This window comes from Prionailurus viverrinus, chromosome A1 (assembly GCF_022837055.1).
Source record: "Prionailurus viverrinus isolate Anna chromosome A1, UM_Priviv_1.0, whole genome shotgun sequence".
In the NCBI taxonomy this organism is placed as follows: Eukaryota; Metazoa; Chordata; class Mammalia; order Carnivora; family Felidae; genus Prionailurus; species Prionailurus viverrinus.
Genome location: NC_062561.1, coordinates 1,798,431 through 1,942,609, shown reverse-complemented (window position 1 = coordinate 1,942,609; position 144,179 = coordinate 1,798,431). Strand labels below are relative to the sequence as shown.

At 40.0% G+C, this 144,179-nt stretch overlaps 1 protein-coding gene across 5 annotated transcripts; it reads left to right on the top strand.

Moving 5' to 3' along the window:
* The first annotated feature begins 29,882 nt into the window (after positions 1 to 29,882).
* XPO4 (exportin 4) lies at positions 29,883 to 142,771 on the top strand. 5 transcript variants are annotated; one of them, XM_047833638.1, is made up of 24 exons: positions 29,908 to 30,009; positions 32,635 to 32,678; positions 60,777 to 60,882; positions 66,238 to 66,379; positions 70,807 to 70,945; positions 80,823 to 80,939; positions 81,679 to 81,832; positions 102,526 to 102,638; positions 107,696 to 107,853; positions 108,104 to 108,278; positions 120,159 to 120,335; positions 120,954 to 121,096; positions 121,612 to 121,757; positions 122,563 to 122,740; positions 128,457 to 128,616; positions 129,096 to 129,265; positions 130,894 to 131,068; positions 133,616 to 133,909; positions 134,970 to 135,150; positions 136,560 to 136,678; positions 138,183 to 138,313; positions 138,860 to 138,977; positions 139,403 to 139,495; positions 142,549 to 142,771. In XM_047833638.1, exons 3-24 carry the CDS (start codon positions 60,789 to 60,791, stop codon positions 142,744 to 142,746), a joined length of 3,375 nt encoding a protein of 1,124 aa, XP_047689594.1. In that variant the 5' UTR covers positions 29,908 to 30,009; positions 32,635 to 32,678; positions 60,777 to 60,788; the 3' UTR covers positions 142,747 to 142,771. The 5 variants fall into 5 exon arrangements, with proteins under 5 accessions (XP_047689338.1, XP_047689594.1, XP_047689420.1 ...); XM_047833464.1 differs by lacking the exon at positions 32,635 to 32,678 and adding an exon at positions 65,973 to 66,127 and having other exon boundaries at positions 29,992 to 30,009; XM_047833382.1 differs by lacking the exon at positions 32,635 to 32,678 and having other exon boundaries at positions 29,883 to 30,009.
* Positions 142,772 to 144,179: the final 1,408 nt, after the last annotated feature.

The window sequence follows — 144,179 nt, the reverse complement described above, 5'->3', positions numbered from 1 at the left end:
CCCATAAAATACCTAGGAATAAACCTAACCAAAGAGGTGAAAAATTTATACACTAAAAACTATAGAAAGCTTATGAAAGAAATCAAAGAAGACACAAAACAATGGAAAAATATTCCATGCTCATGGATTGGAAGAACAAATATTGTTAAAATGTTGATACTACCCACAGCAATCTACATGGGTTTTAAAAAAATTTTTTAACATTTATTTATTATTGAGAAACAGAGAGAAATAGAGCATGAGCATGGGAGGGACAGAGAGAAGGGGAGACAGAATCTGAAGCAGATTCCAGGTTCTGAACTGTCAGCACAGAGCCCAACGTGGGGCTCTAACTCACAAATCATGAGATCATGACCTGAGCTGAAGTCAGATGCTTAACTGACTAAGCCACCCAGGCGCCCTCAGCAATCTACATATTTAATGCAATCCCAATCAAAATGACACCAGCATTCTTCACAGAGCTAGAACAAAAAATTTTAAAATGTGTATGGAATCATAAAAGACCCTGAATACCCAAAGCAATGCTGAAAAAAAAAACAAAGCTGGAGGCTTCACAATCCCAGATTTTAAGATGTATTATAAAGCTGTAATCATCAAGACAGTATGGTAATGGCGCAAAAACAGACACATAGATCAATGGAACAGAATAGAGAACCCAGAAATGGACCCATAAACATATGGCCAACTAACCTTTGGCAAAGCAGGAAAGAATGTCCAATGGAATAAAGACAGTGTCTTCAGCAAATGGTGCTGGGAAAACTGGACAGTGACATGCAGAAGAATGAACCTGGACCACTTTCTTACACCATACACAAAAATAAACTCAAAATGGATAAAAGACCTAAATGTAAGAGAGGAAGCCATCAAAATCCTACAGGAAAAAGCAAGCAAAAACCTGTTTGACCTCAGTCACAACAACATCTTAATACATCTCCAGAGGGGAAAAAGCAAAAATGAACTATCGGGACCTCACCAAGATAAAAAACTTCTGCACACCAAAGGAAACAATCAACAAAACTAAAAGGCAACCAAAGGAATGAGAGAAGATATTTGCACAGGACATATCAGATAAAGAGTTAGTATTCAAAATCTATAAAGAACTTACTAAACTCAACACCCAAAAAACAAATAATCCAGTGAAAAAATGGGCAAAAGACATGAATAGACACTTTTCCAAAGAAGACATCCAGATGGCTAACAGACACATGAAAAGAGGAGTTAATACCTATTCTTCTCAAGCTATTCCAAAAAATAGAAGAGGAAGGAATGATTTTATTCTTCATGGCCAGCATTACCCTCATACCAAACCGGACAAAGCTAATACAAAAAATAAAATACAGGCCAATAGCCCTGATGAACATAGAAGTAAAAATTCTCAACAAAATATTAGCAAGCTGAATTCAACAATAAATCAAAAGGAACAGTCATCATGACCAAGTGCATTTTTTAGTCCAAGGATTCAAGGATGGTTCAACATCTAGAAATCAATCACCATTATACATCGCATTAACAAAATAAAGGACGAAAATCATATGATAACAGTGGGTGCAGAAAAATCATTTGACAAGATTCAACATATATTCATGATAAAAAAAAAACTCTCAACAAAGTGTATATAGAGGGAACATACTTCAGCATAATAAGGGCCATATATGAAAAACTCACAGCTAACATCATATTCAACAGAAAAGCCAAAAGCTTTTCCTCTAAGATGAGGATCAAGGCAAAGATGTCCATTCTCACCACTTTATTACACATGGGACTGGAAGTCCTGGCCACAGCAATCAGACAAGAAAAAGAAATAAAAGGCATCCGAATTGGTAAGCAAGAAGTAAAACTTTCACTTGACATGAAACTATATATAGAAAACCCTAATGACTCTAGCAAATAACTACTAATACTGATAAATGAATTCAGTAAGGTCGCAGGATACAAAATCAATATACAGAAATCTGTTGCATTTCTATACACTAATAATGAAGCAGCAGAAAGAGAAAGTAATAAAGTAATCCCATTTACAATTGTACCCAAAATAATAAAATACCTCGGAATAAACTTAACCAAGGAGGTGAAAAACCTGTACTCTGGAAACTATAAGATTGTTGAAAGAAATTGAAGATGTCACAAGTAAATGGAAAGATATACCATGCTGTTGGATTGGAAGAATTAATATTGTTAAAATGCCCATACTACCCCAAGCAACCTATGGATTCACTGCAATCCCTATCAAATTATCAGTAGTATTTTTACAGATCTAGAATAAAGAATCCTAAAATTTGTATGGAATCACAATAGACTTTTAATAATCAAAATAATCTTGAGAAAGAAGGACAAATTTGGAGGTATCACACTCCCAGATTTCAAACTACTACAAAGCTACAGTAAAGAAAACAGTATGTTACCGACACAAAAATAGACACATAGGTTAGTAGAACAGAATAGAAAGCCCAGAAATAAACCCACACTTATACCACCAATTTATGGCAAAGGAGGCACAAATGTGGAAAAGACAGTCTCTTCAATAAATGGTTCTGGGAAAACTGGACAGCCACATGCGAAGGAATAAAACTTGACCACTTTATCACACTATATACAAAAATAAACTCAAAATGGATTCAAGACCTAAATGTATGACCCCACACCATAAAACTCCTGAAAGAAAACATAGGCAATAACTGTTTGACATAGGTCTTAACAACATTGGGGCGCCGGGGTGGTATAGTCAGTTGAGCCCGTGACTTTGGCTCAGGTCATGATCTCATGGTTCGTGAGTTCGAGCCCTGTGTTGGGCTCTGTGTTGACAGGTTGGAGCCTGGAGCCTGCTTCAGCCCCTTCCCCACTCGTGCTCTGTCTCTCTCTCTCTCTCTCAAAAATAAATAAACATTAAAAAAATTTTTTAAACAATATTTTTTTGGATCTGTCTTCTCAGGCAAAGACAACTAAAGCAAAAATAAACAATCAGGACTACATTAAACTAAAAAACGTTAACACAGCAAAGGAAACCCTCAACAAAAAGGCAACCTACTGAATGGGAGAAAATATTTGCAAATGATATATCTGATAATGGGTTGATATCCAAAATATATAAAGAACCCGTATGACTCAACAACAAAAACAAACAATCCAACTTTTTAAAAAATGGGCAGAGGGCCTGTATAGACACTTCTCCAAAGAAGACATACAGATGGCCAATAGATATATGAAAAGATTGAAAAGATGCTCAACATCACTAATCATCAGAGAAATGCAAATCAAAACCACAACAAGATGGCACCTCACAGCTGTCAGAACAGCTTGTATCAAAGAGACGAGAAATAACAAGGTGGACAAGAATGTGGAGAAAAGGGAAGGCTCGTGCACTGTTGGTGGGAATGTGACTTGGTGTAGACACGGTAGAAAACAGTATGGAGTTTCTTCAAATAACTAAAAGTAGAAATGCTGTATGACCCAGCAATTTCACTTTTGGGTATTTACCCGAAGAAAACAAAAACACTCATTCAAAAAGATATATGCACCCCAACTTCATTGCGGCATTATTTACAGTAGCCAAAATACGGAGGCAGTAGGTAGGAGGATGAACAAACAAGATATACAGATCTGTATATGGTATACAGATACAAAGGAATATTATTCAGGCCTTAAAAAGAACCCATTCTGACACATGCTATGAAAATAGATGGAATGGGAACACATTATGCCAAAAGACAAACACTGTGTGATTCCACCGATGTAGGTTACCTATGGTAGCCAAAATCATGGAGACATAAAGTAGAGTGGTGGTTGCCAGGGACTAGAGGGAGGGGACATGGGGAGCTGTCCCTTCCTGGGTACAGAGTTTCAGTTTGGAAAGATGAAAAATTCTGAAGATGGATGGTGATGATGGTTGCATAACCACATGGGTACACGTAAGAGGGCTGAACCGTATGCTTACAAATGACTAAGGTGGTGAACTTTATATTATGTGTGTCTTACGACAAGTAGAAATAAAATAAATAAATAACCCTCCAGGGGACACGGGTCTGGAGGAGGACTTGAGGCCACCTGCTTATGGGCCACGCTCGTCAGGAGCCTTCAGTGGGGTCCGGTCATCCCGGGTCAATGTGTCAGCGTTGCTGGTCTCTGGCGTCTGACACTGAAGGGCCACGTCTTTCTGAGCTGCTCAGTCCCACGCCCAGGCCCCTTCAGAAGCTCAGACCACATTTGTGCAAGAGCCACGCAAGGGAAGTGTCTCACACCACTGCTCATGAATGGGGACCCATCTGCTGTGACTTCATCAGGATTAGTGGGCAGCAAGGGCAAGAAAAGCGAGCAGAGAAGATGTGCACGGGCGAGAGTGTGCTTTACGCTCAGGCAAAGGCTATCTCAGTCTGTTTATCTTCTTGTTTTTCCCAGTCAGGCAGTGCCTATTCTGACTGCAATACCGGAAAAGTCTCCCTACCTCCTCGCTTCGATCTTAGCATCCAACTGTCCAGCCATCCTTCCTCAGTCTCTCCTTGTGTCCTTTCCTCCTTCCTTGGGGTTGATCTCAAGAGAGCAGTCTGTGCTTAACTGTGTGTCCTGAGAGGCAATTATTAAGGCTGTGTCTGTGTACAATAAAGAAGGCAGCATTTTCCTTTTCTAAACAAAATTATTGTGAAAGACGTTGGAACCAGGATATTTTGACTCAGGTCTCAGATCTGCCACTTAGGCTGATGCTAAGGGAATCACTCTATTATCAGAATTTTCTGTTAGCATTTTTGTTCATTTTATTGCTTCTTTAAAATATCATTTTAAGGATATTCGTGTTTTCAGTTCAGTTTAACAAGCGCTTCATGATCACCTACTATGTGACTGGCATCACCCAAGGGAAGATGTCCTCCCTTCCTTTCTTCATTCATACAATAAGTATTTTCTTATGTGCCTTCTATGTGCCAGAAAGAATGCTATATATTGAGGACACCCATGAAGAAGGCAGATGTGCTTCTTGTCCCCCAGGATGCACAGTGGAGTAAAACATTTAGAAAATTACAATGGGACAGTCTAAAAGGTGTGACGGGGCGGTACAGGCTGCTGTGGGAGCACCAACAAGAGGTACCTGGCACCTGAGCCAGACTGGGGAGGTGAGAGAAGGCAGCTCAGCAGAAGTGATGCCCGCGCTGAGACCTACTAGCAGCTAGATGATCAGGTAAGGGGGGCACGACGGGTGGGAGGCATTACGGCGGATTATAGCTGGAGCTCTATGGTGCCAACGGAGATTTAAGGCCAGAGACATAGGCAGGCCCGGACCTGCAGGGCGATATGAGTTTTGTTAAGGGAACTGGGCAGGGTTCGCCAACACTGGTTTGTGTTGCAACTCAAGAACTCTACCAGATTCAGACTGAGTCCTGGATTCGTACACCCCAAAGCCAGAGAGGGATTCCGGACATCATTGGTTTGGAACGCAGCCTTTGGGCAGGTAGAAACGGAGGGGATGGCTCCAGCAGAGGAAACGTATGTAACCCGTCCCACGTCACAGTGAGTGAAGACAAAAACTCGGGCCCCAGTGGCTCAGGATGGAGTGCCTCCCCCCACCGCCACCATTGATTTATCACATGTGTTTTCCAGGACAATGCCTTGCTCTGACAGAGAATCATTTTAGTAGAGATAGTAATACAGAATTTAAGCATTATTTTCAACTGAAAATAATAGGAGAAAAGAACCACATTCGCTGGTAAGAGAGAGAAAGTGCCAAATAGTACTTATTTGGAACAACATTTAAAACAATATTTAGAACAACACTTTGGAATTTTTTTTACGTACTACCCACCCTCCGCACCATGTTAAAATATCATTCTAATCTTTCTTAAGTTTCCTTTTTTTTTTTTTTGAAATTAATGCCTCCTCATAACCAAAAGATTCTTTTCTTGCGTTGAACCACCCAAAGAAAGTTACCCTCAAAGGACTTCAGCAGCTTATGCACCGCGAAGGAACCAAAGGCCCGGGGTGGGTCCATCTAGAAAAGCCCGGGCTGGGAGCCACCTTGTGGTCAGAGTAGTGCAGAACATGGCTGTTTAACGAGGCAAACGTTTTTGGTTTAAAAAAGGAACAGGCTGTAAAGCTAAAGCATTTTTCAAAGTAATAAAAATGTTCAAAGGAGTTGTGTGGTTTACAGCAACTCCCAGGACACCCTTTTTCAGACAGAATTAATCTCCAGTCTCTGTTGAGTGCAGGCAGTATGGATTTCTGCTAAGAGCATTGTATGACTGAACAACTCGTGACTTAGGCCAGAGCAGTAGTTCTCAGAGTGGGGTCTGTGGGACTCAGGAGGTCCACGAAGTCACCTTCTCCGACTACATTTCAACTATGTCATCAAAAAAAAAAAAAAAAAAAACCAACATACCACAACAGGTTGAAAGTGGAGGAAGAGGGGCGCCTGGATGGCGCAGTTGGTTAAACGTCCAACATCAGCTCAGGTCATGATCTTGCGATTCGCGAGTTCGAGCCCTGTGTCAGGCCCCATGCTGACAGCTCAGAGCTCAGAACCTGGAGCCCGCTTCGGATTCTGTGTCTCCCTCTCTCTCTGCCCCTCCCCTGCTCACACTCTGTCTCTCTCTCTCAAAAATGAATAAACTTAAAAAAAAATTTTTTTTTAAGAAAGTAGAAGAAGAAATAAGAATCCTGCTGTCTTCTATTAAAGCAGATATTTCAAGAGATTTGCAAAATGTAAAATAATGATACCCCATCACCACAACTTTTGAGGGGTTTTTTTCTTGGAAAAGATAGTTATTTTGCAAAAAGCATGTTGTTTACGGTAACACGTAATTACTTTTCAATGAACAAATACTTTTTAAATTTCTAAGTTTTAATTTCTACATGATAAACATTGATAGACATAACCCTGCTGCACTCCCTCACTCCACACCCACAAAGTTCCATGGGGTCTTCGCCAATGGTTAAGAGCGTCAAGGGGTCGTGAGCACAAAAAGTTGGAGACCAGCTGGAATAGAGCAACAGGTCGTCCTGAGCGTTCAAAACACCACCGAACGTGGACGGGTGAGTGACTCAGAACCGCATAAGGGTGGAGAATCAGGTTAACTTGCACCGGTCTTTCCATCAACCTCTGCTTGAAGGCCCAACATCTCCTGCTTGTGAGGTTGTAGGAGACACCTTCTGTGTCCCTCTAGGTGTTTGCCCTTCACTGTCTCTGGTGCCTTCGGGCAGGCGCTTCCCCTGCACCGCCACCAGGAGACCGGCTGTGTGTGGACTCCACGGCCCCATGTGGCGCCACCAATGGCCCTCACCTCACACCAGCACCCTGGGACTTCTGGCCCCCGCACTGGGAAGCCAGGAGGGCAAGGAAGTTGAAGCCTGTGGGGTCAGCCTTGGACCAATGAGATTTGGGAGCAAGCAGACGTGTCTCTCTCCTCCCTGCCTGCCACGGGCCGTGCTGAGGCCCAGCCTTCTCTGCGGCCCCCCCAGGAGCCGGAGCAGTGAGGTAGGTGCGCTGGGGGCCAGTGGCGACTAGCTCCTTGGCCCTTGCGGTCAAGGCCTCTCTCAAAACTGTAATTCTGTGAAGCGAGGCCCGGGCAGAGTTGGCCGTTTCCCCATATTCTCAGCATCCGCCAAATGATCTTCAAAAGAGAGCGGCACTTCTCGTGAGTTATTTTGGCATTTCATTGGACTCAGAGCCACAAGATGAGGTCAAAGCAGCCGCTGCCAGCACCGCAGTCTCCCGAGAACGAAAGCCTCAGGGTTTCCCAAAGTGACGTTCTTTTCTACTTTGCAAAATGTTATTATTTACCATGCAGGGTGTTCAGGCTCTCTCAAAGCTCTCAAGATACAGGGGCGCCTGGGTGGCCCCGTCAGTCAAGCCTCCGACTCTTGGTTTCAGCTCGGGTCATGATCTTGTGGCTTTGTGGGTTTGAGCCCCTCATTGGGCTCTGTGCTGGCAGCATGGAGCCTGCTTGGGATTCTCCCTCTCTTCTCTCTCTGCCCCTCCCCCACTCGCGTTGTCCCTTTCTCCCTCAAAATAAATACATAAACTTAAAAAAAAAAAAACTCTCAAAATATATAGTCTGTATGTCTGTATCCTTAAAGGAATTTGTGTAAAATTGTTGTATTGACTCAAGTTCATCTACTACACATGTTACATAATAAAGGAGAAATCAGGAATTCCCTCTTTTTGAGTTTTTACTTATCCCATTCAAATTTTTTGAAACCTTGAGATGTAACTTACATAATTGTCATGTCATAAAATTCACACTTAAAAAATATAGCACTGAGTGCTTTTAAGTAAGTGTTTCTACTGTGCAACCATTACCCCAATCCGGTGTTAGGATATTTCCGTTACCCTAATGAGATCCTTCACACCCATTCACCATTATCCAACCCCAACCCCACCCCCAGGAAACCACTGATCTACTTTCTGTCCCTATGGTTCACCCTTTCCAGACATTGAAATAAAATCATACAACATGTGGCCCTTTGTGACTGGCTTCTTCCGCTCAGCCTAACGTTGTCAAGGTCCATCCGTGTTGTCTATGTCACGGTATCGCCTTCCTTTTTGCTGCCCAACAGTATTCCATTGTGTGAGGATATCACATTTTGTCCCCTCACCAGCTGACGGATATTTGCGGGGTTTTTTCCTGCTCTTTTTGGCTATTGGGCATAATGCTGGCTGAATATTCGCATGTGAGTCTGTGTGCGGATGCACGATTTCATCTCTCCTGGGAGTGAAACCGCTGGGTCGTTTGGCGGGTTTATGTTTAGCCTTCTAAGAAAGTGCCCAACCGTTCTCCAAAGTGGCTGCGTGTGTCATTATTTGTAGCTCATCGCCTTCGTGGTCTTACTGCCGTCCTCACAGCCTCCTCAACTTTACGAATCAGGATGCTGTGTTCAATAGCAAGCAACCTGGCCAATCTTCAGTGCAAATCGCAGTCTTGCCAGGAAAACAGAGGTGAGCTGAAGAAGCTGCGGCCGGCTTGCATGACAAAGGGGACGTGGTATTTACTGTCGCAGGAGGGGTTCGAGAAGGGAGAAGGGAAGTGTCATGCAGAAGCACGCCACCACCGGCCGCTGTTTCTTGCTTTCCCTTCCCCAGCCCTTTCACCTCCAGGCCGGCCGCAGTCCAGGGAAGGGTCGGTTCCCATGAGCACCGAGGACAGCTGCGGGGGCTGTGGCCGCCAGAAGAGCTGTCTCTTAAGACTCTTCAAGGTCACTTCCAGGTCTGCGTCTTGGACGCTTGCCTCAGCACCAATGGGCCTACTCCCCACTGCGGCTGAAGAGACTGCGTCCCTTACCGATGCCCCAAGGAGTAGAGTGCCCTTCTGTCTGACTCGGGTCGGCCTCTCCCGGTCCAACTGCTCTGTGCCAACGCACCCCCTTCAGTAAACGGTGAGTCCCTGGTGGGCTCAGCCATCCAAGACCGCTTGCTGGACAGCCTTGCTCAGTCCTCAACAGGCCCACTTTTTCTTGGAAAATAATTCATTCCTCTCCCCCTTCCCCATCTTCCTGCTCCTCCTCCCTCCTCTGTTTCCCCTCTCTGCACTCCCCCCCCTTCCCTACTTCCTTCTCGCTTTCAACAGACCTGCACAGAGCACCCACCAGTGACAGGCCTTGTGCAGGAGACAAGAAAACAAAATAACTAAGGCACAGTCCTGCCATCAGGGAGCTCACACTGTAGGGAAGACAAACACATAGACAGCTACTCTTTTTTAATGTAATAAATTCTGGGATTAAGATAATCAGGCCAGGGGCGCCTGGATGGCCCAGTTGGTTAAGCGTCAGACTCTTGGTTTTGGCTCAGGTCATGATCTCACGGTTCGTGAGTTCCAGCCCCACATCGGGCTCTGCACGGATAGTGTGGAGGCTGCTTGGGATTCTCTCTCTCTTTGTCTCTCTCAAAATAAATAAATAAACTTTAAAAAATAAATAGATAAAAGAACCAGGCTTTTATGGAGAGAATGAAAAACATTTTTAACATTTTGTGATTTGCCTTTTAATTTTTATTGGAAGAATAAGTGAATAATTTTTTAGTGTACAAAAATTTTAGATTTTTTATAAAGTCAAATGTGACATTATTTCCTCTGAGATGTTTAAATGTGTGTTCTCATCTATCCAGAAATTGGCTATTAATCTTTTTTCATTCTAGTGTTGCTTTATTTTCATGTTTACATTTCACTCATTAATCATCTGAAACATATTCTCATGTATGATGTGAGAAGACACTCCGACTTAAATTTATTCTAAGAGCTTATGTGTTTAGTATGCAATGAACACACAAAGTGACAAGAATAATTGGGACACCTGGGTGGCTCAGTCAGTTGAGTGTCCGACTTCAGCTCAGGTCATGATCTCATAGTTCGTGGGTTCGAGCCCCGCATCAGGTTCTGTGCTGACAGCTCAGAGTCTGGAGCCTGCTTTGGATTCTGTGTCTCCTTCTCTCTCTGCCCCTCCCCCACTCATGCTTTGTCTCACTCTGTTTCTCAAAAATAAATAAATGTAAGAAAATGTAAGAAAAAATGTAAATAAATGTAAATAAATGTAAAATGTAATGTAAAAAAATGTAAAGGGGCGCCTGTGTGGCGCAGTGGGTTAAGCGTCCGACTTCAGCCAGGTCACGATCTCGCGGTCCGTGAGTTCGAGCCCCGCGTCGGGCTCTGGGCTGACGGCTCGGAGCCTGGAGCCTGTTTCCGATTCTGTGTCTCCCTCTCTCTCTGCCCCTCCCCCGTTCATGCTCTGTCTCTCTCTGTCCCAAAAATAAATAAACGTTGAAAAAAAAAATTTTTTTTTAATAAAAAAAAAAATAAAAAAAATGTAAATAAATGTAAGAAAATGTAAGAAAAAATGTAAGAAATGTAAGAAAAAAATTTAAAAAAAAAGAATAATAACAGCATCCTGATGTGAAAAATGGGTGAGGATTATGAACAGGAAGTTCACAGAAGGGAAACAAGGCACCAATAATGTATGACAGATACTTCACCTAATCTCCACCATTAGGTGAACAAATGCAAATTAAAATACTGAGATACCATTTTCTCCTAACACTATGGCAAAGACTAAAAACGATGACGTTCTGATATGGTTACATTGAAATGGACACTCCTGTGCTGTTGATGAAAATAAACATGGTTACAACTCTTCTAGAGAATGATTTGGCGATCATTTCTAAGGAATCAATGAAAACTGAGGACAAACATTTATGCACACAAGTATTTATTTTAACACTTTTTAAAAAAAAATTTTTTTTTTTAACGTTTATTTATTTTTGGGACAGAGAGAGACAGAGCATGAACGGGGGAGGGGCAGAGAGAGAGGGAGACACAGAATCGGAAACAGGCTCCAGGCTCTGAGCCATCAGCCCAGAACCCGACGCGGGGCTCGAACTCACAGAGTGCGAGATCGTGACCTGGCTGAAGTCAGACGCTTAACCGACTGCTCCACCCAGGCGCCCCAACACTTTTATAACAGTATTTTTAAAAAGCAATTTTATGTCCAATAATATGATGACAATGAACAATATTATGATCTAATTCTACTGCCATATTGACATTTTATGAATCTTTAGATATCTTGTTTCCAAAGAGGTTTTTTTAAAATTTTTGCTTAAAGTCTCTTTTTTTTAATGTTTATTTTTGAGAGAGAGAGAGAGAGACAGCACAAGCAGGGGAGGGGCAGAGAGAGAGGGAGACAGGCTCCAGGCTCTGAGCTGTCAGCACAGAGCCCGATGTGGGACTCGAACTCACGAACTGTGAGATCATGACCTGAGCCAAAGTCGGGTGTCTAACCGACGGAGCCATCCAGGCACCCCTATTTTCCAAAGAGTTTTTAATGGCAAGCTAAATAATCAATATATAATGTTAAGTTTAAAAATGCTATATGTATTTATTTATATGTAAAATAAAGTTACATGTATACTGTGATCTCAGTTATGGAAAGTAGAGAGAAAAAAAAAGTGAAATATATCAAAATTTTAAATGTCTGAAAAGAAATATGACAAAGTTAAAAAATGGTTGCCTTTTTGGGGTGGTGTAATCGTGGGTGCTTTTTTCTTCCTTCTTTATATTTTCTATATATTTCTAAATTTTCTGCAATGAAAGTATGATGCTTTATATAATTATAAGAAGGTAAAAATGTGGGGCGCCTGGGTGGCTTGGTCATTGAAGTGGCCGACTCTTGATTTCAGCTCAGATCATCTCTCCGTGAGATCTAGCCCCGAGTCTGTGCTGTGCTGCCAGTATGGAGCCTGCTTGGGATTCTCTCTTTCCATCTCTCTCTCTGCCCAGCTCACACTTGCTCACCCTCTCTCAAAATAAATAAAAGGGGCTGGGCTCTAAGGCCATTAGGTTACTTTGAGCTATAATTCACAGTGTATTCTTTTTTTTTTTTTTAAGTAAGCTTTACACCCAATGTGGGGCTCAAACTCACGACCCTGAGATCAAGAGTCACATGCTCCACCGACTAAGACATCCAGGCGTCCCCATTCTTATCACTAGGTTTTTTTGACCTCCCCACCCCCCCACTGATGATAACCGAGTATATTACAAGTTTGCAGTGTTGTTGTGGCATGTCATTGCCTCAGATTTCTAGATCTTGGACAAGACTTCAATGCTGTCTGTAGAACTTAAGTGCAAGATTGCGATCTTTTAAGAAGTTTGTCAATGCTGCCAGAAGACGAATCCTTAAGATAGTAATATGAGTAGAAGATGATAAAGTTTTACTTATAAATGTGACATTCCCGGTAATATAACAGTTAATGCAGCCACGAATCATCCAAGAGACATCTTGATTTTACTACATTATAATAACACGTGTAATAATTTCTTTAAGACAAGGAGATCAACCCAGTCTGCTCAGAATGATAAACAACTAGGTAACACTAGTGCATTTGGATGTGTGGCCACGTGCCTGTCACGCCCAAAGTCTCGTCCTTTGTTCCCTCCTGGGGAGAAGGTGTCCAGAAGCAGGGAATGGGGTGTCTTACCTCTGGGCCTGCCGTCTGCTCCAGGGAAGGGTAGGAGGTCCCCCAGCTGGTGAGGGAACTGTCTGGGGCATAGTCTCTGGCACTTAGCTGCGGGGCAGACATTCCCTTCTCTGGGCCACTGTGGGAAGAAGTGGTTGAGGCCCTGGGCTGACTCCCCAGAGTGGCTCTTGCGTAAGTCAAAGTAGGGCATTCGGTCAGGTCCTGGTGGGTTTCAGGTGCAAAGCCTCTCAAGTTCTTGCCTATTGTCCCTCACAGCGATGCCGCTCTTCGCCACCACATTCAAGAGAGTGGGGGCCCCTTCTGGAACAAGTGTCCAGGTTTATGTCCCAGGCCTTTGGTGACCCAGCCCAGCAATTCCTGATTTGTTCCTTCTCTCTCTCCAGCTGTCCCATCCTTTTGTATCTTCCTACACAAAAGGCCTTTTCTTTGTCTTCTTTCACAGCAGTCTTGTAGATGATCCCTTAAAACCAGAACCCAAATCTCCTACAATCCCCTGCCATGTCCCCGCCATGGGTTCCTTTCTCCTCCCGAGCAAAGATGGCTCAATCTTGTGGGCACATCCTTTGTGATAGGTTGGTACTTACTGCTACTCAACCCAAGGTTATAGCCTAGCGTGAAGGCACAAGCGCCCTCTGTGCCTGTCCGGTGGTTCCCTACTGAAGCCCGGAGGGCCCAGCCCACTGCCGAAGACTGGTCTGTAGCTCCCACTGCTCAGGCCACTGGAAGGGTTGGCTGTTCTCCCACAGGCTCTTAAGTAGAAAACAGAAGTAAGGGTAACAGAAAACAAATACTTTCTAAAAAACAGAAAAAGGCATATCTTTGTACACAAATCTTTTTCTGCATCTCTAATTATATCCTTAAGAACATTTTTAAGGCCCTTGGCACATATTTTCAACTTGACTTTCCAGAAGGATTGTGCCGATTTATACTCCCATGAGAGTGTTGACTTGATAATATCTCTTGTGAATGTTGTCTTTATCTTACTCTTTAAATATTTCATTTCTGGATTTTGAATATCCACAACATGTATATACATGAATATATACAACATGATGTTTCATGTAGGCTTTTGTTTTTCATTCTGGAATTGCGGCTGACGCCCAAAGCCATGCACAAAGGATGCTAAGAACTCCACATTCTATGTTCAGGGAGACTTCGAGACCCCTCTGGACTTCCTGAGAAATGCCAGGGGACAGCCCACCCCATCACCAGTCAGCTCTCCAAACCCTCTCACTTCCCCAGTCAGGATAAAGCTTTTTACTCACCCGTTGGACTTTGGCTCAGCCAGAGTCGTTGCTCATCAGGAAACTGTCATCTAAGCAGGGAAGGACACCAGGGAGGGGATGAAGGGTGAAAGAGGGAAGGCAAGAAGCAGTTCACAGTAATCACGTGGCTAGATTTCTGCCCTTCCGTGAAGTAAGATTGTGTGAGTTGAGTGGATGCCATGGGTGAGAGCCGTACCTGACAAGCCCAGCCAAGAAGGCCACCCATCGAGCCAGGTGTAGCAGGTGTGGAGGGCCAAGGGGAGCAGAAGCCTGTACAACAGGCCAGATAGGAGCTGGACCTCCCAAGTCAGGGTCTTGTCCAGATTCACTGCTCCTGGCGTGTGAATCTCCCTCCACAGGTCCCCTCCCATGCTCCCACGGAAGTGCCAGCCTTGGGGGACAACCTCTCAGAGCTCATGTCAATAAGGACTGGCTAGAGAGACAGGGATGACCAACCGAAGGAGGAACTTAGCATGAGATAATGAAATGAAACCCCAGGGCCCCTCACCTGCATAAGCCCATTTCAGCTTTAGTACTCAAGTGTCTCCAACGTTTCATACATTTTTATAAGCTTTAGCCGTAAATCCTGGGTCTGCACCTGACAGGCAGTCACATAAGGAGACCTCTGTCTCTTACACTCTTCTTTCTTTCTCTAGCATCAAAGATGCCAGGAAAGAGGAAAAGGTGGGGAGGTTGATTTACCCACCGCCCATTTCAGGTTCCAAGGCATTTGTGCAGCCTGCATTTGAAAGTAAAGAATCCGCCCAAAATGTCTTCAAGGGAATAGCTACCTGGTGGGAAAGGTAACTTGATTTTGGAAAAAACTGCTGGGGGAGAGGGATATATACTATATTTTATGTTACATTCTAATGGATTTAAATGAACTAGATTCAAAAGTTATGAAAAGTTATAGGGGCGCCTGGGTGGCTCAGTCGGTTAAGCGGCCGACTTCGGCTCAGGTCATGATCTCGAGGTTCGTGGGTTCGAGCCCCTCATCAGGCTCTGTGCTGACAGCTCAGAGCCTGGAGCCTGCTTCGGATTCTGTGTCTCCCTCTCTCTCTGCCCCCCACCTGCCACTCACACTCCATCTCTCTCTCCTTCAAAAATAAACAAACATTTAAAAAATTAAAAAAATGTTAAGTTATGAAAAGGTGTTTAACTGTGGTTCTCAAACTATATGTTGAGGTACCCTGTGCACAGTCAATTCACAAGGGCAGTAAGAGATGTTCTAATTTTTTTCCCTTTAATTCACAAATTGATAGGAAAACAGAAGTAACCATTCTACTAACTCCGGGGAGCTCATAGTTTCAACATCAGATCACACTACTTTCCTTGCAATGACATATTTCTTTGCAAAGCTGGGATTTTGTGGGTGCCATGACAAAAAGCAAGTACCTTGTGAAGATCACTGCGGAATGGGAAAGGAGTGGCAATGGCATCTAGTCTCGTTCCGGGATTTGAGGAGTTGTGCAGTGCCCAAGAAGCACACACATCCAATTAGCAATTGCGGTTACTTAAGGATAAAATAAAAATTGCATTTTTTCTTTCAGTTTAAATGAAATTTTTTTTTTCAAACGACTACTAGGTTTTTGGGACACAGATACTAAGTTGCTTAGAACTAACTATATAATAAATGGAAGTATCAGGTGGTTGTTTTGGCATCGGAGCCCTGAGAAAATATTCCTGAAACACTAGAATACACAGACTAGAATGTTCAATAGTAAGTAGGTCTCCCTCTCTGCCAGTAAGTTCCCACCCAGGGAGGCAACTACAGATACTTATTTCTTGTATGTCCTAGAGATATTTAATGCACATAATAGTAGCTAACATTTATTTAAATTTCACTTTGTGTCAAGCACTCTTCTAAGCTTTGCATGTTTTAATGAATTGAATCCCCTAGGATACAGATGCTGTGATTACTCCTGTTTTATAGATGAGGACACTGACACTCGGAGGCTAATTAACTGCCCAAATCCACACCCTCAATCATGCCTTCAGGGTCATAGCTCTTAGATTTACTCTATATTACCTTTGTGCCAGCTTTAGATATTTAGGATTTTATTTTTAAGTAATCTCTATACCCAACATGGGTGAGACCCAACCCTGAGATCAAGGGACACATGCTCTACTGACTAAGCTAGCCAGGCACCCCATGTATATTATCTTTTTATGTGTATATGTATATGTATATGTATATGTACATATACATATACATATATATACATATGTATGTATATATATGTGTACATATATATATATAATTGTTAAAAAATGTCAATTTGATAGGAAAAAAATACCAGTTGTTTGAATATTAGTGAAGGCAAGCATTTTTTGTACATATGTTTACGGGTCATTTATATTTATTCTTTCCATGAATTTCCTTTTATATGAACCTCTTTAAGCTTTCAAAATGTCACTTCTTCCTAGGATGTCTCTAAAAAAATTAATGTGTTAATTATTTTTGAAGTAACCATTCAGACAGAAAGGCCAATTATTGTGCTAACTGGAATCTTCTGCTCTTCTAAATTTCAGCAGGTCAAATTCATTTTTTAAAATTACAAGCTTACTTTCAGCACCTGGGTAGCTCAGTGGGTTGAGCATCCGACCCTTTGGCTCAGGTCATGATTTCATGGTTTGTGAGTTTGGGTCCCGCTGTCAGGCTCCATGCTGACAGTGCGGAGCCTGCTTGGGATTCTCTCTCTTCCCTCTCTCCTCTCTTTCTCTCTCTCTCTCAAAAGAAATAAACTTTAAAAAAATAAAATTAGAAGTTTACTTTGTAGGGACGCCTGGTTGGCTCAGTAGGTTGAGTTTGTGGCTCTTGATCTTGGGGTCATGAGTTCGAGCCCCACGTTGGGTATAGAGATTACTGTAAAAAAATAAAATCCCCAAAAAATGGTTTTAAAAAAAGTTTACTTTCTAGAGACCTAATCTTGCGTCTTCCTTCATCACTTCTAGGTTAAAATGGTTATTTGAGAAAAATAAAGAGAACAATCTCTCTAACTCATAAAAGAAACCTCAAAATGTGTCTGACAATCGATGATTGCGAATGCTACAGAAATCATTTAATGCTACCTGTTTCTCTTTTTTTTTAAGTATGTGTGTATGTATTTAGAGAGAGTTTATACCAAATAAATACAAATAGATAACTGCTGCAAGTCTTTTTTCTTCACGATAATAGGTCACGTTATGTGATCACAGCTGAAACAAAAACAGATATTAAGATAATAAGAATACGTGTGGAAATACTCTCAGGCAAATATATTTAGTGGTTTGATTTCCTTTACTCTAGAATAGAGTACAGAATATACTGATAATGATATACTTGTCTGTGCCTAATCCAGTAGACAGTTTATCCTGAATTCTATTCATTATTTTAGCCGATACTTAGGGGTACTCAGTCCATACTAAGTACCATAGCTTCTCGGAGTTCCAAATCAAACCAACAAACAGCAGAGGGAGCTGGTGAAGTACTTTTGCAAGTGAGATCTGTTGTTCACTCCAAGGGTCCATAAAATTTCTTGGCAAGCTATTTTCATGGAGAGGAAAATAAGAATTCTTTGTCAAATCACCTGTGAATTGCAATGTTTTCTTTTAGGTTTTTCCTTCTATATTTATACATTCTAGGAAGGTGCTGTTGAAGCTACATAGTCAGAAACAGGTTTCTATAACGTTAAGGCAAATCTGCAGTATATGCAACCCCCTCCCCCCAAAAAACCCTGGAGAATTGTTGAGGGACCCTTGAATGGCATGACTTACTCTGTTCTTGAGCCATTAGACACCTAATATTTGTTCATTCCATACTGAGTCAACAAAAATATACTGAGCAGCATTATGTCCAATGTAGGTATTGAGCATCACTTTGTACAGATTGATTGAATGCTTAAAATCAAAGCTTGAATGTAAAATCCCTGGGCATTTCTACATAAACTTATCACGAGTCTTTGCAGAACAACACAATAAGGCAGGTAGGATTATCTGATTCCATTCATAAGCTCTAAGGTCTTTACTTTCATCAAAGTTGAAATTAGTAGGGGCACCTGGCTGGCTCAGTTGGTACAGCGTGTAACTCTTGATATCAGGGTTGTAAGTCCAAGCCCCGTGCTGGGTGTAGAGATTATTTAAAATAATTTTTTTTGGGGCGCCTGGGTGGCGCAGTCGGTTAAGCGTCCGACTTCAGCCAGGTCACGATCTCGCACTCCGTGAGTTCGAGCCCCGCGTCAGGCTCTGGGCTGATGGCTCGGAGCCTGGAGCCTGTTTCCGATTCTGTGTCTCCCTCTCTCTCTGCCCCTCCCCCATTCATGCTCTGTCTCTCTCTGTCCCAAAAAATAAATAAAAAACTTTGAAAAAAAAAATTAAAAAAAAAATAAAATAAAATAAAATAATTTTTTTTGGGGGGGTGCCTGGGTGGCTCAGTGGGTTGAGTGACCGACTTCGGCTCAGGTCATGATCTCACAGTTTGTGAGTTTGAGCCCCGTGTCAGGCTCTGTGCTGACAGCTCGGAGCCTGGAGCCTGCTTCGGATTCTGGGTCTCCCTCTCTCTCTGCCCCTCCCCCTCTCATGCTCTGTCTCTCTCTGTCTCAGAAATAAATAAACATTAAAAAAATTTTAAAAAAATAATTTTTTTTAAACGTTGACATTTGTAGTAAGTAATACCTTCCAGATTTAGATGAATTTAGAACTCTGGAGAGAGAATTACTTTAAGATTACAGAAAGAACACAGTTTTACTTCAGATATGACTCTTTCTTTCTTTTAAGTAAATGTGTAAGGAGGACTGGTTGGGGCAGTCTTTGACAAGAAGTGGGCTTGAGCTTTGTTGGAAGATAAATAGAAGGAAAATCATTGCAGGAGACAGGGATCCTATTCCAGGTGAGGCGACAGTCAGAGGGCAGAGGCCCAAATGCAGCTGCTGTGGCTGGTCTCTACGACAGGGGAACCAGCCTGGCTGAGGTAGATTATGACTTCTGTAGTTCAAAAACAAGCAAACCCAGCTCTTGCCAAATACCATGCCCTAGCGTCAGAGGATGCTATTCAAAGAGATGCATCCTCTAAAGCAGCGGTTCTCAAAGTTTTTGTTTTGGAACGCCTCCACATTCTTTATTATTATTATTATTATTTACATTTATTTATTTTTGAAAGACAGAGTGAGACAGCACGAGCAGGAGAGGGGCAGAGAGAGAGGGAGACACAGAATCCGAAGCGGGCTCCAGGCTCCGAGGCATCAGCACAGAGCCCGACGCAGGGCTCGGGCTCACGGACAGTGAGATCATGACCTGAGCCAAAGTCGGACGCTTAACCGACTGAGCCACCCAGGCGCCTCTTGAACACCTCCACAGTCTTAAAAAAAGTATTCACAAGGGACCCACTGAAAGCTAAGAGGCCCCCTCTCCACTGAAGAGATTGCTTACAGAAGCTGAGGGGTTTTCCCCACTCTCCTTCAGGGTGTCTATCAGAAAACTGATAACTGCTCTGTGTTCCTGTTGTTCAAAGAACCCTGTCTTTGTTCCAGGTCCTTCTCAGTGCCTAGGTGACCCGGAGGCTTTATGGACCAGGATATTTTAGGATGCTTGGCAAAAAAGGTGCCATCAATAACAATACGTTCTACTCAGGCCCACGGGGTCCAGGTACCAGTGTTCATATTACGCACTTGGGGCAGAAGTGCTTTCTGGGCCACGCCGCGTGACAACAGCATGCTGGAGGCCACAGAACCACCTCAGGCGTCTCTAGGGGCAGCCACCTACTGCGGCGGCTGCTCAAAGAAGACGCACTGCTCGTGTGTACACGAATCTGAGGACGAGGCCAGAGCACCAAGAGCATGAACAGAAGCTGCGGGAAGAACTTCAGAAATTAATCCCACTTTTCGGTGACCATCCACGGGTTTAAATGTTAAGAATTAGGGCAAAGCAACATCACTGCAGATTCTCCCTTACAGGGAAGTGACAGTCCCCACAGACATCTGACAGCGATATAGGCCTTCACTCGCCCACTGGTTTATCAAAATCCAGCCCGGTCATTCCTCTCAGCTCTTGCGGCCACGGAGCACGGTCCCCTTTGTGGGAAGGGCAGAGACAGAGTCACAAGAGAGTTGTTGCTCTCAGACAACCCAACCTTATCACAGGCGAGCTTCCTCCTTTCTCCAGCCTTCCACAACATCCAGGGAGTGGCCTGTGTCACCTCCTCACAGAAGAAATTGTGTCCCTATCAGGGGCGCCTGGGTGGCTCCGTTGGTTAAGCGTCTGACTCTTGGTTTCAGCTCAGGTCATGATCTCGTGGCTTCGTGGGTTTGAGCCCCGCATCAGGCTCTGTGCTGGCCATGCGGAGCCCGCTTGGGATTCTCTCTCTCCCTCTCTCCCACTTGTGCCGTCTGTCTCTCTCAAAATAAACAAATAAGCTTTAAAAAAAAAAGAAAAGAAAGCATGTCACTGTCATCCTCTGCCCGCTGGCGAGCAGCTCTGGCTTGGATTCTTCTCGACAACCAGAGGAAATTGCAGGATTTCGTCCCCTTGATGTGACTCGAAAAGGCTTAGCAGGCTTGCTTGAGAGGAACTTCCAGGCCAAGAACAAGCCGTCCTTTTGCCCACCCCTCTTCCAGACCCTCTCACGCTCCACAACCGCCAATGGCCCAGGATCTGGATTCTGACACGCTGCAGCATCCGCTAACACCCCCTCTCTCAACGGCACCTTTCCAGTCTTGCCACGGACGCTCCGTTTCAGCAGCTCAAGGCTGTTTAGAAGTCATTCCGTTTTCCAGGTCGGGACGCTCCTGTTGGGGAACGTCATCAAAGAGACACGACTGCCAATTGACCTATGAGCTGGGCCCAGGCACCCTTGGAATGTGGGTTCCACTTGCTTTTCCCACCCCCAGAGGCTGCTCCAGGGACATAGCCTTGAAATGATTTGGTGCCGAGAACAACTGCACCATATACCTGACAGAGCACTTAGAAATTTTTTTAAATGTCTATTTATTTTGAGAAAGAGAGAGAGGGTATGTGTGAGAGAGAGCAGAGGAGGGCAGAGAGAGTGGGAGACAGAGAATCCCAAGCAGGCTCCAAGCAGTCAGCATAGAGCCCGACGTGGGGCTCGATCTCACAAAGCGAGAGATCCTGACCTGAGCTGATACCAAAAGTCCTTCTAGGGGCGCCTGGGTGGCTCTGTCGGTTGAGAGACCGACTTCGGCTCAGGTCATGATCTCACGGTTTGTGAGTTCGAGCCCCGCATCAGGATCTGTACTGACAGCTCGGAGCCTGGAGCTTGCTTCTGATTCTGTCTCCCGTTCTCTCTGCCCCTCACCTGGTCTCTCTCTCTCTCTCTCCCAAAAATAAACATTAAAAAAAAAAACCTGCTACCTACCAACCCTGAAGTGGCCCCCTTTTTCTTCAGTCTCTCCCTGCCCTCTGCTTATGGGGACCAGTTTCCATCTATATCAGGAAAGCTCCTGAGGGTGCTGCGAACCCAACAGCCCCCTGCCCTTGCATGGCCTGGCTGTAGCATCATGCACTTGAACTGCGCAGCAAACCCCACGTCAGCTAGTAACCTCTTAGACTTGAGTCCTCCATCATGTCACAAAGCAGTTCTGGGAGGGGTCTCCTGCAGCAGGTGGGTTCATTTGGAGCCCGTGAGAATCTGTGAATAACTCATGTCTTCAGGTTGTTGGTGATAGGGTTAGTCCCAGAAAGTTCTCTGGAAAAATATAAAAGGTCTTTATCACAATCTCAGAAAGTTTTGATTTGATGGATGCTTTCTTCTTCCCCTTCCCCTTCCCCTTCCCCTCTCCTCCCTATTCTTCCTCTTCTTCCTCTTCTCCTTCCTCTTCTTCTTTTTTAAACTAAGTAAACTCTACCCCCAGCCTGGGGCTCGAAGTCACACACCCAAGATCAAGAGTTCCATGGCCTAGGGACTGCCCTAGCCAGACACCCCTAATTGACGGCTTCTAATATTGAGCTCTACATACAAGCAATGTGGAGTGTTCTCTCCGGTTATTGGTTAGAAGCATTTTTCTTAACAGGGGAGTCACTAAGTTTTTATATAAGTGAAGAAAAAAAGAAAAAGAAAAATAAACTACAAAATTATTGTACTACAGAGGTCAACAGCAGGAGAAAAGTCCTGATTTTGCATTCTAAAAGTTAAGTTGGCTCAAAAATAAATTTTGGGATGGTAGGTAGTGACAGGAGGAGGGATACAGCCACTCTCCAGCTACTTCTTGCTGATAACTCACATGCACACACACCAAAAATGCGCTGTATCTTAGTAAAGTATTTAATATTTGAGAACTCCAAATAAATATTTTAAAACAAAAATTCAGTGAGATAAGTGGCATTGTTTTTACATTTTTGCAGTTTTCTTTAATGTTTGTCTTAATGGAAGACAACTACATTCACATATGTGTCTTCATACTCAATACATGGGGACATCATGTATCATGCAGCCTTTGGAAAACCCCACTGTTCACACTGAAAGAAAGAGAATAAAAAGGCAAATAATATCTTAGTTTTATTATGAAAATAATTTTCCAATTATTTTATTTAAGCAAAGGCATCAAACTTCACATGAAAAATGGGATGTTTATATTGATTTTTTATTTTTTAATTGATTTTTTTAATGTTTATTTTTGAGTGACAGAGAGAGAGAGACAGAGCATGAGCAGGAGAAGGTCAGAGAGGGAGACACAAAATCGGAAACAGGCTCCAGGCTCTGAGCTGTCAGCAGAGTCTGACATGAGGCTTGAACTCACAGACTGTGAGATCATGACCTGAGCTGAGGTAGGACACTCAACTGACTGAGTCACCCAGGCACCCTATATTGGTCTTTTAAAAAAGAAATTGGGGTGCCTGGGTGGTTCAGCCGGTTAAGCGTCTCACGTCAGCTCAGGTCATGATCTTGTGGCTCCTGGGTTCAAGTCCCACATTGAGCTCTGTGCTGACAGCTCAGAGCCTGAAGCCTCCTTCAGATTCTGTGTCTCCCTCTTTCTCTGCCCCTCCCCTCTCATGCTCTATCTCTCTCAAAAATAAACAGTAAACATTAAAAAAAAAAAAAACCTTTAAAAAGAAAAAGAAAAAAATTTAATTGTGGAAAAAAAACACTACAGTAACATAAAATTTATCCTTTTAGCCATTCTTAAGTATTCAGTTCAGTAGTGTTATTAACAGCGTTGTGCAACAGGTCTCTAGAACTTTTCAATCTTAAAAAACAGAAACTCTATGCCCTAACCATCAGGCAATCATCATTCTACTTTCTATTTCTATGAGTTTTTCTGTTTTAAGTACCTCTTATAAGTGGAATCAAACAGAATTTGTCTTTTTTTTTAACTGGCTTATCTCACTTGGCATAGTCTTCAAAGTTCATCCATGTTATTACCATGTATCAGAATTTGCTTCCTTTTAAAGGCTGATTGATACTCTATTTTATGTCTGTGCTACATTTTGTTTAGCCATGCATCCACTTTCTTCTAAGAGTTTTATACATTTGGTCTTCAATCCATTTTAATTTTTGTTTATAGTGTAAGAAAGGGTCCCCCAGCTTTATTGAGATATAATTTACATATAACGCTGTGCAAGTGTACAACATGGTGATTTACGTATATATTGCAAAAGGATTACCACAATAAAGTTACATAACACATCTATCCCTCACATACTTATAATCTGTGTGTGCATGTGTGTGCCTATCCAACTTCCTTTTTTTTTTTTTTTTTTTTTTGCATGTTTCTCCAGTTTATCCAACTCCGTTTGTTGAAAACACTATCCTTTCCCCATTGAATGGTCTTGGTACTCTTGTCAAAAATCATTTGACTGTGCATATGAAAGCTCATTTCTAGACTTTCTATTCTATTTGTTGGTCTATGTGTCTTTATGCCAGTACCACACTGTTTTGATTACTGTAGCTTTGTGATAAGTTTTTAAATCAGGAGTGTGAGTCCTTCAACTTTGCTCTTCTTTTTCCAGATTGTTTTGGCCATTTGGGGTCCCTTGAGATTCCATATTAATTTTAGGATGGATTTTTCTATTTCTGCAAAAAAAAAATCCCATTGAGATTTTCATAGGGATTGCATTAAATCTGTACATCACTTTGGGTAGTACTGACATCTTAACAATAATCTTCCAATCCATGAACATGGGCAGTCTTTCCATTTATCTGTGTCTTCTTTGCTTTCTTTCAGCAATGTTTTGTAGTTTTCAGAGTATAAATCTTTAATTTCCTTAAGTTTATTCCTAATTATTTTATTCTTTTTGATGTTACTGTAAATGAAGTTGTTTTCTTAATTTCCTTTTCAGGTAGTTCTTTATTAGTACATAGAAATGCAACTGATTTAACTTCTAGTACTATGTTGAGCAGCAATAGTGAGAGTTGGCGTATAGTTTTGGATCCTGGCTTTTTGTTGTTGTTGCTCATTTGTTTTTAATTCATTCAGCCAATCTGTGTCTTTTGATTGGGGAGTTTTATTCACTTATATTTAAAGCAATTACTGGAGCGCCTGGGTGGCTCAGTCGGTTAAGCGTCTGACTTTGACTCAGGTCATGATCTCAGTTTGTGAGTTCAAGCCCTGTGTCGGGCTTTGTGCTGACAGCTCAGAGCCTGGATTCTGTGTCTCCTTCTCTCTCTGCCCCTCCCCCACTTGTGCTCTCTATCAAAAATTAATAAATAAAAATAAAGTAATTACTGATGGGGAAGAACTTACTATTGCCATCTGAAAATAGTTTTGACCTATAGAGCCTCTGAAAGGATCTTAGGGACCAACTGATATTCTGGGACCTACTAGGTGTCCCCAGGCCACACTTTTAAGAACAGCTGGTATTTCATCTTTGTGCTTATGTAGACAAGATGGTTATGACTTGACAAATGGTTTTGCAAAAACACACGATGGGCCCTTGGCAAACACAAAAACAAAACAATATGCATGTTTCATTTATCATGAAAAGGTTAAAAAATGCAAACACTATATTACGGATTGTATAGACATAAGGAATCTTATAGTGGTCCTACATTACTTTGCCATATTCCGTGATTTTATCTGAAAGACTCAGATAATGTACTAAGCTGCAACAAGTCAACTTTTTCACAGAGGGTATAAATTTGAAGTTACTGAATATCTGAGCACTCAGTACTGCACTATCAATGGATACAGCAAATTTCAAGACATTTCTAAAATAAGCTTTTAAAAAGGAAAATCTTCAGACTTTCTATAGGCAGTTTTACTCTACTTCTTATATATTTCAAGTATGACATAGACTTTTAGTACAGTCTTTACAGTATACATAACTGGAAAAGTTGGCATGATAGCTTGAAATTTATCTCCTTAAGCTATAATAATTCCAAGTGACTTAGTCTTTACCTGGAAGTAATAGCCTAGAGTTAAAAGCATGGAGGGCTAGGAAGGCTGGGCCCAAATCCCAGTTCTACCATTTCTGAGACAAGTACTTAAGTTGCTATATGCCTCAATTTCCTCAACTTGGGATAATAGCATAATTATATTGGGAGGATGGAATTAGTTAATAGATAAAAACAACTTAGTGTCCTTCATGTGGTAATTGTGTGTAAACATTAACTATCATTTGGTAGTATTCTCAAATTGATTGGAATGTTCACTATTTTGCAATATGCAAATTCTTATATTTAAATAATCCATGTGCTGATCTGATTCTCAGACACCAACTGTGTCCTATCATTCAATTCTGACACTAACTACTCTACAAATGAAGGGCTCGGTCCCACAAGACTGCCTCCACTTTAGATGTCTGTTTTGGAATGCCTGGATGGCTCAGTCAGTTAAGCATCTGACTCTTGATTTTGGCTCAGGTTTGATCTCACAGTTTATGGGTTCAAGCCCCATGTTAGGCTCTGCGCTGACCGTGCAGAGCCTGCTTGGGATTGTCTCCCTCTCTCTCTGCTCCTTCCCTGCTCTCTCTTCAAAATAAATAAACTTTTAAAAAATCGTAGATGGCTGTTTCAAGTGTTAGGAACAACCCATACTTCTGACCCACTGGCTATAAATCAGGGATTGCCACGACCCCCTGCTCACATTTGATAATTTGCTAGAATGGCTCATAGACCTCGGGAAAACACTTTCCTTACATTTTCCAGCTTATTATAAAGGATACAAAAAAACAGCCAGATGAAGAGGTCCATGGGACAAGGTCCGGAAGGGTACCAAGCACAGGAACCTCAGTCTCAGTCTCTCTGCAGGTGGACACATTCACCAACTTGGAAGCTTAGCAAATCTCATTATTGAAGTTGTTAACATCTCCAGCACCCCTTCTCCTCCCTGGAGGTTGGAGAGTGGGTCCCAAAACAAAGGAACCAAAGGTTTCTACCCTTTGCCCTTTCAGGAGACCAGCCCCGTCACGGGCCATCTGGGGGCCCCACCCTGCTACCTCATTAGCATAAACTTAGGTGTGATTGGAACAATCATCATTGTTATGATTAACGAAAAACACTCCTATTACTCAGGAAATCCAAGGGTTTTAGGAGCTTTCAGATTGCCGGGAACGAGGAAAAAAGACCAAGTGTATTTTTTATTGTACCAGAGTTGGAAAGGAGAGAAAATTGTTATTTTAAATACATAGTCATATCTTTTCAAGTAGCCCTCAAATTCTTCAGAAGCAAATACCAGGACTTCAATTTCAATTGTCCTACAATATCAAGCATGGTGCGAGATAAGTACTCAATGGTCACTGTACTACCTTGCATTCATAGAATGCTTCATAGCTCTACAAAGTCGTCTCATATGAATTATCTTCTTTGAATCTTACACACTTGTGATGGTCAACATTTTACAGATGATCAAACTGAGGTCCTGAGATGTTACGTTACTCACCCCATAACATCTTTTAGAAGAAGCAGAGATACAATACAAACTCAGTTCTTCTGATTTTTTTTTTTTTAATTTTTTTTTCAACGTTTATTTTTGGGACAGAGAGAGACAGAGCATGAACGGGGGAGGGGCAGAGAGAGAGGGAGACACAGAATCGGAAACAGGCTCCAGGCTCTGAGCCATCAGCCCAGAGCCTGACGTGGGGCTCGAACTCATGGACTGCGAGATCGTGACCTGGCTGAAGTCCGACGCTTAACCGACTGCGCCACCCAGGCGCCCCCAGTTCTTCTGATTTAAATTCTAGCCTTGTCCACTTCACCACAAAAGATATTAACCTGTAAGATAGGTGACTGTTCTATCTAACTTGGTCCTAAAATCATCTAATTTCTCTGGGTCTTATTTTCTCCATCTGAGAAATGGGATTAAAGGATTTTCATTTCCAAAATCTTAAGATTCTATAATCTCTAAATTCTCTTCTACTTTTAAAATATCATTACCTGTGATCCACAACAGTTGCTTTTTCTTTTGCACTGGAATGTCAACAGTGGAGATAGTCAGCAAATGTATTTTCACTTAACAATGTTCTTAGAGGGGCACCTGGGTGGCTCAGTCGGTTAAGCGTCCGACTTCAGCTCAGGTCATGATCTCACGGTTCACGAGTTCAAGCCCCGCATCGGGCTCTGTGCTGACAGCTCGGAGCTCGGAGCCTGGAGCCTGCTTCAGATTCTGCGTCTCCCTCTCTCTCTGCCCCTCCCCCGTTCATGCTCTGTCTCTCTCTGTCTCAAAAATAAATAAACGTTAAAGAAGTACTCTAAAAGTAGACAGTATGTATTTGTAAAATGTTCTTGATTTCAGGAATATTTCAGCCAGGAATCTACCTTTTCTTAGACAATTAACAGTTCTCTCTTAGAAATTATTGGAATTTGCACAACTTCCTTCTATTCTACTCCAGGATAGAAAGAACATGTGGGTAGGCTGGAATACCACTTCTTAACCCTCCCCAGGAGAGTGTTATTGTTGAATAAATCAAGAAATAATAGTCAGGTATTGGAGGGGAGGCCAAATTAGTAGGTAAATTCTGTTTGCCAACATTGAGATTTCACACCTTCATTGTTCACCCTACCCTAAAATGCAAGGCTCCCAGTTAATGTGAGATGTCTATAACTCACTTTATAAAGCCTCTAAATTCAAAAAACTTAATTTGAAAAGAAGCATACTCAACACATTTGATAAAATACTTTTTCTTCTTTCCCTTTTAAAAAAGTGTTTAGATGAAACGTTCTTATGTAATTACACAAATCTTTTGAACACAAGGCCCAATCTGAAGCATTATAGGCCTCGAACATTTAATGTCATAAGCTATTCATTCGACTACACTTTTGCAGATATCACTGATCAGCAGTAATTACTCTTTGTAGCAGCTACATCATTTTTCGGATTGCTATCCTCAGTCTAATATTTATTCAGTGCCTACTATATGTCAGGCACTATGCTAATTGTTTAGTTTCACACAATTCTTAAAAAAGGTCACTTACTGCACTTTGGTTCACTTTACCCTTTTGTAATGAAATAAAAGGTACTTTGTTACTCAAGCGTTGTAAACCTTGTTCGTTCACTTTTTCAAGTTCAAGTTGTAGAGACGTCAAATACAAGACACCACCTGATCTTCAATGGAGAAAATAATGCCTTTCTGTTGCAGTGACATTAACACACACACACACACACACACACACACACACACACACACACACCTCAAAAGTATGGCTTACTTATAACTCGGAAGAATAAATACAGATTTCAGCAGAGTAAATTTAGCAAACACTGAAATGCATCGGACTTTCTGCGTAGCCCCAGGAAGCCGACCAGCACCAAAAGGCATGTTACAGGAAAGCAGACGTCAGCTCAAAACAACCCCCCTCGTCCAAACAACTTCTCTAACAGTTAAAGCTGGTTCGAATACTGAAATAGCTGCTTCAGGAAGGACTGCCTGCCTGGAATGCTGTAAAGGAGACGGAGGCACTGGAGGGAAAGTCGGATCCCTACACACTCTAAAGAACCTGTCAACATGGATTCCAAAATTAGCGTTACTGTGATGAATTCCTTAAACCCGACAAAACAGGCGGCAGTGAGTTCTTTCTGAATTCAAGAAGTCTGGCAGTCAAGGTTAGGGTTCCTGCCTTTTCTGTCTCCAGTCTGACACAGCCCTTGGGAAGAGCTCGCAACGATCTGCCGGCTAAAGACATTCGGACGAGCCTCCTGCGGGACCTCCATTAGGAGAGTGAACCGTTCTATCCTGGAATGCTCCTTTTTATCGCCAGGAGGGCCAGAGACTTGGGGCGCCGAGGACAGTGATGTTCCGAAAGGAGGCGCACTCTCGGGAGAGGAAATGGGGAGAGCGGTTCCGAGTGGGGTCCGACCCAGCGTGGAGCGCGGAAAGGGAAGGAGGGGCCGGGGTGCACACGGTGAGGGGCAGAGAACAGAGAGCCGAGCGGCGTCCAGGGCAGTGCCCGGTGACCGGGCGGGGTGCGTTCACCGCGGAGGGAACCGAGCGGGTCGCGGGCACGAGGGCTGAAGTGGCCGAGAGGCCGGGGCGCCGGGCAGCACGCATGCGCGGGCCCGGAGCCCCGGGGGCCCGCCCCGCGCGGCCGTCGCCGCCCGGGCCGACCGCCCAGGCCGCGCCCGGTACGGGACGGCGGGCGCCCCCTCCCCCGCCCCCAGCCCTGACGCGGGGGCCCGCCTCACGCTCTTCGCCTTCCCACGGCCCCGAACCCGGCGGCCAGGTGAGGCCCGCGGGGGCCGCGACGCCGGCGTCAACCGCGGCTGCGACGGCCTCTGGGAGCGCGTGAGGCTCCGGGGTCGCTGCGGCGATTGGCCGGCCGCGGCGCCCGCTCCCATAATGCAGCGCATGGCGCGTCATTGAAGAGAGACCATGATGGCGGCGGCGCTGGGGCCCCCAGAAGTGATCGCTCAGCTGGAGAACGCGGCCAAAGTTCTGATGGTGAGCACGCCGCGACCCCCGTACCCCAGCATCTTCGGGCCTCTGGCTGGCCTTGCCGTGCCAGGCCTTCCCGCCCGCTGGGCCGGCGGCCGGCCAGGGCCTCCAGGGAGCCCTGGAGGTGGCGGTGGCGGTGGCGTGGCGCAGGATTCTCCAGCCTACTTTCCTCTTGCCTTCGTTCCCCCCGCTTCCCGGGGCTGCCCTCATCGCCCAGGTGTCTGGCACCCCAGCCGGGCGACGGAACGTGGTGCCGTAGCAAAGAGGGTTTCCTGTGCCACGGTCTTCACCGTACGCCCTGCCCCGCAGACTGGGTCGAGAGCGAGGCGCGGGGAGCGAGGTCCGGGTCATCCCCGCAGGGCTTTGCTCGGGGGCAGTGCGTACGCCGCTGGGGAGCTGGTGCCACAAAGGAAGGGACAGCCCGGCCCAGGTGCTCTTGGCGACGCCGGTTTCCTCCGAGCCTTCGGGTCCTCAGGCTCCTCCTCTGACCTGCCACCTCTGGGGTAACCGCAGCCGCCAGCACGTGGGAGGACGGGGAGGGAGGGAGGGGAATCTTTGGGACCAAGGTCATTGGGGCAAAACTTTATTAAGTACCAGGCTCCCTGTGGGTCGCACGTTGAGGAGAGCTGAATCTCAGGTGCTCGTTGACTTCGTTCTTACACTGTACAGTGAACAGTTTGATGAGTAGGTTATTTACCCAGGGCGTTTGAGGAGGCTGAGTAGAGGGATTTAAAGAAAATAATCCACGCAGGGAGTGGAAGTAAGGATAAACCATGTTCAGTTACTCGTAAACTGCGTGTGCATTTTTTGGCTCGGTTTTGTTTTTGTAAGTTTTGATCTCCGCGTTTGTAGATGTTTGTTGGAAGTTAGAGGCTCAGTAAATTGCTTGAATTGATCCAGCCTTTCCAAGAATCTAACGCAGCCAGCTTCGTTGTTTTTTTGAACATTTTTCCTTTCGGTTCAGTGCTTGGATTATGTGTTCGAACATCACATTTAAAAGTGTTTGAACTAATTCTAGCATAGTTTCTAGTTGGATTTATAAAGTTTTGTTTTCACACGCAACACCAGATAGCTCATGAAATTTAGCTAACGAAATTGAGAAGTCTAATGAAAGTAGGATATATTTGCTTCATTATGAGCAAAGCTAAGTGAATCTTTTAGTCACAGAACTGAGTAGATAAAGTTTTCAGACTCTTGCAAGTTAAGTCCAGAAGAAAACTAGCTAGTATTCCCCCTTAATACAAGGTTCTTAAAATCCCTGACATGGTGTTTCCTGAAACATCTGAAAAAATTTCTAAGAGCCAGGGACTCTATTTGTATTAGGCTCTGGAAGGAGTATGTGACCCCAAAAAGCATTGCTTTAGTTCTTACATTGATAAGATAAAAGTAGTGTCTTTCATCACTGGCCTGAATATTAATTAGCATTTGTGTTTGCTAGTACCTTCCCTCTTCCTTGGCAAAGCTACTTTTATCATCTGTAACGGAGTAGCTGAGAAGAATAGTAATAAGTACTGTTTATTGAGTGCATACTACATGCCAGATACTGTGTTTGATGCTTTACATACTCTATTAATCCTGGCAACAGCTTTACAGGGTTGAGAGAGAAAGTTTAAGTGGCACAGGTTACATAATTACTAAGTTGATGATTTAGGTTCAGAACTCAGATCTGTCTGGCTCTAAAGTTGGGGCTGTTTCCACTCTATCTCACCACTTCTTGTATATGTTGTGTAGATATCCGTTTACATACTTTTTAATCTTTCCAGAGTAAAGTACTGAAAAAAAAGTTATTAAAATTAGGAAATAATTGTTTTGGGAAGCTTCCACTTACTATTCACAAATGTGTAAGTAACAATTATGGCGTTATTTCTCAACACGAAAGCTGTATTCCAGTTTATTACTAGCAATAACAGTTCACTTTATTAAGTGCTTACTGTGTGCGAGGCACTATGCCAAGCGCTCTACGTACGTTAACTTTAATCATTACTAACTATGAGGTGGTTATTATTACTTTCATTTTCCTTTTATAGATTAAGAGGCTCAAACATGGAGATGCTAAGTAATTTACCCAAATTTGTGAGGAAGGTGGTGGAGTGGGAACTTCAACTCAAGTCTGTCTGTCACCAGTTTGTGGTTCTTAACCTAAAGGGAAGTGGGACTAGAAAGCTAATCTATTAATTCATTTGGGAATAGTTAAGATTGTTAAATCCTCAACTGTTAAGCATGAAGATACCTTTTAAAAGGGTGAATGGTTTTAGCATTTATCCATCTGAAGAAATATCGCTTATAGGAAATTGCTATATATTTTAGTTGTTACTATGTTTTGGGATTCAAAGTAATTAGTGATGTCTTTCACAATCACTTTGCTTAGTTTTTTCATTTGGTAGTCCATAGACTTCTTTTATGAAAATTGGCATCGAATTTTAGTATGCAGAAGAATCTCAAGACATCTTTATTTAGTACACAGGTCTTAGAGAGTCCACAATGGCTATCAGAAGGAAATTAAAACAAATTTTTTGATGCAAACATACGTTTTTGGTAATAGGGTTTATAGATTTTTATCAGCTTTTCTAAGGAAGTAGAGACCCTGAGCAATAAGCACCTAGTCTAAGCATTCTCCCTTCCATTCTACAGATGGGGAAACTGAGGTTCAAAGAGGTAGAAGTGACTTGCCAAAGGTAGGTCACAGAACAAATTAGTGATAAGAGTGATTCAGAACCTAGATCACTCCTGTTTCAGAACTTAAAATTTTTTTTTTACTCAATCATGTTGCTTCTTAAAGTCAACGTATTTATAATACCATAAATGTTACATTTTATTGCTTGGTGGGAAATTTTGAAATGTGTTTTTGGATATTGCAGTTGCTTCTTTGTAAACATCTATATTCAGTCCTAATTAGGTTATTGGATAAGCTGCCAAATCGTGTATTAGACCTTTAGAGGGAAAAATGTATTCATTGATCTTATAGATCTCACCATAAAGAGTGATTTTCCTCTGTCTCAAATAGTGATAGGGAGCATTTTCTATAGATTCTTGTAAATACTGCTTAATCTTCTGATTCAAGCGAGGTTACTTGCTAGAAAATAAATTTGAAGGTGAACAAACTAGAATGAGGGTGGACTTTTGTAGGTTAGTAACTGTGCAGGTGAAGTTACTCTGAAAACATTGTGCAAATGGAAAGTTATGTAAGTAGGTGCTGAACGTTTCTTCCCCCCAAAAGATTTCAGTTACCAGCTTTTTGTTTAAGATACCCAACCCTGAATTTTTGAGAGGATATTAAATGCATACTAGAGTAAGCAATGTGGATCATACTTCTGTGCTAATAACATTCTTACCAATAAGAGTCTTTTCTCTGACTGCATGAATTTAGCAGGTTACATTGCAGACCTGAAAATGTGATGTTGTAGACACATTTTCTGTTACTTAAAATTATAACAGCAGTACTGGAACATACAGCAACAGCACACGAATACACAGAGTAACGAGTCTCTCTCTTCTTCCTTTCCCCACTCTCAGTCTGCCTCCTTAAGCAATCCATATTAAATTTGAAATTACCTTTTTTCCTGTGCTTTTGTAATACCCATTATATAGTTTTTCCTTTTTTATGTTAATGAGAATGCTATAAATATTCTTAATTTTAGAAATCTTGGAGATGCCTTCTTTTTTTTTTTTTTAATGTTTTTTTTTCAACGTTTATTTATTTTTGGGACAGAGAGAGACAGAGCATGAATGGGGGAGGGGCAGAGAGAGAGGGAGACACAGAATCGGAAACAGGCTCCAGGCTCCAAGCTGTCAGGACAGAGCCCGACGCGGGGCTCAAACTCACAGACCGCGAGATCATGACCTGAGCTGAAGTCGGACGCTTGACCGACTGCGCCACCCAGGCGCCCCTTGGAGATGCCTTCTGAATAGTAAAAAATTCAAGCTGCGCAGAAGGGTGTATAGGGGAACGTAAAAGTTCCCTAAGCTCCTGTTCCCTCTCTTCAGACACTTCTGTTTCTTGGGTGCGTGGGTGGCTCAGTCATTTGGGCGCCCAACTTCGGCTCAGGTCATGATCTCGCAGTTGGTGGTTCGAGTCCCGCGTCGGGTTCTGTGCTGACGGCTCAGAGCCTGGAGCCTGCTTCGGATTCTGTGTCCCCCTCTCTCTCTGCTCCTACCCCGATCACACTCTGTGTCTCTCTCTCCAAAATAAATAAACATTAAAAGAAAATTAAAAAATAATCTCTAGGCATATAAGAGCATACGTCATGTTTATTTTTTATTTTATTTTTTTGTTTCTTTTTCAACATGTAAATATTTATTTGTGGGTAATCATAAATCAATGGGACACAGCCTCTGCAATGCTGATAGCAATTTTACGTTTGTAGATGCATCCAGCACACAGGATGTGTAGAACTGGTAGGCCCCAGGGTTAACAGAATCACATCTAAACCTTGTGGCTAGGACCAAGGGGTGACAGGGACCATGTTCTGAGGCTGCATAACTCTTCCCTCCCACCTCTCCCCAAAGAAGGACGCATATCATTTTTTAAATGTATTTTTAAAAAACGGATTGGGGTGCCTGGGGGTGCAGTTGGTTGAGCGTCCAACTCTTGTTTTCGGCTCAGGTCACGATCTCACGGTTCATGAGATTGAGCCCTGTGTTGGGTTCTGTGCTGACAGTGAATCCTGCTTGGGGTTCTCTCTCTCTCTCTCTCTCTCTCTCTCTCTCTCTCTCTGTGCCCCTCTATGCTCATGCGTGCATTAGTGCGCCCTCTCTCAAAATAAAAAAAGTATTTTTTTTTACATCAGTGAAAATTGTACAATCCATATGTTCCTGTGCTTCTCTCTGTTCACTTCATTGTAAATGAATTTTAAAGGAAGTTTGTTTCCATTTTGTGTGTGCACATGAACAGATATAAAATGTAGGGTGTGTTTTGATTTTAGAGACATCCTAATGGAAAATGTATTCTTTTAATATTAATATCACATTCATTTGAATAATAAACCCAAAGAGTGCTTTATTTGTTTATATTCTTTTTAAAAAAAAATTTTTTTTTTCAACATTTATTTATTTTTTTGGGACAGAGAGAGACAGAGCATGAACGGGGGAGGGGCAGAGAGAGAGGGAGACACAGAATTGGAAACAGGCTCCAGGCTCCGAGCCATCAGCCCAGAGCCCGACGCGGGGCTCGAACTCACGGACCGCGAGTTCGTGACCTGGCTGAAGTCGGAGGCTGAACCGACTGCGCCACCCAGGCGCCCCTATTTGTTTATATTCTTGAATTTCCTTGGTTTTGTTTTCCTGGCTCACTTGAGCTCGTAGGGATTGCCCTTTGCGAGTCTGCATAGCGCTGACATGAGAAAGTATGGAGTACATATGTTAACTGATACTTCATAGAAAAATAATTTACTGTATTTTTTTAAACCAAAATGGATTTAATAAATATAAATGCAGCTCTCATTAGAGATCCATGACTGGTTTTCATGGTTTTTATTGTGGTGGAATCTAGTTAGTATTTTGAAAGCATCTACAATTTGTAGTGCGATACCAAAAATTCTTATCTGATTCTCACATCAATCCTGTGAAGGAAATAGAAGAGATATGAAGCTTAATAAAGAAAATCTGAGATTCAGAGATGGTAAGTGATTTGCCTGTGGTCACAGAGCTACTTTGGATCTGGAATTAAGTCTCTGGCCACTCACCCATTCTGGAGCATTTCTTCAGTATGTGTTTGCTAGGCATAATGCTCTGTGTGCTAAGGAGATAGGAGAAAGACCTGTCTAGAAAGGAGAGTATAGTCTAATGAGGGAGAAAGGCAAAACTATCAGCAGCTGATAAGTAATGTAATGAAAGGCTAAAGTGGTGCTCTGTGAGAGTACAGGGGAGGGACAGCTGTCTCAGGCTGAGGTGGGGACCTTGGGAAGGGCTCTTGGAACAGGTAATCCTTAAGCTGAGTTGTCAATGGCCGACAATTTGGAAGTTTCCAGTTGGATAGTGGTATCTCAGGTAGACCTACATTTGCATGAAGGTCTGAGAGAACCAAATGCCGTACTTCGGGAATATTTGAACATTTGTTTAACAGTTGGTGTTTCCTGAGCCCATCCTATGTATCAGGTACAGTGCTTTTATTTTTTTCTGATCAGTGATGCACATGTCATAAATTTAAGAATTTTGATTGTAGCATTTACTTTTTTTTATTGGAAAGATGCTTTATATTGAGTAAGCATTTTTATTTACTTCAGTTTTGTCTGCTGTGGCACTGGATATTAGAATACTGGCACTAGTATAATTCTTTTTTTTATATTAAATATAATTTATTGTCAAATTGGTTTCCGTACAAAACCCAGTGCTCATCCCATCACCCACTAATATAATTCTTTTTTTAAAAAAAAACTAGTTAGTGGGGAATTTTTATTTAAAATTCAATTAAGTGTGTATTTTGCAGTTGGATTTGTGTTAAACCCCACTGATTGGAACATAGCCAGTGATCTGGAGAAATGTGAAAAGACCTTTGAAATCATAGATACCCCAAAGGCAGTTGATAAAGTTTAACAGCATTTTATGTAAAACTTAATAAACTAGGAATTGGGGGGAAAAAGTACAATAAAAATAGTGGTGATATTCTTTTTTTTAGAGTTTGTTTTTTTTTTTAAATGTTTATTTTTTGAGAGAGAGACAGAGTGCGAGCTGGGGAGGGGCAGAGAGAGAGGGACACACAGAATTCGAAGCAGTCTAACTGCTCATGAACCGTGAGATTATGACCTGAGCAGAAGTTGGACACTTAACTGACTGAGCCACCCAGGCACCCCATGTATGCTAAACTTTTAAGAATGGCTGTCTAGGGGCGCCTGGGTGGCGCAGTCGGTTGAGCGTTCGACTTCAGCCAGGTCACGATCTTGCGGTCCGGGAGTTCGAGCCCCGCGTCGGGCTCTGGGCTGATGGCTCAGAGCCTGGAGCCTGTTTCCGATTCTGTGTCTCCCTCTCTCTCTGCCCTTCCCCTGTTCATGCTCTGTCTCTGTCCCCAAAATAAATAAACGTTGAAAAAAAAAAAAAAAGAATGGCTGTCTAGAGAATGAGATTGGAAGTGGCAAGAGTCCTTTCTATGTTTCCATATAGGTTGAATTTTTTACAATATAAAACATTGAGGGGCGCCTGGGTGGCGCAGTCGGTTAAGCGTCCGACTTCAGCCAGGTCACGATCTCGCGGTCCGTGAGTTCGAGCCCCGCGTCAGGCTCTGGGCTGATGGCTCAGAGCCTGGAGCCTGTTTCCGATTCTGTGTCTCCCTCTCTCTCTGCCCCTCCCCCGTTCATGCTCTGTCTCTCTCTGTCCCAAAAATAAATAAACGTTGAAAAAAAAATTTAAAAAAAAAAACAAAAAACATTGAATCACATATAATTAATGTCATTCTGATAAGATTGAATATTGCATGTGTTTTTAAAATCTGTGACTGCCTTCTTGACTGTTCATTTTTTATCTCAAAGAAAACTAAAAGCTGTATCATGGCTGAAGGTGAATAAAATTTAATTTATAAGTCAGGCCATCCCATTTCTGCAGATGTGTTTAATGGGTGCTAGTTAAGCATAATCTTGCTAGCAAATAAAATTGGGCTTTGAAACACAAGTTCGGAAATAAAATCACTAAGAATTTCAGGACGGTGACAGCTGAGTGTCACATTAAGCCAGGGCCCTGTTGAGGGTTGGACCCTGTGAGACTGCACAGGTCACACATCCAGGAAGCTGGCCTTTGGCTATAGCATGCTGGGCTTCAGGCCATCACATTCGATACGCCCCTTCCAGGCCCTTACGTGTATGTCTTCTCTTGGCTTGGAACACCCTTCTCCTTTTTCTGCCTAGTTAACGTTTAATTCTTCAGATCTTAATGTAGTTGTTTATTTTATCAAAGTAGCCTGACCACTCTTAGGGTACATTATTTTTTCATAGCTTCATCCACTTTAGTGATATTTATTACACCTGCCATTTTATGCTATTTATTTGATTATACAATTGACTACTGGATTGTAAGCTTCACGAGGACAGGGGTTCTGTTTGTTTTTGCTTATCATTGACTCATGGTTGTGTCTGAACCACATTGCCTGGCATATAGTGAGCATTTGGTAATAATTTATGGGCTGAAATAATATGAACAGACTGCTGTAGGGGAAGGCATATAACACAGTAGTAGGTTTCAGAGGCAGATTACCCAGGTTTGAATTGAGGTTTTATTAGTGCTTGCTCTTTGCAAGGCTCTGAGTAAGTTTTGTCTTTTCGGCTTCTTAGAAACCTTCTTCTGCTTTTTCTCTGCATCAGCCATACTTGTTCTCTTTCAGTCTTTCTCCTGTTCTTCATTCTGCCTCAGGACCTTTCATGTATCTTTCCCTCTGCCTAGAATATTCTTCACTTTCATCTAAGCCTTCAGGTCTCTCCATGGTCACTTTCTCAGGAAGGCCTTCTTCAGCTTCCCTGAAAGGTGAGACTTACGTGTCCTACTCTTAGACAACTGTGTAGTTCTTTCATAACACCTAGCACATTTGAGATTTTACACTTACTTGTGTGATTAACAAATAAATGTTGGTCTCCTCTGCTAGACTCTAATATGTGTTAGCTTGTTTGCACATAGTATTTGCTCAGTAATATTTGTTGAATGAAAAAAGTGTGTACAAATAAATGAGGAAGGGAGTACTTTGTGATGAGCCTAGGGACGCAGGCAAGGGGCTGAGTTATCTTAAGGCCTTATTTGCCACAATAATTCAGCTTGAATGTCCCCAGTAGTGTGACCTGTCAGATCTGTGGTTCCATATGTGAAAATCTGACTGAGGGAAGCCATGTGAGGTAGGAAGACCAGTTAGGAGGCTGTTAAAATTGTGCAGCAAAGAGATGATGAGATGATAAGCAAAAAGCTGGGAGGAAGGGTGGGGGACATTAACATTCTAAAAAAGTGTTTAACGCCACAGTGACTCTTACGGTAAAGGAGAGTGAATATATATTTCGGGGAAGCTGGGAGTATCCTGCAATAGCTTATAGAAGCCCCAAATTTCTCAACTTTTTCCTTAGAAGTTAACAGAAATTTCATTGTGATTCATAATGTCTCTGTTTTAATATAAAATTATTTGACCTCACTCTGGATAAAATTAATAATGTTAGAAAGCTGGTCTGTCTTTATTCTGTGGTTTGTGTCTGGGCTAGAGGACTAATTAGATAACAGTAGTAGTGTGATAGTAAGCTACTTGCATGAGATATTAGAAAAGTCACCCTGTTGCTTTATTAGACACATGAGAAATTGTTGAAATTTAGAAATTGAGGGGCGCCTGGGTGGCGCAGTCGGTTAAGCGTCCGACCTCAGCCAGGTCACGATCTCGCGGTCCGGGAGTTCGAGCCCCGCGTCAGGCTCTAGGCTGATGGCTCAGAGCCTGGAGCCTGTTTCCGATTCTGTGTCTCCCTCTCTCTCTGCCCCTCCCCCGTTCATGCTCTGTCTCTCTCTGTCCCAAAAATAAATTAGAAAAAAAAAAAAAAAAGAAATTGAGTATAACACAGCAGCTCTGGAGCCAGACTGTTTGGATTCTTCTTGGCTCTAACCTCCAAGTAGCTGTGCGGCATCTGGCAAGCCAGTTAACCTCTGTGGATCTGTTTCTTCGTCTCTACAATAGAAAAATCGTAGTATCTATCTCGTGCAGTTAATGTGAGAATTAAACGATTTCATTTACATTGAAAGGAAAGTGTTTAGGGTAGTGCCTGGCACATGTACTTTAATGTATCGGATAGCATTGCATCAAAGCACATGAGTCAAGGTAAGCTTGTAAGTCAGCACTCGGGAAATAGTTGTTCAGTTGATTAAATTTCTTCTAGAGTAGTGCCGGCAGAACTTCCTGGGTTGATGGAAATGTTTTGTATCTGCCCTCTCCAGTACAGTAGCGGCTAGTGACATGTGGCCATCGAGCACTTGAAATGGGACTAGTGGCATGGAGGAGCTAAAATTTTAATTCATGTCAATAGCCACATGTGGTGGATAGTGACCTCCATATTGGGCAGCACACGTCTAGAGTGTGGCCCTGTGTCTCTTTGCGTTCTTCTGATTGGTAAATACCGATTCCAGATTTCATGTAATTCTCCTAGGTTCTGTCATTACTTCTGGTTATGGCACTGCCACTGTTAAAATGCAGTAGGTGCTGATGCTAGATGTCAGATGCTGTATCTTTAATAGGTTTTACCTTGTAATTCTGATCCTTGCTCTAGAATCATCAAAACAGATACTTTTGCAAACGGTGGTGGCACATAACATTGATGAAGAGAAGGTGACCGTGTTCCTTTGCATCATAATTATAACTTTTTTAGGTTCGTAAACGCTAATTAGAATGATCAAGACAGTGAATTTTTCATCACCTTTGTATACACACCTGCCTTGTTACACTTGCCCACTTAACAAACTCCATCAAGCAATTTTTTATGCAGACCTCGTTAAAGAGTAAGAATAAAAAAAAGTGTCACATATCCTCTGAGCAGAACAAGCTGGTCCATGTTCTCCTTACAGAGTATTGGGTAATGAGGTGATTCTTGTGTAATGACTGACGGGATGAGGATACTATCATTTCCTTCTTGTTCTTGGAAGTATATAGTTCATTCATGGATTCTTGTGTTCTCTAGAAAACTAGGGCAAGGTTTCTCATCTTTGCCACTGTTGACGTTTTGGGCTGGATAATTCTTGCTGTGGTCTGCCGTGTGCATCAGGTATTTTTAGCAGCATCCTTAACCCTGGTTCACTGGTTGCCAGTAGCACTTCCCAGTTGTGACAACAAAAGTGTCTCTAGACATTGCCAGACATCCCCTGGGGGATCAAAATTGCCTCAGTTGAGAACCAGTGATCTGGAACATTGTCATCTATAGACACAGGGTCTGAGATTTTTTTTTAAGTTTATATGTTTATCTTGAGAGTGCATACAAAGGGGCAGGGAGGGCAGAGAGAGAGAGAGAGAGAGAGGGGGAGAGAGAGAGAGAGAGAGAGAGAGAGAGAGAGAGAGAGAATCCCAAGCAGGCTCTGCACTGTCAGCACAGAGCGTGGTGTGGGGCTTGGTCCTGTGAACCCTGAGATCATGACCTGAGCTGAGATCAAGTCCAGACGTTTAACCGACTGAGCCACCCAGGTGCTTCTGAGATTACATTTATATGATCCATTTTATCATCATTAATAGAGTCTGTCCATTAGAATTTTCTGCAGTGATAGGATTTTCTATATCTGTGTTGTCTAACGTGATAACCGTTAGTAACACTTGGCTATTAAACACTAGAAATGTGGCCAGTGCACCTGAGGAATTAAAATTTTAATTTAATTTAATTTAAACTAATTCAAACAACTGAATGTGGCCAGTGGCTCCTGTGTTGTGCACATCTAGAGTGCTGTTCTTTTGTCTTTGTGCATCATCTTCTGATTCACCTCATAATTGTGTCTTGTCAGTTTTCTTCTCTTTCTCATTATGGGAGGAAAAGAAAGAATTCTGAAATCTCAGCACTATTCAACGAAACCTAAAATAAAATAAAGACTATTAAAATGGTGTTTCCAGGTTTCTTTTATACCTTTCTTGAAAGGTCATGCTTTACTCTGAGCAAGGTAGTAAAAAAAAAAAAAGAAAGAAAAAGAGGCTAATATAATAGTGTTGATTTATTTTGCTATTTATTTTCTATTGCATTACTTTTCTAGGCGATTTAATCATTTCTTACTTTTAAATTTTGTTCTTATTTTAGCCTTAACATAGTTGGGAATAATTGATGAGTTCTGATGACATAGTCCTTAGAATGGTGAAAAGACAAAATATTTCAAGATATTTAAAAATATGATTGCTGGGGGGCGCCTGGGTGGCTCAGTCGGTTAAGCGTCCGACTTCGGCTCAGGTCATGATCTCGCATCTTGTGATTCAAGCCCCACGTTGGGCTCTGTGCTGACAGCTCAGAGCGTAAAGCCTGCTTCGGATTCTGTGTCCCCCTCCCTCTGTTCCCCTCCCCTGCTCTCTTTCTCTCTCTCAAAAATAAACAAACATTAAAAAAAAGTAATAAAAATAAGATGGCTAAGATCCCATTATGAATCTTAGAAAAGGGTCTAGTAGGTTCATAAGTGACTTCAAATTAGAATGAGTTTTATTCTAATGTTTAAAAAGTAAATTTTCTATTTATTCTTTGAAATACCTCTAAGAGGGGTGCCTGGGTGGCTCCATCAGTTAAGCTTCTGACTCTTGATTTCAGCTAGGTCGTGATCTCACAGTTTGTAAATTTGAGCCCTGCATGGAGCTCTGTGCTGACAGTGTGGAGCCCGCTTGGGATTCTGTCACTCCCTCTCTCTCTGCCTCTCTCCCACTCACACAGACTCTCTCTGTCTCTTTCAAAATAAATAAACTAAAAAAAAAAAAAAATTTTTTTTAATGCTGCTAAGAAGAAACAAAAATTACAAAATAGCCAGCATTACAAATAGTTCTTAAAAAAAAACCAAACAAACCAAAAACTTGCTTATTAGGGGCTCCTGAGTGGCTCCATAGGTTAAGCCTCCAGCTCTTTTTTTTTTTTTTTTTTTAATTTTTTGTAAGTGGTTATTTATTTTTGAGAGAGAGAGACAGAGTGTAAGCGGGGGAGGGGAAGAGAGAGAGGGAGACTTCTAGGCTCTGAGCTGTCAGCACAGGGCCTGACGTGGGGCTCGAACCCACAAACCATTAGGTCCCGACCTGAGCTGAAGTCAGATGCTTAACACTTAACTGGCTGAGCCACCCAGGTACCCAACTCTTGAGGTCAGCTCAGATCAGGATGTCACTGTTTGTGAGATCCAGTCCTGCATCGGGCCCTGCACTGGCAGCACGGGCCCTGCTTGGGACTCTTTCTCTCCCTCTGTCTCCGCCCCCTGCCGCCCTCTCGCGGTCTTTCTCAAAAAAAAAAAAAAAAAAAAAAATTTTTTTTTTAATAAAAAATAATTTAGAAAGAACGTTCTTTAAACAAAAGAATGAGTCCACAGGACCCTGATGGTATACTAACACTTGTGGCTAGTTTAAGGGAATGCCTTTATTGTCTCCACATTAGTGTGATGTTTGTTACGGTTTTTTTGTGAATTCTTTTTATCTGGTTAAGGAAGTTTCCACTTATTCCTACTTTGTGAAAAGCTTAGCCATGGGTCTTATTAAACATGTTTCTGCATTTTTTGTGATGACATATCTTTCTCTTTTAATATGTTAATGTGGTAAAAGACATCAGTTTTCTAATGTTAACCCAGATTTGTAGCCCTGGGATAAAGTAACTTGGTCACAGTGTACATTATTATTTTTATTTTTTTTAAATTCCATTGTTGTATTTAGTATGTGAACTCTCAAGATTTTTCCATCTCTGTTCATGGGTAAGGTTTGCCTGTAAGTTTCACGTTGTTCTCATCTGATTTTGGTTATCTGCATATTTATGATGATGTGCTAACTAAAATGGGTCAAAGAGTGTTCTGTCTTTTGTATTCTCTGGACATTTGTGTTGTAGGATTGGAATGATATATTCCCTGCTGTTTGGTAAAATCATCTGGATCAGGAACTTAAAGGAAAAACTATTTTAAACTGATTTGATTTATTTAATAGTTGCAGGACTGTTCAAGTTTTCTATTCTTTTCTTTCTTTCTTTTTTTTTTTTTTTTTTTTTTTTAATGTTTACTTATTCTCAAGAAAGAGAGACAGAAAGAGACAGAGTGTGAGTGGGGGAGGGCCACAGAATTAGAAGCAGGCTCCAGGCTCTGAGCTGTCTGCACAGAGCCCAATGCAGGGCTCAAACTCATGAACTGTGAGGTCATGACCTGAGCCGAAGTCAGACGCTTAACTGACTGAGCCACCCAGGTGCCCCTCAAGTTTTCTACTTTTTGTTATATTTTTCTAGGAATTTGTCCATATCACATATGTTTTTATGTTTATCACTATACAGTTTGTTATTTTTTCACTATCTCTTTATCGTTCAAGACCCAGGTAGTTACAAGCTTTTTTTTTTTTTTTTTTTTTTAAATTTTTTTTTTCAACGTTTATTTATTTTTGGGACAGAGAGAGACAGAGCATGAACGGGGGAAGGGCAGAGAGAGAGGGAGACACAGAATCGGAAACAGGCTCCAGGCTCTGAGCCATCAGCCCAGAGCCTGACGCGGGGCTCGAACTCACAGACCGCGAGATCGTGACCTGGCTGAAGTCGGCCGCTTAACCGACTGCGCCACCCAGGCGCCCCAGTTACAAGCTTTTTTAATATTGCCTGTTTATAAATTGTGTTCTCCCTCCCTTCATTAATCTTGTTTTATTAATTTTATTAGTCATTCCACAGAAGCAACTTTTGTTTGCTTTATTTTTTATTTTTTATTTTTGCTTTTTTATCTTTATTGTACATATTGTGTATATAATTTCTGTTTCATCATTTTCTACTCTCTAATATTTCCTTCATTCTGTTTTCTTTGGGTGGGTTCTGCTATGGTTTCTAAGTTCTTACATTGGAGGTTTAGCTTGTTGGTTTTAACCTTCTTAATTTCCAGTGCAAGCATTTAAAGCTATGCATTTTCCTCTTGCACTCAACTTGCATATCACAGATTTTTGCTACACCATATTTTGGGTCAAGGGTGGCTCAGTGGGTTAAGCATTTATTTACTCTTGATTTTGGCTCAGGCCATGATCTCACGGTTTCATGAGATTGGGCCCTGCATCAGGCTCCGTGCTGACAGGACAGAGCCTGTTTGGGATTCTTTCTGTCCCTCTGTCTCTGCTCCTCCCCTGCTCACGCTGTCTCCGTCTTTCTCAAAAATAAATAAATAAACTTAAAAACAACAAAGTATTTTTGGGGTCATTTTTAATGTTTTCCATTATTGTTTCTTTCATCTTTGAATTTTTCTAGTTTTTGTTTTTAGTCAGGTTCTAACTTAATTGCTTTGTGAGAATGTGTTACGTATGTATCAGTTACTTAAAATTTGTTAGAATATGCCTTATGGCCTAGAGTATTCTCAGTTTTTGTTCAGCATATATTTGAAAAGAATGTGTGATATCCAGTTAAACATGCAAGTTATGTATGTCCCTTAAATTAAGCTTGTTAAATCTTTTTGTCTCCATAAGCTGGCAGTTACCAAGAGAGACATTAGTGGATTTGTTGGTAGTCCTCTCATTTTTGCTTAATTGATATTTCAGACTGTGTATTATTTACATACTACTTCAGTGAACCCTTTAATGATTATTAGATGACCCACTTCTCTTTAGTAACATTTTATCTTAAATTCTTTTTTATTTTTTTAACATTTATTTTGGAGAGACAGAGCAGGAGCAGGGGAGGGGCAGAGAGAGGGGGAGGCACAGAATCTGAAGCAGGCTTCAGGCTCTGAGCTGTCAGCACAGAGCCCTACATGGGGCTCGAACCCACGAACCATGGAGATCATGACTTGAGCTGAAGTTGGACCCTTAACTGACTGAGCTACCCAGGCACCCCTCTTAAATTCTGGGTTTTTTTTTCCTGCTGTTATCATAGTTATATCAATTTCATTAACTTCTCTTGATTAGAATTTGCTTGGTACGTCTTTTTCCAGCCTTGATTTTCAGCCTTTCTATGCCTTTGGTTTTTTTGTATGCATGAAGTTGGATTTTTTTTTATCCAGCCTGACAATCTCAGTTTTTTATCTACAGTTTAGTTTATCATATTTATTTGTGATGACTGATAAATTACATATTTTTGTTGTCTTTGTGTGTGTGTGGTTCTTCCTTTGCCTTCTTTGAGAATTCGATAATCTTTTGTTCCTCCTTCCATAGTTTGGGTGTCTAATGTGCATGTTCTTTATTTTCTATTTTTATTCTTTTATTGACTGTGGCAGACGTTTTAGCATGTGTACTCCATTTAGTTTAAAGTTAACCTGTATATACTGTCTCAGAACAGTGCAAGAACTTACCACCTCTCCTGACTTACATGGTATATATTTTCCATAATCTTAATCATCTTTTTTTTAATTAAGTTTATTTATTTTGAGAGAGAGAGAGAGAGAGAGAGAGACAGCGACAGCATGAGTGGGGGAGGGGCAGAGAGAGAGAGAGAGAGGGAGAAAGAGAGTCCCAAGCAGCATCCACACTGCTAGCACAGAGCCCAGTGTGGGTCTGGAACTCAGGAACTGCAAGGTCATGACCCAAGCTGAAATCAAGAGTCGGACGCTTAACCGACTGAACCACCTGGGTGCCCCTTAATCACCCGTTTTAATTTCACAAATTAATCACTTAAACAATATCAGTATTTGCTTAGATTTATTCACATAGTTAATTTGTCTATAATCCTTTGCATTTAAGGCTTTCCATCCGGTATCATTTTCCTTCTTCAGAATTTCCTAAAGGAAGTGTGTGTTTCGGTAGTAAAAGTTTTTATTTGGAGGAACATATCTTCAATTATATTTTAATCCTTGGAAGATGTTCCCTGGATCTACATTTCTAAGGTAATAGTTGCTTTCCATCAGCACTCTGAAAATGTTATTTTGTTTTCTCTCTAGTCTGGTTTCCCCTTGCTTTAGGAAGTTGTACTTTTAGTCAGTTACTTCTTTGAAGGTAATCTTTTTTTTCCTTTGTCTACTTTTAAGATCTTTTGATTTTTGAATTCTTCAGTTTCACTGTGGTATCAGTAATACGATTTCTTTTTTATTCTGTTTGAATTCATTGGGTTTTTAGTGTTTCTCATCAGTTTTGGAATTTTACAAACTTAAAATTTGGAATATTTCCTGGCCTTTTCCTTTTTAATCTTTATTTTTCAAAATTGTTGCTGGATGCTGTATCAGTCAAGATCTTGGCAGAGGAACACTCAAAGGGATAATTGAGGAGAGTTAGTGAAGGGACTGTTGACAAAGGTTGGGGAGGATGCGGCGTCAGGGAACCACAGAGGATGGAGAAGTCATTGTTGGGGCCTGAATGGGCAGGGAGGGAGAGTGGAGAATCTGAGAGAGCTATAGCTGTAGGAGAGAGCAGCCTGACAGGCTTTTGGTGGAGAAAAGGAGCAGCTGGGGCTGCGGCAAGGAAGCCTGGAAGATACAGTTTCTATAGATTAGCTTCCTGGGGCTTTCACCTTCACTTTGTTGTCCAAGACTCTTAGTATTTGTGCCTTTCTGCATTCTTCATAATTTTTTGTCTTTTCAGTTTTCTCCTCAGTGTGTTTAATCTGCCTTTTAATCTCTCCATGGAGGTTTTGCCGTTTTGGGGGGCATATTAATGTACAATAACATTCACAGATCTTGGGTGTCCAGTTTGACAAGTTTGGACAGTTGTATGTATATCCCTGTAGCTACCCTCTAAACAAGATTTTTGTCTATAAATACTTAAGTTTCTTTGTTATGTTGATCCTAAGAGATCTGTTGTGTTATCTTGCTGCTTTTACTATTTTTAAGTATTGTAAAACCTTGGTTGGTGAGCATAATTCATTCTGGAAACATGCTTGTAATCCAGAGCACTTGTATATCAAAGCAAATTTCCCCATAAGAAATAATGGAAACTCAGATGATTCGTTCCACAACCCCGAAATATTCATATAAAAGTGATTGCAATACTACAATATAATACAAAATAATCAAGACAGTACAAAATATAGGGGCGCCTGAGTGGCTCAGTCAGTTGAGCGCGTCCGACTTTGGCTCAGGTCGTGATCTCGCAGTCCATGAATTCAGGCCCCGCGTCAGGCTCTGTGCTGACAGCTCGGAGCCTGGAGCCTGCTTTGAATTCTGGGTCTCCCTCTCTCTCTGCTCCTCCCCCACTCATTCTCTGTCTCTGTCTCTGTCTCTCTCTGTCAAAAATAAATAAACATTAAAAAACATTAAAAAGAAAGTACAAAATATAAAGAAAAACAAATTAGCCCGCACTTACCTTTGAAAACCTTCGTGGCTGGTGTGAGGGAGACAAGGGAGGAGGGTTATTGTGTAGGACGACTTTGACTATCACTACCAGAATCACTGCTATCTGTTGGCTCAATGGAATCTTTTTCTGCGCGGGGCCATTGTATACACTCGCATGGATGTTGACTACAGCACAGTACTAATGCACTCTTGTCATGTACTGTATTTAACGTAACTGGCAATAAGGCAGCAGAGGAAAGGGTCTATATCTGCAGGCAGCCTGACCTAGAATGAAGCAAAGCATTCCTAAGCTTTCTCTTGTCTGGAAAAGCAAAGGACTGTTTCTAGGTGCTTTGAAGTGACAAAAAATAGACTAGTGCCAGTTGTGGGCGCCTTCCAAGCGTTCTGAAAAATCACTGATTTCTGCCAAACACCGCGGCCTGAGAGCAGGCATCTGAGCGTGGGCGATGATCACCCACAATCCCACAGTGAGAGGGACAGACAGACAGACAGACAGAGAGAAGAACCATTGACTCAGTATCGATATGTGACATTCGGCATCCCATGCTATTAGCACTGCAAGACGTCGCTTGTTTATCAAGTTAAGGTTTTTTAGAAATGTTTGCTCACCTTGGGGAACACTCAGAGAGCAAGTTACTCACAATCCAAGGTTTTACTGTACTTTCACATTGTTGTACAACCATCGCTGCTGTCTCCAAAATTTTCCCATTATTCCATGCTAAAACTGTATAACTCGTTAAATAAGAACTCCTTATTTCTGCCCCCGCCCCACCCTAGGTAACCGCTTTTTACATTCTTTTTCTAGTTTATTTTAGGTACCTCATATAAGTGGAATCCTGTGGCATTTATCTTATGTCTGGCTTATTTGCCTTACAAAATGTGTCCAAGATTCATACCTGTTGTAGCATGTATCAAAAATTCATTCTTTCTTAAGGCTGGATATATGCCATTGTTTGTGTATCTTTATTACCTTTTGTTCATTCGTCAGTGGGTGTTGTTGTTCCATCTTTTTGGCTATTGGGAATAATACTGCTATGGATATTGGTGTGTGGTCTCTTTGAGCCCTGTTTTCAGTTCTTTGGAGTATCTTCCTAGATGTGGAGTGCTGTCTTGTGTGATAATTCTGTGTTTAATTTTGTGAGGAACTGTCATGCTGTCTCTCATAGTGGCTGCATTAAAAAAAAATCTGCATGTTTTACATTACCACTAATAATGGACAAGGGTTCCAATTTCTCCACATCTTTGCTAACAACTGTTATTTCCTTTTCTTTCTTTTTTTTTTTTTCTTTCTTTTCTATGTTAGTCATTCTCCTAGTAGATGTAAAGTAGAATGTCACTAGTTTTGATTTGCATTTCCCTAATGATTAGTGTGATGCTGGGAAGGAATCTTTATATTTGCTTACTGACCATTTGTATGTCTTCTTTGAAGGAATGTATATTCAAGTCCTTGCCCTTTTTAAATTGGGTTTTTTGTTTTTCTGCTGAGTTTTAGGAATCTTTATAGATTCTGGCTATTAATCTCTTATCAGATACATGATTGGTAAAAAAAATTTTCCCATTCTGTGAATTGACTTTTAAAAAAAATTGTTTTTTTAACATTTATTTATTTTTGAGAGACAGAGAGAGATAGAGAACGAGCAAGGGAGGAACAGAGAGAGAGGGAGACACAGGCTCCAGGCTTTGAGCTGTCAGCACAGAGCCCGACACGGGGCTCGAACCCACGAACTGTGAGATCATGACCTGAGCTGAAGTCAGTCGCCCAACCAACTGAGCCACCCATTCACCCCTCTGTGAATTGACTTTTTATTCTGCTGATAGTATCATTTGATATGTAAAAGATTTTATTTGATTAAGTCTGCTTCATACATATTTAGGTTTTTTAAACATTTTGTATCATGTTTCTGAATATTTGTGAGTTTTGTTGATTTGATTCTTTAATGTGTGGTTCTGCAGACCCATGGTAGCTTGTTTCTTCATGTGTTTAAACATTTTTGAATATTAGCTCTTGGAAATGTTTCTGGAAAAGTCTGAAGCCTGGATTATGGTGCATTACTCCAGGTACCTTAGGTGCATGACCAACATAGGACTACTTTAAGTTTATTGGCTTGAAGTTTTGGGACCACATGGGTCCTGTTGAGATGAGGCAGGAAACCTATTTGAAGGCCTGTTCTTGGTTATCAGTTGTCTGAAGTAATGTTCCTTCTCATCTGTCACTAAGATCCAAACGAGCAAGTTGCTCTCTCCCTCTCTTCCTCCCTTTCTCCCTGTTTTTGTTTTTTAATGCTTTATGCTTACACTGAGGACCCCAGCTTTATGTGGAGGGGTGTCCTATTAGATCCCCACCTTAGGAGGGCCCTGACCATATATCTTATGTCTTCTGTACTGCTTGGGTAGCCATCAGAATGGAAACTCAAGGTCACCTGAAGTTGACAGATGTCCCTAGGGTAAATGCATGAGTGCCATTTTTTATCTTTGGATTCCTGCTTTGGTTTTTCTATGTTTTTGTTTTTTGTTTTTTTAGCTTCTGAGGATTCCTTAATTTCTTGTAAGCTCAGCAATACATTTAAAAATGTAGAAGTATTTTATCCACATTATTTGATTTGATTTTAGCAGAAGAGTTGTTCTGGGTATCCAGTCAGGAGAGCTGTGAGGAATGGCTCATTTTAAAAAATGCACAAGTATGAGAACAGGACAGGTCATAACCATGATCTTATCTCCTGGGCTAGCAAATGTGAATGTAACCATTTTGCGTACAAACTTAAAAATAATCTATTGTGAAGCTGCCTTTGGGTCCCTTTTATAAGATTTTTTTTTTTTTTAATTTTTTTTTTTTCAACGTTTTTTATTTATTTTTGGGACAGAGAGAGACAGAGCATGAACTGGGGAGGGGCAGAGAGAGAGGGAGACACAGAATCGGAAGCAGGCTCCAGGCTCTGAGCCATCAGCCCAGAGCCCGACGCGGGGCTCGAACTCACGGACCGCGAGATCGTGACCTGGCTGAAGTCGGACGCTTAACCGACTGCGCCACCCAGGCGCCCCAAGATTTTTTTTTTAATATTTATTTTTGAGAGAAAGACCTGGGGAGGGGTAGAGACCGAGGAAGATCTCAGGCGGGCTCTGTGCTGACGGCAGAGAGCGAGCGCCACGCGAGGCTCAGACTCACGAACTGTTGAGATGAGGACCTGAGCCGAAGTCAGACACTTAACTGAACCACTCAGGTGCCCTGGGTCCCTTTTAGGTACCATTCTCCAGACTCTGCTTCTTCATCTCTAAAGAGAAGCATGCTTTTAAAATGTTGATCCTAGGGGCGCCTGGGTGGCGCAGTCGGTTAAGCGTCCGACTTCAGCCAGGTCACGATCTCGCGGTCCGTGAGTTTGAGCCCCGCGTCAGGCTCTGGGCTGATGGCTCAGAGCCTGGAGCCTGTTTCCGATTCTGTGTCTCCCTCTCTCTCTGCCCCTCCCCCGTTCATGCTCTGTCTCTCTCTGTCCCAAAAATAAATAAATGTTGAAAAAAAAAATTAAAAAAAAAATAAAATGTTGATCCTTGGGGCGCCCAGCTGGCTCAGTTGGTGGCGCACGCAACTCTTGATCTCAGGGTTGTGAGTTCGAGCCCCACTTTGGTTGTAGAGATTGCTAAAAAATAAATCTTTAAGACATTTTTTCAAAGGGGCACCTGAATGCCTCAGTCAGTTAAGCATCTGACTTTGGCTCAGATCATGATCTCAGAGTTCGTGAATTCGAGCCCCGTGTTGGGCTGTGTGTTGACAGCTTGGAGCCTGGAGCCTGCTTCGGATTCTGTGTCTCCCTCTCTCTCTGCCCCTCCCCTGCTTGTGTGCTCGTGTACCCTCCCTTCTTCCCTCTCTCTCTCTCAAAAATAAGCATTTTAAAAAATAATTTAAAAAACCAGTAAAGTAAAATTGTTTTTCCTTACCTTCCATGTGTTTACACTTTGTCCACAAAGGAAAATAAAAATACCATACTTTTGAGTTTTTGAAGTTTTACCTAGATGATATGTTGTATAGGTTCAGTCATTTGCTTCACTCAGAATAATTTTCAGTTTAGCTACTTTGGTAAATGTCGCTGTAGTTTGGTCTTTAACTGTATGATGGTACTACAATATATTCCCTATTGATGGAATTCAAATTGCTACCCTTTTTTATTTGTCTGTTATGGTAGTGCTGAGGAACATCTTTATGTGAGCTTTCTTTGTGTGGGGGAGAGGTGCTCTAGAGAATAAATGCCTAGAAGAGGACTTGTGCGTACCTTGCTGTTCAGGGCCATCAACTTTTTCTAGGTAATTCCCAAATTCCAAATTAGTGTTCCATTTTTACATTGGAAAAATGCAGGCTTACAGCTATCTACAGTACTCCCAAACTTCTTAAACTCTTGTTTTTGTACTAATTCTTTTTAATCTGCATCATTTTTCATTCCCCCTCAGAAACAGTAGCTTACTGTTTTAATTGCATTTCGGTGGTTTCTAGTGAGGTTGAGTATGTTCTTAGGCTTATTAGCCATTTTTACTTTCTTCTCTGTGACTTGTCTAGCCTGTAGTTCATTGGCCATTTTTCTATTACATTGTGTAATTGGTTGGATTGGATTAGGCAGCATGTAACCCCAAAGTCCAGTAACATTGTCTTTTTGAAAAGGATTATTTTTTCTCACCTAAAGCGTGGATGGAGATAAAGTGATCCGACGATGGTCTGATGGCTTCCAGGATAGCACCAGGGGCTCATGCTGCTGCTGCTGCTTTCTTCTTTCCGTTTCTATGTTTACAATTCGTAGCTGGTGTCTTCCTGTGGTCCGAGATGGTTAGCATAGCTACAGCCACCATATCCATTTCCAGGGGGTAGGAAAGAAGATCCATGGGCAAGAGAAAAATGTGTTTCAGCTGAATCAGCTGCCTTTAGGAAGTCCTGCCCCAAGCTTTGTTGATGTCTTATTGGCCAGAACTTAGTCCCTAGTCCCGCAGGGCACTACGAAGCGTTATTCAGCGAGGCGCGGTGCCTCATACTCAAGTTCTTGACTGAGGAAGAAGAGGGGGAGCTGTCAGTTTCTGCTGTAAGTTGTCTTTTGTGGGAGTTTTTATGTTCTGAGTATTAGTCTTTTGTTAATTATAGTCAGTGCAGTTATTATTGCCTTCTAATCTGTGTCTAGTCTTTTCACTTCCAGTTAATGTTGAAAAGGTTATACTTTTAATATAGTCAAATAAAAAGGATTTGTGCCTTTTATTGTTTAAAAAGTTCTTCTGCACTCTGACATACTCTCCTATGTTTTCTTCTTAATATTCTGTTAAAAACTTTAAAAAATTTTTGCTTTTCATCTTTCAGTCTTCCATTCCCCTAGAATTTATTATATGTATGATATGAATTAAATATCTGACCTTTTGTTTTTGCTTATAAATAGCCAACTTTCTGGTGCCGTTTGTTGTACAGTCTAACGTTTCCTCACTATTTTGTCATATGTCCTGGGTCTGTTTCTGGGAAGTCTCTCTGCTCCCTTGTTTGTTTCTCCTGTTCTAATACTACTTTAAAAAAAATTATTACTGTGCCTTTGTAAGTGTCTGGCTCTGTAAGACTCATATTCTTTCTTTTTTTAAAGTTTTTGTTTAAATTCCAGTCAGTTAACATACAGTGGAATTTTAAGTTCAGGTGTACAGTCAGTGATTCAGCACTTCCTTATCACAAGTATTCGTGACAAGCGTGCTCCTTAATTTCCATCACCTATTTAACCCGTCCCTCCACCCTCCTCTCTTATTCTTTCCTCAGGTTTTTAATAGTTTTTTTCGAACCTAAAATTACTCATTTTACTCATTTATGACCTATAATATTTTAGTAGTTTCAGATGTACAATACAGTGACTCAGTATTTGTATATATTGTGAAATGATCACAATTAATGCCTGTTAGCATACGTAGCTACTGAGTCTGTTTCTTATGATGACAACTATTAAGGTCTACTGTCTTCGTAACTTTCAAATACACGGTATGTTATTATGAATTGTAGTTACCATGCTATACATAACATCCTCTTGACTTATTTATTTTATACGTGGAAGTTTGTACCTTTTGACCCTCTTCACTCTATCATCCCCCTCTTCCTTAGAACCCCCAGTCTGTTCTCCGTATCTAGGAGGAGCTTGGGGTGGGTCATGTTTTTTTTTTTTTTTTTTTTGTTAGATTCCACATGGAAGTGAGATCTTTATAAGTGAGTATCTTTCTCTGTTTCACTTATTTCACTTAGTATAATGCTCTCAACATCCTTTTTTCTTACTTAATTTGACTCTTTTTGACCTTTTTCTTACATGTCTTAGGACCACCTTGTCACCTTCTGGAATGAACCTTATTGGGATTTAAAGTGGAATTGTATCAATTATTGTAGGTTAATTTGGGGAGACCCGATTGTAGGTTAATTTGGGGAGACCCATATGTGTATTTTTAACTGCAGTTCTCATACCGTTGTGAGATGCATTCATTAGCATCATCAGCTGCTAGGGACCCTGACTTGCCTGGAGGTGTCTTTGCCTGGAAATTTCCTAACTATTGTGCTGCAGAGATGGGATTAGAAACCAGGTCGTTTTGCTTTCGGTATCTTGTTCTTTTAATTAAAGGGGACCGTAAGATTGTTTGGAGGGATTTTTAAGGTAGGGTAAACCTGTTTGTAAGCAGAAAGCAGGGCGCCATTACTAAGTAGAACTTTAAGAGAAGCTAAAGAGAGTGAGGGGGCGCCTGGATGGAGTGACTCTTGATTTCATCTTAGGTCAAGGACTTGTGCTTCATGGGTTTGAGCCCCGTGTCAGGCCCCGCCCGCACTGACAGCGTGGAGGCTGCTTGGGATTCTCTCTCCCCTTTCTCCTCTCTCTCTCTGCCCTTCCCCTCATGCTCTCTCTCAAAAGTAAATAAACTTAAAAAAAGAAAGAGAGGGAGAAGAGATGAGGGAAGAAATGGGGTTGTATGTGAGGGGGAGCCAGGAGGGCAGGGAGGGGAGGAGGATTTCGAGTCCAGAGAAGGCTGAGGGGAAGGGAGTATTTTGTTAAGAAATTGGAGAAGGTGATAGGAGAACCTTCCTTTTGAAGAGGAAGTCACATAAAGGAGCTAATCATGCAAGAAGGCTTTCACTTTGGGAAAGTAAAAATAAGGTCATTTTGTGAGAGACTGGAGTAATGGGTGTCATGAGATGAGAGGTTTGAGAGGAAAATAGATTTGAAAAGACAGCTTTTGGGGATATGCTGTGAAATTGCAAGAGATTAATTAATTAGGGCACATCTTTCAAATTTGTTTAGCTGAAAAGGTCCAGTAACTGGAATTTACTCTTTGTGGAATACTATGAAATACTGCTATGATACATTAAAAAAAAAAATTGTTTTTAATCTTTATTATTGAGAGAGAGGGGAGCAGAACGTAAGCAGGGGCAGAACAGAGAGAGAGGGGAAGACACAGAATCTGAAGCAGGCTCCAGGCTCTGAACTGTCAGCACAGAGCCTGATGTGGGGCTCAAACTCAAGAACTGCGTGATCAAACTCATTAACTGTGGGATCACGACCTGAGCTGAAGTTGGACGCTTGACTGACCGAGCCCCCCAGGTGCCCCTGGTATGAAACATTTAAAGTAATAAAATATATCACTTTGTGTTACGGATTTAAATTTAGGTAGGAGCAGTGTTAAGTTCCAAAGGTTTAAAAGGAAAGGTTATAGAGAGGAAACTAAAAATTGAACAATTCGTAATTTTTTTTTCATGTTTATTCATTTTTGAAAGACAGAGAGAGACAGAGCACAAGCAGGGGTGGGGCAGAGAGAGAGGGGGAACAGAATCAAAGCAGGTTCCAGACCCTGAGCTGTCAGCACAGAGCCCGATGCGGGGCTCGAACTCATGAACCGTGAGATCATGACCTGAGCCGAAGTCGGACGCTCAACCGACTGAGCCATCCAGGCGCCCCAAAATTGAACAATTCTTAACTTAAAATTTTCCGTGAATGAGTCAAAAACTACTGGCAAACATGTTTTTGGGTAGTACATCTGTGATTTTCTAATTTGAACATTAAACCATGCTCTCTCTCTAAAAGATGAGGGAGCCTGCTGGAAGCTGGAGGGTGCTGGGTCCCTGGGTAGTGCGTGGAATTCTAGTTTTTCTTCCTCCTTTCTCTGTATATTGGGCTCAGAGATTTCACTGTGTCTCTATGTGAATATGGACAGTTAGCATTTACCAACATGTATCTGTCTACTTTCTCTTGTTTAAAGAAGAGAAAAAAATCTTTAAAAAATGGGGTCATAGGAGGTCAGCAAAGTTTGAGACATTTGGGTGGGTTCAGTGGGCATTTTGACAACGTGGCTTCTCCTTCGGCATGTTTAATTGTGATGTTTAATGGACATCCTTGCAGTTGAAGATGACACTTTTAAAATAAAAATTCTCTCCTAACGATGACTTAAGCCCTGCCACTCGCAGGGAGAATCAGCAGAACCTGTAGGCTCTTATTTGGAATTGACATTCTCTTGTAATTGTGTTCCTGTTTATTTTTCCGTTTGCTTTTTGTTTCACCGGAAAGGAAAGATGCTCAGTTTTAAACGTTGAAAGTGTACAAGTGGCTTTGTTACAATACTAAATGTGTACACACACACACAAAAAGGAAAGATGGGCGAGCGATTAGAGCGAGGAAAATTTTTATTATGAGTTGTGTGGCATGACTTCCAAGTTTGCTTTCTACTTTTGTAGCTTGTTTCCTATCTACAAGTCGTGCCTAATTTTTCAGTCTGACTTTCATATCCTTTTTTCGTGGTCCTGTAAACGATGATATTTATAGTAAGCCTAGAATATTGTTTGAATTTCTTTGCGAGTTATCCGACAGAAATTAGCCTACTCAACCATGTCTCCTCGTTAGTAATACTTAAGAGAGTCAGATCAGGGGCTTTGGTGTTACACAGACTTAAGACCAAATTCTGCCTTTGATACTGTGATCTTGGGTATGTGACAGTCTGTGAATCTGAGTTTCTCCATATGTAAAAGAGGCAATGATTCGTACAGGGATGTCGCGGTGATTAAATGAGGCAGTGTATGTAATTTAGCACTCTGCATGAGGACAAAGTGGTGCTGTTGTTGTTCGTCTTAATAAAAGTTCTCGTAGCTCTCCAGAGAAAGAAAGAGTCTAAAGGTCTCACAGGATTTGGCACGTGGAATTTCTGACGTTTTGAGGACGGGTTTGCATGATGGGAGAAGCTAGAATGTAGTTAGGACTCATAATTATTTGTGTGATTTGATTAATGTATGTCTTTCGTAAGACTCAGAATTCCATAAGGGCGGAGATGGTTCTCTCTACTTTGATATCCTTAGCTTCTGACATGCTGCTTAGATTATAGTCAGCCCTCAGTAAACAGAAATTATTTGGTACTTCTGGTTCTCCTGATGCCCCCCCCCCCCCGAAAAAAAACCCCTCATATTAAATATGTCATTTAATCTATTTTTCAGTAAGTCTTGAGCTCCAGCTTCAGATGCCCCTAGTGTGCACCACCAATGGTGTTTCTTGAGGATTTTTTGTAAATTGAAGGGGGTCCGGCCAGGCTGGTGGAACAGCATGGGCTGTGCCAGAAACACCAGCATGTTGGGCTAGGGCTTTGTGAGCTTCAGATCTCCTGCTGGACTCCTTAGAACCACTTCTCGGGGCGCCTGGGTGGCTCAGTGGGTTAGGCATCCTACTCTTGACCTCGCCTCGTGGTTCTTGAGATGGAGCCCTGCATCGGGCTCTGCACTGACAGCATGGAGCCTGCTTGAGTTTCTCTCTCCCTTTCTCTCTACCGCACCCCCCTCCCCCAATAAATAAGCAAACTTAAAAATAAAAAACACCTTTCAGTTTCTTCCTGTTACTGCCTTTCTTTTCCTGAAGACACCTGGAATTGCTCATCTGTTGTTTCCTGTCTTCCATCAGGCACTCTGCTTCCGCCTGATTCCAGCTCTTCTGATTCATTTGACTGTACCTTTGAAGTGTGAGCTCTTTTCAATCTTTTGCTATTAGGGACAACGACAGGACATAAACAGGCAATACAAAAAGGCTTTTTTACTATTATTATATCTTTACTGAAACTTCTCAAGCTATGTAAAACACTAATGTCTGGATCGGGTCTTAGAGGAGGACTTTTACGAGGGATTTTCTTCCTTTCTATCCCCTTGCTTTAAGCATAATAAGTCTTACATGATCCTGAACCACCTAAGTGTAGTTCCTGTTGAAGAGTTAGGGCCCTGAGGTCAGTTTCCACCTCTGCTTCCTCCCTGACCTTTAGCAGATTGATCACTCCATTCCTCATCTGTAAAATGGGAATAATAATAGTTTCTACCTCATAAGGTTATTAGGATTAATGAGGTCATGTATCTGTGTGCCTATCCATCTGTTGAAAATAATGCCTCGCAACACTAAGTACTCAGTGAATGTTAGTTATGGTGGTGCTGCCTCTCTTTTGGTATGTGCAAGGCTCTAGGAATTTAGAGATGAGTAAAGGTTTCTGGTATCAGAAAAATCATAGCGAAAAAGAAAAAGGGGCAAGCAAATACGTACAGTACATTATGGTAAGTTGGGTTGGTAGAGATACATGTCTAGCGCATTGCCCGAGGTGAGATGGAGACGTTTGTGTTCAGGCCGACGGGGAGAAGGTCAGGAAAGGCTGACCAAGGAGAAGCTGAAGCAGTTTGAAGGATGAGTTCTGATTTCTGAACAGGAAGGAGTTCCACAGGTAGAGGTATAGGTATATAAGTCAGTACTAAGCAGGGAATTTTGTGGGAAAGATGCATGTTTTTGACTTAGAAGCTGAGTCTGTTAAATCTTTGGGGGCTGGGACTCTTGTCTTTTTCTTTTTAAACAAGAAAATCTTCTCAGAACTCGCTGATGCACATAATTTACTATTTGCAAACCATTGCCAAGTCATTCATTTTCAAGAAGAATTAAAACTTTTGGTTTTGGGAAACTAAAGTGAACACCGTGTTGCCATCTAATGAATCAGTGGATGATTTTATTGTTTGTATGATCATGTTCAACCAGGTGGTTAATATAAACCAACTTTTACATTATACCTTATTACTTATGAAATCTGATATTTTATAAATGAAATATTCTGTTATATTAAAGTTATCTTGAGACCTGTATCTTGAGACTATGTGAATACCAGGATGTCCAAAGATCATTAGCTTTAAGAACTATTTTTGTTTGCAGAATAACTGGCATAATTAATGACTTGCAAAATTACGTACGTGTACTGCCTTTCAAGGGTGATGAGAAGAAAGAATATATAAATCAGAATCACCTGGGTCATCCATACTCATTGCCTTATATTCGTAGCAGTATAACATGTTGTAATAGTGTTTACTGATATGCTGGTTTTGGGGGGTATAGTCAGATATTAATGATGAAATATCTTGTAAAAACACAAACTTGTTGAGTTAAGGAAAATGGTGAGAATGAAGAATTTGCAAATGGAAGGACAAAAATATTTATATTTAGCATAGTTAGTTGTTCATAGTAACACTTTTTCAAAAAATGTATTAAAGAACTTAACACAATTTGGGGCACCTGGGTGGCTCAGTTGGTCAAGCGTCCGACTTTGGCTCAGGTCTTGATCTCATGGCTCGTGAGTTCGAGCCCCACGTCAGGCTCTGTGCTAGCAGCTCAGAGCCTGGAGCCTGTTTCAGATTCTGTGTCTGTCTCCCTCTCTCTCTGCTCTTCTCTTGCTCATTCTCTCTCTCTCAAAAATAAATAAACATTAAAAATAAAAAGAATTAACACAGTTCTTTATAATGAAAATATTTTCGTTTTTATCTAGAGAGCTGTAGAGGGTGCTGTATCATTAGGAATAGTAGTCTGAACTGGTTTTGGCTAATTATAAGAATACCTTTAGGCCAGGCTATCAAATTTGGTTTTATTATTATTTTATTTTAACTAAAATTATAGTGACTAATGTTGCATAATTGATACAGCTTAAAATGATGATACATAATTGATACAGTTTATAGTTTATATTAATATATGGTTTATAATGTACTTGGTTTCAGTAATATAGTTTATAGTGTACTTTGTTGCAAAATGTTTTTTATCTTTCAGATTGTTTAAATATAGTTGAAATTTTGATTTCCCCATTTCATGTTGGTCACAGTAGCGAAGCTTTATTTTCCTACCTCTCCTCTCCCAAATTGAGAATTCTGCTATTTAATTGGTAGGCTGCATAAGCAATCTCTTCTCTTCAGATGGGTCTCAGTGAGTCAAAGATAACGAAGCCATGCAATGAGACTATGTATTTTAGGTGGCTATATTTTAGGTTCAGAAGAATATTATCTTTAGAGGAAAGATTGTTAGAACAAAATGGAATTTAAAAACCTGGCAGACTTTAGAAGTTGTTTTTGTTAAGCCAGAAGTCTGACTTTTCTACGGATTCATTTATTCAGATAGGAGTTTTGTAACTTCCAACTCCACTGTTCCGTACTTTTTCTGGTTTAATGGTGATTTTAGGAAACTTGAAGTAGAATTAATTATCTGAGAATATTTTTATTGTAAAGCATTGCTGTGAGAAATCAATTTGTAGTGACTTTGGATTTGGTTGCACCAGTGCTGAAAAATTTAGAGATAATTTTCACTTAGTCAAGTTAGATGAAGTGGTATATTTTGGAATAAAATGCAATAAGTTAGCTGTGTTTAAAAGATACAGAAAATGTTTTATAAGCCTCTGTCTTCTAAAATGCAGGCAACTTTGAAACCTTGCCAGGAATTTCTTCCTTTTTCCCGAAACCGTATTTTAAATATTTATTACGAAGTTTTATACTTCAGTTTCTGTAAAGTAACAAGCAGGCATTTGACGTCCCAGTGCCCCCGCCCCCCGAAAGTGAAAGTGTTTTCTCTTATTGCGGGTAGAAGGTTTGCTGTTGTTCAAGCTGTCTTATTAAACAGGTGTACTCTGTTTTTTGTTTTGTTTTGCTCCTCGTTTTAACCCTCAAGGCGCCACCTTCCATGGTTAATAACGAACAACGCCAGCATGCAGAGCACATATTCTTATCGTTTAGGAAATCAAAGTCACCATTTGCAGTTTGCAAGCATATTTTGGGTAAGTATTCACTTTTAAAATATTTTTGCAGAATCAAATACAGTCTTTCTATCCTGGATGTTAGATATTTTAAATGCCTTTTAAAACAAGCAGGTGTGTGTAATTACAATTTTCCATTAATAGTCATTCTGTTGAAGTGGCTTTAAAGATAGTCCATAAAGCCAGATAGAAGACTGTTTCTACTTTGACTTTTTTCCCCCCAACTATGGTAATTTATAAATACAGTAAGTTATTAAATATAGTAAATATGTATAATTTATTACTGACCAAAACATGAAGTCTGTTAATGGTGGGGGGAAAATCTAATATTTTTTCAGTTCTCAAGAGTGCTATCACTTGTTATAGGAAATGCACTATAATATATCTTACTCTAGTGTTTTGAAATTATGATTGTTTTTGGAGGTTTCAACAATTTTTCTTTCGTGCAAAAAATTTTTTTAACCATATAGTTTGTATTCAGCTTGCTTAGCAAATATTAGTTCTATGTAGATGATCGCTGTGTATTCTAAAATGAAACATTAATTTTTACTCTTGTAAAAATATTTTACAAGTACCTTTTATCTGACATGCGTACAGAAACAATCTCTTTCCTTTAAAAGTAATCACAAAAGTTGTAACTCTTGTCCAGAGATGGCATTTTCTAAGTGCACACAGACACAGACACAGACACACAGTCTTCTGTCTCTTACATATTTTTCAGTCATAGTAAGAGAGATTTCATTGGTTATTGTTATTTTAAAACTTAATTGTTTATTAACTCTTTCTTAATTGGATCCATTTTTTGTAACCCACACTCGAGCCTCTGAAAGGCTATTTGAGTTATTCTTGACCATAAAATTGGTTAGTTGCATATTAGGAACTAAAATATCTGACCTTTTATTCTTATGCTTTTAGTAAGACTTATCTGTTAGCCACCAGCACTCTCTGGTTTCCAGATTGAAATAGCCTGCAATTAAATTTAAATGTTAAAAATGCTTTCCGTATAAGGGCTTATGAGTGCGTTGTTAGGTTGGAATAGAGAGAGCACTGCTGTAGGACCTGTGAGCTCTATTCTCCATGGTATCAACTTGAGGAAGTCACTTAGCCTCTCGGAGCCTGTTTTCATCTATGAAATGGGAACAGTGGTACCATTTTCCTTAATGGGCTTCGTTGCCTTAAGTTGTCGTGAGGCACAAATGTAGCCACATATAAAACCACTCTGTGAACGGTAATGCGAGGAGCCCCGTTACCTGATTTCAGATGGCGTTTTAAAAATAAGATGACCTTCACAAAGTGCTCTGTTCTGTTTGCAAGGAGCTCGCAGAGGTGGTTGAAGGTGGCCCTGTCTCATTCAGGAGTCAGGTTTTTCACTAGAGGAGCAGTCAGTTTTAATAGCCACCTTCTAAATTCTACACGAGGCAGTTTTTATTTGTTTTATTTTTTTAGTGGTCAGGTGTCATACTTGGGTGAACTTGATTCTGGCACTAAGAAAACTTGCTATCATGCCTGTGGAGAATATTTAATTCAGAGTTAAATCACAAGAAGTAAAGCTAAACATCAGCGTTAAGAATTCAAGGGAGCTTTCGTCTTCACTGCCTCGAAATTGTTCAGCGTTAGTAGTTTAGGAAACCATTGTGTTAAACTAGTCGCCTAACATAATTCGAGTCTGGTGTTGATGGCATACGCCTTAAGTACGTTAATTAGGATTCCATCAGTTTCATCGGACTTTCTATCGTAATGCAGTTGTCATTCAGTACTAGTTGGGAAATAGTTGATCTAAGTTGTAAGTATGTTATTAGAGTGTATTTGTTTATACGACTCTTTCCTTTTTAGAGTATGTATATTTTATGAAGTACTGTTGCTTTGTTACGATTTGAGCTTGTCTGGAATACGTTTGTTTTCCTGATAAAAATGTCTAAAGAATAGTATTGCTAGTTCTGGCTGTGCTTTTAAAACCAGTTTGGGTTTTGAGATATTAACTATTTAAAAGGTTGAGTGCATGTATTGTAATCTAATCATTAATGTACTGCAAAGCCCTGTGTTACATTAATGTTTACATCTAAACTTCACAGAAAATCTTTCAACTCCTTACTCAGTTGCCACCAGCACAGAAGGGTTAATTCCTCTAAGAAGACTTCTCATACAAGTGGCAGTCAATCGCAATTCAGAATTTTCACATTCTTAGCTAGGGATAATATGTCATTTTTATACAGTGTCTGGGTGATATATTCTAATAAAGGGGAGACTTTCTCTTTGATGCTTCCCTGTTCTGGCCTCTTAAAATTCTTCCTTCCCACTTCTGACCTAAGTTTTTATTACGTTTCTAGTTTTCCTCATTTCCTTCTCTTCTTATCCTTTTGTTGTCATTCTGGGTGTGCTTTTTCCGTCTGTGTGTGTGCGCGCGCGCATTTGCGTGTGCATGTTGCACGCCCCGGCGCGTTTTGTCAGATTTGTCAGAATCCACGTTTTGGATTTCTGCACCTCAGACAGAAGTCTTTGGCATTCAGGAAGGTGTTACTTTGGTTTGGTCAAGTGTGCGTTCACAAATCCTGTGAGTTCTGTTCTTGTTAAAGATACACCCCGACCAGCGCTTCCGGAACTAACTTTGTAGCATTCTTCTGTCCTTCTCCCAGGGAGAAACGGGTTTCTTCAGTTTCTTGTCTCGGAAGTGGTTGGAGCAAAACAAAGCGAAACTGAGACTTCTCATCAGTTGGGGTGCCTGTGTACACGTGTGTAACCACGTGCTCTGGAGCCTGTGCTTGGGACAGAAGTCTTTCATGCCAGGGAGGTGGTCGTGGTAGCTGAACATCTGGGCCTTGACTACTGTGGTTTTAGTTTTCTTTTAAAAATATTTTTTGACCAGAATGTGGTGCTCTGCCTCTCATTGTTTCCTTCACTTCAATTTTTGTCTTCATGGCTCTGTGTGGTTTCAGATGGCTGACGTGATAGAAATGAATTTTGTTTACATAATTATTAAAGAAAGTTACCGTGGTAAAAAGGGGCAACTTGCTGCCCAAGTGGCCTAAAATAATTTATTCTCTAGACAATGCCCTGGTCAGTGGAGAACAACTGAAAAGTATCAGAAATTCTAGATGACTGGGGAGTTCCTCGTGAAGACCTTGCCATTTCAAGCATCTTTGGAGCATAGAGCAAGGATAAGGCTCACCTATCCACGCGAAGGCCCAATCTTCTGCTGGTAGCTTCGAGAGTTCCATAGAGCACCTTTTGCACATTCATATCGTGGTGAAGTGCGGTTTATGAAGGCTAGTGACGGTTTCGTGAGAAGGTGTAGTGCGATCCATTAGGTTAGGAGAATTCCTTCCTTGAAATTTGGAATTTGGCTTCCTTTTTTTCAGGTTCCTCCATTCTTAGAGAAGCTTCTTACGGGAGTAGGAATGCAGAGATGCCCAAACAGAGGCATCTAAGAAAGAGTCACCTCGGAAACTGTTGAATGTCTGTCATTCACCTTCTGCAGTTAACTCCCTCCCTCGTCCCTTGCAAAAAGGAGGGAGAGGCAGGAAAAACAGCCTGGCTGTAAGCACAGGTAGTCAGAAACAAGCACGGAAACAGGAAGGAGCTCGTTTGGTCTTCTTTTCCTTGGCACGCGCGTTTAGGGGTGGCTTAGTGTCGCTCCAGGAACATTCACCGGCCACGTGATCCTGAATTCTTTTCTCTTAGTCCCCTGGTGCGTCAACACTTTCTTCAGCCTTAAAAGGCAGGAATTGAATTAGGTGACCTTTGGAGTTCTATGTCCAAAATTCTGTGAGTCCCTAAGATTTTGCTTCTTTGTTAAAATCCATAACTAAGGATCTGGGGTTTCTTGTCCTTAAGATTTTTACTATGGCAATAGAAAGTGAAGTTAGGCAATCAACCATCGTTTACTTTATAGAAGAGGTTTATAATAAGAGATTACTTGAATCACCTTTATGCAGTACCGTATTTCTCCTTACGTGATCTAAATAGATATAGCTAGTTTCTGTTTCAGTTCCTCTTACACTTACTTTTTTTTTTTTCCCTCCTGGAACTTTAAACACATCTTTTTATGATAGGTTTACGTTTTTGGAAGCTATTGCTTTCTTTACTGATAATATTTTAAGGTTTCTAAATTTTTGTGAGTTCTGATGATCATCTCACTTAGAATTCATGTTAAGAAAGCATGAGAATAATCAAACTTTTTTAAAAAGGTCCAAAGTGGGTCCTCTTTTTGGTTTTGTTATGTTCAAAACTCCTATTTGGTAGTCTAAATTGATGGAATTTATGTAGGGTGTACCTTTTTTTCACCCATGTTTATAGCGTATTGTGTCAAGATCACTCAAGATTTTTAAATGACCTGAGCTTGAGTAGGAGAGAAAATGATGTGCCTCCCTATGTCTTCATGCTCTTCTGATAAATTCTTGAAGGTGCCATTCTATGCCTAGAGTTAATTTCTCAGGGCTCTCGGATACTCATGTCTAGTGATCTTGGCAAATAACCTGCAATCTAATCATAAACTTTCATGGATTTCACATGATGGTTATTTTTCAGAACTTCAGAAAATTTCTGCTTTTTCTTGACTTCATTTTGACTGTTTCTCCCTTTTGATAATGCTGTTTGGAAACTGATTGTAGTGGTATTGGTGAATAAAAGAAAAAACAGAAAATTAAAATATTTCTTAGGTATGTTAATTTTCTGTTTTTTCTTTTCCTCCTGATTCAGTTTTTAGTTCAGATACTATAACTTGCTAGTTAAGGCTGGGGTTTTCTAAGTGTAGCTTTGGAATTTTACTCAGTTTGATCAGTATTGCAATCAGAAAATTCACAAGAACTTCTCACCTTGGGTAAATGTGACTCCCATTTTTTTTTTTTTTAACATTTTGAGAAAAATAACCTGAATGTGATTGTGTTTATTTCTGAACTTGCTATTGGGGATGGGCCATCCTGCTGAAAGCTTAATTTCTTAACAAATATTTTAACAGCATGGCTCACCACAAATAGTAACGTTCAAAGACGAGTTTATTAAGATATTTTGCAAACGCAAAGCTCTATTTTGCACAGGGTGAGAATCTCTTAGGAAATTTTCTGATTGCTTTATATTTTTATTTTTATTTTTTTTAAAGCTGTGTTATTTTTTAGTTCTTCATGCTTTGGAAGTAACAGTTGAAGAGAGGTGAGGAAAGTTTGTGAAAATTGTGATCGGTGATTAGCTGCCACCTGCCTGGGGTGTCTTCTGAGAGGAACTAACCTCTTTGTGGTGCTAGAGCAAGGTCACTGGATTAAAAAAAGAACAGGTAACCATCTTATTCCTTGTCTGAAAAGTTCCGTTTTTAAATTAATAAATGCAAACTGTTCGAAGAAGGAGGGATCGCTGTTTAAAGAAAGTTTCCGATTTTCTTCTCAGAAACAAGTAAAGTGGACTATGTCCTCTTTCAAGCTGCCACAGCCATAATGGAAGCAGTTGTCCGAGAGTGGATTCTCTTGGAAAAAGGTAGCATCGAGTCACTGCGAACATTCCTTTTAACGTATGTCTTACAAAGGCCTAAGTAAGTACATGGCGGAGGCGCTGTTCAAATACCTGCGCTGCCCTTGTCTTGTCTTGTCTTGTCTTGTCTTGTCTTGTCTTGTCTTTTCTCTTTTCTCTTTTCCTTTCCTTTCTCTTTCTTTCTTTCTTTCTTTCTTTCTTTCTTTCTTTCTTTCTTTCCCTTTTTTCCTTTGTGTTTTTAACGATAGATGTTTATGGTTAAGCTCTGCTTGGGCTCATATTTTAAAAACTCACACACACACGTGGTTGTGGGTTGTTATACTGCTTAATGAAATACGACTTTATACTTAAGCTTATGATACAGGGTTTTGTTTCTTGGAAAAGATGGTGCTGGATATTAAGGGTTTTTTGTGGACGTTTAGTTCCAAAGATTTTGCTTATGAATAAAAGTTGATCTTGGACTCCATGGAAAGTCCTTTGTACATAGTCGTTCTTCTTTCGGTGTTTGGTAGCATCGTAAGACATAGGTGAGTATTCCAGGACACGGGTGCAAAGGGTGGTCAGGTGCCATTAAAACACCAAGTGTTACACATACATGTGCATGGAAATGCACGTTAGGAAGGTTGTAGAAGAGAAAGCACCAAATTTGCTCAATACTTTCTTTTGGAAAATGGATCGGTTTTAAGAAGTAGGGTAAAAGTGAGTTTTCTTTTTGTGTTATGTACGTTGTATTGTTTGAACATTTTACAAGATTTGTACATTCATTGCTTGTGTGATTTTTTTTTTTTTTTTTTTGGTAAATCCCTCAAATACCAAGTCGTCTTTTAGGAAGAGGCACTGCACACCGCACGTTTGCCATTTGTGCAGTTGAACAATTGAACCCTTTTTCCATACACGTACACTTTCAAATTCGGTGAAGAAGTGCTCTCTAATTGGAACTCCTGGTAACTAGGCATGTCGATTAATGGTGATCAATATGCATGAAGCTTTAAACATAATTTAGAGCACAACTTTCTTTCTACGGATTGTTCACTCGCGGTCTTCTGAGCTCATAATATTTAACAGTAATTTCTGGCGTGAATTTAGCATGCAGGTAAGTGCCAGTTGCTTTGCCTAAAGAAAAATGCATAAGAGAAAAAAGGCAAGATTTACTTAGCCTATAAACAAACGTTACAGGTGTAACGGGTAATACTTTCTGTAGATGACTGGATAGAGATGTATGTAAAGGGAGGGTTTGGCTTGTTTTTTCTGGTTTTAATAGAATAAGGGGAAATTGTCCCAATTTGAAACCTTTCTCTTCTCTTTCATGCTGATTTTCTTTATTTAAATTTTAATTTGTTGTTTGATGAGGCCATTTGGGTGTGCTCCTGGAGCTGCTCATTGGTCCCAGTTTTTCTCCACCCTCCCCAAGTTGGAACTGCTGAACTCTGGAGAGTTTGATAGACTTAAATGTGTGGTAGATTTTTCAACGTTTATTTATTTTTGGGACAGAAGGAGACAAAGCATGAACGGGGGAGGGGCAGAGAGAGAGGGAGACACAGAATCGGAAACAGGCTCCAGGCTCTGAGCCATCAGCCCAGAGCCCGACGCGGGGCTCGAACTCACGGACCGCGAGATCGTGACCTGGCTGAAGTCGGACGCTTAACCGACTGCGCCACCCAGGCGCCCCTGTGTGGTAGATTTTGATTGTGCGTGTGTGCGTGCATGCACACATGCACGTGATCTCTTCTATTAACCAAAACAATCTCATTCTTCAGTAATTTTCATTAGTTCAGAAGCTATTTTAGAGTTGATTGTAAGGTTCCACATTGAAATAGTTCACTTATGTATTTCGCCCCAAACACTAAAAAAAAAAAAAAAACTTTAAGCAAAGTTGAAAGAATAATACAACGAACACACACACACTCTTTTCCTGGTGGAGGCTCAGTTAACATTTTGTCACATTTGATTTCTCTCACATATATGCATTTTCCCCTGAAACACCTGAAAGTATGCTGCAGAAATTAGGATACTTCATCCTTTTTTTTTTTTTTTTTTAATTTTTAATGTTTATTTATTTTTGAGAGAGAAAGTGTGAGCAGGGGAGGGGCAGAGAGAGAGGGAGACACAGAATCTGAAACAGGCTCTAGGCTCTGAGCTGTCAGCACAGAGCCCGAGGTGGAGCTTGAACTCACCAGCCGTGGTATCTTGACTGAGCCGAAGTCACAGGCTTAACCGACTGAGCCACCCAGGTGCCCTCAATACTTGATATAATTGGCATATTAAATTAATCTGATATGATTTTGATCCTATATTCTCATTTTCCCAGTTGTCTGAATAATGCTATTGATATTCTTTCCTCCTTTATAAGTTATTTGTTTGATCCAGGATTTAACCGCAGATTATACATTGTATTTAGTCTCTTTACTCTGTTTTAATCTAGAATAGTTCTGCCTTTTTTGTCTTTCATGACACGGACATTTTTCTCTCGTAGAATTTCCTACAGTATGGACCAGAGTCAAGTGAAAACTGTTGGTATACCGCATAGGTAGAATACATACATAGTAGAATGCATACATAGTGTTGTATACTTCTCGTTTGGGACACAGAACTTTCTCTTTTCTAGTTTTTTCCTCCTGATTGAGATAGCATTTTCACAGAGTGAAATGCCAGGCGCACCTGACAGTATAGCAGGGCGGTTGAGAATCTACTGCTGCCACTGTGTGCACGGGCAGATTGCTTGCCCTCTCTGTGCATTAGTTTTTAAAATTATTAGTATTCAATTAGCTATTAGAGTTAACAGTAGTATTGTACTCAGAAGGTAGTTGTGAGGGTTGAATGTATTAACTTTTGTGAAGTTCGTTTATAGCCTTGCATAACATAAACAGCAACCAATGTGAGCTATTACTTATTTTCCTAGTAATTTATAATTCTTGCCAATGGAGGTCGTTAAAACTAGCTTTATGTACACTTTCTGGTAGGAGTCGGTGTATTTGAAATTATCATGTCTCCCGAAATGTACAAAAACTCCTTTTGGTTAACTCACATTCCTCCTGTTCTTCCCGTACAGTCTCTGCATTTATTTGCTTATGAGTGCTTCAGGTGTGTATTTTGAAGGAATGTTTTTCACTTCAGTCTTGACATGGGGGGCGTGTTTGTTTGTATGTCTAATAGATGCCTGTCATGTGTCGGGGGAGCCCTCCTTAGTAACGGCCCACCATGTTCAGGGAGCTTCAGGGAGTCCCCTCTGGAGAAAGGGACATCACAGTCTTAGCAGAGGACACAGACGTTCAGAGGTCTGTGCATGGCGCCAGGGACTGAAAGAAGCCCAGCGTGTCTGCAGTTTTGAGCGAATGTGGAAGCGGGGATCAGAGAGGGCAGGAGGAGGTCCCTGACCGTGACAGACTGTTGAAGTGGGTGACCGTATCGGTTATGTCCCAGTGGGGGCACTTTGCAGGGGATAGGACAACAGGTAGAGTGGTAGTGTCCAAAGAGAGCCGGGTCGGGTCCCACTGCTTGTAAGCCACGTTAAGGAATTGGGGTTTATTCCAAAGGGCACATGGTTGGTGTATCCTTGTGGCATTCTAGAAGCCGGATTATAAAGTTACGTTATCTGAGCCTTACCTTTAAGAAAAGGTTGTGACAGGACAGCTAAATCTCCGTGCCCTAGTGGTCTAGTCTACTTTGTGTACTTTGTAGAATTCCTTCACTTGGGATCATTGCTTCTGCCATCACACTGAAGAGCACAGTTTAGATAAGGAATTTTAGAACTTTAAAAAAATTTTTTTTCTAATGTTTATTTGTGAGAGAGTGCGAGTGGGGGAGGGGCAGAGAGAAAGGGAGACACAGGATTGGAAGCAGGCTCCAGGCTCTGAGCTGTCAGCACGGAGCCCGATGTGGGGCTGGAACCCACGAACCGTGAGATCATGACCTGAGCTGAAGTCAGACGCTTAACCACCTGAGCCACCCAGGCACTCCAGAACGTTTTTTTAAAATGGGTGTGTGTCCATAATATATTTTGGGTAGCTAGCCTGTTGCCTTTTCACATTAAAGGGAGTGGGTTTAAGATTATACTACCGGTTGGAGATGGGTATTAGATCAGAATTTCTTTTTATTGGTGGAATCATAATCTGGCTCTCAGTGAACTGACTTAGATCTCTTGAACACTGCCTGAAGCAGCTAACATTTATGTAGCACTTAGTATGCCCTGGGCGCAGTTTGAAGAACGTTTGATCCTAGCCACAACCCTGTTAGTGTTACCCCCATTTCACAGATGAGGAAACTTAAGGCTCTGAAACTGTCTTGCGTACCAGGGTCACCAAGCCCGTAAGTGATGAAGCATGGGTTCAAGCGAGAGCTCCTGGCGCCGGAGGCCGTGCGTAACCGGCAGGCTGTGCTGCCCTCCGATGTGAGCCGTGTGATCAGTAGCGTCAGGCGTGGGGAGAAACTTGGGACTGTTTTCATATTGGGATCATGTAAAGGTGTTCACACGATCTTTCTGTTTTACAGCCTCCAAAAGTATGTTCGGGAACAGATTCTGTTAGCAGTAGCAGTAATTGTAAAACGAGGATCCTTGGATAAATCAATTGACTGCAAGAGCATTCTGCACGAAGTCAGCCAGTTGATAAGTAGTGGCAGTCCCGCTGTGGTAAGTGTGCTATCTGTACTTGTAAGTAGGTGACATCTTTATCCTGCATCTTGCAAATAATACAGCAGCGCTAACGTCTACGTGAAGGAAAACGTGCACAGTCTGAGAATCGAGCAGTTTTCATTCGTCCGTGTTTTCTCTTAGTCCCTTTTTATACGTTTACATACTCTAGATGTAATGGGCTTTGTTTTTTCGTTTGATTCTGTTTTTCCATGTTGCCAGTGTTCACAGTCATCGTGATAATGGTGTAAAATACTATAAGCTAACACACCGTAATATGTGCAGCCATCTCTCTTCCTCCATTTTAACAAGCCTTCGACAACTGCTAGTGATAATAGAGATGTTTGCATAAAGTGACACGTAACGTAACGGATTATTTCACGTTGCTGCAGTAATGGGCCAAGGTACACTTGGGCTACCTACCAGGTGTTAAGTAAACAAACTTGGGAGCCATTGTCTGTGATGGAATTACTCTGGAGAGCCCGTCTCCCCCCCTTTCAATCTCCTGTCTGCCTTTTGAGAACTAGTCGTGCCTAGGAGAGTGACTGACTGGTGGTAGTGCCTCTTCAGAGTTGGAGCTGGTGTTGAGTGATCAGCTGTGGTCCTGGGGAGAACTGTGGACTGTTAATCCACTGAAGGATATTGTGGGATTGGAAATGGTGGTACCTGGCTGTCCTGATTTTCAGGTATTAAATCTTTAAATGTTTTGGGCAGTTTTTTTCATTCTCCCAGTTTCTTTTCTTTATTCATTTGGAAGATACCTGTGTGTGACTGTGCACCTTACAACTCTTTATGAATTACTTTACATCTTTCAGTGGCCCCTCAGTGAGCGGTGTGAGTTTAATAATTAACTTGACAGTTTGAGGATAGGTTGCAGGTACATTTTTGGAGGAGCCCACGCAGCGTCCCTTCATTTCCATAGTGTGTTGGTCCTCCTGCCCCGCACACCTGTACCACGGGCAGACCCGCACTCTCCTCTTTCTCTAGCCATCTGCCCTCCAGTCTGGCTGATGTAGGAGGGTCTCAACCGAGGGACCACAGAAGCGAGTTGTCAGGATTTTGGACCTTCCTCTACATACCCAAAGTATGTTTTGTTTTTCCTTTGGAATATGCCAGGGGTCATATATCTATTCTTTTTTTTCCTTATCATCTTTATTGAGGAATAATTTACATGTATTACCATATCCATTGAAGATGTACATTTCTAGGAGTCAAGATACAGAACATTTCTTTCTTTAAAAAAAAAAAAATTATGTAAGTACTCTCTCATTCATATCTAACGTGGGGCTCGAGCCGACAACCCTGAGACCGGAGACCCAGTCACATGCTCCCCCAGCTGAGCCAGCTGGGCGCCCCAGAGCATTTCTATTCCTGTTTTGATTTTTAATTGTACAGATACTGTGTTGTTTGCCATTTTGGTGGCAGATTGCTTCAAGAGTACTGCTCTCCGATAGAATTTTCTGTTTTGATGTGAATGTTCTAGATCTGTACTCCAATATGTCACCACTGTGCCAGGCACGTGTGGCTTTTGAGCATTTGAAATGTGGCTGGTGTGACTGAGGAACTGAATGTTTAATTTTAATTTCTTTTTTAACTGGAATTCAAACAGCCATACATAGCTGGTGGCAACCATATTGGACAGTGCAGTTCTAGGCGCTTAGATGCTCTGAAGGTCTGCTTGTTATGTCTGTTTTGTTTCTGTTTTTGTCTTTTTCACTTAATCTTAGTATTTAGTTGTTTGCATAAACTAACAACTTTAAAAACGTGCCTGTTTTGGGGCTCCTGGCTGGCTCAGTGGGGCAAGTGAGTCCTGATCTTGGGGTTGTGAGTTTGAGACCACGTTGGGTGTGGAGATTACTTAAAAACTTAAAAAAGAAAGAAAGTAAAAACGTGCATGTTTGGATCATTGCGTTTTGGGAGTCATTTTGGCTTTGTTTTGTGTAGTGAGAAGCTCCCTTGAAAATAGTCCTCAAGGTTCCATTTAAAATTTTTAGATAAAAGTGATTGGGAAGCTACTTTTTACTTCTGTTAATCTTGTGTTAGTAGGCATGGTATCCATTTCTGATGAAGAGCTTTGCTCTTGACATGCTGATGCCTCAGGGTTGCCTACGTCAGTTGCATAATGGCAGTCTTATCATTTGCATGGATTTTTGTTAGATTTGTTGCCTGATTAATGGCCATGGCCAATGGTGGCTGTCGTTGATGCTTGAAGGAAAAGCAAGTGGAGATAAGTAGCTGGAAGTAGTAGGGAAAAGGTTTGGAACTGATGCTGCTACTGAGAGATGTTATCCTAGCCCCTTACTGTTCTGAATCAAGTTACTCTTCCTATTTTAGGTTCTACTTAAGGACATACTGTTTCATTTGCCAATCTGCAGTAAAGGAGTTTGCTTCATTGTGGCTGACCAGGATTTAAACTTTAGTAACTTAACTAGTAATTCTGAGATCTCTATGTTTATGACTAACGCTCTTTCCCTGGGTAGTTTGGCGATCACATCAGCTGGGATTTCAGCGTTAAGGAAGAATTTCTGTGGCTTGTCCTCATCCCCCATAAGTAGCTTTATGGCTCCGGATGCAGAAGGCAAAGGATCAAGAGTCCCTTGCCTCTCAGGAACGAACACATTCTCAGGAATTGTGTTCTTCCCTTTCTTTCCCCTTGGGTAGTTTGACCCACCACAGAAAGTAGTCCCAGTGCAACCTGGCATTTGGATCTTTTGGAGTCACTGAAATAACTGATGTTTTGACAATGATAGAACAGATATAACTCTTGAGTTAGAAAATATTTTGTTCTGTTCACAGTGCATACACTCTGAGAATAGTGGATAATTTAATATCCTCATGAAATATTCCAAAACAGAAAGTTTTTTTTGTTTTAAGTTGAATTTCTACTAGCAGGGTTAAGAACTTTTATAGTTGTAGAGAATGTGTAGTGGGAGATAGAATTTAATTTCAAGATTGCTGGATGAATTTACATCGGGGAGCATGCTGAAACATTTAACTAGAAAAGTACTTTCACGTTTACACAGCAGGTGAAATGCCCGTGTGGCAAAAGGCCACCGCGTGGCCGTCCCTACTTGTCCTTGCCCAGCAGCTTGAAACTAGCTCATTCGGCAGATCTAAAACAATGAGGTTACGGACCAGTAAAACATTTTGCTATGTATACTTCTCTGTTTTCTTCTGAGACCATTAAATTTGTGGGAATGCTTTAAGAACGTACTTCAGATTTTCTTAGTCTCAGAGACATGAATACCAGTGGAAGAACGTTTGATTTAAAAGAGTTTGAGAGAGAGTTGGAGGGGCAGAGAGAGAGAGAGAGGGAGAGGGAAAATGAGAGAGAGAGAGAGAGAGAATGAATTAATGAATGAATGAATGAATGAATGAGAATGAATTCCAAGCAGGCTCTGCACTGTCAGCACAGAGCTGGATGTGGGGCTCAAAGTCACAAACCATGAAATCTTAACTGACTGAACCATCCAGGTACTCCTGAAATTTTCCTTATACGGGTGATTTTAAGAGAAGAGATTTTAAGAAGAGATAAATGACTGATGGTTTTCGACAGATGACAGGGTTGACCTTATGAATTACTAAGTTAAGTAAGTAACTTTCCCATCATCCCTCTTCTAGAATAATGCTCCCATCAACCTTCATTGGTCAGAAACTGTTTGTGGTCTGGCTCCCCCTCTTCCCTTTCTAAGAGTATATTTTTTTGGTGGTCCATCCCCTTGTACTAGCGTAAAGTACATGTTCAAGTAAGTTTAGGGGCAGTAGAGTATGATAGAACACCGATTCTGATTTTGGATTCACGTTTAGGCGTAAATCCCATCCATCTCTGCCATTTACTACCTCACTAACTTGTACAAATCATTCACCATCTCTAGGCTCTGCTTTACTAATACTGTTTGTAAAAGAAATTTAATAATGTCCGTGTCTGGGGCTCCCCAGATGAGGCAAGGCAATGTTAAGTGCATTTAGTGAGCATTCAGTGAGCGTGCGTTTCACCTCTGTGGCAGCCTAACACCCTTTGGCTTATAGAACTTCGGGACACACGCTACATTACGTCACTTCTTTTTCTGTCAGGTAATATTTTAAGTATTAAAATCAGAAGAAAGTGTTCATGCTTTTATTCATGAGTGGAAAGTGCACTTTTTAAAAATACATGTAACCAACATAATAACTTTTCGTTTAAATGCTTTAAGTTTCTTACAGTGTTTGTTCTTCACAGATAGTTTTATGGGAAAATACTGATTCATAAAGCATTTCCTAAGGAGGTTATATTTTTAAATATGGTACATTTTCCAGGCATCATGATATATTTTCAGAGTAATTGTGTTTGTGCAATTATTAAATAATAGTCGTTTCGTGCGTGTCTTTGTGGACAGGCTGTTTTCCTTCTGTGCTTATAAGAGTTGCCGTGGTTACCTTGTCATACTTCGTGCTAATGTCAGACCCGCTCTACTAATTTGAGAGGGATAGAAATGGAGACTTTACTTCCTAAGAAAATTAGCTTAATTTTTTATTTTAAATTAACATTTAGGCTGAACTTTTCACCTATTTCATGTTTATTTCCTTTGAAAGTACTAGGCGTATATTAAGTCACTTTTAAAGCTCTTTAATTTCGTATTTAAGCCTCTTGTCTTCCTCTTTCCTGTGCTAGAGAGAAGTGGGTGAGAAATTCACTTGTCTACAGCAGTGCTGCCCCTGGATGTGATAGCCAACCTAATCTCTCTTATCACAAGTCTCATTGATGTTTGCTTAGAAGAGCAGCTGGAAGTCTGCTTTATGTATGGCAACCTTTCATAAAGTTTATTCTTGGTAATAAATCTCCTGGGGTAAGAGCCAGGCTATTATAAGAGACAGTCCTCTCTCTGAACAAGAGTATTTTATTTTGTCAGCTGGAGTTAGTGTTTGAATATCTTGTGCTTGTCACAGTAAGCTGATGAGTAAGGCAGGCCATTTCTGAAGGGTATTTTTTCACTGTCATGAAATTAATGGCTTTCACTAGAAATGAGAATGCTGCTATAGGACTTGTAATGCGAAGACAACAGTTACGTTAGTGAATTGTGAATTTCCAGTACTTAAGTGAAAGAAAACATACTAAAACTCATTTATAGCTTTGAGACCTCATTGAATGTCTTCTATTTGTTTTACATATTTAAATTTTCATTTTGAAATTCGCAAGTGCTAAAAGAATAGCGAACACATCATGGGATTCGTTTTCCACTTTCCTTTTGTTAATAGATTCATTAATCCAACTAAGATTTACTGAGCGTCTACTACATCGCTTTAGTGATGCTTCAGTTATGGCTTTCTTTTTTTTTTAATCGTAAGTTTTCTTGTGACTTTAATTTCGTAGAATGTAGATAATCAAGAAGTGGGACCAAAAAAGCCAAAAAAGGTGTTTTTTTTAGGATAATGATAAAAATACTGTTGTTTTACCTTCTCATGTCATAAGCTGCTACACATATATAATACTTTTACCTGCATTATCTAATGGGAACCTTTGGACAATCATATGAATTAGGTGGGGCAGAGGGTGTTAACCCCCCTTATAGATGAGAAAACTGAGGCCAGGATAGATGAAGCGGTTTGCTCCCAGTTACTTGAGGTGGCAAATTTTGCACCATTAGAACCCATATTTTCTGACTCCTTTGTCAAAACAGTAAGAGCCTTGGACTAAGCCTCCAGAAAGTCATGTAGAGTCTTTTAATTTAGAATTTCTTCTGGACATAGTTGTAGTACATTTTCTTACTTGGTTTCTAACATGTTGAAACGACGATGATCAGTTCGGGACTGCTCGTTAGTGCTGGTCAGATTGCCGGCCGCAGTGAGTGGTGGACACCAGCAAAGAAACCGGAGCAAACACAAAACAAAACGCACTGACTCCGGTGCACTTTGTCAAGGGGCGTAAATCCTCATACACTTTAGTAGATAGATTCCAAGTCTTTCCTCGATTACAACATCATATAATAATTGCTTAGAAATAATAATTTTGGGAAAATTTACATGGAGGAAGTTGCATTAAAAATGTTTGCTGGGGGGCGCCTGGGTGGCTCAGTCGGTTGAGCGTCTGACTTCGGCTCAGGTCATGATCTCACAGCTGGTGAGTTCAAGCCCCGTGTTGGGCTCTGTGTTGACAACTCAGAGCCTGGAGCCTGCTTTCGATTCTGTGTCTCCCTTCCCCCCTGCCCCTAACCCACTCGCATTCTGTCTCTGCCTCTCTCAAAAATAAATAAACGTTAAAAAAAATCTGTTTAAAAAAAAATGTTTATTGGCTGTATTTGGAAAATTAACAGATATTAACTTAATTCTCTATAATCTGGGATAAATGACGCGTTGCTATGTTAACCTCTTGCACTTTGGAGATTTGTACTAATGGTATTTTATACTGGTCTCATCGCTGTTTGCTTTGGTATGACAGTCTTAGTATACTCCTTGTCAATCAGCTTTGATCTGATTTCATTGAAATTCACCACTCTAAATTATTCACAACAGCTTTTGTTTCTGACCCTCTTAAGTATCAGAGTCTCTGTCTCAAGCACAGAAAGAATGTCTAACCCTGACTATGACAGAGTGCAGAGAGGCAGCACTTGAGGGTACTGATCAGTAGAGGGGGAGTTAAGAGGTAATGCACTTGGGATGACCATTGAGACCGAAAAGTCTGAAGGGAGCAGACAGGGACCTTCTACAAGGGTAAGAAAAACGAAAATTTGTGATCTCTCAGAGGCAGATTTGATGCCCCCCCCCCCCCCCCTTCCTCTTTCTTTGTCCTGAGAAGGAGCTGTCCTCGTTTTTTCCCATAGGATTTCAGTTTTGGCTTGCTTCCCTAGCTGTCTTCGTTACAGTGCAATGCACCTACTGTGAAGGCAACTTGACTGTAATGAGACTTGATTGATAATCAAACACTGAAAATGAGGAACCATATTGGGCATTGAGTCCTGGGCACTGTGATATGTGGTCTGTGAATAGGGAGAAATACTGTGTTGACATGTGTGGGAGTGCTTCGTTCTCAGTGCTTAGTTATCCATCGTTCTCCAGGAATCTCTGTTAATTTGGCCCCATTGAGCTGTAGTGCTATGGGATATTGAATGTTTATGATGCTAATCTCAGATCCTTACAGGACTTCCAAATTAAGGAGCAGTAAACCAAATCTTTTAATGATGAGACTGTCTTACTGAATTATGGTTCTTTGAAAGCTGGTAATTTTAGGTACGTTAACACCAGAATATTTGGTTTCTGGTATACTTGTAACCATGCTGCATAATTTATTTTTATGTATTTCTTATGTCTTTGGCAGCAATTTGAAAAGAACTTACTTTTAAAAATTTGTCTTTTAATTTCAAAAGTATAAAGTGGAAAACTACATACAGGTTGCTAGAAATGGCATATAAATGATGTATACCTATGTATTAAAAATTAGAAAGCTGTGAACAAATGTTTACAGTAATAATCTCAGGATGGTAGGATTGTGGGCAGCTTCCTTTGTACTTTTCTGTACTTTCTAGTTTTTCTAAGATTAAGATCTTTTTATGGGAAAAAGTTAAAAACAAAATATTCTTATGTTCGGAGAACTGAGTCTATATATAGTAAGACTGTTTTATTCTTAATTATCATGTGTTAAGAATATACTTTCTTTTATGGGTGAATTTTACTTCATCAGTGGGAAGGTTTGCTGTCTTGGAGAGATGGTCTTTATTGCCACTCACGAAGCCTTCCCATCCCACTGAGGGCTCCTTGTTTGTGTCATGAGGTTGTAGTTAAAAGAGACTTATTTTTAAAACGTCTTCCTTTTTCTTCACTCATTTTTTCCTATCTTGACTTAAAACACACGCGTGTATTCTTAGGAAGTGTTTATTTCACATAAAAATGAAGCTTCATCGTGAGCATGTATTTCATTAATTAGAGTTGTGTTATTGAAAATTTGAATGTGGTCATAGTTTGAAAATATGCCATTTTGTGGTGAATAGAGGTTGACACTAACAGTCTGTGGTAAATTACTTGTGGAAAATTACACAGATAATAATAATCTATTTGTAAGAGTGATAGGTTTGTGTTTACTGAGAGCTTCTGGGTTCATAATATTCTATTCGCTGAAGTCTGACTTAGAAAGGAGAGAAAAGCCAAGGCTGAAAGATAGAAAATATAGGATGTTGTAAAATGTTTCCAGAACCAGGATCCATGTAATCCATCGTGTTAGATCTCTCTGTGCGCTAATTTTTTGCTTTGAATTTTATTAATTTGAATTTAATACCTACTTTCCCCCACTAAAGCCTAGGTATATTTAAAAATCTTAAGTTTTTAAAAGGTTCATAGTTGGCCCCAGTGTTATTTAAATGTATCTGTGAGGTTTTGATTGTTGGTACGTTAATCGTCAATCACCATTTTAAAAGAAAGCCATATTTTAAACTACAGTTTTTTTAACTAAAAAAAGAAAAAAGAGGGAAGGTACAAGATGAATTTCTAAGATCCCTTTAATGTGTAGAATGAAGTGAGTGTGTGGCAGACTGTGTTCTCTGTAAGAGGCTCTTTAGTGCTTGGTTTCTCAGACCAGGTTTCTTCCTCATATGCCTGGGGCCATGCAGAGGCAGTTAAGCTCGTACACTTCTCTTGATGATCTGGGGAAGGGAGGACGTTTTTATAATAAAAGAAATGTATATCTTGAAGTAAAGTTACAAAGAGAGAGAGTGTGTGTGTGTGTTTAAACTAAACCGGGCGTATTAAGAGTACTTTTACCATTGTTGAAGGCAGCTTGGTCTATACCCGAGATTCCCGAGGGAATTTGCATATATATTCTCTTATCATTAAGCTTCCCTAGTGTGGAAAAGTCTAAAAACTGCTTGAATGTATGAGCTAGTGTGCCATCCATAAATATTAGTTATACAGACATGCATGTTTATTTTAGTTGAGATAAAGAGGCAGATAGGAATTTAATTCTTTTTACAGTTTTTAGAGGAAAGTCTCAGACATGTACAAAAATAGACACAGAGTATATTGGTCATCCATGTAATCATCCTTCATTCAGCTTTAGCAAATGTCAACTCATGCCATTAGGAATTTAATTTTATGTGTATTTGCTAAGATTTGCCAAGATAAGCATCTGTAAGGTCAAGGTACTGACATCAGAGGCATTTCTGAACAAAGATGTTGCAGTTGGTGGGCGGGTAGAACTGTGTTCAGCTGTTGTATAAGCTCGCATAAATAGTATCATCTTGACTTTAATCTTTCGGTTGTTCAGAGGTAGTGTGCATATTTCTGTTTAACCCCTGGAAACTTGCCAAAATAATTTGTATCCTCTCCATCCTTGGCACCTTGACTCTAAATCTAAATAGTCTATGAATAAAAGCAACAAGTTGATATTAGGAGCCTGTTGGATAGAGCCATTAAGAACGACCATCTTCAGTTTTCATTTAAAAAACTTTTGTGAACTATTCCATTTAATGTTCTGGATGCTATAAATCTGTTGCATTTTTCCTCTATGCACTTTATAGACATGAGAACATAGACAGACCTGGATTCAAATCTCAGCTGGCCTTAATTACTTACCTCTCCAAATCTTACTTGTTCAACTGTAAATGGGGATATGGATTGTTGTGTGAGGTGAATGAAGTGATACATTCAACATTGATAATCTTGAAATGTCATTTGCACTCTATGATTGAATACATGTATGTCCCGAGTTCAAGTCATAGATGGATTTGTATAACTGAAGTTGATTACTAGGCTACTTAGAAAGAAGAGCTATCTTTACTTTGTCATGTCTAGTTTTCTGACTGGTAGGTGTAAGATCTAAAGATAGAAAATGTTCTTTAAACAAATGCTGTATTGAAGCAAAACATTGGGAGAAAATAATGCCTTACAGTTGTTTCTTATCAAATAATTACAGCAAACTTTGGCCTGTTCTATTCTAACTGCACTATTGAGCGAATTCTCAAGTTCAAGTAAAACTAGCAACATTGGGCTCAGTATGGAATTCCATGGCAACTGCAAAAGAGTTTTTCAGGTATTGGTATTTTTGTTTTTACGTTTTATTAGATTGTTGACACAGTCTTTTCCCAATGGAGTAAGAACACTTATTTTGTCTAGTTGAGTGATGGCCTCTACTTGAAGATTTGTGTTGCAATTTCATAGTATTTAGTAAAGGATAAAGGATGGGATAGGATAGAGACTTGGTGCACATAGCTAACAATTTAAGATTTCTTGTTAATTCTAGTCTTTAAACAAAACAAAAAGGAAATACCACTCCAAACATCCTTAGATTAGTTATGCTGTTCTTACTGCGTTCAGATACAACTAATTCAATTGGTAGGACTCTGCTGGCCTTAAAATAGGCCTGGCAGAGTGCCAACGAGGGCCATGTAGTTAAAATGTTATTGCAGATGGTGTGGGCTCTTTGTCTCATATGTATTGTTTGGCTCTGAAGTAAAGTTATGTGAAGGCATTGGCTTAAATCCGAGGGCTCTGCACCAAAGCAACTGACCCCCTCCAGCTCTGTAGTAGCTGTCAAAGACTCGACTTCTCGAGCCTTTGTATTATAGTAGATGCCTTCCGACCGGTGTCACTGGAAAGCATACTGTGCTATAAATTATGAGCAGGCCTAAAAATGGAAAATTTTCTTAAGGAGGTAGTGGTTTCCATCAGAAATTTTAGGGGTTTTGTTTGTTTTGTTTTATGGTTCTTAAATGGGAATACATTTTGAATAAGCTTTTGATCGAAAAATACGTGTGATTTATTTATTACAGGAAGAAGACCTTCGTCAGATCTTCATGCTAACAGTTGAAGTTCTTCAGGAATTCAGCAGGCGGGAAAACCTCAATGCTCAGATGTCTTCGGTATTTCAGCGTTACCTTGCCCTCGCCAATCAAGTCTTGAGCTGGAACTTTCTTCCTCCAAATTATATCCTTTTAACAACTGAATTGTGGTGATTTTCATAGATTACTTAATTATGGCTAAAAACGTTTTATCTTTGCAGGTTTGTAAAGCACATTGTTGAAAGAAAATACGCTTTTTTTAGAAATGGAATTTAATTTTTTCTTTTTATAATATACAATGTAGTGGACGACTTACAAGATTTAAAATTTCATTCACAACTTTATAGAAAAGAGTTCAATAAATGAAAGCATTTAGTGGATAGGGGGGCTATTGCTAACTAAGGAATGGCAGTGTTTCTTAGGAAGGAAAAGGAAAAAGGTGGGAAGCGCATTTCTATCAAGAAACTGAATCATTTTCTCTGTGTAACATGTAATTACGTTGGATTTTTTTGGCTGACCTTAAAGACTAATTTTTCATGCTCTAATTTGATTTTTATGGATGACGGTATTGTTCAAGTGTGGATAACAAGGTAAGTAATACAGTTATTCTTTGGTGACCTTTTTTAAAATAAAAATCTCAAACTTCTATTTCTAGCTAATTATTAGTAATATAAAATAAGTTTAAGTGAGTTACATTGTAGGTACATATATCTGCTCTTTAAAAAATCAGTTATTGAAGTAGAGAAATTTGTATTTTATAAAGCAGGTTCTTAGTTTAAGGTTTATGATTTGCTTTCTAGAACATTTACTGCCTGTTGATAGATTGAAAGCAATACTATCTAGTGTCTCTTAATTTTTTCATAGCTGAATCAGACAAATTCTTAGCTGATGTTAGGCAGATTACTTAAAGTCTCTGAGTCTCAGTTATTCCAAATATAAAATGGAGATATGGATAGTTAAGTGAATTTAGTGTAGTAATACATTTAAAACTCTCAGGAGTTAGCTACTATTTATTGAGCTTGTAATAGCTTCTTTGAATAAAGAAGTTCATCAGCTAGCTGTCTGCGTTATGCTCTTTTTTTCTTGATCTGATATATAGGAGATCTAATCTGTTGTATGTGTCTTTAATCAGTCTCCTCCTGGGGACCTGGATGAGGGGGAGAGGGAATCTGTTTAGGAGAAAAAAGACGATAAGCAAACAGGAAATACGTATTCAGCCGTATCAGAGATTTAGGATGAGACCCCTCTTTATCCCAACAGAGCCGAGGGTTGTTACATTCACATACATAGAGATCACCAAATGTTTTTGGCTGGTAAAATTTTAAATTTTAAAGGGGTCAGGTAGGGTAAAGTACAGTGTTTTCTTCTATTTTCAAGTTAATACATTCATGTAGTAGAAAACTAACTGTGTGTTGTATATAGGGTGTTGAGTCTGTGACTTAGACCCTGAGTTCTCCAGTTTTCTTTCCCCGAGGCAGTCCTAGTGAGCTGCTGCTTTGTGGGGCAGAGCTCACAGTGACGGTGATTACTTTCCCTTTTTATCCTTGCTCTTTAATCATTTTTCTACAAGTAATTTATTTTATGTCTTCAGTATATTCTTTTTGGGGTTGTTAAAAGGCACGTATTTTAAGTTTGCTTTTTTAAAAATTTCCCCTTTGAGTGTTGCAGTGTAAGTTTTGCTCCAGTTTTTGTTAGTAAGAAAAGGAAAGATGTTGAAAAACTTAGAGACAGATTTAAAAAGTAACAGACCATATGGAGCTATCAAAACATTAATTATAAATGTAGGGAAAATCAACAAAAGTTACACTGCATATATTGGAGCCAATTTTAAAGTCTCTGCGTTAGGGGGAAATGTAGTTGGCTGAAGAGTGACTGTTTTGTAGAGGGAAACAGTGCTCTGGGAGTTTGGAAACAAAGTTTGTCTAAAGATACACACACATAAAATATTTTTATAAAGTATTTAGATAAAGCTTTGGAAAACCTGTCATCTGAAAATAATAAGCACAGCTACAGTGTTCCCAAAGGAAATAATTCCTTGTTTCAAGAAAAGTAAGTCTTCATCTTGACCTTTGGATATCGTACTTCGTGACTTACAAATGAATTCTTTCGTGAGCGTAGTTCGCATAGTCGCCATTTGTTGGCTCCCTAGTCCTTCCTTTAAGTGGGTTGGCTTTAAGTGTAGGACAAAGAGCATGGCAGTGGTGTTAAACTAGGCTACATTTTCAGTGCTAATTAAACGGAATCCAATTCTGATACAATTTCTAATTTTGGGAATTTCTTGGTGATCTATTCAGTCAGTGGGGAGGGAATTGGATTATTAAGCTTTGTACCTTTAAGAGGGCCTATAGAACAAGTTTAACCTAGTTATATGTATTAAGTGGATGGCTTTTTAGAAATGATTTATCTTTTAAGGTAGATGAGTAGCAAGTGGACCTTGTAAAATATGTATCTTGTAGCATATATATATATATATTAAAAAAAATTTTTTTAATGTTTATTTTTGAAGGAAAGAGAGACAAAGCATGAGTGGGGGGAGGGCGGAGACAGAGGGAGACGCAGAATCTGAAGCAGGCTCCAGGCTTCAAGCTGTCAGCACAGAGCCTGATGTGGGGCTCGAATTCACGGACCGTGAGATCATGACCTGAGCTGAAGTTGGATGCTTAACAAACCGAGCCACCCAGGTGCCCCTGTATCAAATATATTTGATCATTTGCAATGATATCATGTTAAAGGAGGCTGTATTAAATTGTCAGTATCAATCCTTATTCATAATTTTTTATAATTTGCTTCTCTTTTGCATCTTTTTATTTTGATGTAATTCTAAACATTCAGAGATAACTGTAAGAGTAATTCAAAGAATTGCTGTATGCCCTACTACCAAGATTCACCAGTTGAAAACATTTTGTCCCTTTCTTTTTCTCTCTTTCTGTCTCTATATATACATACATCTTTTTGTTGTAAAGATATGCCACATTTTTTATTTATCCATTGATCAAACCATCAACGGGTGGTTTCAACTCTTTGGTTACTGTGAATAATGCTGCTGCTGTGAGCATTCATTGTAAGTTTATGTTTGGACTTATGTTTTCATTTCTGTGAGATATACCTAGGAGTAGAATTGCTGGGTCATATGGAAACTCTGTGTTTAACCTTTTGAGGAATTGCCAAGCTGTTTTCTGGAGTAGCTGTACCATTTTACATTCCCACCAGCAGTATATGAGTGTTCCAGATTCTCTACATCCTGGCTAAGACTTCGTAATCTGTGTGTCATAGCCATCCTGTTTCGTACGAAGCAGGATCTCATTGTGTTTTGATTTGCATTACCCTGATGGTTAATTTATTAAACATTTTATGTAGGTATAGGCCATTGTTTATCTTCTTTGGAAAACTGCTATTCAGATCCTTTGTCTATACTTTAATTGGTTTGTCTGTTTAAAATTGAGTTGTAATAGTTCTTTTATATTCTGGATACAAGTCTCTTAAATACACGATTTTCACGTATTTCCTCCATTTCTGTGAGTCGCATTTTACTTTTTTATGTTGTCCTTTGAAACAGAAAATTTGCATTTTGATGATGTCTAATTTATTTTTTCATTTGTTGTCATATCTCAGAAATCATTGCTTTATCCAAGGTCATGAAAATTTATGCCTGTGTTTTCTTCTAAGACTGGCTTCTTACATATAAGCTCTTATATTGAAGACTTTGATCTGTTTTGGGTTAAGTTTTATGTGTGATGTGAGATAGTGGTCCAGCTTTATTCTTTTGCATGTGGATATCAGGTATCCCAACAGATGTTTGACCATTGATTAGAAAGGTAGAAGAGGTGGGATGCGGGGAGGGGGGGGGGGGATCAGTTAGTTAAGCGTCCCACTTTGGCTCAGGGTATGATCTCACAGTTCATGAGTTTGAGCCCTGCGTCAGGCTCTGCTCACAGCTTAGAGCCTGGAGCCTGCTTTGGATTCTGTGTCTCCCTCTCTCTGCCCCTCCCCTGCTCATGCTCTTTCTTGCTCTCAAAAATAAATAAAACATTTAATAAATAAATAAATAAATGTGGAAGAGGCTGGGGAAGTAGGAAGTACCTGATATATGTCATGGTGGTGAATGATTACTGTGTCTGTTAATGTGTAATTTAGTTGCCCTAACATCAGTTTTTAATTTGGAATACCAAAAGAATTGATAGGAGAAATTATTCTTATGAATAAATGATCTATAGGGTTAGATATGCATGCTCAGCCTACCAATTTTGTATTTAGTAGGTATTACATAAATATTTGTTGATAAATGAAAGGACATGCTTATAACCTGAAATATATATTAGGTTGCTTGGGAGGAAATTTTGAGTAATTGACTGCTGAAGCTTTTGGAAATTTCTTACAGAGAAATGTGTAAATTATGACCTAAAAATGTTATTGTGAAGCCAGTGGACACTGACTCAACAGTGGAGCTAAGATGTGCAGAGAGATATTAATGAAAAGAATACACGGATTGAATATTGAGATATTTATTAGTATTTAAGACTGTTAGTCCTGTCATAATTAATTTGCAGTGATCTTGGGTCAAGATTAATGTGCATACAGGGTTTCGCTAAAGAAATCCTAACTCTACAGCAGGGTTTCTCAGTTGGGGTGATTTTGCATACTTGGGACATTTGGCCGTGTCTGGAGACATATTTGGTTATCACAACTAGGGGAGTGCTACTTAGGCAACTGGTGAGTAGAGGCCGGGGGTATTACTAGACACCCTAGAATGCACAGGACAGCTCCCACGAGAAGCAGTTACTGTGCCCAAAAGGTCAATGGTGACCCATACAAAAACTTTTATGTGAATGTACTTAGCAGTATTATTTATAATGGGCAACAAGTGGAAGTGAGCCAAGTAGCCATCAGCTGATGAATGGATAAATGTGGTTTACTCACATAGCAGAATATTATTCATCAATAAAAAGGAAGGCTGGTACTGATACATGCAACAAAATGGATATACCTTGGAAACATCATACATCTTAAGTGAAAGAATTCATTCACAAAAGACTGCATGTTGTAGACTTCCATTCGTAGGAAATCTTCAGAGTAGGCAGGTCTGTGGAGACAGACAGATGAGTAGTTACCTAGGGCCAGGAGGTTGGAGGAAGTAGGAGATGATGGCTTAAGTGCATAGAGCTCCATTTTGGAGATGAAAGTGTTCTAAAATTATATCATGGTGACAGTCGTATAACTTGAAAAACCGTTGAGTTGTCAATGAGTAAATTGTGTAGTATGTGAATGAAGTCTCAAGTCTTTAAAAATATCAGTCATGTCAAGGGTTAGAAATCGTGCCATACGGATCAACTGCCTGTTGTCAGGGTAAGTTATAGAGGGAGATTAAGGGTGAGGATAAAGTTTTGGGAGATATTCCTGTTATGGAGCCACTGAAGTAAAGGGAGTGAGAAAGATCAAAGAGAAGCAGAGAAGATCAGTGGTAGAATCTTTGGCTCCAACAGTAGTAAGAACCAGGAAGAAGCAAAAGAGATTGAGCAGGGCAGTGGGCAGTTTAGATAAGCAGAGGGGATAACCAGGTGAGTAGTCTGGGAAGCAAAGATACGTGGGCGTTTCAAAAAATAAAGGTAATAGACATACTCTGATACTGACAGGGAAGACGTAGATTGGGTATCAGGACATAGATAGTCATGTGAAGAGCTGTTTATGCATTGCGCAAAAGCCATTTCAGTGAATGAGTAGTGATTGGTCATTGATGAGGTAGAAAGTGTAGATATTCCATAGACCATGAACTGTGAGGAATGGAATGAGGATTTGAGACACATGAACCTTTCGTTTGGGTTTGTACTTTGTACTTTGGAGAGATGTACCTATTTATTGCCGAAGGGAAAGAAGTCAGAATTGAAGCAAGAAAATGCGATCTTACACGTACTAGATAAGCCAATGATGTGGATTTTTAGATAGCCTAGGATGCAGTTCAGGTAGTGAGGAAGATAGTAAGCTTTAGGATGCATGGCATGCCTGCCACCATGACCCAAGTTTCTTAGCTCTCAAATGCTGTTTTGATCAGCTTTGTCCAGGTTTGTTCAAAAGTAGGGAGCAAAGTGGTAGACATCAGTATCTGATAGAGTAAAAAAAAAAATTTTTTTTAATGTTTATTTATTTTTGAGATAATGTGAGAGAGTGTAAGCAACAGAGGGCAGACAGAGGGAGACACAGAATCTGAAGTGGGCTCCAGGCTCCGAGCTGTCAGCCCAGAGCCCGACGTGGGGCTCCAACTCACGAACTGTGAGATCATGACCTGAGCCGAAGTCGGACGCTTAACCGACTGAGCCCCTCAGGCGCCCCACTGATAGAGTTTTTAAGTGTGTGTGTGTGTGTGTGTGTGTGTGTGTGTGTGTCTGTGTGTCTGTGTGTCTGTGTGTGTCTGTGTGTGTGAGAGAGAGAGGGAGAGAGAGGATGTATAAAGCCATTACGAAGTTTCTTCTTCAATTCTTTTTTTTTTTTAGTTCTTCCCCAAACTGTTCTCTATTTATACTGGTATTATACACTTTAAAAGGAAGGTCGATCTGTAAAGTCATTAACCAGTGTATGAAGTAGTTGTATTATCCTTCCAGCTATATTTCTGCTTTATAAGAAACATATCCAGGAGGATCCAGCCAGAAGAATTTCTGACTTCAGGCCATTAGAAGGAAAGGTTATGTCGAGAGTAGTCCTTCAATCTTAGGTTACGATTGATTATGCTAAATTATGTGTTCACTATACTGTAATATTTTGAAAAATATTTTGTAGTTGAACTTTGAACTTGGTAGTTGTTATATCTGTTTTCTTGCCCGTGATATCCCCCTAATGACTTGCAGTTATTATCCCATTATACATACTGTAGTTACATATAACTGCCAGAGACAGTAGGGCCTTTGGCTGTAGGAGACAGTTAACAAAACTGATTTTTGATGTCAACCTGCAGGTGGTTGGAGAGTGAACAAGAGGATGCCCGCTAAGTTCTTTGCTTCTGCATGAACAGGGCTGTGCAGTTTTATTTTGTCTTCGTGAGCCCATGGATTTTTCACTTACTACTTTATGTAGTTTGAATCAATACAGGAGCAGGGAGGAATGGATTGAGCAGTAGAAAAAGTCTCCCCAAGAGGAAGCTTAACTTTTTAACTCTCTTAATTGCTTAGTAGTTTAAGGCCACAGGCAACTTAACAGTCGAACCCTGTGTGCCAAGAGCAGGGTCTTGTGGTGCCCCTTTGGCTCAGTAAGTTAGATCCTTTATGTAGGTGTCTGTTGGGCAGATCTGACTTAATTCCTTTAAATGCAGGATTTCTCATTAGAAAATGACTTTCTTTAAAATTACTTAATTATTTATAAAGGAATCCATTGAGTTCCTAATTCTGTGAACTGTCTAGGTTATCAGTTCCGTAAATTCTTAATGAACGCCGCTACTTACATGGTAATCCTGTGCTGTGCTCTGAAGTATCGAGTTTAAGATTGTATTATTTGCAGAATGATATTGATGGGAAGATGGTAAAGAGCTAGCCACTAAATCCATGTTTTTCCCATGTGTTAGGTTTGAGTGAGTAGTGAATACTCAAGAAATTACAATTGTATATAGGGTTTTTGTTTGTTAATATCTACAGTAAATTCTTGAAGGCCTTTCTGTGCATTTTAATTTTGATGGCAGGGTTTTTTCATTGGTTTTAGAAAGCTGTGGTTTAGAGAGAGCATTAAGACCATGTGGGTTTAATCTTTTTATCGGTTAAGTAAACTGCTTTTGCCATGGGTAGAACTGTACTTTCTACCCTGATCATTTGTCTTTTAGCAGATTTGACCATTATTTGCACTGGGAAAAAAAAGTGTGTGTGCGAATCTGTCACCAGTTAATGCAAAGTCACTGTTCTACTGACAGTGGGCTGATAGGGTGATCTTTATATATGAAGATTACACAACCACCCACCCTAGACAGTTCTGGTGGATATACCAGTGATTAATATTATTATTGTGATTCTGCAGCTCAGCCTTGAATCGGATTTTTAAGTTGCTTGTTAGAGGGAATTAGGCCTTTTCTCTCTCTTCACATCTGTTTTGATGGCTAATCCTACACTAGGATAGGTAAGTAACCAACATATTGGAATGGAATGCAAAAAAGAGCTAGATAACCTTTGAAAGTTCTCTGCCCTAACCACCAAAACATTTATCCACATCTAAATGTGTAGCATTAACTGTATGAAAGTAATGGAAATGTAATCTAATTGGGGTAAGCATGATATACTATAGTCTTTTGCATTTTTAATCTTAGGCGCGTGCGCTCTCTCTCTTTTTAACATTTATTTATTTTTGAGAGACAGAGTGTGAGAGGGGAAGGGACAGAGAGAGGGAGACAGAGAATTCGAAGCAGGCTCCAGGCTCTGAGCTGTCAACACAGAGCCTGACTTGGGGATTGAACCCATGAACCATGAGATCATGACCTGAGCCGAAGTCAGACACTTAACCCACTGAGCCACCAAGGAGCCCCCAGGCTCTCTATTTTTTAATCCACTGAGGATAGTAAATATTCCTCATTATATATCAATTTCCTTCACAAAAAAGAAGGAAGTGGGGAATTGTCATATATGGAAGACTTTAACATTTTAAACCCATGTTTATAAGTCATCTAAAATGTCTACTTGCTACATTATGTCTTGTGCTTTCATTAAAAGTATTCTTGGGGCACCAAGAATAGAACATGTAACTTTTTTTTTTTCCTTAAAAATAAAAAGGTTTTTTAAAAATGTTTGTTTATTTTTGAGAGAGGCAGACAGAGAGATAGACAGAGTGCTAGCAGGGTAGGCACAGAGACAGGGAGACACAGAATCCGAAGCAGGCTCCAGGCTCCGAGTTGTCAGCACAGAGCCTGATGCGGGGCTTGAACCCACAAACTGCAAGATCATGACCTGAGCCGAAGTCAGAAGCTCAACTGACTGAGCCACACAGGTGCCCCCATGTGACTCTTGATCTTGGGATTGTGGGTTAAAGCCCCACATTGGGTGTAGAGATTACTTAAAAATAAAATCATTAAAAAAACAAAGTCCTACAACTGTATTCTTAATTGAGGATTCATATTTAAAAACTTAAGTTTGGGGCGCCTGGGTGGCTCAGTCGGTTAAGCGGCCGACTTCGGCTCAGGTCATGATCTCGTGGTCCGTGAGTTCGAGCCCCACGTCGGGCTCTGTGCTGACAGCTCAGAGCCTGGAGCCTGTTTCAGATTCTGTGTCTCCCTCTCTCTGACCCTCCCCCGTTCATGCTCTGTCTCTCTCTGTCTCAAAAATAAATAAACGTTAAAAAAAATTTTTTTTAAAGAAAATAAAAAAAAATAAAAACTTAAGTTTGGAATTTTTTAAAAAAAGATACATGTGGACATAGCATAAATTTTGAGACCTAAGATACATTGTTGTTTTAAAGGCATTGTGATATAATTCACATACCATACAAGTGACACATTTAAAATGTACAGTTAAGTATTTTCTTTAAAGTTTACTCAGAGTTGTGCAACCATCACCACCACTGATATAGGGAATATTTATCACTCCAATAAGAAACCCCATAGCATACCCTTTAACATTCCCACCCTGCATTCCCACTCACCTCCACTCCCTTTTAATAGCAACTGCTAATCCACATTTTGTCTCTATAGATAATTGTTATTCTGGATGTTTTATTTAAATGGAACCATACAGGGGTGCCTGGGTGGCTCGGTCTAATGTTAAGCATCTGACCTCAGCTCAGGTCATGATCTTGAAGTTCATGGGTTTGAGCCCCACGTCAGGCTCTGTGCTGATGGCTCAGAACCTGGAGCCTGCTTTGGATTCTGTGTCTCTCTTTCTCTCTGTCCCTCCCCTGATCACATGCTCGCCCTCTGTCTCTCTCTCTCTCTCTCTCTCTCTCTCTCTCTCTCTCATTCTCTCAAAAATAAATAAAACATTAAATAAATAAATAAATAAATAAATGGAACCATACAATACGTGGGTTTTTTGTCACTTTTATGTGGCATGTTTTTGAGGTTTATTCATGTTGTAGCATGTATCAGTATTCCATTCCTTTTTATTGCCAAGTAATATTCCACTGTGTGCATAGTACTGTTTTATTTCTCTGTTCATCTGATCAGTCGATGGTCATTTGAGTTCTTTCCATTGTTTTAAAATAATTTCCAGTACAGAATGCTGCTGCTGGGAACATCTTTTTCCATACTCGTGGATGTATGTTTCCATTTCTCTTGGGTGTATATGCAGGAGTGGAATTGCTAGGTCATATGATAACTGTTATTTAACATTTTGAGGAACTATCAGACTGTTTTCCACAATACCTACACTACTTTTGCATTAACATTGTAGTATATGAGTATTCCATTTTGTCTGCACCCTTACCAACATTTGTTTCTGGTTTTTTGTTTATAACCATCTTGTTTCATACAAAGTGGTATCTTGTGGTGGCTAAGAATTGCCTTACCCTATTGATAAATGCTATTGAGCATCATTTCATTTGTTTTTCTTTTTGGTCGTTTGTGTATCTTTAAAGAAATATCTGTTTAGATCCTTTGTTCATTTTTAAATTGAGTTAGTATTTTTTTTAATCTTTGAGTTGTAAGAGTCCTGTATATATTATTAAAATCTAAAGTAAGTCTCCTATTTTGTTGGTTGTCTTTTTTACTTTATTGGTAATGGCCTTTGAAACATAGAAATTTTTTAATTTTGATGATGTCTGATTTATCTGTTTTTCTTTTGTTTCTGCTTTTGGATATATTTATAAGACAGCTCTGTATATAACTTAAGGTCAGAAAGATTTTTTTTAATTTTATTTTTTTAAATTTATATCCAAATTAGCATACAGTGCAACAATGATTTCAGGAGTAGATTACTTAATTCCCCTTACCCATTTAGCCCATCCCCCTCCCCGCCCACTCCCTCCAGTGACCCTCTGTTTGCTCTCCATATTTATGAGTCTCTTTTGTTTTGTTCCCCTCCCTGTTTTGATATTATTTTTGTTTCCCTTCCCATATGTTCATCTGTTTTGTCTCTTCTTGACATCTGTTAAGTCCTCATATGAGTGAAGTCATATGATTTTTGCCTTTCTCTGACTAATTTCACTTAGCATAATAGCCTCCAGTTCCATCCACGTAGTTGCAAATGGCAAGATTTCATTCTTTTTGAGTGCTGAGTAATACTCCATTGTGTGTACGTATGTATGTGTGTATATATATTATATATGTACAGTATACTATATATATATTATATGTATGTACGTACACATGTATATTTTATATATATTTACATATATATGTATTTATACACACACACACACACACACACCACATCTTCTTTATCCATTCATCCATCGATGGACATTTGGGCTCTTTCCTTACTTTGGCTATTGTCGATAGTGCTGCTATAAACACGGGAGTGCCTGTGTCCCTTCGAAACAGCACACCTGTATCCCTTGGGTAAATACCTAGTAGTGCAGTTGCTGGGTCGTAGGGTAGTTCGACTTTCAGCTTTTTGAGGAACCTTCATACTGTTTTCCAGAGTGGCTGCACCAGCTTGTATTCCCAAGAGAGACTTTTTTTTTAATAGACTTTTTGAAGAGGAATTTTAGTTTCATAGCACTATTGAGCAGAAGGTACAGAGATTTCCCGTATCCTTCTTTCCCCCTAAGTTTTAGCAGTAATGGCTCCACATGCATTTGTAGGTTTTTGTGTGAACAAAAATTTTCAGCTCCTTTATGTAAATACCCAGGAGCACAATTGCTGGATTGTTTGGTAAGAGTATGTTTAGTTTTATACGAAACTGCCAGACTGACCTCAAAAGAGGCTGCACGGTTCTGCACTCCCACCAGCAAGGAATGAGTGTTCCTTCAGCCGCACGTCCTTGTAAGCATTTGGTGTTGTCTGTTCTAGATTTTGGCCAAAGGGGTAGGTTGTACTGGTATCTTACTGTTGTTTTAATTTGCATATATCCCTGGTGACCACGACGTGGAGCATCTTTCCACGTGCTTACTGCCATCTGTATATCTTTGGTGATGTGTCTGGTAAGGTCTGGCCCGTTTTTTCAACCAGGCTGTCTTTCTTATTGTTGAACTTTAAAGGTTTTTGTGGGTTTGGGATAGTATAATAGTCTTTTACCAGAAATATCTTTTGCAAATATATTTGACTAATCTGTGGCTTACTGTCTTATTCTGTTAACATTTCCTTCACAGAGCAGAAGTTTTTAATTTTAATGAAGTTCATCCTACCATTTTTTTCTGTCCTGGATCGTGACTTTGGTATTGTATCTAAAAGGGCATTGTCAAGTCATTGTTCGTCTAGATTTTCTCCTATATTCTAGGAGTTTTAGTTTTGTGTTTTACATTTCGGTCTGTGATGCGTTTTGAGTAAATTTTTGTAAAGGGTGTAAGGTTTGTGTCTAAATTTGCTTTTGTTTTTTTGGTTTTTTTTTTTGCATTAAAGGTCCAGTTGTTCAAACATTATTTGTTGAAAAGACTGTCTTTACCCCATTGTATTACCTTTGCCCCTTTATTAAAGATTATTTGACTATATTTATGTGGGTCTGTTTCTAATCTCTTTATCTGTTCCATTTATTTATTTGTCCATTCTTTTTCCAATACCACACTGTCTTAATTATTGTAGCTTTATAATAAGTTGGATTGTGTCAATCCTCTGACTTTGTCCTTGTCCTTTATTTTTAGAATGCAGGAGCAAGGGAGAAGGGAGTTGGAGAGAGAGAGAGAGAGAGAGAGAGAGAGAGAGAATGAATATGAATCTCAAGCACACTTAGCATAGAACCCAATGTGGGGCTCAATCCCGTGACCCTGGGATCATGACCTGATCTGAAATTAAGAGTTGGGATGCTCAACCAACTGAGCCACTCAGGCGCCCTAACTTTATTCTTGTTCTTAAGGTCACAAAGGTTTAATCTTATATTTTCTTCTAAGAGTTTTATGGTTTTTTAGCCCATACAGTTAGGTCAGTCATACATTAGGTCTGTCATCATTTTAAGTTAGTTTTTGTATATGGTGAAAGGTGAAGATCCAGTTTCATTTTTTTGCTGAATATCCTGTTGTTCTTGTATCATTTGTTGAAAAAAAGTATTTTCCAGTTGTAAATGTGACAGTATGTTTCTGGCTCCTTATTTCTGTTCCGTTGGTCTTTATGTCTGTTACTGTGCCACTGCCACAGTGTCTTGATTATTATAGCTTTGTAGTAAGTTTTGAAATCAGGAAGTGTGAGTCCTCTAACTTTGTTCTTTTTTTGAAGATTATTTTATCTTCTCTGTGTCCCTTGCATTTCCATATGAAATTTAGGATCAGTTTATCAATTTCTGCAGGAAAGGCAGCTGGGATTTTGGTATAGGTATTGTGCTAAATCTGTAGATGAATTTTGGGAGTATTGTCATGTTAACATTGTTAAATTTTCTGGTCCATGAACATGGGATATCTTTCCGTTTATTTAGATCTTTAACTTCTTCCAACAATATTTTATAGTTTTTGGAGTAGAACGTTTGGAATTCTTTTGTCAACTTCATTCATGTATATTTTATTCTTTTTAATTCAATTATAAATGAAGTTGATTTTAAAATTATTTTCATATTCATTGTTAGTACATAGGAATACAGTTTAAAATTTGTTTCTAATGTTTATTTGTTTATTTTTGAGAGAGAGAGAGAGAGAGTGAGCGAGCGAGCAGGGGAAGGGCAAGGAGAGAGGGAGACACAGAATCCGAAACAGGCTCTAGGCTCTGAGCTGTCAGCACAGAGCCCGAAGCGGGGCTCGAACTCAAGGACCGCAAGATCATGACCTGAGCCGAAGTTGGACATTTAACCACTGAGCCACCCAGGCGCCCCTAGAAATACATTTTTAATGTTAATCTTGTACTATGTAATGTTGCTGAATTTATTAGCTCAAATATTATGTTTAGTGGATTAAAAATAGTATTATATATACAGTGTCATCTACAAACCCTTATTTTTATTCAGGACTTATTATATTTAGGTTTTACATGTGTAGAAGGTGATTTATGAAAGTGTCCTCCACCCCCGGCTGGTGGAGCAACGTATACTAGGCTCCTGGGTTGTGGTAGATGTTAGAATCACCCCCTGGCCCATTGAGCTAATCATAATTACTCAGCCATTGTGCCCCGATCTCACTCTGCTGAAGGAAACTGAGACAGAATCCACCTGCTTTTCATTCTGTTGCAGATCCCTACTGTCCAAAGAAAGTGTCCCTAGTCCTGTGATCCTCTGTCATGGGATCATCCCAATTTAAAAACGGGCTCTACAGTCCTGGGTGGTTTGATTTCTGCCTCTTTCTCAAAACTCTTGTTTGCTCATTTGGTGAAGCTGTTCTCTCAGGCCGTTTCCTTTCTGCCATGGCACCTTCTCACATGGGTTTTTCTGCCTGGACCCCTCCCCTTCGCCTGATCACCTCCTAAGTGTGCCGCAGTTGTGTACCTTGAATCAGGTTTCTTTTGCTATGGTTTCTCCTATGCATGTTATATGTGATTTTCTCCCCTTGGCTCACTTCTCAGCTGTAAGTTTTCATTTGTAGCTTATTTGAGTAAATCTGTTTACTCATTTAGAAGTTCATGAGAACATGGGTCATGTTTTTTGTTCACTGTGTTGTTTCAGCACCTTGCACAGTCTGGCATGTAGTAATAGATGCTTAACAAATATATGTTATTTAATTATTGAGGTAAGGTGATTTGATTCTGAAGTGTTATTTCAGTTCTTGGATGTTTGTTTTTGCTGCTAAGATTATTTAGCTAGTAGTTCACCTGGTGTCCATAAATGCTTAAGGGTTTTGGCAATGCTAATCATAAATGACAGTATCATTTGTAATAAGAATGTTTGGCAGGTATGTTTGGTATGTTGGCTTTAATACTTCTTGTTTTAGTTTGGTTACACTGCCTTTTATTGATATTCATTCTATTTTTGTGGATCTGATTTGGTTTTGATAAAAAAAAATTTCAACTCTGTCTCTTGGGTAAAGCTAACTGGATCATAAAATAGTAATGGGATATAGAAGCCTTCACCTCAATTAGGATTTCCAGTAAAGCCGATGTTACTATTTGCAGGGAAGGCTTGGGAAAACATTCAGGTGAGGTCAGTTCTCCTTTATTTCAAAGGACTTTTGGTTACTGGGACTGAACGCTGTCTTACTGAGCCTGGGCTCATTGGTTCTGTGTTGTGCCAGAAAGAGAAATAACCGTTTTTGTTGTTAGAAGAGTTTATAGTGACAGAGGTTAAATATTTAAGAAGAAAAACTTGGCTTCCCTTTGCTTCTGAAGCTTGGTTTTACAAATGAGGTAGCTTAAAAAGAATATGGGAAGGTGGAGAAATGAAAGTTTTTATTACTTTTGAAAAACGTTCACTGTTGCCACAGGATCTTCCTATATCATGAAGTATTTATAAGAATAGGCTGTGGGAATTTTCAGACTCTCTGCAGTTGCTTGAGGATGATTCGCAGTTACTGTATAACTCATCGACTTTTTACAGTCTGCTCCCGCCACAAGACGATACCCTTACTGAAGATGTTAGACCAGCAAGAACTTATTTGCACACATAAGGACCCGTGTATCTCCAAAGATGACTTTTCTCCTCTCATATTAAGATATGTGCTTACTGATGATACCGTTTGTTGTTTCAAACCTCAAGACTTGTTGCTCGGGACTCCGGTGACTCTCCGTAGCAGGGTGGGATTCGATTCTGTCCTTCTGGCTCTTGGCCTAGTGTGTTTGTCTCCGGTCATATAGTTATAAAATAGGACAGGTGGTACATTTATATGCCTTTGAGTTCTTAGAATTTGCTGAGCTTTCCCTAAGAGAATTTTAGAGCTCGATAGGATCGTTGTGAAGAGAGGGTAGAGAACATAGAGTTAATACTTCACTGTTCTGAGGTGCAGTTGAATGTACATCTGACTACAGCTGATTTTCTAGAGGGTTAAGATAGTGTTGAGCTTAGATGACTGCTTGGGTTTTAGCACTTCAGAATTTGAACCCTTGCGGGCTTCTATTTGGTACAGTGACAGAGACATCGTTGTCCTGTAACTCGTGATTTTTGAATCTGGTGAAAGTACAGGAAGGTAAAGTAAGATTAGATGTGGATGACAGATTTTTGAAAAGACATGGGATCATTAAAAGACTGAAAGCAGCTCTCTGTATGGCTGTCTTACTGCACTTTATTTTCTTTGGTTACAAATGAATTATTCTGACACAAAATATAAATTATTGGGGCGCCTGGGTGGCTCAGTGGGTTAAGCGTCCGACTTCGGCTCAGCTCATGATCTCGCGGTTCGTGAGTTCGAGCCAGATTCTGTGTCTCCCTCTCTCTCTCTGACCCTCCCCCATTCATGCTCTCTCTCTGTCTCAAAAGTAAAAATAAACGTTGAAAAAAAATTTTTTTTAAATATAAATTAATTGAGTTCAGTATTTATTGTAGATAAATGTTTAAAGCCATAGCCCAAGAAGATTCTCGATTTAGAATCTGATGCAGATTTTGGTAAATGATAGCTATTTAGCCAGTATCAATCTGTTGTGACTTATACGTCTTGTAAAACCTGACAGGCGTATAAAATGTATAATGAATGATTAATTAGTAAATAATCATTTCATTGTCAGACTTCTCTTTCATTAGTGACACATTTGGATAAAAAAGATAAAGCAGTATAATGTTTAGATATTATGACACGTTAATGTAGTGGTATAAATCGAAACTTTTGAAAAGGAAACTGTTGTTTTTGAAAGAAACTTTTGCTTTACTTAAACTTGACATCATTTTTTAAATTGTTGTCTTAAGAATAGAAATGCTAGATAGATCTCTGAATTTTAGAGGTAGTCTTTGTTTTGTTTTTAAAGTAAGCTACACTATGAATTATCTGGAGAAGGGATATTTTGGGGTGTCATATATATATATGTATATATATATATACACATATACACATATACATACATATACATACACATACACACACACACACATACATACACACAGAAATAGTGAATTGGCGGTAACAAATTAAAAATTGAAATACCTGAATTTTTTACATTTTGAGTGTACAGATGTGGTCCAGATCTGTATATGACTGTTCTTTTCACACTGTGATGTGCTTCTCACTTTTTTTTTAAGTTGCAAAGTAATACTTGTACAACCATAGTAACAGTATTTCAAGTACTCGGAAGGACCCTCAGAGCCTCTCATTCAAAGGCAAGCACTTCAGCAGCTCACAGCACAGTCTGCCACCTAAGACATGTCTTTGTCTGAATAGCTCTGTTCTTAAAAATTTGCTCCATCCATTATTATGACCCTGCTTTGTTTTTGTTTTGTTTTTTTTTCAAGTTATTAAAATGCTTTTGGGAATGGTCACATGGATACACGTGGTTGTTGTATCTTACTGTACCAACGGGAGTATATGTGCGCTTTTATTATGATGAAATGGTGTCAGTGGCTGTGCCGGGCTGACTTAAAAGAGAAGGTAGTTAAGTTTGCAGTGTTGTAGAGCAATTCTTCAAAGAACAGTTAGGGTAACCTCTTAGCAAAGTGTGTTATAAATGAGCTTTCTAGTAGAAGGCAAATATCGTGTCAGAGATAAAAGTCCCGTCTAGGTTTGGAGTTGGAAAACAAAACTCAAATGAAATTTATTTATTTATTTTTTTTTTTTTTTTTAAATTTTTTTTTTTCAACATTTATTTTTGGGACAGAGAGAGACAGAGCATGAACGGGGGAGGGTCAGAGAGAGAGGGAGACAGAATCGGAAACAGGCTCCAGGCTCTGAGCCATCAGCCCAGAGCCCGACGCGGGGCTCGAACTCACAGACCGCGAGATCGTGACCTGGCTGAAGTCGGACGCTTAACCGACTGCGCCACCCAGGCGCCCCTCAAATGAAATTTAAAATAACTGGGGGGAAAGGTATTTCCTGACAGGTGTCAGATATTAACCTCACAGATCTCCATGTGCTGTTAGCAAAATGTAACATTTAAAAAATGTAATCATTTAAAAAATAAGCTGATTGTCAGCTTTTAAAGCAAATTTGGCCATACATACGAGGCACCAGGAAAAGTATGCTTAAAACGGACCAAGATCAGGGAAGCTGAAACCAGGATTTTTAAAAAATTAAATATTTGAAGATGATTTTGAACCCTATGTTTAGGTGAGCAATTGCAATTATGTCCATTTCATACCTGGAAAAAGCCCTCGCTTGAATGTATGTCTTTCCATTTTCTCTTAATATAAATCTTTGATATCCAAAAGAATTTATGGAGCATATACATTTTCTAAATCAAGGGTAGAAAAGAGAATTAAACAAGTATCTTGGTTTAGGTTTTGTTTCCTTTTGCAATACTTACTAATCTTTGAAGTTTCCACCTTCCACTCACTGAAGAACAGTGGCCAACCCCTTGTCGACTAGAACTGGCCTAGTTAGGATATGGGAGATTCTTTACCCTCTTGGAATGAGATTTGCCTTATTTCCAAGACTAGCAAACTCCGTAAGTATTGCTCCCTTTACTTCTGCCAGTATTCTCCCTCTGTGCTTAAACTGTCTGTGTAGCGTTCTTCGGGGTTATAGATTTTAACTTTCTCTGGCAGTTGACCAGCACCTGAAGTATTTGCCTTTCTTAGAGCAGCTTGCGTTTGCTGGCTGCCTGGGTGGCTGTATTGACAAGAAAATGGGCAAATGGTCTCCTTTGAGACTAACCACTTTACTATGGTTATGTGAATGTGTCTCATATCCCCCTAACTTGAAATCTATACCTTATGTAAGCATATAAAGTATCAATAAATTGTTATTTTTCTCGGTGAAAATATTTAGTAAAATTATACACGTGTGTTTAGTTTGTTAGATCTGGATATTCAACAAAATAACAATTTGTTACCATTTTAATGTAAGATTGCAAACTCCTAAAAAATTGGAACTGGATTGTCACGATTTTCTTTATGCATCTCTGCTCAACATAGTACTTAGCATAAGTAATAAATATTTTCCATTAATGAACAGTAGATATCAAAATCATTACCTTTTTATTAATAAAACGGGACATTGAAATTTAAGGGGAATAAAACTGGAAAAGATGAAGTGAGATCGGTTTTATGAAGCGCAAAGAATTTATTGCCTTACTCGGGTACTTTATTTCCTATGCTCAAGCCTCCTCCTTTTTTTATGCTCCAGCCTTTTATTGTGGAAAATTTCAAAGATGTACAAAAATAAATATCCAGCTTCAACAGCTTTAAATTCTTGTTTCATCTGTACTCTTCCGTCCTTAGATAATTGTGAAGCAAATCCTAGACATTATGTGGTTTCATCCACGAATATTTCATTTTGTTTCTCTAAAAGATAATCAAGCCTTTGTTCTTAGACACGTTAAATAAAATACGTAGTTTTCAGTCCGCATATTCTGAGTGCACAACACACTGTGAATAACGTGAGACCAAAATAGGTGCCTGGTGAGAAAGTGAAATCATTTTAATAACTATTGACACACTAAAGCTTAGCATTTGTGGGCTGATTTTTGTTTTCGTCTTTTCAAAACCCAGGCTTACTCCGTTCCCAGTTCTAACAGTTCTTCTTGTGGCTTCCAACCCGTTCCCTGAACCTCCACAAGGTGGCAGATGAAGGAAGAGAAAAGTGAAATTTAAGTGACTCTGACTTGAGTTTCACTTTTACTCATCAGTCAGATGGAGTTGCAGAACGTTTTTGGAGCAGAAATATTTTTTCAGAAACAAGCAAGCAGACTTCTGAAACAATTCGCCGTTTCCCCCTTGCTCTACAGAGACAAAATATTAGATATTTCAAAAGAGAGTTAAGTAATAATCTTTTATAAAATAGTTTCCACAGCATTATCACGGTCTTTTAATATTCTCTGTTAATGATTTGGGCTTTAATGAAAATACAGCATTTGAACTTGTGTCTGATTTTTGGAAGCTGCAGTTTTGGATAACTGTTGGTGAAATTTCTCATTGAGTGATGCAAATGTTGCCTTAGTTGATGTACTTAGCTGGACATTTGTTACCAGTGCAGTGGCATAACTACTGTGTTTATGCCCAGACAGCTCTCCCTTTCCTTAAAACCTCAGTTTCTACATCAGTGTCATTGAGTGAATTATGTTCGTGCACACTTAGAAATATGTGATGGTTACTGGTTAACTTCTATATGGCGAAGATGCTATTCTATTCGGGGTAACGTTTGATGCTGAAACACTTGAGCACCAGCAAAGTGGCTTTTTAGTCCATGGGAATTGTAAATGAGCACCTGTAGAGTTGTCTGTAAACTAGGTATTTGTCTGAAAGTGGTGTTTGCATAATCTAATATGTGGGAGTTTTTCTGCTTCAGTATGGTATATATTCTTGTTCTTTTTTTGTTTCCCAAATAATATATTTCTTGTGGAAATGCTGTTTTTCCAAGTAGTCTATTGTGAGACTCATTTTGTATATGTGGTTTGAGCTGTTTTAAGATATTGGGGGGAAATGGTGGGATAAATATGCAGAAATTGATTTTCCTTTTTTGCTTGTATTTTGACATCTGTTTTACATGCATGTTTTTCCTTCTGTTGCCACCATTAGCATCTCTGATCATCGAAGTTTTTATATCCCTGCAGCATGACATGTAGTTCTGATGAAACTGTTACCTTATATTTCTGTAGAGTTCTTTCTTTCTTTTTTTTTTTTTTTTTAGCACTTAATGCCTTTTATTCCTAAGCTTCGTGCATGAATTATGTAGCATATGTGAAGAGGCTTAAACTGTTTCCATTACATTCTTTCTGGATGGCTCCTGTTATATTTAGGATATACTTATACTTTAGACAAAGTAAGAATGTTATTGTTGTTGACCTTGACACCAGATAACTGGGCAGACATTATATAGCTATGTTTGAATCTTCGCAAAATGTGCTGTTAAAGCCAACAGAGTCCTGGCGGGAGACTCTTCTGGATAGCAGAGTTATGGAGCTGTTTTTCACAGTAAGTCTTGCTTTTCATTTCTGGTGGTGAAGGCCAAGGAAGAGTGCCACTGAAAAGAGTACATGCTTCTGTGTTTGTCCTAAGTAAAACAGGACAGGTTGCTTTTCTCCTTTAAACCCTTCTCTCCTAATCGATACATCTGCTTAAATAGAAATTACAGAGAAATGTTCTTGGTAATTTATAAAAGTGTTATAGAAGTATGAATATCTTGGAGCTGATATTCTCAGACTTTTTGATCTCAGAAGACCTTTACATTCTTAAAAATTATTGAAGACCCCGAAGAGCTTTTGTTTATGGGGATATAACTACTAATATTTACCACATTAAAATTTCAAACAAGAAACTTTAAAAAATGATTTGTCGATTCATGTAAAAGTAGCAGTGGGAGGGGCATGTGGCTGGCTCAGTCAGTGGAGCATGTGATTCTTGATCTCAGGATTGTGGGTTCAGGCCCCCTGTTGGGTGGGCAGATTACTTAAAATCTTAGAAAAAAAAATAGTACCCAAACCATTACATATTAACGTAAATAACATTTTGATGAACAGATAACTGTATTTTTGGAAAAAGAAAAGTTTACTGAAGAGTGGTGTTGTTTTATATTTTTGTAAAACTCTAATGTCATGCTTAACTGAAGACTGGTTCTCAGATCTGCTTCTACGTCCAGCTGGTTGTAATATTACAGGTCAAGTAACCTGGAGGAAACTCCACTGTATACATGTGTGACAGTGTGTTAGTACCAGTGTGGAAACAGTTTTGCCCTTACACACAACCTCACGTGGTCTTAGCAATGTGTCAGGATCCCTGGACGACACTCGAGGAACTGCCGTAACAGAGTAGAGTGTACTTTATGTGCTCATTTATCAGTCGTGGGTCAAGGTAGAGTTTTTGAATAGCAATTTATTTCGATTATAACTTCACATTGGTCTTGTTTGTTATTTGCTAGAAAGAAGTAGGCTCGGGGCACCTGGGTGGCTCAGTCTTAAGCGGCCGACTTGGGCTCAGGTCACGATCTCGCGGTCTGTGAGTTCGAGCCCCGCGTCGGGCTCTGTGCTGAAAGCTTAGAGCCTGGAGCCTGCTTCGGATTCCGTGTCTCCCCCTTCCTCTGCCCTTCCCCTACTCACGCTGTCTCTATCAAAAAATTTTAAAAAATAAGTAGGCTGTACGTTCCCATGTTTGTTCATGAGGGTCCCCACTGTAATAGTCAAAGGCTGGTGAAAGAAGTGTATGTGTGTGGAGGGGAGAGGGATGTTGATTTCCTGTTAATAGCCTAAGCACACAAGTTAGATGTAATGACTGGGGCAAAAGTCCAATAAAGACCAGTTAAGAAGAAAAAAATGGAAGCTGTTTTAATCCCAACCATTTTAGTTTCTCACCTTTTTATTCGTTTGAAAAATATTATTTACTATCCTTACAACTGCCTTCCCTTCTCGATTGAACCATTTAAAATATTGTAGTTCTATGGTACGTATTTTAAAATACCTAGAATAAGGTTGTTCGTCCATGGTTGTATACATAAAAATGTTTTCTATAGAAATGCTGGGACTTCATTACCTTGCAGTATATTCTGTAAATCGGAGCAATGGTGACCGAAAGCGTATCAGTATCAAAGAGGCAGTTGTAACTAAATTAACAGGTTCTAGCGCCTGCCGTATCTGACAGAAATTGTTTCGATACGTATCCGAGTTCACTTCTTTGTGTTGTTCGTTTGACTGAAAGAAGAGCCCATTCCAGCAGTTTTTGAAAAGGTGCAAAACTCGCTGGCGGTACTGGAAACAGCTACCCCGAATCCGAGCAGCTGTCTAGACAAAGCAGACAGCTGTTCCTGTCAGCTGTGAACCACCACACGCAGATGGCTTCTCAGCCTGAAAGTTAACCCCTTTTGCATTGTCATTTTAGCAATTTTGTGTCTGGGGCCTGGTACTTTCGTTTGAGGAGTTGAGAAGCAACTTTAGTTTGTAAATTGTTACAGAGATGACAGTGGGGCTAATCTTTTTATTTCGTTCGGGTTTTGTTAAACTTATTTTCAGTCGTGAGTTCGTTACCGAATAGAAAGCAGTGTTCCATTGGTTATCCTCGTTTCTCTAGACTTGAGTATGTAGACATAAATACACTATTGAACGGAATTAAAAGTTTAAATATGTTGGTCACATCTGAATCGAGAAACACTCAAGGTGACATTCTGCCCCTCAGAAGTTTACAGATGTCTCAGTTTTTCTTTCTTCCACGAGGTATTGGAAAAACCACTCTCATTAGTTTTTCCTCCTACCTTCTTGGCTGATCCTTCTTGACCTCATTTATGCTCTCTGTTTTTCTCTGCTCATTGCCAAACTGCTAGTGTTCTGTCTCAGTTCTCAACCCTGCCGACTGTATACACTCTCCTCGGACTATCTCTTCCACACGTAGGACTTCAAGTGCCACTTCTGCACCGATGACTCCTAAGTCTATATTCAGCACAGGCTGCTCCAGAGTTCCAGAGCCTTATAATCCAAGTGCTTACTGGATGTTTTAATTTGGAAGGCCTACAAACATCTCAGATTCAGCATGTTCCAGTAGAATTTATCGTCTTACTGACTTGCTTCTGTTTATTCTTGTCTTGCTTCACCATTCACCTCTGTGGGTGTTCTGTTAGACTTTGCGTTTCCTTAGCCCTCTGCTTTCCCTACTCAGGTGATGAATTCAGTTTTTAATTTGTGTCACATGGTTCCGTTGCGGAAGAACTCCTTTGTAAGGCTGACATTGGAAGAAGGGCAGGAGTCTACTGTATTACGCAAGAACTAATCATTATGTATCATGAGTTTTATATGGTTCACATTTCAGAGAACATAAATTAAGTTTGAACAGTACATGCAGGCTCTGTGGTAGTTCTTTATTTTTATTTGATTGTATTACATCATCAGATTAGCCATTTCACTCATCATTTCTTTTGATTCCTCACTTCTGGACCAGTAATGAATAACCATTTGGCTCTCTATTGGTGGAAAAGAAACCCTCTATTGTCCCAGATTGCATTGTATCCATTGGTTGAATGTACCCCTGGATAACATGCTTAAATGTTGATTAGGTTAAACAGCATGATGAAATTGAGTTATACTTTTCAGATAAGGAACTTAAAAATGAGTTGTGTTCAAAAGTTCATGAACTGGACAATGTAGATTATGTGAATTTGCGCATTATACTTTTACTATATAAAACTTAAAATGTAATAGAACATATTTTGGGAAACATTTGTGTTATTCTAGACCAGGGATTGGCAGACTTTTTCTGTAAAGGCCAGGTAGTAAACATTAGGCTTTGCTGGTCACCTGTTCTCTGAGGCAGCTGTTCAGCTCTGCCTTTGTAGTACAGAAGCCCTTTGTAGTGCAGAGGCAGCATAGCTGATACCTAAACAAACAAGCGGGGCAGTGTTCCTGCAAAACTTTTGTAACAGCCATCAAAATGTGAATTTTGTTTAATTGTCATATGTCTTGAGATTTTGTTATTCTTTGGTTTTGTTCTTCCCAACCATATAAATATGTAGAAACCATTCTACAGGCCATACAAACATGAGCAGGAGGCCAGATTCGGCCATCGGCTGTGGTTTTCCAGCCCCTGTTGGAGACCAAAGAGGGTGGTGTATTTCAAGCGTCTCAATGAACTTTGTAACTCTTTAGTATTTTAAATATCTTAGAGCCTTAAGAAGTTCAAGGTTTAAAGAGTAATGGAATCAATCAGTGAATAAGGGTTTATTACCTGTTCGCTGTGTACCTGGGTACCAAAAGTGTACCTGTGAATATTGATAAGAAATATTCTAACTGCAAGTAATTTATAAATGATTTCAGAGTTGAAGTGAACATAACTTGAAACAAATAGAGCACAAGTGTTTAAAATTTTGTGACATTCAGAAAGCAAAGAGATTTGTGTAAGAGAAGAAGGGCTGGAGAAGTCAAATGCTTGTGGAAAATAGAAGATGGTTGCCATCAATGTGGTTGGTGGATTAAGATAAAAAGTACCTAGAAGTTCTTTTTTTTTTTCCAAGTTTATTTATTTTTGAGAGAGAGCGAGAGCACACACGAGCAAGGGAGGGGCGCAGAGAGGGAGGGAGGGAGGGAGAGAGAGAGAGAGAGAGAGAGAGAGAGAGAGAGAGAGAGAGAATATCCCAAACGGGCTCCCTGCTGTCAGCATAGAGCCCCGACGCAGGGCTCGATCTCAGGAACTGAGATCATGGCCAAGAGTCAACCACTCGGCCGACTGAGCCACCCGGATGCCCCTGTAATTTCTTTACTAAGTGTATTTTCCTTAATTATGATTAATTGTGTCAGATTTAAGCAATGAAACGTCTTTAAAATCTGAGAATATTAATAACAGTGTAAAATTAGGGAGCAGTAATTGATGTCCTTCAAACAGAATACTGTGTACGAGGTGTTTCACATCAGTGTTGCGTCACTGATACAAAATCTAGATGAGGCTTAAAGTGGACTAAGTAAAATTAAAAAAACGTTTAGCCCTTACTCACAGCAGTGTGTACAGGATAAAATGAGATCCAGACAAATTGTGGCAATGTCAGAGTTAATGCAAGAGTGTGCTTATGTACTAGTTGAGTGAGTGAGTGTCTGGTGATGGAAAGGTAAATTGCTTTTCTAAGTGTACAACTGTTTACTTCTACTAAAGCAGCATCTATATACTCCTGATTGAACTTGTCTGCTAACTTTAGCAAGAAGCTGTAGCTAGGCATAGTTAGCATAATACAGATGACTGTCGTCGTTGCTGTTTTTAGAAGAAGGCAGTATGTCTGACTGGCTGGCATCTGTTTCTCTCTTTGTCATAACATCCTGGAGACAGTTCAATTTTCAAAATGTAGGTAGCCCTCAGTTAAAAATTACTCGATATGTTTAAAAAATCATGGCTTGTAATGTAAAGTGGACTGAGGGGCGATTTTCAAATTTAGTTAGGTTCAGGAATTAATTTTCTAGAAATAACTAGCTACAGTGAATTTTTCTCTTACCTCATTCGGCATGATAGACACGTGACCCTTACAAAAGAAGAATTTATTTTTATGGATTAGTAATTCTTTCTAACAGGTACATCGAAAAATCAGAGAAGATTCAGATATGGCACAAGATTCTCTTCAGTGCCTTGCCCAGTTAGCTTCTCTTCATGGACCCATCTTCCCCGATGAAGGCTCACAAGTTGATTATCTAGCACACTTCATTGAGGGATTACTGAATACTATCAATGGGTAGGTATACTTGCCCTTTATAACTGAAAAAAGAGCTTTCAGTTTTTTCTTTATGTTTAACAGTAGAGGAGAAAAAGAAACTAGTGATTTTCCCTGTTTATATTTTAAAGTGTAGTTATGCGGGTAATTTGAAATTAATACACAGAGACATGCCTTGAAAAACAAATAGGTGATAATATTTGCATGTTTGGAGATGAGTTTTTGGGACTTTTCTTCTGCCACTTAATAATACTCATTACTTGATTTGTAGAATTGAAATAGAAGATTCCGAAGCTGTGGGAATCTCCAGCATTATCAGCAACCTGATAACTGTGTTCCCTCGAAATGTTTTAACTGCCATTCCAAATGAACTTTTCTCGTCCTTTGTTAACTGTCTCACACACCTCACTTGTTCTTTTGGGCGAAGTGCTGCATTGGAAGAAGTGGTGAGTGACTGTTTTAAAATAAATTGTGTCTGTTTTTTACAAGGAAATTTGCAATGCCTCTGCAACATTTCTCGTGACAAGTAATTAAGCAAATGCTAGCTATTGTTAAAATTGCATTTTTGTTTACATGTGAAAATTATTTGGCAATCTGTGTTTAGAAATGTTACTTTAAAAATTTCTGTGGATTAAAATCACTTTTGTAGATTAAATTTATTGGTGTCAAGATTTTAACTTTGAGATAATTTAGTGTCTGAATATAGGAAATGGAATGAAACGTTTGTATTAAGGATTATGTTGAAACCCCATTTTAACAGTGAAAACTTTAAAGGGCGCTGCTAACATTGTAGTGTGGTGGTGATTATAATTTTGTATTGTTTTGAGAATTTAAAAATTTTGGACTTATCTGGAAATTGTGTAGATAAAATTTGGTTCACTTGATTGTAACCACGCTGGTTTTGATTAGGCTGTGTGCTCTTTTAATTTTTTTTGGTTTAATAGTGTATCTTGGTGGCACTTAATTTTCATTAAATTAAGACCAGTAACAGTACGAAAGCTGTCTTTTGGTACAAGTTTTCAAATGTATATTTTCCAGATATAAAACTTAATTTAGGAAACATGTACTAAAACTCCTTGACGACACAGCTGTGTTTGTAAGTTACCGTGAATAACTACATTAATCATGGGAAATAATTTTTTCCTCCATAGTGGTTCTTAAATTGTTGAAACAAATTTTTCTTTTTATGAATCAATATGTGAATTTCTTTCAAAGACCGTAAGAGTAAAAAGAATATTTGTCAGTACCTGTTAGAATTGGTATTAGACACAAAATCCTGTGTTTTGTTGGGGGTGTGGCAACGTCCGTGCATTTTCATATCCCTTTAGAGGTGTTCAGAAGACAGAACTCGGGAATGATTTATGTACTTGGACACTTCAGCGGTTTGATGTGGAAAGGAACCAGGTCAGGCAGATATTTGTGTGTTTGAAAAAATGTAGTTAGTTGAGGAGTAGAAGTTTAAAGGCATTGTATGTGAGATTTGAATTTCTCAGGAGGAAAAATTATGTTCTGTGCATGGAAATGTAGGTCAATTTTAAGTATTTCAGCTTTATTCGAAACCCTTTCAGGTTGCTACAAATTCTGAGTCAACTCAGGTTTCATTTAACATGGTCTCATTGTGCTTTCTCCCCCTTGGTTTGTTTTCTCTTCTAAACCAGACAGATGAAACAGTATGTTGATCACATATTTAGAAACATAGCTATATTTTAGTTTCTGTTTGTGGGTTAAGGAAGTTTCTAAACATTTTATAGAAGAATTGCTAGAAGATATATATCATTCTTGTTTTGCAGATTTTAAGTTTAGAATTCATTTATTTTGACCAGGAGACTGACAACTTGGAAAACAATGTTTCTGTCAAGGTTGGTCGAGAAATTTTAGGAAGCGGCAAGTGTAGATACTCGTTCAGAGTAGGTGTATTTGTGCTTGTTTCACAAGAAGGTGTGCTGCAGAAGTGTTCTTTTCATTTGTTTTATTAATTCTTCTAATTGGTCTGCTTGTGACATTTAAAAATGGTTTTAAAAGACTTGGTTACCTGTTTCAAAAGGCAGAGGGGGAAGATTGGTCCGAAGCTTGGTACTGCTCGGAGCAGCCAGGTAGGCGAGGTTTGGTGAAGCTGGGGGGCGGCCGAAAGGGAGGCCCCTGCACCATGAGTTGCCAGAAGGCTAAACAAATCCTCCTGAATGTCATCTCAGCCTCGTGCGGTTTCCATGTGTCTTGTGTGTGCTGGGGGAGGGGAGGCTGGGCAATGTGCAGCTAATACCAAACTACTCAAACAACTCTTGCCAAACCAGAGTGGAAGTTCTGGGACGCGGGTCACATCATTTTTGTTTCCTTAGGTACCCGGTGATTGGAGTACTGGTCCCTAATACATAGTCATTGACCTCAGGTGGAAAAATACATAAGTAAATGATCTTTTAAGTAAAACTAGAAAAACTGAGACAAAAAGAACTGCTTTGAGAGCCAGTGATTCAGAAAGAAAGGTCATGAACTTTGAAAGGAGACTGTACAGTCATGAGCCAAGTAATTATAAACTACAGAATCTTGGGCGAATTGCTTAACCTTTTTTGAACATGTTGATATAGGTAGGATAATTATTTTCTTCTAATGTTCTATGGGGTGGGTTAACAATACGAAAGTTCCTGTACGGTATGCACATTAAAATGTGGAATAATAATGGTAAAAATGAACCTTCATAATAATAGCATTTATTGAGAACCTATATCGTGAACACTGTCTTACCAAGTAAGACAAGTTTTTGAGTTTTGTTGTTTTGTGCAGGCTGTAATAGTTTTAATATTACTTTTCTTCATAATTTTAATTTTGTGAAATGTTCTGCTTGTCTCTAATAGTGAAGGAGGTTTTTCCCCAGTAGGAAAACAGATTCAGCATATACACTTTTGTCTCATTGTGAGAACATTTTTTCAGAACTATACTTACTTAGGAATACATATAGATTGTCTCCTTTTTTTGAAATTTGTGTCTCTGGTGGTGATGATGTGGCCGCAGCGAGAAAAAAATATATAGACGTGGGAGGAAAAATTCTTGATACTAATGTGCATTTCATGAAGTATGTCCTTACTTGGTGGCTTTAGCCTGTGGGTGAAGACAGTTATTTATGCTCCTCAACTGGCAAGTAAACCGAAAGTCTGTGCTCAAAAAGAGTAATTCCAGTCTTCAGCCAAGTTGTTCTGTTGGCCGTTAAAATTTCCTGGTGTTACTTGAGGCTTCCTGAGGCCAAGAATTTTTTCACTGCACCCCAGAAATCAAATTATTGTCTATTGCTGTACTGAAGAGGTGAGAAGGACTATAGACATGGAACCGTTGCCTTTAAAGTTAAAATTCGAACACAGTAGTTGTTGATATCATATCGATTGTTTCATCAAATGTTAATACTACTGGTACATCCATTGGAATCAGCTCAGTGAAATCGAACTCTATGACTTGAACTCTATACTCGGTTGGTTTCTTTTGTCAGCAGGAAATCTTAAGTTCAGCCTCCGGTAGGTTCATCACTGGAGCCGCAGAACTTGTTGAGTTAATTGAGCAGAGCTTCCAAGCACGATGCTTAAACTTGAAGTGCATGTGAAATGTATGTGTGTCTGGCTGTGCACAGGTGTGTGAGGGTGGGTATGTAAAGGAGGTGGTGGTAGGTAAACCTGGCAGAGAAAAACCTTTCGGTACATCTGTAGCCTAATCTCAAGACGTGTGGGACAAAGCAGTGGAGAAAAAGATACTTGTAGGAAGTTCAGTACAGAGTGTAATGTGGTAGAATTCAACATTCTTCATTGAAAATCTAGTTTCCCTGCCCAGTGGACAGTTACTTTGTGGGGAGGAGATGCAGTGAAAAGGAGTACACGGAAGCCACATTATAAGTTGGAAGCAGGAAGCATAAATTTGGGACTGTTTCTGTGATAAGAGAGAAAGCTGTTATTCACTTTTTGGGGGAGGGCAGGAGGGCATGGTGAGGCCAGTACGATATTCGGACGTAGTCAGCCTCTCCCCTAACCTCGCAAGAGGATGGGGCCATTTGGAAAGCCATCCCAGCCCCCCACACAGTGGCCCTGATGGCCAGGAAAGAAGAAATGAATAAATTGGTGATACTGTTGAGAGCAAGACAGCTGTCCAGCTCCTGTTATGCGCATTCATTTCATCTGCTTGAAATGGTTAAGAGAGGGAATTAGATGAGGTGCATTAAACCTTGCACATTTAAAGGACAGTACACTTCTTTTTAATACTCACAGTAGCTTTCCCTCTGTTAGGACCTTTGGAAGAAAATGGGCTACAATTACATCTTAAATAAAGATTCTTATTAAAACAAGTCTTTACAAAATAATTTCATTGTTGCATTTAATCCTGGTTGGATCCTAATTTTACCAATGGAGTGTTTCCTGACTCGTCTATGAGTCACCTCTGGTTTTCTCAATTTGCTATGCTAATCCTAGCACAGATCCAGTGTTTATATTTTACAGCATTCTTGCACTTGAGATAGACTATGTAGATGGTCGAGAATAAAGCTTACTTACTGTCATAACTATTACTCCATTCAGTATCCTTTGTATTGTTTCAAACAATAATACAGCATTAGGAGCATAAACAGATCTGATGTACCAGGAGTTCAAAAATGAACGCTAGAGTGAGGTAGAAAAAAGGGGTTGCCCTCCTACCCCTCGTAAGCCAGGCGAGTCCCTGAGATGTCGGCCTGCTAGGATTATTGCTGGATTAATTCAATTCCATACATACTTATTGAACACCTGCCATGTGCCAGTCACGGTGCTTGATGCACATACATTGTTCAGCATTAAAATTTGGGAATTCATATGCGTTTCCAAAAGGAAGAAAGTTTATTGATCGAGGAGTTTAATGTTCAAAAACTCTTTCTGCAAACTGCAGCTTGGACTCTTGGTGGTTTTGTGGGGGCAGACTTTTTTAAGTGATCTATCTATAGGATTCTTCTAACAGCTGCAGTACTTGCCCACTAAATCAATTCCTCTTGAGGGATTTTAGAAGCCAGGAATACTGTCAGCTGCATAGGTATTCTGAAGTTAAATTATTTCTGTGCCTTTAGGACTGGCTAGGAAAAAAAAAAAAAGAGAATGAATTAATTCCTTTTGCAGTTAACATTCAAAGACTTCCTAATTTTTAATAGAATTCATGAAGCTTCATTTGTGACAATTCTGTGGGTTTTTTTTTTTCAATAATTGCCTTAAATACTAGTACCCCAGGAAAAGAATCTACTTCCAGCAGATGAGTAACAACATAAACTAGTATGTTTCAGTCTTTCAGTCTTTAATCTTTCGTATGTCCTTTCTTTTTAATGTTTTACCCTCTGCAGTGCATGTATTATTTGATCTGTCACTGAACCTGGGAGGTTGTACCAATGCCTGTATGTTTTAAACTTACTGTGAAATACTTCATATAAAGTAAAAAAAAAAAAAAAAAAAAATTCATATGTGTATACAAGTTGTAAAGAATAATAGAATGAGGGGCGCCTGGGTGGCGCAGTCGGTTAAGCGTCCGACTTCAGCCAGGTCACGATCTCGCGGTCCGTGAGTTCGAGCCCCGCCTCAGGCTCTGGGCTGATGGCTCAGAGCCTGGAGCCTGTTTCCGATTCTGTGTCTCCCTCTCTCTCTGCCCCTCTCCCATTCATGCTCTGTCTCTTTCTGTCCCAAAAATAAATAAACGTTGAAAAAAAAATTAAAAAAAAAAAGAATAATAAAATGAACAACTGTATACCAGCCATCCATATTAAGAAACAGTATATTGATAGAACCCTTTTTTTAACCTTTACATTTATCTGGAGTTTTCTTGCCCCCTTCTTTTATTGAAGACCCATTTTTGTCACATCAGTTATTTCTGCAAAATGATTTTATTTAATCACGTTTGCAAACGAACATTGCTAGTGAATGAACATCCTGGTCAATGTTCCTGGCACTTTTTTCCTGGCCTCTGTAATCTCTGATTGTTTAATTTGTTTTCAGTCCCAGGTCCTTGAAAGAGAAATTATAGTAGCAGCAGCCTCAGGCTGGAAATACGGAATGCAAAGTCTTATCAGGTTAAGGAACTTCTTAAAGATCATTCCTTAGAAATAAAATTTTCTACGTGAGAGTGAATTGTCCGTGCCCATCTTACTGGATTTTTTATGTCTGAATCATTCGCTTCTCTTTTTATTAACTCATGTAATTTACGTTTACATATGAAGAAAATACTGATGATCAAAGAAAGAACTTTTCAATTTCATGAAAAAGATGTGGCGTTCTCATGTTGGTTATTTGTTGTTCAGAGAAAAAAGATCTAGTATAGTGGCATGGATCATACCGAGTACCTGACAGTAACCATAATCCTGTTGTAGCTAGGAGTAGATTTGCAGTTGTTTGCAATGTAACAATAAAATTTAGAACTACTCGAGCATGAGATGTATTTTCAGTACAAGAGTTATCTTACACACTTTTATGATATCTCATTTCAGGAATAAACACATACATTATTTTTTAGAACAGTTTTAGATTCTCAGTGAAATTGAATGAAAATACGGAGTTCCCATATCCCATCCTTCACCCTCCTCCACCCCTACAAATGCACACAACCTCCCCTCCTGTCAACCTCCCCCACCAGTGTGGTAAACATCTGTTACAGTTGAGGAACCAGGACTGACACATCCTTATCCCCCAAAGTCCATAATGTACTTTAGAGTTCACTCTTGGTGTTATGTATTTTGTGGATGTTGAGAAATGTGTAATGACGTGTATTCACTCTTACAGAATCATAGAGAATAGTTTCATGGCTCTAACAATCCTTCGTGTTCTACCTATTCATCCCTCCTTCCCCCACCCCTAGAAACCACTGATCTTTTACTACCCCCATAGTTTTGCCTTTTCCAGAATGTCATATAGTTGGAATCAAGTAATCATGTTAGATTTTAATTTCTGAAATTCAGTGTTAAAGGGGGAGCAGATTCACATAGACATATATTTTTTAGAAAGCCTCATTTGGTAACATTTTTGTAAATGAAATTAACCACTGTTTTTTTATATTCATAGTTACCAGTCATAAAAGCAGTTTTTCTGTGGCTGACGGGCTGCAGATTCACTCCTCTGTACCCTTCTAAGTTAAATATGGGCGTTGAAATGTAAGTGCTGTTATCGTAGTTTGATTACCTTCTGCACCCTCCATCCCCAAATGGAGTAAAGTGGGGTCAAGTAGTCTCATAAGCTCTAAGCCCCTTTCCAAAGCCTTTCTGGCAGCAGGCCTGACAATACTTAGGGCATGAGCACAGAGAGTCTAGCTTGGACTCCTTCGTCATCCCTGTGCACGTGCTCTGGCTTGGCTGCTGGGTGTTGGCCAGAGTGGTCATGGAGCAGGGCCAAGGTATTATGTATGAAAAAGCACTTGGTCAGGTTTCAGTTCTCCATGATTAGACTGAAAGATTTAGTTGCCAATTGTCATCAACCAGATTTCTCACACTTTGCCTGATGAGTTACGTGTTGATATCCAAAAGGAACCAGAAGGCTCTAGAAGTTTTGGGTTCTTATTTTAAATCACCATCCAGTAAATAGAGGCTCTTAACAGTCTGTGATCTTCTGCCTTGTCTAATATCAGGGCTTTATAGGAGGGATTATTGCTCTTTCAATAATAAAAAGACGTGAAAGGCTTTTTACATTTTATTTATACTTTTTTATATACGAATAAATAAAATATGATAGCGTGCATTATATATGTACTAAAGAACAGCAAAGATAGTTTTTAGAAAATGTCCCTCTTCTTCCTTTTGAGATACTAGAGGTCAGAGGATGCTGTTCCGTAAGTTCCTCTTAAGATATGTTACCAGTCTGTTTATTTTGGCAAGATAAACTGTTAAGACTTAACAAATGATGTCTGCAAAGCACGTGCTTTGTTAAGTATATAAACAGGCCACAGATGTTTCTTTGGGAAGAAACTATTTTACTCATCTCTGTATTCCAATGCTCCGCTCTCAGCATTCAATATATTTTTGTTGAAGGCGTAAAACCACCCTTTTTTCTTGGTGCTAATAATCCATCGAGCACTCTGCATGGTCATTTTAGCTGTGTTTCTTCATTTTATATATCTTTTTTAGTCCTCAGACCACCAGAGATAATTTTATTATGTCATATTTGATACAGATAAAAAATAAAACATGATGTTCTAAAACATTATGAAATCACCGTGAGTGAACCCGTGACTCAACCCAGTAGCATTACCAGTACTGCATTGATGGTACCAGTGTGTTCATCCTAATCCTGGGACCCCCGCTGCTCCCCTCTTCCATCCCTGCAAGAGAAGTGACCACTGTTCTGAATGTTGTCTATTCTCTTGCTTTAAAATTTTGGGAGTCCCTGGGTGGCTCAATCGGTTGAGTGTCCATCTTCAGCTCAGGTCATGGTCTTACTGTTTGTGGGTTTGAGCCCCACATCGGGCTCTGTGCTGACGGTTCAGAGCCTGGAGCCTGCTTCTGATTCTGTGTCTCCCTCCCTCTCTGCTCTTCCCCCACTCACGCTCTGTCTCTCTCTCAAAAATAGATAAACATTTAAAAAAAATTTTTAAATAAAGATTTTGATCACTTCTATGTACAGGATGTATTGTTGTGTGAGTGTTATACCACAGTTTTTCTCTGTTCTGCTGTAAGTGAACTTTGGAGTTTCCCTTTTTTTTACCATTACAAACAGCATTACAGTAAACATTCTTCTGCATGTTTACTAGTATATATTTGTGAGAGGTTTTCTAAGGTACCTCCAAGTGGAATTTTTGGATGCTGGGATATGTAAATGTTCAGTTTTACAAGATAGTTTCAAATTGATTGCTGAACTGATGGGACCCACTACATGTTCAGCAGTGGTGTGTGTGAGTTCCCATTGATCCATGTCTTCACCATCATAGTTTTGCCAAACTTGTAAGTATATGATACGGTCTTGATTTGCTTTCCCGGGTGCTGATAATATTGAACATCTTTATATAAATATATGATTCCCGTGGTTAGTCTTATGAAATGTTTGTTCAGTCCATTGCCCATTTCCCTATCAGGTTGTCTTTTTTCTTACTGCCTTTTTTTTTTTTTTTTTTAATGTTTATTTATTTTTAAGAGAGAGATACAGAGTGCAAGCAGGGGAGGGGGGCAGAGAGAGAGAGAGAGAGAGAGAAACACAGAATCTGAAGCAGGCTCCAGGCTCTGAGCTGTCAGCACCCGACATGAGGCTCGAATTTACAAACTGCGAGATCATGACCTGAGCCAAAGTCAGACGCTTAACCGACTGAGCCACCCAGGTGCCCCTTTCTTACTCCTTTGTAGACATTTTTCATATATTCTGTACACTAATTTTTTTTGTCAGTTACTTGTTGCAGATTTATCCTCCTGGTTTTGTGGCTCTTCTTTTCACTTTATGGTACCTTTTTTCTTATTCCTAACTTGGGTTAATGTTAGATCTACAGAAAATTGCAAAGAGTACTTTTTACCTAATTTCTTCTATCATTACCATGTTATATTATCACGGTACATTTGTCAAAACTAAGAAATTAACATTAGATGCATTGTTATTAACTAAACATTTAGTCTTTATTTGGATTTCATCAAATTTCTACCAGTTATTTTTCCTTTCTGGGATCTAATCCTGGACACCATATTGCATGTAGACTTTATGGTATTGTTTGATGAACAAATGTTCTTCATCTTAGTGGAGTTGAACTTACTGTCATTTCTTTTATTAGGAGTGTCTTGTTGGCTCAGTCAGTAGAGTTTGTGGCTCTTGGTCTCGGGGTAGTAAGTTTGAGCCCCATGCTGGGTGTCGAGATTACTTAAAAAAAAAAAAAATGATTTGCATTATTAGTTCCTTGTTTCAGACACCTATCCTTCCTGTGTTTTCTTCTAAATGTTTTTAAAGTTTGCCTTTCATGATTTTACCATCTTAGAATTTAATTTTGAATATGGTATCAAATAAGGATTCAGTTTCCTTTTTGTTCTCATGAATAACAGATTTGTCCAGCAATATTTATTTATGTGTCTGTTTTTCCCCCGTTTTATTGAGAAATAATTGACATACATTCCCTTGTAAGTTTAAGGTGTATAGCATGATGGTTTGATTTACATATATGTGAAATGGTTGCCACAATAGGTTTATTAGTTAATATCTGTCATCTCATATAGATACAATAAAAAGAAGACAATTTTCTCCTTGTGGTGAGAACTCTTCAGATCTCAAATAACTTTCCTATATATCACACAGCAATGTTAACTGTAGTCATCACGTTGTACATTACTTCTCTAGTACTTATGTATCTTATAACTGAAAGTTTGTACGTTTTGACCACCTTCCTCTAACCATTTACACACACACACACACACACACACACACACACACACACACCCGCCGCCCCACATCTGCTAACCACAAATCTGATATCTTTTTCTGAGTTTGGTGGGGTTTTGTTTTTTTGTGTTTTGTGGGTTTTTTGGTTCTGCATTTACATGAGATCATGTAGTATTCATCTTTTTCTGACTTATTTCACTTGGCATAGTACCTTCAGGGTCTACCCATGTTGTCACAAATGGTAGATTTTCCTCATTTTTTTTAAGTGGCTGGAAAATATTCCATTGTGTATCTATACCGTAATTTCTTTATTCATCTGTTGATGGACACGTAGGTTGTTTCCATGTCTTGTCTGTTATAAATAATAGTGCTATTAACATGGGGTTGCAGATTATCTTTTTTGAGTTTTTATTTCCTTTGGATATATTCCCAGAAGTAGAATTGCTGGATCATATGGTAATTCTATTAATTTTTTGAGGATTCTGTATACTGTTTTCCATAGTGGCTGTACCAATTTATGATCCCACCAACAGTGCATAAAAAGTTCTCTTTTCTCCTAATCCATGCCATCATTTATATCATTTATTGTTTTTTTTTAAAAAGCTTATCCATTTATTTTGAGAGTGAGAGCGCGTGTGGGAGGGGCAGAGAGAAAGAATCCCAAGCAGGCTCTAATGGAGTGAGATCTTTGCTCCAATTTTAACCTCTTTGTTGGTATATAGGAAACATCACAATGGGTTTTTTTTTGTTTGTTTTTAATATCTGGCCACCTTACCTAATAACTATTCTAATAGTTTTTTTTTTTTTAATTTTTTTTTTCAACGTTTATTTATTTTTGGGACAGAGAGAGACAGAGCATGAACGGGGGAGGGGTAGAGAGAGAGGGAGACACAGAATCAGAAACAGGCTCCAGGCTCCGAGCCATCAGCCCAGAGCCCGACGCGGGGCTCGAACTCACGGACCGTGAGATCGTGACCTGGCTGAAGTCGGCCGCTTAACCGACTGCGCCACCCAGGCGCCCCAATAGTTCTAAGTTTAATCTCCTTGGATTTCTTTTTCTGAATATCACCTGCAAATAATCATCTTTTTTTTTTTTTTTTTGCTTTTCTTTCCAGTTTTTTGCACTTACTCCTTTTCCTTGCTGTATCAGCTAGGCCCTCCAGGTGTTAAATAATAATTTTATTAGGACTGCCTAGTTTACTCTTAAGAATGTCACCATTTAGGGGTGCCTGGGAAGCCCAGTCAGTTAAGTGTTGGACTTTGGCTCAGGTCATGATCTCACAGTTCATGAGTTTGAGCCCTGTGTCAGGCTCTGTGCTGACAGCTGACAGCCTGGAGCCTGCTTCAGATTCTGTCTCTGGTTCTCTCTGCCCCTCCCCTGCTCACCCTATGTGTTTGTCTCTCTCTCTGTCTCAAATATAAACAAACATTAAATTTTTTTTTTAAGTTTTAAGTCATTTTGTGAAAAATTTACAAAAGAATGAAGGGGAAAATGAAAAGAATGTCATAAGATAATTTAATAAGGACTTAACATCTATGAAGTTCTCCCTACATATTCTTAAATATGCTGATTAGACCAGTCTGTTTTCATCATTCTTCACTTTTTCTAAAATCATTTAAAAGTGTATAGTAAGTACACAGTATTTTTATTCTAACAGGTCTCTTGACTACAGAGAAATGTTAATACGATTTTAATTTGAAAAATACATGTTCCATGAAGTACTGAACAGCTAGTTTTCTTAAAAAGTAAACATTAATTTCTGTTTGCTTAAGCATTATTTAGATTAAGTTAGAAAGATTTTAGAAGGTTTAATAAAAAGCTTACACATTTTTACTGCAATGTTTTATTAATTTTAGAATGTGCTCAGTCAGGGAGATTATTGAATAATTGGGAACCTTTGCTAAAGGAAAAACTCATAAAACTATTTATATGTATAACTATGTAACTCTTGTTATAATTCCCATCTTCTTTCTCCAGCCATTTGTTTTATGAGTGTTCTTTCCTCTTAGCTTGATAAAGATGACATGGTGTACATGGAAGCCTATGACAAATTGCTGGAATCCTGGCTAACTTTGGTCCAAGACGACAAACATTTCCACAAAGGCTTTTTTACCCAACATGCAGTTCAAGTTTTCAATTCCTATATTCAGTGCCACCTCGCTGCTCCAGATGGCACGAGGAATTTGGTAAGCTTCAAGCTGGATTGTAAGTAAAAATGCATTTCATCATAGCTCTATTTCGTCTCATTTATCCTATTATACATTGCATAATACTAGAAATTTAGGGGGACCATCCTCAGAAGATTCGCGGAGAGCATAAGAGAGCAAAAGTAACCCTGTTGTCTAAATGAGTTCACATTGTGGGTGCTGCTTGGTAGTTACCCCGTTTCTCTTCAGTTTTCAGTTATCTGCCTATGTCTTCCTAGTTGTTGAGTGATATAAATGACTTCTTGCATATAAAGCTCCATGGATCTTAAAGATGTCAGATCTTTTCAGTGACAGAAGTTAAATTCTCAGGGGTGGGAGGTGGGTTGTGAATGCAGTTTGCTGTGTTTACATATGTGCACCATGGGGTGATACCTTCTATTTCTTGCTCTTCTGTGCCCCCCCCCCCCCCCCCCGCCACCTCCTTCTTTTGGAATGACCAGCACTGTCATTCCAGCAGGCTCTAGACCACTGGGTTGGCTCCGTCCAGCTCTCCTCCTTGTGTGAAGTGCTGAAGTTATTTTACAGTGCAACAGAAATGCATGATTTTTGCACAAAGGAGTGCAGCTCCTCACTCTTTATTTCTCTCATTGATAATAGACTGCCAATGGTGTGGCCTCTCGTGAGGAAGAAGAAATAAGTGAACTTCAAGAGGATGATCGAGACCAGTTTTCAGATCAACTAGCCAGTGTAGGAATGCTAGGAAGGATTGCTGCAGAACACTGTATACCTCTTCTGACAAGGTACACACAGTCCAAAGAAACCCCATGGAGCAAATACTCTCTATTCACAATTCCCTGGAGAGCACTTAAAGTGTTTAAAGACTTTAAACACCCCCACCCCGTATCCCAGCACACTGGAACAAACGGACAGAAACATACTCATGGTTGCATTCCTTGGCTTGTACATTTGGAGCCCAGGCACCACAGCATAGATGGCAGAGAGATTGTGGAAAACATGGTATGAGAATGATTTGACCCATGTCAATAAAAACTTGGAATGACCAGTTTTCGAATGCCTGTTGTAAGCCTTGATTGTTTGTAAAGCAATGTTTTAATTCTATGTCATAAAGAATAAATCACAATTCCTATACTGCTATGAGAACAGCTGTGTACTACAATAAATATTTTCATATATGTGCTTTTGTGCTAACATCTTAATTTATGTTGTCTCATAAATGGAAATTATGTATTCAGTTTGTTCTAGATCTTTGCGTATTGAACTTTATGAAACTTTGGGTTTTTTCCCCCCTTTTTAGCCTATTAGAAGAAAGAGTAACGAGGCTCCACGGTCAGTTACAGCGGCATCAGCAGCAGTTACTTGCTTCACCTGGTTCGAGCACTCTAGACAACAAAATGCTTGATGATCTGTATGAAGATATTCACTGGCTTATTTTAGTTACAGGTTGGTTGGTTGTTTCCTTCTGAAGTGTAATCGCCAACTGAGCAGTTTAAAGTTCTTACGTGTTAGAAGAAGCTTCATATGTTAAAAATAAGTTCCGTACGTAGTGTTGGATGAAATTTGAATACAGATGCTGTATATCACAGAGCTAGGGATGCATTTTGTAAAAATATTGGCTGACATGCATATTTAGTGTCTGTTGCATACCAAATGTCTTATGTGGAATTCATTGCAGCCCAGTGACTTAGTACTGTTGTCAGGTTTCATTATTGTTACTATCCTCATCTCGCAAATGAAGAAGCTGAAAGAGAGAGTTTTAAGAACGTAGCCTGTGGTCACACTGCTATTAATTTCCGGAGCCAGAATGCAAATCTAGGCAGTCTGACTTGTAGGGTCTTCTTTTATAACCATACTGTCAATGTTTCTGTGTTTTTAATAATCAAGAAAAAAAAATCTTAATTTTGGAAAAGGCACTCCCAAATATTGCCTTTGATATAGATAATAGAATTCCTGTTAATTTTACAGAATATAGTACTAAAAGTTATTAAAAGATAGTAGATTAAAAAGCCTACCTATCAGTATGAATTATAAAATTGGTGAATAAAATATTTGTCCTTTGTATTTTGAGAGTTAATTATCTGAGAAATAGTTTCTACTCATCAAACTTGAAATTAACATTAACATTTATAATTTACTTTTACATCAACTTAATATGTATGTAAATCAGATAAAACTGAGAACATTTATAGTGCAATTTGATAAATGTAGATTTGTTAAGTGTTCGTTTTTAATTTTTTTTAAACTGAAGGCTACCTCTTAGCTGATGATACTCAGGGAGAGACTCCGCTAATACCTCCAGAAATAATGGAATATTCCATTAAGCATTCATCTGAAGTTGACATTAATACAACACTTCAAATTTTGGGATCTCCAGGAGAAAAGGCTTCTTCCATCCCAGGGTACAACAGAACAGATTCTGTGATTAGGTAATATGAACTCTATAGCTGTGCTCTTGTAATTGATAATGTTTTAAGTAAATTCTGAGTTGATGGGTAGATGACTCCTGTGTTGGCCACATTGTAAATCTGATACGTGAAAGAAAATAAAACTTGGAGAAGCCTTGAAATAAACAAGGATGGCAAGTACTCGGTATATTTAAGCAGTGCCACTCTGGTGAGAATTGACAGCTATATCCTGTACTGAGGAAAACACTTGTCAAATTATTCTGGATACAGTGTAAGTTTGAAGGGACATGTCCCTTGGCCATCAGAAAGCAGTGCTGATGTGGCGCAGGTGCCCTAAATGAGTGAATCAAAGTCTGTGAGCCTCCTAGACACCAGGTGAACATTGGCAAGTTTTTATTGTTCATAAAGCTAAAACTACATTTCAGTGGCTTTCTGAAGGAAAACTATGATTCTTACCTTATAAAACTGAAGTATTTGTTCTGAATATGTGAAACTTGAGTGTCCTGTCAGGTAAAGTTAGAAGACAATGGTGTGCCTCAAATGAGAATTCACTTTGATCTTCCTAGGAGTAGTGGCAAAATTTTCATCAATTCTTAATGGTGAAATTAAGGAAGGATAAACCTAGACCGAATATCCTCCTACAAGTGGATTTAAAACCAACATTTGAAATTCCAGTATCTTTAAAGTTAAGTTGCAGGCAGATACACCAATAATGAAATAACACTGGTTTTTGTCAATTGCAGAATCAGTAACTCAAGCAGGGTGCTGTCCCCTTCATCTTTTTAATTTAATTCAAAAATACATGGATATCATTTATACCTGTGCAGTAGAAAACAGGATTTTTTTTTTTTAAATGAACTATCAAGGAAATGTTTAGGAATTTATTTCCTTTATTGTTTTATTTTCTTGTTTGAAATAAAATACCAATGCTCTATTTTTGCAAAATTTTTATCTCTTCTTTTGGGGATTACTATAGGCGCTAGGTTAATTGCTTGTGAAAATCATTGCTTTTGCTTTGGTTTGATTCATGGTGAATGTTAATTTCAAAGGCAGCTCATTTCAGAGGGCTGTCATATTATATTCTTTGTCATATTTCTTGCCTGGGCAGTACCATCAGGTATGCTTTCCTTGTATTTTCAGTGCTTTTTCAATTTTTGCCAGTCTAAGGTATCAGTGTGGGAGCAAAATATTTTTGTATCTGAGAGCACAGACTATGGAGGGTTGGAAAACAAACCAAAAACAAAAAAAACAAAACAAAAAAACACCCTATTTTTTTTTTAAGTCCAAAGAATTAATGTGAAATTGAAAGGCATATGAGAGAAACATTCCTTGTTTGTAAAAAAGTTCACATTTCTTGAAGAATTTATCCTCTGACAAATAATTAATTGAGTACCAGGTACTGTTGTAGGCATTTGGGATACATCAGTGAGCAAAGCAGACAAAAATCATTCCCCCTTTAAAGCTCCTTGTAGGAGAAAGATAATGAATGGATGAGAGGAAGGAAGGAAGGAAGGAAGGAGGGAGGGAGGGAGGGAGGGAGGGAGGAAAGGAAGGAAGGAAGGAAGGAAGGAAGGAAGGAAGGAAGGAAGGAAAAATAGTGTTAGAAGACTACGTGCTCTAGATAAGAAACTGAACAGGGTGAGGGGATTTGGAGCACAGATTCGGGGACTGTGTGTAATTTTAAGTAGTGTAATCAGTAACAGACTTCATTTGGAAGGTGACTTGTCAGCAAAGACTTGAGGTTGGTGAGGGAGGCCGTGAAGGCCTGGGGAAGAGTATTCCAGGCAGAGCGAACAGGGAATGCTAAGGCCCTGTGGCACGTCTGGCATATTCAGGCAATAGTAAGAACTGCCATTGTGGGTTGAGCAGAATGAGGTGGAATTTTGTCAGGAGATCAAGATAGAAGGGAAAACAGAGGGATATCAGATCAAGGCTTTAGCCTTTGCTCTGAATGAAGGAGGGTGCTGTCGTAAGGTTTGAGCAGAACTGTGCAAAAAGATTCCTCTGCTGCACTGAGAGTAAACTAGGAGGACAAAAATGGAAGCAGGGAGACCAATGAAGAGGCTAGTTGTAGTAATCCAAGAGAAAGATGATAGTGGTCTGAATCAGAGTGATAATAGCAGATGTGAGAAACTAACAAGCTCTGACTCATTTTGCAGACTTTTGGTTTATGAATGCAAAGGTAATCCAAGATTAATTTGTAGAGTATGGGAAACTGTGGGTGCTTTCTGAAATAGGAAGTATGTTTAGATACCATACTTAAGAAATTAAAGTAGGACTAGAAATTGGAAATATCGGGGGGCCTGGGTGACTCGGTCGGTTAGGCATCCAACTTCGGCTCAGGTCATGATCTCACGGTCCGTGGGTTCAGGCCCCACATCGGGCTCTGTGCTCACAGCTCGGAGCCCGGAGCCTGCTTCGGATTCTGTGTCTCCCTCTCTCTCTCTGCCCCTCCCCTGCTCACACTCTGTCTCTCTGTCTCTCAAAAATGAATAAATATTAAAAAAAAAAAAAGGAAATTGGAATTATCAACAATTAAAAAATGTTTTGTATGTAACATGTGTGTGTCAACTACACTTTAATTACAAAAATGTTTTGAGTTGTTCCCTCACCTCCCCTGTATGCCAGGATCTGAGGATGCAACAGGAGTCTGATAAGAGGGATAGAGGAGCGCCTGGGTTTACCTAACCCGTTGGCAGGGGAAGGATCAGGGGGTGCTTTGGAGAGATTTATTTATTTAGGCAGATAGTTGAGGGATGCGTAGGAGTTTGCAACATGCAGCAAAAGGTGAAGAGGATTCCAGGCAGCGGCAACAGCAGAGGCCGAGGCCTGGGAGGAGAGCATGGCCTAAAGCAAGAGGAAGTGTGGTGTGGCTCACGTGTGAAGGCGGAGGGGAGAGACGTTTCCGGAGGTGGAGAAGTAGGGTTGGCGTTGGGGATCGGGCGACTGAGGTAGGAGTGAAAGTGGTGAAGAACGTCGGAAACGGGCAGGTGGACCGGCCAGACGGTAGTAGCAGGATTGTACCGTGGAAGGTGGGTTCAAAGGGCGACCAGGCAGGTGAGGAAGCGTTTCCACTGGTAAAAGTGGGGGTGGAAAGAGGCAGGTGGCTGTGAGAGGTTCTGTCGGAGGCGGCCCCGTGGGATTTTGCTCGCCCGACGGGCTGTGGCAGTGAGGCCGCAGGAGCCCGCGCTGCTTTACGTTGCTCCTGCTTTGCCAGAGAAAGGCAAGGCTCTTGCTCGTTCTGAGTCTTCACGTAACGGAGAGGCAGGTGCGTCAAAGCGTGCGGTGCCAGATAAAGCGACGGTTCCGAATTGAGTGTGTGGTGTCGGGAGTGAATGACCGAGTAGCGGGTGACACGGACTTTACAGGTCGGGAGCTTTTCAGCCCTTTGCATTACGGGACTCAAGAAATCAAATTGTCAGCTAAGAGATGATTAAAAATAGTTTTTGATAGTAGATCTTCGTGATGTTTTGCATAAAACTAGGTTCAGATAATTGAGGAACCCTGCTATTTTAAAACTGCTTTTTCCATTTATGTGAATAGGTTTTCTCAGTGTTTCTATAAAAATGAAAAAGGAATCAAATCAAATTATGCTCAACTCTGTCTCATTCTAAGAATAAGGAATTTATATATATATATATTTTTTTTTTCATGGCTGCTAATTTTTTTAAAATAACTTATTTTTTAATTAGCCATTTTTTTTCACAGATGCATGAACTGATTTGGAAAAACAAAATCCTGGTACATTAATCTCATTCACAAATGCATAGAATTTTAGTTCTATGTTTAATAAATTTTTTTAACTTTCTTAAATGTTTATATTTTTGTGAGAAAGAGAGACAGAAGGAGCGTGAGCAGGGGAGGGGCAGAGAGAGAGAGGGAGACGCAGACTCTCAAGTAAGGTCCAGGCTCTGAGCTGTCAGCACAGCCTGACGCAGGGCTCGAACTCACAAACCGCGAGATCATGACCCGAGCCCAAGTCAGACATTTAACTGACCGAGCCACCGAGGCACCCCTATGTTTAATAATTTAAATTTGTGTTATACTTCACTCAATTGTATACTAATAAGTCCAAAACACATTTTAGAACCAAGTCTTACGGTCACTGGGAATTTTTTAAAATGACTTTTCAATAACTAGACATTTGTTTCAGAGATGGATGTGGTATGATCAATAAAAATGACTATAAAAATGTATTACAGTAAGATAACCTGTGGGGAAAAGAAATAAAAATTTAAGGAGAAAAAGAATGTATTACGTTTCCAACTGTTAAAGAAAAACTTGTTTTTCAAATGGATGATGGTGGGTACCAAAACACTGATAATTAAATTCCTGTGCACAAATTTAGAAAGTTACTGTAATTATTTAATTCAAATTCTGTTAGGCTGCAGATTATATCATTTGAAACTATTCTTACGGGAAAAATCTGATACATTAACTTAAATGTAATGTGAGGTCCTGGAGTATTTTCGTTCATATCCACCCTAAAATAATTTTTGAAAATTTGAGCACTGGTAGGTAGTATAGGGAGTAGGTGTTATATAGGGAAAAGGGATGTTCTGGGGGTAGAAACTTAAAAACCTGTGTGGTTCAAGGGGAGAAATTATTTCAAAAGGATAGGGCGATAAATAGTATCTAGTACTTTCGAGATACACAGTTGGACAAAGAACTGAAATGTAAGATTTCATTACAGGGAGATACTTTTAGTCATCTTGAGAACAGTAAAGAGAAGTAGCAGAAGCCAAGGTTCAGGTGATTAGGGTCCCGGTCTTGGCAGGACATCTATAAAATGATGCTAAGATGGATCCTTTCAATGGCATCCTCAGCCTCTTTGCCTTTTAGCTCAAGTCAAGCTACATATGGATCACTTCGGAGTCTCTTCTCTCCTACTCCCACCCCCGGAACAAGACTTTCTAACTTCTCTGCGTATCATGCCGTTATTAGCACCACACAGCCGTATGAATTATGTAGTGTAGGAGAGGACAGTATGCACGCTTACGTGGATAATTTTTTTAGCAAGACTTGCATTTTAAAATACCAGTAAGGGGGCGCCTGGGTGGCGCAGTCGGTTAAGCGTCCGACTTCAGCCAGGTCACGATCTCGCGGTCCAGGAGTTCGAGCCCCGCGTCAGGCTCTGGGCTGATGGCTCAGAGCCTGGAGCCTGTTTCCGATTCTGTGTCTCCCTCTCTCTCTGCCCCTCCCCCGTTCATGCTCTGTCTCTCTCTGTCCCAAAAATAAATAAACGTTGAAAAAAAAATACCACTAAGAATCAAGTTTGTTAGGAAGTATATAGGACTGTCCAATTTAGAGGCAAGATTTAATGTTCAGAGCATTATGGGTAAGTCAGTTACCAGACCCTCCACCATAAAATAACAAATGTATCAAAATAAACAGTGCTAACCGTGGAGTGAAGTAGTGACGAAGGGCTGCAGAATGTAGCCTTTACTCTGAACTTTTACTTGTACGAATCTGTCCATTTCGAATGTGAAAAATCTCTGTGGATGGTAATGCTGAGACTTCCACAGACGGATGTCTCTACCCATGACTGAGTCTTGTTTCCTGCTTCTGAAGGGTCAGCAATGAACGGGGACTTTCATCCCGCTGATGAAAATTTCAAGTTATAGGCTGGCCTAAATTCAGAGAGTTGAAAACAGAACAAAAAGGACTTTTCAGAAACAAATATTATTAGACGGCCAAATAAATGGAAGAATAAACGACTTCTTTTTTATGCCTACAGGCTATTATCTGCTGTTCTCAGAGTTTCAGAGGTTGAATCTCGAGCAATAAGAGCAGACCTCACTCACCTCCTAAGCCCTCAAATGGGCAAAGACATTGTTTGGTTCCTAAAACGCTGGGCAAAGACTTACCTCCTGGTGGATGAGAAACTATACGATCAGGTCAGAATATAAAACTGGCTTTGTTTGGATTTATGAATTCGACACTTGTGGAAATGAGAATATTTTTCTTGGTGATTTTCTCATCGAGATGTAACTAAGAGCTGAACATCTTCCACATTGAAGAGAACTGTATGAACGATGTACGATTTTAATAACTTTCCTTAGAGCACATCGTTTGATTCAGCTTATTTTGACCATATTAATTTATAGATTACTAGTGGGAATGGATTAATTTACGTTCTTTGTGTTTGGTATGAACACCATGTTAGTGTGTTAATGAGAGTAAAGTTAACTCACATTGGAAGATGTCCGTGGATTGAGGAGGTTTTATTTTGGACTCCCAGAAATGAATGCGTTTATAAAATTGATGCGAAGTAAACGGTACTCCAGATTTAGATGCTAACTTCAGTTTGATTTTTCTGTGCACTTCTTTTTAAGCTGATCTTTCTGACCTTAAAATTTTTGTTTTCTCCTTTAAGATAAGTCTGCCGTTCAGTACAGCATTTGGAGCAGATACAGAAGGTTCTCAGTGGATTATTGGCTACCTCTTACAAAAAGTCATCAGTAACCTCTCAGTGTGGAGTAGTGAGCAGGACCTTGCAAATGACACTGTGCAGCTCCTTGTCACTTTGGTGGAAAGAAGAGAAAGGTAAGGTGATTATTGGAGGCTGGTTGTGTGTGTGTGTGTGTGTGTGTGTGTGTGTGTGTGTGTGTGGTCTTTCAAGTGGCAAACAGTTACATGGTCCTAAATGCAAATAAACCCTGCATTTGGGGGCAATGTGTTTAAAAAAAAAAAAAAAAAGACACAGTCAATATCATATTATTGCTATAAATGTAAATAGAGCTTTCTCATGGTACAATTGAGGATTGCTTTGGCTATTCAAGGATTTGGCATCAAAGACTCTTATGAGAAACATATGTGTTTAGTAATTTATAGTTTTAAAAACATTTTAATACACTTGAGTAGTCTCATTCAATTTTTTCAGATATCCTATTATTCTGTTTTAAAGATGAGAAAAACTTGGGGCGCCTGGGTGCCTCAGTCGGTCAAGCGTCTGACTCTTGATTTTGGTTCAGGTCATGATCTAATGGTTCATGAGTTCGGGTCCCACATTGGGCTCCACGTTGATAGCACAGAGCCTGCTTAGGATTCTCTCTGTGTCTGCCTGCCCCTCCCCTGCTTGTTTTCTCTCTCTCTCTCTCTCTCTCTCTCTCTCTCTCTCTCTCTCTCTCAAAATAAATAAACCTAAAAAACAATAAAAATAAAGGTGAGAAAAACTTGATAATTTAATAATTTTGCAAATTAAGAGTTTTAGTGTTTTCTACAACAAACTCTGGAAATTTTTCCTCCTCTCTCCCTCCCTCTGTGTGTGTGTGTCTCTCTCTCTCTCTCTCTCCCCCAGTCCCCTCTTTCTTTTTTGTTATTTTTGACAGAGAGAGAGAGAGAGACCACAAACAGGAGAGGGACAGAGAGGGAGGTAGGGAGACACAGAATCTGAAGCAGGCTCCAGGCTCTGAGTTGTCAGCACAGAGCCCAGTGTGGGGCTTGAGCTCACGAACTGTGAGATCATGACCTGAGCCAAAGTTGGACGCTTAACCAACTGAGCCACCCAGGTACCCCCAAACATTTTTCTTACTATATAGGAATGTGATTGTTACTACTCTTAGCATTGACTGTTATTTATTGAGTTCTTGTAATTTACTGTACTGTTTCAAGCATTTCATATATAGTATTTTATTTAATTTTATTGTAACTAGTTAGTTATAGTATCCATATCAGCCATGAGAGTTAATGCTGTTATTACCGTTGTTACCCTGTTTTACGGATCTGGTAACTAAATAAGAGAGTAAATAAATTTTACATTGTCAAACAACTAATGGGATTTGAGCACAGACTTGTGTGACTCCAAAGTTTATATCAGTTTACTATATACTATACTTTAAAAACTAATTAGGGGCGCCTGGGTGGCTCAGTCGGTTAAGCGGCCGACTTCGGCTCAGGTCATGATCTCGCGGTCCGTGAGTTCGAGCCCCTCGTCAGGCTCTGTGCTGACAGCTCAGAGCCTGGAGCCTGCAGCCTGCTTCGGATTCTGTGTCTCCCTCTCTCTGCCCCTCCCCCGTTCATGCTCCGTCTCTCTCTGTCTCAAAAATAAATAAACGTTAAAAAAAAAAATTTTTTTTTAAACTAATTAAATTCAGTTACCTTCCATTTTTGTTTACTCGGTATACACGCAGTGTAAAGTAATACGTCTTTTGTTTTGTTACTTCTGCTTCTAGAGCAAACTTAGTGATTCAGTGTGAAAACTGGTGGAACTTAGCCAAGCAGTTTGCAAGTCGAAGCCCACCTCTGAACTTCCTGTCAAGTCCCGTGCAGAGGACACTGATGAAGGCTCTTGTCTTGGGTGGTTTTGCACATATGGACACAGAAACCAAACAGCAGTATTGGACAGAGGTAATAGTTTCCTTTATTTGGATCGACCTTCTTATGTTTTACCCTGTGTGGTGGCATAAAATACTCTGTGGAGACAGAAACATTTCAGTCATACCTTCTCTAATGTTTTTCCCTTTATAATGGGATAGGTTGAAGTTTATTATTTTACAAGTACCATCTTATAATTTGCCCATATCTGCATATGTGATGACTTTGTCGAACGTTCTGTAGTATGGCACATTTTTGCCCACAACTCAAATGCGAGCCTAAAGAATCAGTGAAATATCCGCTTCTGTTGAATGAGGAGGTGCAAGTCATTATTATTAGTTTGCTAAGGCTGCTGTAACAAAGTGCCACAAACTTAGCGGAGCAAACAACAGAAATGTATTGTCTTGGAGTTGTGTAGACCAGAATCCAAGGTCTAGGTGTTGGTAGGTTGGTTCCTTTTGAAGGCTATGAAGGAGAATCTGTTCCAGGCTTCTTGCCAAATTGCTGGTGGTTGACTGGTAGGCTTTAGTGTTCTTAGGCTGTAGAAGCATCACCGTAATCTCATCTTCACATGATATTCTCCATGTGTGCATTTCGGTGTAAAGATACCAGTCGTTGGATTAGCGGCCCACCCTAATGAACTCAATTTAATTATATGTGCAACAACCCTGTTTCCAAATAAGGCCACATTCTCAGGTACTAGAGATTTGGACTTCAACATATCAGTTTGCGGGGGTGGGGGGAATGCATAATCAACCAATAACCACTGTGAACACATTGCATTATGTAAGTTAGAGTTAAGTCAGGAACCAGGCCTATGATCCTTGTGACTAGAGTGCTCTTAATGTCTGAGAAGGGACACAGTAACAGAATTTGGCAGTCATCTGTGACTTCAGACCAGAAGAAAACCAGGCTGGCCATATATTTCTAGTTTAAACAATTGTATTATCATATGTATAGCTTTAGAATTAAGATATCTTCATGAATATGCATGTTCACTCAGGACAGGACTGATTTTCTGAAGTTATACTCTATGCCAAGAGAAATTGGAAAGGAGAAAAACAGTCCAGAGCTGAATGTAGAACAGGGTTTGGCAAATTGGAGCCCACGGACCAAAATCGGTCTGCTGTCTCTCTCTCTAAGTAAAGTTTGATGGAAACACAGTCGTGTTCAATTGTTTGTATTGTATCTATGGCTGCTTCTGTACTAAATTGTAATTGGATAGTTGGGCCAGAGTTGACATATTCTTCAAAGTTGATACTTACTCTCTGACCCTTTGGAGACTTAAATTTCATCTTTTTGAGGGGGGAGGTTAATCCACTGGAAAGCGATGATGACAGTGACAGAATTCTGTGAATGGCATTGAGTAAGTCATGTTCCGTGATTTGTGGTTTTTGGAACCTAAATTACTTTAGAAAGTGAGGTGATAGCATGTGCTGATTTGCTTTTCCATAAATAATACTTTTTCCACTTTCATGGGGTAATTGACATCACTACGCAAGTTCAAAACGTACAGCATAGCGGTTTGACTTACATATATTATGAAGTGATTACCGCAAGAACTTCAGTCAACATCCACGATCTCATATAAGTACAATGAAAAGAAACAACAAAAGAAAATTCTTTTCTTGGGATGAGAACTCTGAGGATCTACCCTTTTAACAATTTTCCTATCTGTCACACAGCAGTGTTTACCTATAGTCACCATGTTATACGTGACACTCCCAGTACTTATTTATCTTACAACTGGAAGTTCAAATCCCCCTTTTCCCACCTCCCCCCACCCCCACCGTAGCAACTACAGATCTTCTTCTGAGAGTTGGGATTTTTTGTTTGTTTTGTTATTTTATTGTTTTATTGTATTAAAATTCCTCATCTAAGTAAGATCATATGGTATTTGTCTTTCATTGTCAGACTTACTTAACGTGTACCCTCAAGCTTCATCCGTGTGGTCACAAATGGTAGGATTTCCTCATTTTGTACGGCTAACTGTGTGATTGCATATGTATCACAACTCCTTCCATTCATCCACGGATGGACGTTCAGGTTTTTTTCATGTCTCGGCCATTGCAAATAATGCTTCAGTGAACATGGGGGTGCAGACGTCTGATTAAGTGCTGTCTTGGTTTCCTTTGGATATATTCCCAGCAGTGGAATTACTGGGTCATATGGTAACTCTGTTTTTAATTTTTTGAGGGTCCTCCTTACTGTTTTCCTTAGCGGCTGCCCCAGTTGACAACCCCCACTAACAGTGCACAGGGGTCCCCTTTTCTCCACATCCTTGCCAGCCTTTCTGTCTCGTCTTTTTGATGGTGGTCATTCTAAAAGACCTGAGGTGATGTCGCCTTGTGGTTTTGATTTCCGTTTCCCTAAGGACCAGTGTACTGTGTGTTCGTTCTTTCTGTAGGTTAGAAGTTACACATCCCCTCGTGATGGGGAACATAGCCTGTAGTTCCGATCATTGTTTTCGGTGCTTTCAGAAATGTTTTGGAAGGGACATCTCCAGGTTGAGGGAGTAAAGCTGAAAGAAACGGATCGTGGGAATTAAACTTTTAGAAGAATGATGCTTTAACTTGACAGGTCCTTCAGCCACTTCAGCAGCGATTCTTAAGAGTGATAAATCAAGAAAACTTTCAGCAGATGTGCCAGCAGGAGGAAGTCAAGCAGGAGATCACGGCCACGCTGGAGGCCCTGTGTGGCATTGCGGAGGCTACCCAGATTGACAACGTAGCAATTCTTTTTAATTTTTTGATGGACTTCCTTACCAATTGCATTGGATTGATGGAAGTTTACAAAAATACCCCAGAGACCGTCAATCTCATAATAGAAGTTTTTGTGGAAGTTGCACATAAACAGATATGCTATCTTGGAGAGGTAAGCACTTTCTAATTTTTCCTCTTTCGGATTAGAACTCCTGAAAGTATAACAAAGTAACAGACACTTTCCTTTAAATTCTGTGAATGTTATCCAAAGGAGTTTTCAAAAAGACTTCAGAACTTTTCAAAAGAACTCAAAATCCAGGGGAAGGCTTATTGAAGGAAAGTCAATTCTGACCTAAAACTGTTGGTAAAACCAGTAATTTCTTTGAGATATAGTATTTTATTCAGTCAAAGCCATTCAAATGAGGCGTGTTTGATAAGACAAATAGTAGAAAAATTTAATCAATTTCTGTCTGTTGAAACTCTTGAGGCTCAAAATTTTAAATGACAGTTTGTATCTTTGCTTTATAAATCAAATGGATAATTTAGACAAGCTAAATTCTTTTATAATCAGTAACCACAGGTACACTTTTTACCCTGTTTAGAAATCATTTAGAAAGCTGTTTTAAAACTGCCTTAAAGGAATATATTTGTATTTGTCTGTAGATCAGCATAAATCTTGTTTTAAATCATTTCATGTGGGTTCCTGAGTTGTAAATTTTTGTTGTTGTTGCTGTTAGATCAAAGGCACTTGCTCAAAAGTAAGGTTATTTTATAAATGTTACAAATGTAGATGCATGACGGAGAGGGCAGGCCATTGCCATTCTGACATTTAAGACCATGGTTTGGTACACTTTGCTTTTGCAAGTTAAACACTTTCAAATCTGAAGATAATAAATAGTATGCACAGAGGTAAATAGCAGAAGTAAAACAGTTCTGTTGCCAAAATCTTATTATCTCTCTAGTACGTATTATCAAGTGAACAAAAAAAATGGATGTCAGATTTTGTTAGAAAACTGCTAATTTTTAAAACATAACTGCCATCTTTAATGCATGCTGTTTCATTTTTTTTGTTTTATAAGAGTTATCAGAGTTTAATGTTTTATAAGAGTTTCAAACAAGTGTTTGAGCTGCTGTTGGGATCCAGAGTAAATTTATTAGATTATAATTTCAAGTTTCTTTTAGGGTTGATATTTTTTCCCAACTAAGTATGATTTACGCACGTTCTCTTACAGTCCAAAGCTATGAACCTGTATGAAGCCTGCCTTACTTTGCTGCAAGTATATTCTAAGAATAACTTGGGGCGGCAAAGAATAGATGTTACAGCAGAGGAAGAACAGTACCAAGACCTGCTTCTCATCATGGAACTTCTCACTAACCTTCTGTCAAAAGAATTCATAGATTTTAGCGATACAGGTAAGGTGAGGTGTGAGGGTTTTAAATTTCGTTTTAATTATCTTTTTTGTAAAGCAAAGGAAGATAAAACTAAGTAAATAAATAAAGGGGGGGGGTCGCCTCGGTTGCTCAGTCAGTTAAGCGTCCGGCTCCCACCTTTATGAGACAGACCCCACGTAGGTTTCCACTCCCAGCGCATGCCGGCTTTTGGGATTCTCTCTCTCTCTCTCTCTCTCTCTCTCTCTCTCTCTCTCTCTCTCTCTGCTCATGCACAGTCACACACTCTCTCCTCTTTCTCAAAATAAATGAATGTTAAAAAGTTTAAATGTTATCATTTAAAAGTCATTTTTAATGTAATGAGTCAGAAGTATTCATTAAAAGGGCGTCTGGGTGGCTCAGTCAGTTAAGCTTCTGACTTCCACTCAGGTCGTGATCTCACGGTTTGTGAGTTCGAGCCCCGCATCGGGCTCTGTGCTAATAGCTCAGAGCCTGGAGCCTGTTTGTAATTCTGTGTATCACTCTCTCTGCCTTCTCCCACTCACGCTCTGTCTCTGTCCCTCAAAAATAAATAAACATTGAAAAAAAAATTTTTTTTTTAACTATTCATTAAAAATTTTCATTGCTTCAGGGCGCCTGGGTGGCTCAGTTGGTTAAGTGTCTGACTTGGGCTCAGGTCATGATCTCATGGTTTGTGAGTTCGAGCCCTGCATCAGGCTCTGTGCTGACCGCTCAGAGCCTGGAGCCTGCTTCAGTTTCTGTGTTTCCTCCTCTCTCTGCCCCTCCCCTGCTCATACTCTGTCTCCCTCTGTCTCTCAATAATAAATAAATGTTAAAAAAAAAAATTTTTTTTTTAATTCCATTGTTTCATTAATGATTGCAGTGAACTGTTTTTCGTTAGGCTTTGGGTTTGATAGATGTTTGTGGATTTTCCTCATTTACCTATTTAGGTCTTAGGAGGATTCTTAATTTGTATGCATTTTATATGGATTAAGGATAATAAGCCTTTTTAATATTGGTAGTTATTTATTAACTACCATCTTCTGTAACATTTTAGTTTCTGTTTCCCCCCATTCCTCTTCAGCATAGAAAAATTTCACACACCTAATAGATGAAATAAATATTACTGTGGAAATTATTTAACTCACAGTGTAACTTCCTTGTGAGTAGATTCGATTCTACTTTTTAAAACATGAAGCGTTAGTTTCCATCATTGTAGAATAATAATGTGAACACGGAATACTGCATCAGAGACCCTGACAAATGAAATACAAAGGGATGACCCAGGGCCAGATTGATCAGCTGTCCACTCATAGATATATTTTGGCTTAGGGGTTTTCATCTTTTGTTACTTTCTCACAAAGATGGGAATACGTGTAACTCTGTAGGTTTATTGATGTTGCAATTCTAAGACTAGCTTTTTGTCTTAACAGATGAGGTGTTCAGAGGACATGAGCCAGGGCAGGCGGCAAACAGGTCTGTGTCCGCGGCTGATGTTGTTCTGTATGGAGTGAACCTCATTCTGCCCCTGATGTCACAAGATCTTTTGAAGGTAATTGAAGACAGTGAATGTGAAAACCCCAACTGTCTGCTCGGAGTTCAAAGATGTTGTAGACAAGAATACACCTCTGATTTAATTAAGGAGGTATAAGTACCTGCTTATCTGTTAAGTACACACGAAAATCAGAGGTTCTGGTTCCCGTTGTGTGTCATTTATACTCACGCATGCAGCTCAGTACGTGGTTCATGCCCTCATTTAATCCTGCCCCAGAGTCCTGTCTTCACTGATAATTAGCGACAGAAAAAAAACTGGTTCTTTTAGAAACTGAATTCTGATGTTAGCAGTTTTGATTCCCTCATTTGTCATTAAGCAAATTAAGTTATATGTTTAGGTGTATTCTACTCGTGCTTTTGAACGTCATTCTCTGATTTTAAGGATTGAGCAGCAGAAGGCATTTTCCAGCAACCCCATGTAGAAATGGGATGGTAAGAAACCAAGACCAACGGTTTTTAAGTTTGTGTGCATTCTGACGACGTCCTGTCTCGGGGTCATCAGTCAGTATTGAGGGTGTGGTGGTGACGAGGCTGCCCTTTCTTCCTCCTTTGGTACCGCAGAAGAAGGGAGTCTCTTTCATGAGTTGTCACGGAGGGTGAGGGTGGGGACAAAGACATGGCTGGGAAGGAAGAGGGAGGTGTGTGCGTGCGCATGTGTGTGGAACACGAACGAGGTAGAGTGGGAGAGGGAAAGAGAGGTCGGTCGTGGGAAGGAAGAAAATAGCGGTTGAGAAGTGGTTAGAAGTTGCAGTGAGGAGTAGGAGGTGCTGTCAGATTCCCACGGAGTGGGCGGGGACCACATGTGTCTCTCCTTGAGCAGTGTCTTTGGGAGACGATTGGTGACCCGTGAGCTGAGTGTTCATGTGGCCACCAGTCGGATGGGGAGGTTTCCTAAGCTCTGTATATTGCTTTCTTTTAGGGTTTTTTGGTTTGGTGGCGGGGGGCGGGGGGGGGGGGGTTCTCATCAAATAAACCATTACACATTTAGATGTGTATTTTCTTAAGAATTGCTAAACTGTAGATTGCCTACTTTTTACTTCAGTTTTCCAGGACTGTCCAACCAACTTTTAGAAGTGTGAAGAAGTGAATACTCTATTTCATGCATAATCCTAATCTGTATTACCTTCTTGTATTTTTCTAACATGCTGGAAATCAAATAAACACATTTGCAAAAGGGTTTTAATTATAGGTCATTTGATTATTTGAAATTTGGCTGCTTTGTCTACTTTTTCAAGGTAAACAAGACTATCTGGAATTGGCGATAGCTTTTATTAACTGTCCAGAAGATAATTGCTTCTACTGTACATTATTTTCATGTTACTAAAATATTTCCTTTATTGAAACATATTTTTATATTTAATTAGATCTTTATGTTTTCTATGTATCTTGATTCTTTTAAGAGAAATCATTATATTTACAAGTTTATTGGTTATTTTATTGCATTAATGAAAATAGAAATTAGATATCATTAAGCATCTAAATATTTAATATTTCTTTTTCAGTTTCCAACCCTTTGTAATCAGTACTACAAATTAATCACATTTATCTGTGAGATTTTTCCTGAAAAAATACCACAGCTTCCTGAAGATCTTTTTAAAAGTCTGATGTACTCTCTAGAACTAGGCATGACATCATATCCTTTAAATGAACATCATTATCATTTATCCCTTGGGGGGAAAAAAAAATCTCCCAAAGTTTTAAAAACTTGTATTTTTAAACTTTCCTTTGTGTTTAGTTTTATTTCATAAGAAAGCTGTCATCTAACAGCCCTAATTGTGTGTTTCTCTTATTAGTTCACCTCATCTTGTCCTCCGTTCACAGATCAATCCCAAAGGCTTTTGGTGCCTGGTCCGAAAGTCACTCTTTCATTAAGAGCCCCAATTAGTAATGTCGTCGACTGTTGTTGAGTCTCTGATCTCAGCTGCCCGGTAGTAGAGAATACTAAAGCTTTTTATCAGTTGTGTGCTCATGATCAGAAACACATTAGAAATCTACAGTCCGAGACCCTCTCCGAAACACTGGAAACCTTTTGTCGTGTAGCTCGCAACCCTGTAAAGACATATTGCACACTAGGGTACTCACTTAACTGTGGTCATTCCTAGAATTTGGTAATAGCCATGATTTTTTAATCTTTTATAAGTTAAATACACCTAGTCTGTTCCTTGACCTTCATGATCAGAATGAGTTCGGAAGTTTGCCAGCTTTGCCTGGAAGCTTTGACGCCATTAGCTGAGCAGTGTGCAAAAGCACAGGAAACAGATTCACCACTTTTTCTAGCAACACGGCACTTTCTAAAGGTAAGATGTTCGGCTGGCATGTCGCGAAGCCGTCTGCTTTGGTACAGTTCGTGCCTGCAAATCTTCATTCGAATGAGGCAACGCTTACGTCATTCAGAGGGCAGGAAAGAATTACTTTCTGTTCATTGTGCTTTTCTGGAGATCAGTTCCCTGGACACCTTATTCTCCACTTGTGTGTTCTTGGAACCTGTCGTGGCAAATGTAACAGTCTGGTCATTTATGATGGCACATGTCACAGCAAGGAATAACCTCTGTTGTTATAAATCCTTGGGTCTTTAAAAAGCTGTTTTCTTCCATTTTCAGATTTATTTAATAAATAAGAGCAACTACCACCCCTCTTTGCCTTTTTTGGATTAGACACAGGATGGGAGATTGTATGATCATCATGTATTTTTATTTAGAGGTTTTGTATTATGTCCTTTCAGCTGGTTTTTGATATGCTGGTTTTGCAAAAGCACAACACAGAGATGACCACTGCAGCCGGTGAAGCTTTCTACACGTTGGTGTGCTTGCATCAGGTACTGGGCACAAGTCTCTTCGTTGGGTCTCTTCCCCCCCTTTTTTTTTTTCCCCAGCAAGGAGATTGTTTGTGCAGATAGTGGGCCTTTGATACTCCCAGTTCTTAGAGAATCTGTGACTCAGTGCTTCAATTGCTTTCAGTGAGGGCGTATTTCTTCATTTCCACATTAGCTCTTCTGACAAGCTGTTTGTCAGTGAATAAGCACTTACTTTCCCTTCTCCCCTGTTCTGAATCATCCTTTGCAATGATCACTGCCCTAAAGCTTGTCCTTGTAAACAAGTGTGCTTGGAACCAAGAATTAACATGAAACAATAGTAGAGGCGCAGTTTCTGTCCTTGAGGAACTCACAGTTTTGTAAGGGAGACCAGACGAAGAAGGCTGGGGACCCAGAGGATCTGCCTTGAGAAAGTGCGGAAATCAACAGTGTATTATTTCCTGTCATGGTAGGGAAAGTGTGTTGCTTCATATTATACTACGGAAGGGAGTGTATCGTTTCAATTTATTTTGTTGAGCCTTTAAAGACTCGGAAGCACGCACTCGCTGTTTGGGGTTAACGTTATGGGAGAAAAGTTACGCTAGCTCACCTGTCCCTTCCCTATTCTGGTAGAGTAGGTGCCCATCAAGTGTATGAGAAGAACCATATTAGATCATCAGCTGCCCCAGTTTCCCAACACTCCTTTCCCATTTTTGGTCTCCCCACCCCCTAGCACATGCACACGTCCCAGCGTGACTAAGCAATTGGCTTTTGTTAAAAGCTTTGCCTTTTTTCCCCCTTAAAGTATATAGAGTCCATTGCATTTGCTGTGAGTGGCACTCAGGGCTTGATTTTATTTACCTTTTTAGAGAAAGATAGGATTTTCAGGCCTTTTCATACAGCTTAAAGGTTCCCTTCCTGTAGACTTCCTGTACCATCCACGCTCCAAGCTGAAGGTGCTCTGGGGCTTGAGTTCTTGCTGTCCTCTCTGCACATGGTGCCCATCTCAGGTCTGTGGGCTTTCTGTGTCGTTTTACTTCCTTGTTGCTTGCTAGGAAGACAGATGTCTTGTCCCCATATGTATAGGCCATTGCATTCCAGATGCCTTTAAACAACAACAACAACAACAACATATTCACACATTGTGAAAAAGGGAGCAAGGCGTTAGGTTTGGCTAGCATGAGATCTGCTGGTCTGGTCCCAGAGGGACCACCATGTCTTTTGAACAGGGAAATGATTGGGAGTTCATACTTACTCTTCTGTGAGTAGGTATGTCTCTTGGATAGGGCATTTAGGGTGGCCACCTGGTTCCCTGCTTGTGTTGTGGGTCAGGGATTGCGTCCAGTGCCTTACTCTTCTTTTCCGAATGCAATTAATATTTCATTTCACCCTTTGGTCCATGATGATATCCCAAGAAACTAATGAAAAATCGTGTCAGACCAGTTTTTGTTGTTTGTTCGTTTGCTTTTCAAGAGAGCTTATCTTAGAAAGCTGTTTTGGTTGAATGTTCCTTAACCCCACACTCTCTCTTCTGTATAAGGCTTTATTATAAGGGGCATTAAAAGTAGAAGCACTACATATCTCTCCCCCCCCCCCCCCCCCCCCCCCGTGCTCCTATATTTATTAGGTCCCTTTTCCTGACCTTTCTCCCAGAGTCCAGTACTGGTTTGGAGGTACGTCTGCACCTTCACCTTGAGAAAGGACTGAAATATACCCCTCCCCTTGTGCCACCCCCTCCCAGACAGCTCCTGTCTGCTTTGTACGGGTCTGCTGTCCTCAGAGCTGTGTGGACAGGGTGCCTATAGAAAGCCCTGGGAAATGCTTGAGAGTCAGGTTGCAGACTTAGACTATGCATAAAATGCAAAATAAATATTAATAATGTGGTTGAAAAATAGAGAGGAGACAATACAACAAACTTGGTAATCACATGGCTTCAGGAGCCAAGCAGCCTGGATTCTTGCTTAAAAGCAGTGTGATCTTGGGCTGCCTGGGTGGCTCAGTTGGTTATGTGTCTGAGTCTTGATCTTGGCTCAGGTCATAATCTCACAGTCATGGGATCAAGCCCCGTGTCAGGCTCTGCCCTGAGTGTGGGGCTTGTTTGGGATTCTCTCTCTCCCTCTCTGTCTCTCTGCCCCTCCCTGACATGCTTATTTTCTCAAAGTAAATAAATAAAGATTAAAAAAAAGCAAGTGTGATCTTAGACATGTTAATTTCACTATGTGTACGTACTTCCATCTGTGAATCAGGAGAATAACAGTACTTTTTGTACTGCTGTTCATAGGATTGTTATAAAAAGTGAGTTACTAATGTAAAAGGCTGGAACAGTACCTGGAATAGAGTGAACTTTCAGTGAATATAAATCAGTAAAAAGAGCTATTGTGGGGGCGCCTGGGTGGCTCAGTTGGTTGAGCATCCAACTTTGGCTCAGGTCATGATCTTGCGGTTCGTGAGTTCGAGCCCCGCGTCGGGCTTTGTGCTGAATGCTCGGAGTCTGGAGCCTGCTTCAGATTCTGTGTCCCCCGCCCCGTCTCTCTCTGCCCCACCCCTGCTTGTGCTCTGTCTCTCTCTGTCTTTCAAAAATGAATTAACAGGGGCACCTGGGTGGCTCAGTCGGTTAAGCGTCCGACTTCAGCTCAGGTCACAATCTCGCGGTTGTGAGTTCGAGCCCCGCGTCGCGCTCTGGGCTGATGGCTCAGAGCCTGGAGCCTGCTTCCGATTCTGTGTCTCCCTGTCTCTCTGCCCTTCCCCCGTTCATGTTCTGTCTCTGTGTCAAAAATAAATAAACGTTAAAAAAAAAAAATTAACAAAAATGAATAAACATAAAAAAATATTTTTTTAATTAAAAAAAAAAGAGCTATTGTGATCATTTCACAGTGTATTTAGATGTGGGATGATTGTGTTGTACACCCAAAACTAATAGAATATTATATGACAGTTGCACTTTAACGCAAAAGAAGAAGAGCCGTTGTCAGACCCTGCCTTTCAGAAATCCCACAAGGTAGTACCTGATATCATCTACTTGTGTGACATTTGAGGAAGCTAAATGTTCTTACGTATACACTTTATCTCTTCAATAGGCTGAATATTCCGAGTTGGTTGAAACATTACTGTCAAGTCAGCAAGACCCGGTTATTTACCAGAGATTAGCAGATGCCTTCAACAAGCTCACCGCAAGCAGCACTCCTCCGACGCTGGACCGGAAGCAGAAGATGGCCTTCCTAAAGAGTTTAGAAGAGTTTATGGCAAATGTTGGTGGCCTCCTTTGTGTAAAATAAACAACAAAACTTTATGCTTAATTTAGATCCTTTCTGCAAAGTGCACTGAATTGCTAAAAGCTGACTTGAGTCTTGTCCTGTTCTTCAGTTCTTTGGCCGTTTTGGATCTCGGAGAGCCTGAAAGTTTGATATGTAATGCAGTGAAACAGGAGAGGTCACCTTTGAATCAGCTTCCGCTGTTGGGTGTTAGCCACAGTCTGTCATATGTGTCTTGTAGATTTTGAATGGTGATCTAAGATTTCCAATTCCGTATGTGTGCAAACAGATATGGGCACCATGAAATGCACATTCAGTGCCTTTCCCCCTTATCAAAACATTAGGTGGCTAGCCAAAGTGTAGACTTTCTGTTAAATTAAATATATTAGATGGACATGTGCTGTTGTCCATAGACCACCTGCATCATTGGGGGAGCTGGTTGAAAAGGTAGATTCTTGGGCCCAACTGTAGACCCTCGGAGTCAGAATTTCTGTTTGTTGGGCCTTGGACTCTTCATTTTAACACGCTCCTCCCCTCTGCCACCCCACAAGTTTTGAATCAATGCAAAAGACAGTGGAAACTCTTCCGAGGTTTTGTGCTTTCAAACTTTTCCTCCCTTTGATGATTCGGTTTGTAATTCAGCGGCAAGAAGAAACATCAGGTGTTTGCTGGCTTCTTGTGTCACACACTCTGGCTCTCTGTTGTTTGTAACATCAGCCTGGCGTTGCAGGCTTTGTGTGATACAGGCCTCCAGTCACACTCTGATGCCTGAACTTGAGGGGGAAAATGGGTGTGTATTTTTGTTCCATAAAAAGAACTTTAGGAACTGTAGCCATTTCATTGCCTTAATTTTAAGAAGAAAATACAAAAAAGAGCAGATTTGTTTTAGTAAGAAATCAAGTCTTGATGCTTCAGAGTTGGTTTAGGGTGTTAGCTGCTATGAATCTGGTGCCCTTTTGATCGTGTATTTATGTTGGGTTTATGAGTGAAATGAAAGTCTCATTCGTATGTAGTCTAACTTTTTGGGTATGTTTCTCTTCAGCCACGTAGCCCATGGCTAATAATCTATTCTGAATGGCTTGCTTAAGCAATAACTATTTTAAAGGATGTGAATTACTGATTCATACAGACTATTCTACGTTGGGGCATTAGGGGCAATGATTACGCTAGAGTGGACATTCTCCTCATTTCACGGGAGCCATGTACATTTAATTTAAGAGATTAAAAACTTCCTATTTAGATCCTCTAGCTTGATTTTTCTAATCAGGACTTTTGTACTGCTGCCATGCTCCCCTTAGTTCTGTGTGCCAGCTTAAATTATGGAAATGAAAGCTAATTTATAAACTGCCGGCGTATGAAGCTCTGCCCACTGCAATGTCAAAATCCCACAGCACAGTGACAGGAATCAGGCACAGGCTCGCTCTGAAACTGCTTCCAAGGGGTGGGCTTTCTCCTGC

Excerpts from the sequence above, each read along its gene's own strand:
- XPO4 (XM_047833382.1), top strand. The coding sequence starts at position 29,941 with ATGATGGCGGCGGCGCTGGGGCCCCCAGAAGTGATCGCTCAGCTGGAG. Across the intron at positions 66,380-70,806 it reads TATGTCTTACAAAGGCCTAA|CCTCCAAAAGTATGTTCGGG; the intron begins GTAAGTACATGG and ends TCTGTTTTACAG. Across the intron at positions 135,151-136,559 it reads CATAGATTTTAGCGATACAG|ATGAGGTGTTCAGAGGACAT; the intron begins GTAAGGTGAGGT and ends TTGTCTTAACAG.